The following is a 140,074-nucleotide window of genomic DNA, read 5'->3' as shown; positions in this document are numbered from 1 at the left end:
GACTAAGAAGAGGAATGGCCTGATTATATTAGTTGATATAGAAAAAACATTTGGCAAAGTTCAACTAATAATCTAAAGAAACTTTGTCAAACCATAATATATGAAAATGTGTAGCTAATATGGGTGTCATATTTAAAGGTCTGAGGCCAAATGCTTTTTCCCTAAAATCAGAAACAAGACAAAGATATCCTCTCTTATCACCACTATTCCAGATACAATCAGAGGTCCCGATCACGAGAGAAAGCTCTAAGGGCGAAGACTTGAGGAAAAACACCTGATATTTCCAGGGGACAAAACTGTTTACATAGAAAATCTACAAAAACAGACAGACAGCCTTCCTAAAACCGGTAGGTTCACTCAGCAAGGCCACAAGCTACCAGATCAACCGACAAAAATCAATTCTATTTCTACGTTTCAGAGACAAACACAGGGTGCTAAAGTTAAACTATAGGGACAACTGTAATCATTCAATGGAAATTAAAGACGCCACGATAACTCTAACAAAAAGAGACCTTGTGTGCTAGACATACAAAAACTAATGAACGATACCAAAATATAAGGAGATGGGGAATCATATTCACATTTTGGAAGACTCAGCAGAGTGAAGATATCATTTTCCCCCAAGGGTTTTCTTTAAAATATACATATACATATTGTTATTAATGCATATTAATTTTGCAAACTATTGGAATTTGTTATGTCATTTTCATATATGCGTATAATGTACTTTGACCACATGCCCCTTACCCCCAAACTGACATATAGGCTTAGAAGTTTCCAGCCAAAATCCTGGCAGGATATATCATAGTTACAGACAACATCATTATAAAATCCATATGAAAATGCAAATAAACCAAGCTACAGTGATTCCCAAAGACAGTAAATTTGGAAGAACGACTGTGTCTAATTTGGAGCCACATTCTGTGCCTATGGAACCAAGACCTTGACATCAGGAGAGGGACAAAAAGATCAGAATAGAGGATCCCAAAACTGGCTCACAGAAATGTCCCACTCACAGGAGGGCATGGACAGCTACCAGCAAGAGAAAAAAGTCTCAAGGCTCTACAGAAACTAGTCTAAGACAGATCGCCTATTTAAACGCACAATGTAGAATTACAAAATTATTAGGAAAACCTAGGAGAAGCTTTGACATCCAGGCCTAAGCAAGGAATTCTGAGACCTGAGGCCAAAAGCCCTGTCCATAAAAAAGAAAAATTGATAATTTGGACCTCAATAAAATTCAAGTGTTTGACAGGGTGGAACTGTGTTATAAAGATGGAAAGGTAAGCTATGGGCAGGGAGAAAATATTTGTAAACCATGTATCCACCAAAGGAGGAGTGTCTAGAATATGTAAGCAACTCTTAGATTTCACAACACAAAACAAGAAATCTAAACAACCCAAGTAGAAGACTGGTGAAAGAGATACAATAATATTTCACCGAAGAGGATCGATAGATGGTCAACGAGCCCCCGAAAATATACTCAATGTAACACTACTGCATTTCTACTTACTTATTAGAAGTACAAATATAAAAACACCAAGAGCTGGAGAGAAGGCGGAAAAGCTGGGTCACGTGCACACTGCTGGTGGAAGGCACCATGGCCCAGTCACTCTGGAAAACATGCTAGAAGTTTCTTTAGAAGCTGAGTGTGCAACTATCCCGTGACTCACTTCATTCCCGGAGAGAAATGAAAAGGTGCTCCCTCCCAAACCCGTGCAGAGATGTCCAAGGCATCTCCATTTGTAATAACCCCAAACTGGAAACCACTCAGAAGTCCCTCAGTGGGTAGATAGCACTCGGTTTGTTGCAGGGATCCTCGAATACATTTATCTGGATTTAAATAATAAAACGACTTAAGAACCACGAAGCACCCTTTCTCCTGGTTCTGATCACCCTTCCAAAAGGCAGAGGCTGTCAAGAGCTCAAGGGCTCCCGGGTTGCCGGAGCTGGGGAAGAAGGTGATGGCGGTGGTGGTGGCGGAGGCAGGAGATACATCAGCTTGCTCACCAGCTGCTGCCTACCTTGAATACCACAGCACCCCTTCCAAAAGGGGAGAAGAGGGCCAGAGAGGGGGCAGGCAGGGAGCAGGAGGAGAGGACAGGTGTCTGGCGGGCTGGCGCACATGCGGGCATGCAGGGTGCAAGGAGCAGCTACAGGAAAGTTCAGCTCAGAGTTCTCGAGGTCAGGAGGGGAGCAGAGACTGTAGGCTGGAGGCCCATCACAGGCCTTTCCTCTGGCCGCTGAGCAGTGCCATCCAGCAGGTGCCAATTTTCCAGTTCACCAGATTTTTCCAGGGAGGTTGTGAGTGTTGAGCAAAGCGTCCCCAGAGAGCTTCCCCAGATCTAATAAGAGCTATCATGAGCGAACACCCTCGGGGCGCCAGGCCCCAGGCCATCTGCTTAGCAGCCGGGCCCTCATCCCACCATGGGCCAGGCTGCTGCTTCTGCACCGCACTGTAGACCAGGAAGCCAAGCGCAGGGGACACAGAGGGAGGTCACGGCACAGCCGGGCCCTTCCCTGTCTGGAGGTCCTGGCCCCCAAAGGGTCCCACACTTCTCCTGGGGCCCCAGGCCCTCCCCGGAGAAAGGCAATCTCATTCAGCCAGGAGCAAGGGAGGTATTTCGGGGCCAATTAAATCAGGGAGGCTGTTACTGCTAATGTGTAATTGGTTTTAAAATACTTGCCTTGCTCTGGATGGCAGGATTTAAACAGCCCAGTGCCCCCATCCTGAGTGGCACCCATGGGCCATGACCGTGACCTGCCACCCCTTCCCACTTCCTCGGAGGCAGCCCTGGAGCTCTAATTGGCTGCTGGGGATAAATATTTATGGGGCCGTGTAAACAGGGAGCATCTGCCCGCATGGCCTGCTCTCGGGGTCTCTCTGCAGCACCCAGGAAAGCCAGCAGGCTCAGAGGCCTCTACAAGATGGACATCCTTGCCCTACAAATTGACAATCACTGCCGTCTTCCAGACTCAGGGCCGAACATCTAATTAAATTTCCAGGCCAGGATAACGGTGTTAGCTCCTCCTGGGTTCAGGAAGGCCACGGATTCACTGCTCCAGGGAGGCCCTGAGAGATGCACCATGCCCCTGGGTGTTCTGGCTCCTCCACCAACCTCCACAAAGGCTACAAACTGCTGGACCCAAACACACAACCACCACCTCTGCTCATAGGGACAAGATTTCCACCTCGTGGGCATCTCAGAGGCTGAAGAACCTAAGGGCCACGCATGAGGGGTGGCCTGGTACTCCGAGCCACAAGTATCTGAGCAAGCTGGTCCCAACCTGGCTGCACAGAAAACCGTCAGGGTGCCCTAAAAATAGACTCCGGGCATCTGCCTTGTCTTTAGAGGAATGCGTCACCAGCCAACCCCTGTCTGCGGCCAGTGCTGAGTCATGCTGCCCTCCAGCCATCCTGGAACTGTGACCAGCCCAGGACCCCCAGGACTCTGTCTGAAATGCTGTCTTCACCTGTACCTCCAGTGCCATGGGTCCCAGAGTGACTGTGGGTGACACGGCTGCCATCAGCAGCCATCTCCATGCGAAGAGCTCCCAGTGGGCCATGGTGAGGCAGGCAGGAGAGCACAGGTGGCAGCAGCCCTCCCCCGAGTAAGCTATGCCAGCCCCCGGCCCCTGGGTCACCATGGGCTTCGCCGCTCAGTGCCGGGCAGAGGGCTGGCGGGCAGCCTGGGAGCTCCAGGGAAGGGGTGTCTGGGCTGATGTGAATATGTGAAGGGTCAGCAGACAGGGCCAGGCCTCCCCAGGGTGACAGGAGCTTGCCTTGGCCAAGGTCTCCTGTTGGACAGTGCCTGCTGGGCCACTGTCCAGGTCCTCGGGGGCAGGGAGGGAGGACAGGAGGGCAGGTGGGTGACCTCAGCACGCCCATTCCATGGTGTCAATTTGAGTCCTGCTGGGAGTCAGATGGAACCCAGGCCCCAGCCTGCAGCAGCTTCCCCAGAGCCAAGGCCTCGAGGGGACACTGCTGGCAATTGTCACTGTACCCCTGCCCCTCCCCAGTGCTCATCACCTCCCTTCTCCCTCCGGAGCTCTGCACCGCCTGCCGCATGCCCCTGTCCTGCCAACTGCCCGAACGCCCAGCTCCTCTGCACAAGCTCACACGGAGTGCGCTCCTGTGGCCCAGCCCCTGCAGTCCTCTAGGGACACGGTTTTCTTCCACATTCAGACAGCCCAGGGCCAGGTGGTAGGGGCTCCTCTGCCCCGTTCCCATTCCTGGGCAGCTCCTCCTCCCTCAGCCCTCCCCTCCACAGCTGGAGCACCACGACTCTGACCCCCATGGGCACTGACCCCACTTTTGCACTGCACGAGCCCCTGCAGTGCTGTCCATTGAGCTATATTCGCACCCCACCACGCCTGGCCTCTGCTAAGCGGAGGCCAGGAGCTGCTGGAGCCAGGAACCTCCAAACATTTCCATCCTGCCTGGAGCCTGGGTTTTGGTTTTCCTCGTAGGACAGTTTCCTGCTCTCTGCCTAGCCACAAACACACCCGCACCCCGTTTACCCTCCCTCCACTGGTCCCCTTCCTGGCCTTTCTATACCCCTGCACCTGCCCGTCCTCCTGGAAACACTTTAGGACCCTCTCCTCTTCCAAGAGCCACACATGTCCCTGCTCTGTGAACACCCAAGTGCCTCAGCAGCTGCCACCCTGGCTGGCGCTGCACAATGAGCATCTCGTGGGCAGTTCCTTTCTGTTGCTGGGCCAGCCAGTGCACACACAGCCACATTCCCTTCCCTGCCGCTCCAGCCTGGTGTCCCTGCCCATCCCGGCCTCCTGTCAGCCCTGGGCAGCAGCCCGTGCCTGGCCGGCCCCTCCATCGTCTCTCTGGATGCCGCAGCTCCTGGTTTTCCTTGGCTCCGTGACCTGCTGTGTCTCAGTCCCCTCTGCAGCTTCTCTCCCTGACCCCTGGGAGCCTGCTCTCCTATTTCTAGATGATCTCACTCAAGCCCATGTCTTGAAATGTCATTTAGGTACTGATGACTCTCAAATTTATCTCTGTACTGGCCTTTCCCTGCGCCACGACACATAGATCTAAGCTGACATCTCCACTGGATCACTCCACGGGTCACAGGTCAGACACACTGCTCCAGCTGCTCCCTGTGTGTCCCCCAGCTCCGTCAACAGCACCCCGCCCACTTGGCCATGTCTCTCTCTCTCTGTCTCTCTCTTTTCCTTTCCAAGACTTTGAGCTACACGGGATCCACCCACACCTTCCTGCCTCACTCCCAACCCTGCCCAAGCAGCCACTGTCTTCCACTCTGAAACAGGAAAGTTCAGCAAGCTGACCCTCTGTCCTCTCCGTGGGTGGGGGAGGGGGCCTCTCGGGAAGGCGAGGGTCAGTCAGGGTGCTAATTGGATCAGTCTGCTGGCCCAGGGTGGGCAGTGTGCTCTCTCCTTTCACTGAGAAATAGCTATTCCATTCAGACACCGGCTCAAGAGCCATTAACAAATTAATTCCATTGAGTGCAGCTCCAGCACTCAGGCCTCCAGGCAGGCAATCCTGGTCAGTGTCGAGGGCCTGGCCTGCTAATAAAGTGGGAAGCAGGCTGGATGCAGAGGCGATTATTTTGATGCCTGCCTTGTCCCTGGAGGGGTGAGCAGGGGATGTGATTTCACCGAGGTCCCCTGCGGGAATTAACTCACTCTGGCATGGGAAGCGATTAATCCCAGGCAGAATGGTCAGGTCCAGGACGGAGCCCCGCTCGCACCGCTTGGCGGCCCCTGGAGCTCTCTGTCTAGGGGAGCAGTCAGCGGGTGCCCACTAACGGGGTGAAAGTCTACTTCTTCAGCGAGGAGGAAGCCCTCTGCAGCCTGCATCCGAGTCACCCTTCACGCTTTTGTTCAATGAAAACTGGGCAGCTGCTGTAGATGCACAGCAGATTTGCAGGGAGACCAGCCCTGGCCTGCAGCTCAGTGGTGAGCGCTCACCAGGCACTGGGTTCCATCCCCAGTGGCAGAGAAATCCAACCACAGGCCCTGGACTTCCAATCCACACTCGGGCAAAGTTGCCCTCAGAACACTAGCAATGCACAGTCAGGAGACGGTGGCCAAGGGCCAAGGCGAGGGACAGGGCACAGCAGGGCTCTTGAGCCCTGAAGGATGGCAGGCAGGAGGCGTCTAGAAAGAGGGCTCTCAGGGCATCAGGGAGCAGGGGCCAGGATGTTCCTCCTGGTCACCTTCACTGGCAGCCACTCTTCTGCGGTCCTCAGGCAGCGACAAACACGAGGCTGCGTGGTTGGTGGCTTTGCCACCATTTGTCCATCTTTTCCGATGCCATCCTCCACCCCTCCGGCTCTTGGCACACCTGGCACAGGCCTCTCTCCCCTCCCTGAAGTCCTGGAGCCTGATTCAGTCCCCGAGGTCTCCATGGCCTTACACAGGTTAATGCAGCGGTGCGTGGGTCCCCTCCCCAACCCTCTGGCCTGATCCTCCACTGGGACATGCACGTTCGGGCCTGTCGCTTCTGTCCCTCACCCCCAGATCCCCCAGAGTCTTCAGTATAGGCACCGGGGGGACCAAGCAGCTAGCTGCCTGACCCAGGGCCATCTCCAGGGGTGCACAAAACCCCCTGGAACCCTACTTCTCCTCGGGGCAGGAAAGGGAGGTGCTTCATCCTGCCCCAGCTCGGGCTGGCTTTGGTCTGAAAAGCAGTTTCTGGAAGGCCGCAGACGTATTTTAAGGCTACTGCCCGTTTTTGCATGGGAAGGTGTGGAAGCTTTTACGAGAGCATCGGGCAGCTTGTGGGCTGAAGAGGAAAGTCCTTGGACAGTACACCTGGCAGGGAGGCCAGCAACCCTCCCAGAGCTGGCTGCTCCCTGAAGCCCTATCCAGCACACTCCTGGAGAGCCCTGCCTCTAAGGGAGCACAGGCAGCTCCCCTGTAACCACAGCCACCACCACTGGCAACCATCCTTCCTCCTGCTCAAAACCCCTTCCTGGCATCCCTGGTCCACGCAGACCCAGCGTCCATGTGATCTCCCGGGAGAGCTGGCGTCACCCCAATGCCAGGAGCAGATTGGCAGAACCGCCGAGCACTGACCTTTCATGAGGGCTGTCCTGGCCTCCGCCCACTCGCTCCTGCCGTCCGAGGTCAGCAGGCCAATGGGAGGCAGGCGCTCGTCCTCGTTGGAAGCCATCTTGACGATCTTCCTCAGCTGGGTGACCAGGTCCCCCTCGCTGAGACGGCGGAAGTTGATGACCACATCCAAGACAAAGAACTGTAGGGACACAGGGGACAGTCACTCAGGGCAGCGAGCTGGGGCACCAGGCCTTCGGAGAGACTTCTGAGAGAGCCCGGAGCAGGGAACCCCTGGGCCTCAGCCTCCTGGGAAGTCTGGGGTGCTGGGTTACTTCAGTGTGGCACCAACTCAGTGCTGCTGACTGTGCTGGACTCTGCACTGACCCCTCAAAGAAGGTTGCATTAAGCTTAGCACCCCCACCCTACTAAAAAACAGAACAGGCTATGTTGCTCCTAGCTCATGCAATCTGTTGTGCTTGGGGCGCTGGGGTGTAAATGGCCACCACCGCTGCTGGACAGTGGTGTCCCTCACGTGGAAACGTGCGAACCTGCGGCCAGCGGTCATGCTCCACACACAGGGACACTCTGCGCCCTGAGCTGTGGGGAGGAATGCACCCGTCTGTCTTAGCACAGCAGCAGCAGCGGAGCCCCCTGCAGGTGGGGAGAGGCTGCTGAGAGCTAAGGCGTGGGGGAAGTCCGGTCCTCACCCAGCGCAGAGCCTCGGAGTTGGGCCTCGAACACAGAGGTGAACATGGAGAGAAGCCAGCCAGTGGCAAAGTGTAGGGCGAAACCTGCGTGTGAAATGTTCTGTGCATCCCTGTGCACACGCGTGTGCCACACTCATGCTACAAGGCACTGGCACACTGCAGCTCCAAAGGCCAGAGCCTGATCCTTATGGAGGCAGAGGGTCCTCGGCAGCTGGTGGATAGGAGTCCCTGCACCACCCTGCACAGTGTCCGCAGGTGGGGTAGGAGCAGGACTGCACCATGTGTGGGTGAGCACTGGCCCGTGGCTGGCGCTGGTGGGGGTCTTGTATGTCAATGCTGTCAGTCTGTCTGCCTGTCTGTATGTCTGTGTGTGGTCTCCAGGAAGTCCCGGGACTGGTGACTGCAGAGATGAGCAGGTAAGAGCTGAGGCCATGCTGGGCTCCCTGGCCACCCTGACCTAGCTCCTGGGGCTGAGGTGAGTGTGGGGAAGGTCCAGGATTCTCTAGTAGGGACCAGCCCTTTCCTAACCAAGAGAACACGAGAGAGGGGCCACTGGGCCCCCGCTCACCATGTGACTCTGAGCACCTTCAGACCAGCTCCATGCCCTCCCCAGCCCAAGGGGGCATGGAGGCTCCAAAGGGCCGCTCACCTGGTTGCAGCAGGCCACGATGACGTGCTCGGGCTCCGGCATGACGACGCTCTTCTGGGCCACCAGCGTGTCCTGGGTGTGGCCGGGCAGACGGTAGGAGGAGAAGAGTCCGTGGTACTGCTTCATGCAGAGGGGCTGCCCCGACAGCTGGCCGGTGGCACAGTCTGTGGGGAGGGCGTGGCTGGAGAAGCGGAGGACAGGCAGCCGTGAGGGAGGGCGGGGCGGGGGGACCTCAGCATCGGTTCTCTCATAGCTTTGTGGGGTGCAGAGGATAAAGCTGAGGGCCTGCGCGTGTCAAGGAAGTACTCTAGCATGCAGCATGACCTGCACCCTGTTGTAACTTGGTTAAGGAAAGCGGCACCAGACTCAGCCCTGCTTTCCAAAGTCAGCTGTGGCTCAATCCTCCAAGCTTGGAAGTAGCAAAGCACCCCATTTCTGAGGCCCACGGAGATCCTCAGGGTTCCCAAACCTCTGCTACTCTTCCTCACCCGGCTCACACGCTGCATGTGGAGATGCACCTGCTGTTAGCCACAGTGCCTTTGCAGTGCCGATCTTTGCTTGGCATGCTTTTGTCTCTACTCTGAACTCTACTGTTCCGCTTCCTCTCCCTCTGAAGCCTCCTCATCTCTTCCAGAAGCCTCCTCTGAGTTCAAGGTGGAACATTCTCTTTGTCCTGTGGTCTCTGCATGACTGTGTCTGCCATTTCCCCTCCTTTCCATCCACGTGTCCACCATGCACCCAATCATCCATCAGTTGTCTATCCATCCACTTATCTGTCTGGTCAGCCAGGCACCTTGCATCTGTCCATGCACTATGCATCCATCCACCCACCCACCATCATGCATCTACCTGTCCATGCATCCACCCACCTACCATCCATTTATCCATGTACTATCCATCCACCCAATACCCAACCATCTAGCGTGCATGCATCCATCCATCCATCTATCCATTCACCATCCATCTACCACCCATCCATTTTCCAACCCATCTCTCAACTCCCTATCTATCCATTTAGCTATCTATCCATCTCCTATACATGCAGCTCCATCTATCCATCCATGCATCCATCCCTCCATCCATCCAGTCATCCACCCATTTTCCTATCCAGCCATCCATCTACCTGCCATCATCCACTCAGTTACCATCCACTCATTCATCCCTTCATCCATCCACCCACCCATCTACCACTCCCCAACCCATCCTTCCACCCTTTCAGAAGTATTTGCTGAGCACCTCCGATGTGTCAGGCACCTTGCTGAGAACGGTAGCAGACAAGGTGCAATCTTCCTGTTCTGATGGGTGCATCTTGGGGTACGTGGGTGGAGAACAGACCACAAGTAGCAGTCAGAAAGAGGAGGAGAATTTCAGCCAGTGGTACTGGGGGACTGGGAGGAGATGGCCGTGGGTGGGCACGATGGGTCCGTCTGACAGGGTAAGACGCTGCCTCTCGATCCCAAACCTCATGGCCAACCCACGAGATGAGTGGCAGGCACATGCTCAGCGATGTGGTGGGCATTTATGTCCAAGGAATCCCGTAATAATGTGTTGGTGCCTGTATAACATTTTTCTACTAATTCTTTGAAAGTAGCCTGCCCCAGAGGAGGCCGGAGAGGCGGCCAAGGCCAGTCCTAGGCCCCAGCGGCAGGGGTAGGGTTAGCATTGCCCTCCTGGCCCAGTGAAAGCCTTCGGAAGCTTTAGGGACCTGGCCCGAGGTCCACATGCCCACTCTGAGGAGTCTGAACTCAGACCCAGGGCCTCTCTGCCCCTGGCATCTGGAGCCCTGACCTGCGCTCAGGGCAGCCACTGGCCCCAACCTTCAGCCCGATGTGGGCAAAGCCAAGGGCTGGACCCACTTCTACCCCACCTCTTCCTTCCTTCCTCCTCCTCTCCTGGCCAGGTCTACTCCCCCGTGGGCACAGCAGTACAGAGATGGGGGCTTTTCAAAGTCCAAGCAAGGGCCGAGGAAGAGGGGCCCTTGCGGGTCAGCCCCGTGGGCTCCTGGACACCCTGGTGCTGAGCAGGAGGCAGGGGACATGGGCTCTGTGACTCAGGCCGGGAACGTGGAGGGGAGGAGGTAGGGCCCCGGCCCCCAAGCTCCCTGGCTGTGCCACACGGGGCAACTTCCATGCCGGGCCGGCCTACCTGTCCAGCAGGGCCTTGTAGCTGAGCACGCCCGAGATGAGGCTGGCCGCAAACCTGCAGAGACAGACGGGCCTGAGCCAGCCTCCACCGCTCCCCCCTCCTTCCTCCTTTCTTCCCTTCCTTTCCTCCTCGCCCTACCTTCCTCCCCCTTCTGCTGCTCCAAAGGCAACCATCACCCACCATTTCCCACCCCCCCAAACTAATGGACCTGGTTCCTGCTGCGCCCCACCCCAGGCCCTGCCACCATGCTGTCTTGGATTAAAAATGTTCTGCAGGGAAGAGGGGACACCGGAGTCACCCGAAGAGGAGGGAGAGGATGCAGGAGCAGCCACAGGAAAGGGCTGGACGGCCAGGGCTGGGGCTTTCCCTGGGATAGGCCAGCACAGGGGCTGGACAGGGCAGGGCCCCTGGGTTCCAGGCAACCCAATCTCTTGGGAAAAGTCTGTCATTTGGCTTGGGAACGTGTGTGCCATGCCAGGGAGAGGCCCAGGGATCTGTGTGGGCGGCGAGGCCTGGCTCAGCGGGGGGGCCCTCTCACATCCACCCATCCACAGCAGAGGGGCTGCCGGCCTGGCTGGGAGTGGACGCGGGGACTCCTGGCCGATTGTCCTGCCGCTGTCCTCAGCCCACTGTGACCTGCCCTCCTCCTGATGTCTCCACCGCCTGCCACCACCAACACCATCATCATCGTGGACCCAGCCAGCCCAGACAGTTGGCAGTGGGGACCCCGGGCCCACAGAGGCTTTGGGTGCCTGGCCCTCAAGGGCAGCAATGTGCCCGGGCCACCTGAGGCTGCACCTGAGCTGGTCACTGGTGTCCTGGAAAGTCTGCCGGGCGAAGATTACGGCAGGGCTGGAGTTGACCGGCAGGGCCAGGCGGTTGTTGAGATACATGTCGTTCAGCCAATACTCGGACACCTGCCAAGCGCACAGGAAGGTGCCCAGTCACCCAACGGCTCCTGAGCCCTGAGGGAGCCTGAGCACACATAGTCATTCAAGAAACGTCGCCAAGCTGTGGCTGTGCCCAACAGGCCTGCCTGTCACCTTGGGTACAGTTCCCCTTCCCCCATTGTGCTCCTGTCCCTCCCGCACCCTCCTCTGCCCAGCTCCCTCTTCCTCCTGCCCTCCAACGTCTCTGCCCCCACCCTGTCTCTCACCCTGCTGGCCCTCAGCCTCACCTTGTCCACCCAGCCCGTGCCACCCTTCTGTCCCCATCTGCTCCCCATCTGTGTCACCTACCTGTCCCCACCAGAACCCCTCTGCCTGTCCCACGTCTACCTCCTGCTTCTGCCCCTGGAGTCCCTGCTGGAGCTCACCCAGTTGTCTGTCTTTTCCTGTCGCTCCAAAAGCTTCTGCTGCAGGGTCTCCCCGAGGCCACCAGGAGCCCCGAAGCGCTGCACGATGGCCTGGCTCCTGTGGAACTGCTCCTCGGGCACCAGGTGCCGCATGCTCCGCAGGTAGGTGGCCAGCGTCTGCTGCAGCGGGGGCACTGGCAGCTTGGGCAGCCCCTGGTGGAGAGGGCACAGGCTTTCACTGCCCCCGTGTGGAGCCAGCACCTGTCCTACCCCTGCTCCCCAGCCTGGGGCCTGCAGCTAGGGTCTGCTCACTCGAAGCATCGAGGAAAGATGCTCCTTTTTGCTGTCCCTGCCTCCATTACAGGGCTCAGGGGGGCCAAGGGGCAGAGGAAGACCAGGCTGCTGGCATCAGACCCCCCTGGCTCCTGCCCGAGCCCGCTGCTGACCATGGGGATGTCCTTGCCTTGCCTGTGTTTTGGCTTCTTCTGGTGTCACAGCTGGCAGCCCTTAGCTCCCACAGGACCCCGGGGATCCCCGCCGGAAGTGCTCCCACCCTAAGGGATGCGTGCTTGCATCCATCATTGACACTGTTGGTGGTGGTTATGCCTCATTTAGGGAGAGGGCTGGGCACTCCGGGGCAGCTGTGGTGGAGGCAGGGGTCAGTGCTGCTGTGGCGACCAATCAGAACTCTGCCAGATGCCACCAGGGAGAGGCTGGCGCTCCCACCTCCCCATCATGGAGCCAGGAGGGGCTTTTGTTCCCTGTGGACAGGCAGCCCCCAAGCACCTCACCACAGTGCATGACAGGGACAGGAGGGGACTTAGCGAGGGGACAACGGCCCTGGGGGGGGGGCACAGAAAATGATGTGATGCTCCAGCCCCATCTTCCAGAGGGAACCCTAAGTCCTAAACTCAGAGTCCGGTTGGGGGCGCCAGGGCCCCACAGCTCCCCCCTTCCCATGGGCACCTTGTTTCCGGCTGGGCAGCAGGCTCATGGGGGGTCATGGAGCCAGGGCCAGGATGTCCCCCACAGACACATGAGGAAACTGGGTGCACAGTAACGGAAGTAGTCCCACCAGAAGAGTCTGTCCGCATCTCTCTCTGGGGTCCTGCTCTACCCTTCCCCGTGGCCTCCCGCCCCACCTCACCCCTTCTTTCCCGATGCCTCGTTGGACTCCTGACTGTAGGACTTTTCACATCACTGCTTAAATTGTACAACACTGGCCAGGCATGGTGGCGCACGCCTGGAATCCCAGCACTTAGGAGGCTGAGGCGGGAGGCTCCCTGTGAGTTTGAGGCCAGCCTGAGCCACCTAGCCAGACCCATCTCAAAACAAAACAGAAACACACTGGCAAACAGTGGGCTGCCTGCCTTCAAGGCCTCTCCTCTTGGACTGGCTACGTCGTCCCCCAGAGACAGCAGGGGCTCCCCGACCCTGGTGGAGTGGAGGGTCCTCAAATCCTGGGTACAGGTGAGCAAGCACGTGAGTGCATGCTGAGGTGGGTGACAGTCCTTGCCTGTCCAATCTGTCTCCACAGCCTGGCAGGTGGGGTTTCCAGGCCAGCAGAGGACAGGTCTGGGCAGCACGCCGCCTGCCCAGCTCCCCCAGTGAACTAGAGCTACGCCTCGCTTGCTCCAGTCCCTCCTCCTCCAGGGTTTGTGGGGGTCTGTGAGATCCGAGGGTGGGCTGGTAGGAGGAGCCAGAGTGCCAGTCAACCTTTGTCACCGAGGCTGGGCAAGACGGAGGACTGCCCACCAGGGAGGAGGCACTGCCTGTGGCTGGGGAAGAAGATGGTGCCTGTGCCCCAGGGCTGCGTGTGACAGGGCTTGGCACAGAAGGCTGTGCCACCCTGAGCCACTGCATCACACTCAGAGCCACTGGGAGGAACCAGGACAAGCAGCAGCTCTATAGACCCAGGATTAGCTAAGTGGCCTGCGGCATCCCTGGGGCCCTTGACCACCCCCAGCACATGCAGGCTCAACCCAGGCACAGGTGACGGCTGAGGGCCAGGAACACTTGCCATCAAGTGGGTGGAGAGAGGACCCCAAAAGTCACTCACAGGCTCCTTCTCACTGTTGGGGGTGTCTGTAGCCACTTCACGGGGGGCTTTTTCCAAAATGGGCATCTTGGTGACTCCTGGTCCCAGGTGGCCGATGTGGTACCTGGGGACAGAGAAGGTGAGGCATCAACACAAGAGTGACCTGGCTCTGCTGTGACCTTCACCTCCCATAGCCCTGTCCAAAGGAGGCCACAGGCTGACCAGAGAACCTAAGAGCCTTGCTGTAGGCCCGGCTCCTGTCTCAAAATCAGACCTGTCCCAGATCACAGTGGGACCAGCAGGTCCTAGAGCTGTATCCAAGAGGATACAGGCTCCCAAGGCCACTCACTGCCCCAGTGCAGTCCTGGAGGGGACCTGGCTGGCCCACTCCCTATGCACCAGGGGCCACCAGCTTCACTCCTCCTGGGTCCAGCTGCTGTGTGCTTGGTGGATTAAAATCTCACTTCCCAGTAGACTGAGTTTCTCACAGGTAGGACGAGACCTACACGCTCAGCACTCCATCTCTGGGGGCTGGCCCCGGACTGGCGTAACATAAAGGTGGAAAGGCCCCCTCGAGGGCCTGAGCTCCAGGGGGTGTCCGGTGGTGGGGAGCATCCTTGGACCTGCTGGACGGCTGTGACTTGGGCAGTCTGGTGAGCAGGACGCTCATGTAGACACCATGAGGATGTGGAAGGAGGGTGGCCAGGACCCCTCAGAGTCCCCCAGCAGCCTGGGGTCAGGCAGATCAGCCTGGGAGGTGTGGGAGGAGTGAGCCAGGCTGGGAGGGGCAGAGGCTGGCTCCCAGGGCAGCCGGCTACCACCTCCTCCCTTGAGGTGCCCCTAAGCCTGGGCCTGCAGAGCTACACAGCCAGGGCTTCCACCCACGCAGCCTCTACTTTCTTCCAAGAGTCCAAAGCCAATGTTGACCCCATCCCTCCACCATCACCACTGGTGCCCAGAGCCAAGCACAACCCGGCCCTGGCAGATTCCTTAGCTGGCTCTGGAGCAGAGCATCCAGAGAGACAGCTGAACCAGGCCCAAGCACAGAGCATCCTGGCTCTGTCTGGCCCCACTGCGGAGCATACGTGATGCCCTTGTAGATGGGTTCGGGGTTGCTGGTTGGGTAGTCATCAGGCCCAGCTAAGCCTAAAGACCAATGGCGGGGCTGCCTCTGACTTAGGGGTGGGGGCATGGCCGAGTGCTGTGAGTGCCACAGGGCAAGGGCAAGCTGGCAAAGGCCCTCCAGATGGTACAGCTGTACCTCCTCTGCCTCTGGCTGGCTCTGGGACCCGAAGGGCAGGTGTCACAGACCCCATCCCAGGGATGCCTTCCTATGCCAGCCCCTCTTCCTCCTTGGCCCTTGGGCCCCCACCTCGGGCCATGTCTGGCTTTCCACCTGTCTGTCTGATGTGCTCCACTGAGCTTCCACAGGCTTGGCTGAGGAAAGCCACCAGGAGGGCGACTCTGCTGTGCCCTGGAGTCCAGCCCCAGTCTGGTCCTGCATTACCGCTGACTCCAGCTGCGGCCACTCCCCCACCCTCCCTGGTCTGGACAGAGCATGGTGCTCATGGGTGCTTTGGGTGCTTGGGGTGAGCACACGGACCCTCCCACCCGGCATAGAAAACGCAGATCTCGGAGCTCCCAGGCATGGAGAACCGTGCATGAGTCCCGCAGTCCCCATAACCAAGCCTCTCCCAGCCCAGGCACCCTAGCTGCCGAGTCCTGACGTCCCCGACGGCCGCGGCTGCCACAGGCGCTGCCACAGGCTTGGGGGACTCCGGCGCCACCCTCTCCTACATCCCAGAAAGTCAGCGCCCAGATGCAGCCCTGCTCCCAGCCCACCCAGCCCTCTCACCTGCTCTCCTGCGCTCCTCTGTCTCTGCCGCTGCTGCCCCGCGCCGAGCAGACTGGGGCGGGGGTGTGAGCCGGGGATCAGGGGCGGCGCGTCAGCAACGCGGAGTGGGGGCGCCGCGTGGGTCCCCGCGGCTGCGGGACTGGCTGCCGGGAAGCGGGCGCGCCTCTTCTCTCCTTCTCCTCCCTCCCTTCGCTCCTTTCCCTCCCTCCCCCGCCCTCTCCCTCTTCTCTCTCCTCCACTGGCCTCTGTCCCCCGAACCCCACCCGCGATCCCGCCCCCAACCCGGGTACCTGCCCAGACGGCTTCCTGGCGCTCTCCGACACCCACAGTCAACTCCAGGCCTGGGCCTGGGGCTCAGAGCACTGTCGTGCCCACGCCCCTTGCGCGCCCCCCTTCCTGCCTGGCCTCCTCCATCTCCGGATCCCCAGCCCCAGGATCCCTAGGCTGCTGCCTACGCAGAACCCTGCTGAGTGTTGGGGTCCCAGAAAACCATTGCCAGCCACGGCCTGGCTCAAACCCTCCTTTCAAAAGAACACTGTAAGGAACCGGGCTGTGGACTGGCGGAGGACCTCCCTTCCCTCTCCATTGCGCCTTTCAGCCTCTGGCTCTTAGGATGCGTGTTGGCAGCAGGAACAAGACTTGGGCCACCCTGATGGCAGACAGGTTGGCGCACCGGGACAGGGGTGGGAGGCAGACACGCGGGGACAGAGCTGCCCCAGTGGACAGTCCCCAGATGTGCACACAGAGGTCTCGCGGCCACACAGCGCTCCGACACACGCAGCCAGGCCGGTAGACCAAAAAGGCGCCCCTAACCCCGCGCATCTCCTTGGGGAGTCCCAGGACTCTGCTAGGGTGGGGGTTCTAGGGCTGAGGGTCTCCCCCACCTGCGCCTGGGGCTCCCCGAATGGGAACCCAGGATGGGAAACCTTCCTGACGGCTGCTTCCATTGAGGACGGAGCAGGGCTGGGGGTTGGCACCACGTCCCTCCCGTCACCTCTCCAACCCTCCTGGCTCGGTCACCCAGACCAGAGCCCAGCGCTAGACCTAACATTGGGCCTCCCGAGGCGGCGCCCCGAGAAATGGGCCCCATTTTTCTCCCGCAGCAGCGCACAGCTTCCTCCCCGCTTCTTTCTAGAAGCCTGGACGGGCGCGACGCCGGCGGAAAGGGAAGCGCAGCCCGGGCTCCCCGGCGCTTAGGCGGGTTCTGGGCGTGTCCTCCAAGGGCGGCCGCCACTAAGCCGCAGGCTCCCCCAGGCGGCACCCCTGGGCGCTGCGCTGGGCGCGGGGAGGAGGGGCTGTCTCTGGGGACGGGAGCCTGCTGTGAGAGCCCCGCAGGGTTTGCTGTCTCTGCGGGGCTTTCCTGCTCTCCGGTGTGCGTTGTCGGGCCGGGTTTGAGCTGGGAGACCACTCACCCTCCCGCTGCCCGGGCTCCAAGCGGATCTCCCACCCCCAGCAGTAAAGAGACTCGGCCTCCTCCGACAGACACAGTTTATTAATTCGGCCCGAGGCACCGCGGTGCGACAGGACGAGTTTGGCACTGGGAGGAACGCAGGGGAGGACAGACAGACGCGCGGCTCTGCGCCGGGCAGCTTATTGATTGGCCCACACAGCGCTTTCCCTCTGCGCAGGGCACAGTGGCTTCGGGGTCTCCAAGGCTCTACTTGACCCAAGGTCGAGAAAGAGAACTAGGGAGCGGGCCCGGAGAGGGCCCCCGGGCGGGCGAGTGAACACTGGACAGAGGAGGGGCTGGGGTGCTCGCGGGAGGGGCCCTGAGCCTGAGTTGGCGCTAGCAGTGCAGCCCCCCGGACTCCAGGGGGAAGGGCGGGCGGCCTGGAGGAGGGGCGGGTGCTAGCTGCGGGTGTGGTAGTAGGTGTAGTCATCCTCGCACCCATCAAAGGGGCCGGGAGGGCTGCTAGGCTCGCCGTCCTCGCCCGGCGCGGTGCGCTCCCGCAGGCGCACCGCGTCGTACAGGCCCTGGGGGGGCTCGTCCAGCAGCACGTCGCGCTCGGAGCGGGAGCGCGTCAGGAGGCCCACGTTGCGCAGGACTAGCAGGACCGGCGCGTAGAGCAGGTTGGCCAGGCCCATACCCAGGCTGAGCTGCTCGAAGCCCAGGGAGTGCACGATGTGGCCGGCCACGATGGGCCCGAGCGCATACGCCACCGAGTAGGAGATGTCGGCGATGGCGTAGACGCTGCCGTAGACCGAGACGTGGCGCACGTCCACCAGGAAGGCCAGCGTGGGCAGTAGCGCCGTGTCCACCAGCGCGATGCCGAAGCAGAGGCCGCAGAGGGAGACCACGAGCGGCGCGAAGGAGCGGCAGGCGGACACCAGACAGGAGCTGACGCCGATCACCGCCAGCCCCAGCGCGCCGTAGAGCCACTGCAGGTGCGGGTAGCGGGCCGCCAGGCGCACGGTGAGGTAGACGCCCAGCACGTGCGGCACGAAGGCCGGCAGCCAGACCATGCCCATCTCCCACTCGGACGCAGCCAGCGTGTGCTTCATCCACGTGGCGATGGTGGGCTCCAGGAAGGCCAGGGGGACGTTGCAGGTGGTGAGCGCGCCCGCCGCCACCGCGATGTAGGGGTCCAGCATGAGGCGGTGGATGGGCGTGCCCACCGGCAGGTTGGCCCGCGCCCTAGCCGCGGCCGAGAAGGGCTTGGCCACCACCAACAGCAAGAGCGCGTCGAGCAGCGACACGGCCGCCAGCACCAGGAAGGGCACGCGCTTGCCGGCAAACTGATAAAGGATGCCCCCGAACGGCGGCGCCACCAGGCTCCCGAAGCTGATGAAGGCCAGGGCCAGGCCCAGGGCGCGGCTGCGCTCCGGCTCCTCTGGGTACTTGTCGGCGATCATGGCGATGCCGGACGTGTCGGCGAAGGCCGAGCCCAGGCCCTGCAGGCTGCGCGCGGCGAAGAGCGTGGCGTAGTCCTCGGCGAAGGCGAACAGCGCCGTGGAGGCGAACATGACGCCCAGCCCGATGAGCAGCGGCACGTCGTAGCTCATGCGGTCGATGAAGGGCCCGCTCAGGGGGTTCACCAGCAGCTGCAGGATGGCCTTGGAGGCGAACAACACCCCGATCTTCACGTCCTCGCTCTCCGTGGGGTAGCGGGGCCTCAGGGTCAACCAGGACGGGCCCGCAGCCGTCGGGGGCGCCGAGGCGTTGGCCACGGAGGAGGCGTTGGGGGCCGTGGCCGTGGGCGGCGGCGGGGTGGGCGTCCAGCTTTCAGTGGCCAGGGTGGCGCTGTCGCCGCCACCGCCGCCCCCGCGCATGTGGGCAATGTAGTCAGGCACGATGGGCACGATGACCATGTACAGCATATTGTCCAGCAGCAGAGCCACGCACACGATGACCAGCACCAGGCGCCTCTGTCGCCGGGGCTCCTGCAGCGCTGCGCCCACCGCTTCCGACAGCTTGGCCGCAGCGGCCCGGGCCTGGCCCTCGGGCTCCATGCCTCCCGGGCGCTGCTGTGCTCCGCGAAAGCCTCCGCCGCCGGGGTCCGGGGTGGCGCCCCGCAGTGCAGAGACCCGGGGAAGCCGGGGGCGCGGTCCTTCCGAGCAGCGCCCCCTGCGCCTCAGGTGTCGGCGGGGCTCATGTCCGGCGCCTGGGCGAAGGCGAGCGCTCGGGCAGCTCGGGCCGACGGGGACCCTGAGGCGCCGCGCTCATGTGCGGCTGGGGCTGTAGGTGCGCAGAGGGGCGGGCGCGGGGACCGGGCGTGCAGGACACCTCGCCGCTGCCCGCCGCTTGCTCGCGCGATCGCCGTGCTCCCCTCCCTCGCGCCGGCTCCTGCCTCCGCGCCGCCGCCGCCGCCGCCGCCGCCGCCTCTTTTTTCCCTTCCACTCGGGGCTGTGACGCGGCGAGTCCCGGCCCCCGAGTGGTGCCCCGGCCACTTGCGTCGCGCATGCTAATGCGACGTCGGCGGGGCGGGGGCCGGGGGCGGGGCGCGGCGAGCGGGGGCCCGCGCCCCGGAGGCGCGGGGCTGGGAGCCCGGAGAAGGGGTCTGGGCCGGCAGCTGGGGATGGGCGCGGCATGGGCGGAGCCGGCGCCGGGTTCCCCCGGCTCTGAGACCTGTGGGGCGGGCGCCCACTCTTCTCCCGCTAGGAAGCGGGTGCGGCGCGGCTCCAGATCTCCGCCTTAGCCTGGATTTCGGCGCGCAGCGGGCAGGGCGCCCCCGAGGTGAGCCGCGCGCGTCCATCTGTGCTCTCAGCGGGTGCGCGGAGCCCAGACCCGAGGGGCGCCGGGCACGGACCCCCCCCCTCGGCTCCGCCCTGGGCTCTTTCCACCCACGGGGCATGGAAGGGGAGGCTGGAGGCTTGGAGCGGAGTCCCACCGGCCAGCCCTTGGGCAGAACATCACCGCCGCTAATCCGGGCTGCAAGCCTGGAGAGACTGAGGCAAGGATTGCCTCACCCCAGCTCAGGGTGCTTAATGCCAGCCCGGCCGCGCTCACCCTGCCGCGCCGCCCGGGCACCCCAATCCAGGACTCCCGCTCCCCACCTTGCTGTGGGGTGCTCCTGCTCCGCCTCCTCGCTCCCTCCCCACGCTAACTCCTCCCAGACCCTCTGCGCTCCTGCTGGAGCGCCCTGGGCTCTGGGAGCCTCCGCCCACTTTCTACCCTCCTAACCTCCCACTCCCGGAGCTGCCGGTCTGGGGCTGCAGGAGAGGGGCGGTTAGGGTCTCTCCCAGCCTAGGAAGCCCCGCCTAGGCGCCGCGCAGCTCGCTAGCCAGGAGCTCGCTCTCCGCGACCATCAGAGGCTGTGGAAGGAGGCCCACCATCCCAGAGCGCTGCGCCTCCAGCCCTCTTCTCAGTCCCAGGCTGAGCTGGCCAGGCCCGGTGCTGGGCCTGCTGTATCCCCCCAGAACTTCGGCCCGAATGGCACCAGAGAGCCGCTGGGGGGTTCCAGTCCCTGGGCTGGTGGAGAGTGGCTGGTAGCTAGCCAAGGTTGAGGGGCTGATGGTGTCCAGATTACACTTGTCTCTCGCTCTGGCCTGGCGTCAACCCCGATCTAGTATCAGGGGCAGCCGTGTCTTCCAGCCGCGTCCCGCCTGCAGCAGGGAGCTAGGTGAGAGCGCTCACTACAGCTTCCAGACAGAAACGGCCACTGCAGGTGCTCCTTTGGGAAGGAGAATTAACTCATCAGATGGCCTTTATTGGGCGTGCACGGGGCCTCCAACTTATTCCACACCCTCCACCCCACCCCAGCTGGCCCCACACTGTGATGTCACCTGCCTGGCTCTTCGATCGATCGATCGATCATTAGAGTTTAAGACCCATGAGGTCCTCATGGAGGCTCTCTCAGTACCAGGAGTACCATTAGAGTTTAAGACCCATGAGGTCCTCATGGAGGCTCTCTCAGTACCAGGCTTTGCAAGGGGGCAGCCTCCTGGAGCGACAGGAAGCACGAAAGGACTTGAGGCAGGAAATTTCTTTCTTGTGGCTGGAGGACGGGAAGCTCTTCAGGAAGAGAAACGGTCCCCGTGTTGCCCAGATACAGACCCCCTATCCAGCTCTCTGGCCCACATAATGCAGGACCATTGCTGAGCATGGAGCCGAGCTCTCTGAGCTCTGGGTTCGCCTCTACCTCTGTTGCTGTAATGCAGGAAGTGATCTCATTTATTAAGCCATTTCTGTGTGCCAGGGGGAGGTGGGGTGCTTCTCTCTGTCCCCCTGAGTTCTGGTGTAGCTCCAGCTCCCTGGAGGAGGAAGGCAGACATGGAAAGGCTGGGCCAGTGTGCTGAGATCTCTGCAGCAGAGTCTGGATTTGAACCCAGGCCGCTGGACCTACTTCCCTGTTTCTGCACCTCATTACACCCCCTCTGCCGCTTCAGCAAAGTGACAGGCTGGGGCAGAATAGGGGAGAGGAGCAGGTCAGGACCCATAGGGACTGGACTGGGTCCCTCAAGGGGCTGGGGACACTAAGCTTCATTCCTCAGCTTCCGGATCACACGCAGCCCCCTTCCATCTCCAGCCTCACGGACTGGGGCACAGGAGTCACAAGTAGGCGAGGACCCAAAGGCTTAGCCAAATGACCCCCTGAACCCAGCAGGACTCTGAACAGCCGAGTTTCCGGAGCTGGCTGGAGCTGTCCGTGGTGCTGACCGGGCTCACCCTTGCAGCCTTACCGCCAAGGGTGCCATCCCCTGGGTCTTTCTGTGTCTGTGGGTGTCCTTTGCCCTAGAACCTTGGTGATGCCTCACCTGAGCCTTCCTATGTAAGCATAACTAATAGGCCAAAGGCGACTTCTTACCCAACTCTGTAGGGCAAAATAGAAGCTTTCATCCCCCCTTTCTCTTCTGGGCTCTCCAGCTGCTGTTACCTGGCACATATCTGGCTCCCCACGGTAACTTGAATTAGACTGACAGACACTGTTCTAAGCATTTAGCAGATATTAAGTCATTTCATCCTCTCACCGACCTTCACATCGCCTGTTGATAGGGATGCGAGTGAGGTGACTTAGCCACAGGCAGAGAGCTGAAAAGTGCTGGAGATGTATTCCAAAGCACGTGGCCTAGATCTGGCTCCCAGCTCCCAGCCACTGTGCCCTCCTCCTGCATGAAGCCAGTGACCATGAGAAGAATTGCACTACAATATCTCCTAATGCTCAGTGTTTAGTAGGAGCTTCATTGTATTCTTATGCTTGGGGACTACTTGAGGGGGCAGCAACTTTGCTGCTTGTTTCATCCAAGGGACGCTGCAGAGGCCTCCGTTTGATAAGCCAAAGTGTGTTCCAGGCTGGACTGGTGCCATGGGGGAATGGCGTGGGTGCTGGGGAGTCCTGGTGGGTGGTTTTGGGGGAGGATATGAGAACAGCTATTGTGTACGAGCATCTGAGTGAAGTCTGGTGCACCATGTAAGGGGCTCTTGGGCAGGTTGTGGGGTGGTGGGTGCCACTGTGGGGGGTCACCAGGCTGGGCCGCATCAGTTCTGGTGCTTTGGCATTTGTTGCTTCCTGGTGATGTCAGTCCCAGAGACCGTGTGTCTGAGGAGAAGCTGGGTGGTGTGGCGGTGGCAGCGTGTGGGCTGGGCGCCCGCTCCTGATTGATTATTTCTTTGTCTCCCGGGAAGCACTTAAGTGCGGGCTTGGTTCCAAAGGAGCTCATGTACCTCTTTGGATTCCAGCACTGGGGGTGGGGGTACAGCATGCCTGGGCCTCGCTATCTGTCCCTGTGCACTGCCCTGGGAGGGCCTGGGGGCCTCGGCATCACTTAATTAATTTAGGCTTCTCCACCCACATATTCTCAGATCCAAGGAACAGAGCAGCCCGTGTCAGCCTTTCCCGGAAACCTATGAGCCTGGTGGCTGGGCGCCAGAGGATTACGTGCCTGCCCTTGGCCAGTGCGTCCTCAGCTCAGACCGGCCTTGTGCACACATAGGATGCATGAGTCGGGATGGAGAGGGATACAGCTCCTGCACCACAGCAGGCCTGGATCCCCCTCTCGGCTCCCCATGGGGTGCTGTCCCCTGCCTCCCTTCCAGCTTCTGACTCTTCTCCTGCACCATTGGTTGGAAGCAGAGATCAGCAGGGCTTCAGGACCTCTTTGGTTTCCACCTTGCATTTGCTCTCCACCAACCCGCTGAAGGTCTTTCTCCTTTCTCCACTGAGACCACCCCCATCTTCCGGGCCCAGGCTGTGTCTCTCCCCAACACTGGGCCTGCAGCACCTCCCAGCTTGGCCCCTGCCTTGCTATTTGCGTGGATGCCGAACTTTTTTTCCCTGTGAAATTCTAGGCAGGCTCTCATCCGCCTCACAGAGCCCCCCACCTCACAGAGCCCCTCACTGCCAGGGGTCAGGGCCCAGGCTCCTCCCCCAACCTGGGGGCCTTTCTGTCCTCCTCTTCCTCATCAGCCCTACAAGTTCACAACTGTGCACCTGGGAACCAGTGCTCTTGGGCTTCACAGGCCTTTCATTCCTGATATCTTGCAAACAGCACCCCCAAACCTTGAGTCTTATCATTTCCTACCCTTCTGGAAGTTAGGCCATGCATTGTTGGGGTGATTCTACCTTCAACCTGAGGGCTGTTGTTTTGTGGGGGAGCAGTGAACTGAGGATTGAACCTGGGACCTCACAATGCTAGGAAAGCACCTACCCCTGAGCTACAATCCAGCCTTTTAAATTGTGTTTACTTATTTTTATTCCAAGACAGAGTCTCTCTGAGTTGCTTTCCCTGGTCTCAAACTTGTGCCCTCCTACTCCGGCCTCCCAAGAGGTTGGGATTACAGGGGTTCATCTCTTCACCTGGCGCCTGAGCCTCTTGAAACAGAGCCTGTGATTTTCTTCCCAAGCAGTCTGTCTAGCCCTGGCTGTAGCACCTGGTAGGGGACCCAGCCAGGGTGCCCGTGGCTTTCAAACTCATCTCTGTTTATCAAAACAAAAAGTAATCACATTCTTCCCATAGAAATCAGAGTGTTACGAATGGCTGGTTTCCTCTGCCTCTGGTACTGTTTTTGTGTGTATTTTCCAAGCCATGCCTCACTCTTTTCCATACAAATGTAAGAACTCATATAAAGCTTAGCAAACAGGGCTGGGGGTTTAGCTCAGCAGCACAAGTACCTGCCTGACAAGTGCAAGGTCATGAGTTCGATCCCTAGTACCAAAACAAAACCAAAAAACTTAACAAACAAGGCCGGCTGTGGTGGTACGCACGTGCAATGCCAGGTATTTGTGAGACTTTAGAAGGCCCCTGTCTCAAAAATAAACATAAATAATAAAGAGCTGAGGATGAGCGCTGGCCTAGCATGTGCGAGGCCCTGGCTTAATCCCCAACACCACAGATAAAACCAAAAAACCACCAACTGAGAACACCAAACAAGTATTACCGTAATACAAATACTGTCATGTGTGTGTCATTCTGTGGTTCCCACCCTTCCAACTAAGAGTTCTACCCAAGGTGATTAACATCACAATAGTGTAGCCTCCCGAGCAGCCACATATGAGGGTTTGCTAAGAACACACCGTGCTTTGGCCCGCTGGCTGTCTGACCTGCGGGTGGTGCATCAGACTGGGAGTCCTGGGTGAATCCAGCTCTGATGCATTTTACATCTTCCAAGGAGTTTCCGAATTGCTTTCCAAAGGTGCTGCGGGACTGGGCACCCTGCAAGCAGCTCCTGGGAGTGCACCTCCCCTGCCGAGGCCGTGCCTGCTCTTAGGTTTTTGTCCCTTCTGTTGGATGGGAGAGAGAAGTGTCCTCTGTCATGACCATCACCAGGTTAACTGGAAGAGAGCTTCTTCATAGGCTCACAGCCCTTTGTATTCTCTGTTCTTTTTTTTTTTCTGTTGCAAAGTGCCTGTTCCTTTCTGTCTTCATTTTCCTAATAAGTCATTTGTCTTTTTCTTTCTGGTCCTAAGCATTCGCCATACTCTAAGCTGGAATATCTTCACCCTGGACATGCCCGTGATAGATGAAGAGCACTGTAACTTCTCTGCCACTGTCTCACAGTTCCTGCCTGTCGGGCGGGGTGAGCTGCATGGATGGAACCCCTCCAGGGCCTCCTCACCAGCCCTGCGGGGCCTCCACCCCACAGGAGAGATCCTTACAAGCCACCCTCTTTCATGTGGCTACAGGAACCCCAGATCTGTGGCCAGAGCCTGCACCTCCCAAACATTTAGCCTTGAGCAGGTTTACTCAAGGGCTGTAAGTCCTGGGTCTGTCTTCTGTATAGTGATACCGGTCACCCCCGCTTTGCAATTCTCTATGCTCTGACCTTATGCCAATGACTCAGCCTCTCGAAACTTTACTGCCCTTCTGTAAAATGGGTGCATTGATAGTGCCCCTTAGGGTTTGGTAGAGATGGAAGGTGCTTATTTTGGAGGCGGCCAAGCTCCCTGGCTGGCACAGAACACCCGAGTACCTGGCTATGGAATGGAAGAACACGCCTGCTGCTTGTCAGTCTTTTTTTTTTTTTTTTTTTCTTTAAAGCTGGGCTTCTCCAAAGTTTTGTCCAGCTTGGAATGGACCCAGGGACACTTAGTGGGAAGCTTATGTGTTCCTGAAAAACACCCCAGAAACACCCTGGGGTGAGTAGAAAACAGCCCCCTAATTTACCTGTTGGGAAAGCGATGAGATACTCAAGGAAAACCATGTTTTGCTGCCCGAGCTGGCCCTGCTGGGAGAAGCAGGAGCTCAGAGGCAGCTGCTGGGGGCTTCCTGCACCCCAAAGCTGCAGTGCTTGGGAAGGCAGCACTGAGGGCCAGCGTCTCCTCATGTTCAGACCTGAAGAGTGAGTTTGGGGTGAGGACACTTAGGAGGTTGGCACAGAGGGGTGCAGGGAGGAGGCTCTGCTGGGTGATGGTGGTGCTCAGTGACAGTTAGGACAGAGCTGGGGGCCGCTGTGGGGATGGGCTCTTGCCTGCTGCTCCTGAAAAGTGTGGTTTGTGTTTCTGCCTGGGACATCGGGACTTTGAAGCCATTTGGGCTTGAAGCCTGACCCCTCCCCGGGCCCACAGATGCCCAGTAGGTAACTGAAAGCAAGTAAAGCCTGACCAGTTTATAACCATCATTAGTGAAAGTCTTGGGTCAAATCTTGGCTCTCTACAGGGTGTGCAGATCATTCAGGGGGTGTCGGTCTGTCTGTCTGTCTGTAGCTGCAGGACAGCACTGATGAGCACGGGATTACATGATCTCATTGCCCTTCACGACAGAGGACACCAAGATAAGAGGCTCACAGGGACACTGAGCTACACACAGAAGTCTCCAGCCACTGTCCCAAACCTGTGTCACCTGGCCTCCAGGAAAGACAGAGGCCCATGACGGAGACCTCCACAGACAGAGACAGGCCTTTCCTGGGACGAGACCACCCCTGAGCCAGGAAGATTGCAGAACCACAGCACCAGGACAGAGATGGTGATCAGTGGGATTCCACGCCACCAGCGCCTCCCTGCAGGCTGGTGTTTGCACTTGGGCTGGTCTGAACCCCTGCAGCTGAGAGCCCCATCTCCAGCCGCCTAGCTGGCATCCGTTCTGCTTTCCCTTTAACTTTCTAGTGTAAGCCATTTCTTATAAGTGTGGACCTTGGTTTTAATGTCCATTTCTACTAAAGCGAGGGCTCATGCTAGCTGCTGACAAATTTTGGTGCTCCAGGTGAGGCTCTTCCAACCTGCTGTAGGACTCTCCTGGATGCTGCAATGAACCGAGAGTGGACACCACGGACGGTGAGTCCCCAGCAGGAAAGCCAGCTCTTCAGTCCATCTCCTGACCCTTTCTTCCCTTCCCTGGCCCTTCCGTGTTGAATTGTTTGGAGATGCCAAGGAATCAGCCAGAACTGTTTACTAATCAGAGAACTCACAAGGCCCAGGTCAGTTTAAAAGGGACATTGGACCTTTTCTTAAAATGCCTCTTGCTGCCCTTTCTCTTGACCTCTTTGTCGTTTGGGCTCTTGGGACACCAGGGAATGCTTTGATAGGTCCTTTGATTAATTGAGAATTGCAGGGCCCATTGGTTATATTGGTTGGTTTTGGATCTGTCTTGGTCACTGGGTTTTGGCTTGGAGAGGTGTTGCTGCTTTTCCTAAAATCCTTTGAGTTAGAGACAGGTCTTTTGTTGGACAGGGTGTCCAAATGTCTCAGATTTTTTTCAGCTCCTGCTGTCTGCTCTGTGCCACCCCTACACCCCGCTTCTCAGGCAGGGAGCTGTCGCTTTCGTCCCTTGGGAAATACAGATCCCCACCCTTATCTGGAACCTTTCTGCCCCTCCTTTCTTTTCCAGTCGGGGTCAGTGGACACCAGCTCCCACTCTGTCCCTCACAGTCTTTGCTCTTTGGTCTGGTTGGTTCACACTGAAAGACTTGGTTCATGTGCCCCTGTCACCTGCTGCAGAGCTGACCATGCCCGGGTTGTGGGAAACTTGTACACCCCAGCCTTCTTCAGCACCATCCCGACCCCAAATCCCTGGGTCAGTCTTTGGGGGCCCTGACCTCTCGCCAGGTTTGAGCTGTCCTGAAGGCAAAAGGACACCAGTGAGTGACTGGAGGTGACTGCTGCAGTGTCCTTCAGGCTGCCCTGGTGTCACTTTGAGAGACTGTCCTGCTCTAAACCCAGCCTCCCTGTGTCCAGTGGGGGACACTCTAACAGAGACTGGACACCTTTCCTATGAGTGAGTGGGAACAAATCTACTGAGTAGCAGGGACCTAAAAGATGAGCCCTTGGCTATCCTGACTTGGGAGTTTATTGATGTGGGTGGTTTTGTTCTGGATGGGCTAAGACAGACTATGCAGTAGTCAGTGGCCAGGAAACCCAAGACTAAGGCTCTATTTCCACAGGCTTCTGCCCCAGAAGCCAACTTCATAGCAGAGACCTTCTGCTAGCAAAGAGCTTAGGAGCCAATATATACAGCCATCCTGACATTGCGGGAGGCAGTACTTGGCCTAGGGAGGGGGCTGCTGTCCACTGCGGGGGCATCAAAAGAAAAACTCATTGTTAGCCAAGAGACACCCTGCCTGGCTGGAGAGCAAAGGCAGCTGCCCAGGGAAGCAGCGCCGTGCAGGTGGCAGCTCTGGTCTCCAATACAGCCCTGAGGAGATCACTGAGCGACTTCCAGGGCATGGGCACAGGAACCCACCCCCCCCACTGGCTTCAAAAGAAAGGCAGGTTCCTTCTTGCTGAGGAGCCACTGGAAAGTCACTGCCTGCACTGCTCATCTGGGTGAGATTCCCTGGGAAAGTTCATGTCCCGTGCCTTAGGGGAAACCAGACTGTCCCAGATCATCCGACATGTCATGAAGTTGTGAAATTTGTGCGTGAAGCCAAGCAGGCTCTCACCCTGCTCCCAACCACGAACTAACCTGCCCAGCATCGGTAAATATGTCCTGGGAGAGCTGGCAGCTGGGTTTCACACAGGTGCCCACATATGGTGGCTGTAAATACTACTAGACTCTGTGCACATTCATTGACTTTTATTTGGTTTTGTACCGGGGCTCGAATTTACAACCTTGCACTTGCCAGGCAGGCACTTATGCCACTGAGCTAAGTCTCCTAGGCACACATTCAAAGAATGTGCTGACACTTTTCCCACACTGATGGGGAAGCCCAGAAAAGTTATAAAGCCCCTCCTAAGGGAGATAACTCTGATTTGGGGTTCCCTATGAGTCTTCAGAGTCTCATCTGTGGCCAAGGTTACTTAACATCTTTCTCCAGGGAAAGACTGGTCTCCTCATGGAGACCCTGGAGACCAGTCATCTGGAGAAGTACAAGGAGTGGGCTGGACGTTAAAACATATTCTCTCCAAATTGTAGCGAGATACTAAAAGTCCTTGGCCACCTCTGCTTCCCGTAGCCTCAGCCCCACAGCCCTAGGAGTAAACTGAGTCTTAGCCCCTTTGAAATGGCAACAGGGAGACCCTTTGTGGCATCAGACATGCTGTGATAAAGAAACCTCCCGAACTTTACAGTACATTGTTAATGGGTCGGGTGCAAATGTCCTGGCCTGCTGTGGAAGATTCGGATGACCTGTTCCAGATCCAAGCTAAGCTGCTTCACTGACACAACCTAGGACTTTGCTTTGCTTCAAACATGGAAAGAGGGGTCCCCAGCAGACCAGTGACAGTCACACCATTTTCACCAAGGATCCCCACTGCAGTTAAGCTGCAGGGATCCGCTCATTGGCCCATAGCTTTAGACCCAGATCTATTTCCTGCAAGCCCGTGCACAAGGAGGACAACATGACAGCTCTGGTTGGTGTAAACCCTGAAATGAACTCAAGCTCCTGTTCCAAAGCAGAGGACACAAAATGTCCAGGACACTCAGGACTCATGACTGTGTACTTGTACCCCTGTCCAGGACCTCGATGCCCATTCGGAGGGCTACCCCACCAAGGAGAAAAGCAATGTGGGGTAACGTGTGTATCTATGGGTGGGGGATCTGCTCACCCATTCTATTCCTGTCCTTATACCTTTGTGAACCACCCCTGCCGGGGAGGAGGCTCCTTTACCCTTGCTAGATCTAATCAGATCTTAGCTACAAAAGGCATGCTCTCCATGGTGACATCACCCCTATCTAGCTGGCCCTTATCTTCCTTTCCTTTTTGGCTTATACTTTTGGACAGCCCCCTCCTCAGCTCTGCAAAACAAAGAAAGCTAAAAGACCGTTAGCCTTGTGCCCTTGGGCCCCCACCCTGCCACATACTCCTGTTACTGCTGGTTGAAGAGGAGGCTTCAGTTTCCCGCTGTGCACCTTGGTTAAATGACGGAGCAGAAACTGACCCATGACCATTGGGAAATCCCCCTGCCAAAAAAGAGCCCTTTTGGTTGTGCTGCCTGGGTGCTGGTGCAGGCACCCTTCTGACCCTTCAGGGCCACCCCTGCATTAAGCACTGTCTGTTGCTGTCCTTCTGCCCGGGGCACAGTACCATATTAGTCAGTGTTTGCAAGAAAACAGATTCAGCACAGGACACAGAAACTCACAAGAGTAGCTTCTAATATTTGCCCACAGAGTCAAATTCAAAAGAGTACAAGAGATCTGTCCTTACATTAGGGATCCAAGCAATGGAGCGGAGGGCCTGGATTCCACAGCAACCCCCGGATGCACCCAGTTGAAGGCCTAGAGCCCACAACAGTGACCCATGCAAATTTGTTCCAGGAAGCTGAGGAATCTGTGATGGAAGAATAAAGGATCTGTGCCCGAAAGTCCAAGGCTGGTGCTGGAGGCTAGAGAGTCTGAGAGGCTGGTGCTGGAAGCCGAAGAATGTATGTGATGAACCAGCGGATGATGCTCAAGGCAAAGGCACAGACCAGGGCTCCCAGCCAGAGTGAGTGTCCAGCCCAAAGGCTGGAGGATAGCACTCGAGGCAAAGGTGAGGACCAGAGCGCCTTTCAGGAGAAGGGCAACCATCCGCAGCAGAGGCGAAGACAGCCGGAGCTCTCTGAGGGAAATCAGCATGACATCCCCCCTCCCATCCCCTTTTATTCTGTTCCCTAGAATCACACAAACTCAATTAGCTGCTCGGTCCCACTCAAACTGACCATTAATTAACCACCACAACACCTGCAAGTTAGGAGGAACAGGCTTATTCTGGCTCGAAATGTGTCAAGGCTTCAGTCCCTAGTCAGCTGGCTTCAAGGCAGGGTGCCTGGCAGAAAGAGAGATCAAGGGGGGAGGAGGGAGAGACCCTTCCAGGCCATGTCCCCCGGTGACCACCTCCTCCCACCAGGCTTCACCTCCGCATCACACTGAGCTCTAACCCGCTAACATGTATCAGGCCCTCACGATCCAGTCGCCTTCCAAAGCCCTGCCCATGAGCGCGTGAGGCTTTGGGGACCATCTAGGTGTGAACCATAAAAAGCGTGGCTAAGGCCCTTTCCTGGGAGTGCCAGGCCCCTCAAAATGCAATAACCCTATGGTGCACACACCTCCCACTCACGCCATTCTTTCCGTGAACAATCACACTGAGTATCAGGTGAGTACAGCCCACCACTCCCTTGCCTGGGGAGGGGCCAGAGGGACTGGGACAGCAGGCTGGGAGGAAGAATCCTGTATTTAGTGGATGAACGCGGTGCCCAAAGTGGGAACTCATCAGTGGCCCAGAGTAGTTGGTGTGTTTCTTTCCAAACTCCTCCTTTACAAGCCCGTCATATGGTCATGCTACAGTGCATGTCTGTGCCCCCACCAGGATCCCACAGCCTCTTCCCGCATCACCCGTTACCTGTGGATGAAGACGCCCAGGGTCATGAGCCCCTGGTGTCCCCAAGACCCTTCTGTTGATCCAGTGCATTTCAATATTCCTTCTCACCTAAGTCCAGGGTCTGGGGGATATGCCTCACCCCTGGAAGGGCACGTCCCCTACTCGGAGGCCTAGAAATTTACTGTGTAACTTCCGGGGGGTCGCTCGCCTGCTCAATTCTGATACAACTCTTAATTATGTTTTTTAAACTGTTATGCTAACGGGATTTGATCTACCCTTCTTATGTTTTTAAAATTTTTCTTGTAAAACCTCGTAACTGTGGTCTGCTACTGTTCCTTCAGAGGACGATTTCCCATTGCTCAGAGCTGGGGCTTCGGGAGTTGGATTATGGGGCCTCGGCAGACTTGCTGTTAGGTGGGGTCTCCTTGGAAGGGACGTGGCCTGGGAGAGTTTCTCTCCCTTCTTGAATCCCCCTCTCCCTCTCTGCTTCCTGGATGCCAGGAGGAGAGGCGATGTCCCTCTGCCAGGCCCCTCTGCCGTGAGGTCCTGCCTTAGAGCCAGCCGACCACTCAAAGGCTGAGACTAAACAGGAGCTAAAATAAACCTCTCCTCCTTTACTGCAGGTGGCACGCATGTTGTTCCAGTGACAGAAAAGAGATAAAGGCAGCTGGGATGGGACACAGAGTCCCTGTGAAATTACACAAGGTTGAGATGACCACACCACTGTAGGACGGGAGTAACCAGCCACCTGGACGCTCAACAACTGAGCCTTAGAGACCGAAGAAGCTAAGGAGGGCAAAAAGAGCTAAAAGGAGACCTGAGACCTGGGGAGCAATGGGGCCCCTTTGAGAGGGCCTGCAGCCCTGGCGAGTCACCGAACCGCCCAGGAAGGGGGATGCTTGGAACCTTAGGAGTTGACTAAAGTGCATTATGCTGAAGGGGGATCTCTGCAGTGGGGAGCTGCCCCCCGCTTCCAAGGGAAGTCACCTTGGCAGACGGCATGATGGGTAAAGGGCTAAGGGAACTAAAAAGCCCCTTCATGTGTCCCCAAGGTAGCCCCAGGATGCCCAGGCTCACATTAATAGTGCAGGGAAGCTAATTTTGATTACCTGCTCTATCTTAAACAGCCACCAGGAGAGTAGAACCAGAGAGTGAAATCATAGTGCAAGAATAAAAAAGAAACAGTGCTTTTGTTTCTTCTTCCTTAAGGTGAGGGAGGCTGAGGTCTGCTGGGGGAGTGACTCAGGAGTGGCATTGTCTGTGACCAGCATGGATGGGGAGGAGGCAGAGCCCCGGCCTCCCCTGCTGCTCCTAAAAGCTTGTGATTTATGTTTCCGCTGGGACAATCGGGACTTTGAAGCCATTTGAGCTGTGAAGCCTGACCCCTCCCTGGGCCCACAGATGCCCAGTAGGTAACCAAGAGCAAGTGAAGCCTGACCAGTTTATAACCATCATTAGTGAAAGTCTTGAGTCAAATCTCGGCTCTGTACAGGGTGTGCAGATCATTCAGGGGGTGTCTGTCTGTCTGTCTGTCTGGAGCTACAGGACAGCGCTGATGAGCACGGGATTACATGATCTCATCGCCCTTCACGACAGAGGACACCAAGATAAGAGGCTCACAGGGACACTGAGCTACACACAGAAGTCTCCAGCCACTGTCCCAAACCTGTGTCACCTGGGCTCCAGGAAAGACAGGGGCTACGTGACTGAGACTCCCACAGACAGAGACAGCTCTTTCCTGGGCTGAGACCATCCCTGAGCCAGGAAGATTGCAGAACCACAGCACCAGGACGGAGATGGTGATCGATGAGATTCCACGACACTAGCGCCTCCCTGCAGGCGGCACTTCTGCCTTGGCAGGTGGACCAGTCTGAACCCCTTGATGAGAGTACACCCCTTCCATCTCCCCAAACTGGAGTCCACTCCTCCTTTTCTTTCCAATTAAAAGCTTTTTATCCCTGTAAACTTGTGAGCCAGTTTCTGTTTCTGTTTCTGTTTTTCCTAAAGCAGAGACCCCATGCTGGCTGGCTGGTGTCCCCAGCACCTGGGGCACTTGTGGGGCTCGGTCACCTCGGGGCTCGGATGTGGCTTATTATGGAGCTTGTCAAGCTGCACAGGCAGGTCCCGCCCCTGTTCAGTGAGGCTGAAGGTCCAGGCCTGGATGCCTGGGAGCCCTGGACAGATGGGGAGGGAGGTGGGCGTGGAGGGGGGTGGGAGGGAGGTGGGCGTGGAGGGTGGAGTCCTGGGTGGGAGCCTCAGTCTGGGCTCAGCTGTTAATGGGGCCCAGAGTGGGCAGTGCTGGTGGCCAAAGTCAGCCCAGTGCTGAGGACAAATGTCTGTCCGAGCAGCTGGAGGTTGGCCCCTGCCACTAGCAGTGCCCTGAGCAGGGGACCCTGTGCCATGATGGTCTGGAGCGGCCGTGGTGCCAGCCCTGGAGGGGCAGAAGCATTCACCGTACGCAGCCTTCAGTTCTGTGACTTCCTGGGCAGCTGGTTTTCTTCTGGGCCCCTTTTATCAGCGAGGGAAAGTGGGGTGACTGCCCAGGCAGGGGGCCACTTGACTCACCCCCACTTGTCCATGTGCTTGGCTGCCTGGCTTTGGTCTCTGGGGGCTGTGAGATTCCTCCCTGGCCTTCCAAGCCCTGCTCTGCCCTGCTGGGGTGCAGGATCAATGCAGCGCTCCCCCCTGGTATTGGGGTGGCCTGCCACAGGCTCAGAGGTGCAGGCAGCCTCCTTCTCCCCAGATATTCAGAGCTCTGCCCTTCTCCTCCTGGGACTGCTGCAGCAGCCTGTGGGAAGGTCCCCACACACCAAGTGACTGTAGTTCTGATCCCCACAATCTGTTCCCCTCATTTGCATGCAGTTGTCAATTACATTCCCAGTGGAATTATCATTAATGCTTTGTACTTCCCCTCCCCCTCCCCGCCTGCGTCCCGTGGTCCCCCTTTCCATCTGAGAATCCCTGTCACCCTGCTTCCTATTCAGTAATAACCTCAGCTCAGAAACACTTCTGTTAGCAAACAGTTCGATTTGCAAACAAAAGTGTTCAGCAAAATTTTGCTAATTCTGCATCGGGTAGCAAACACAACCAACCGAGGTCATCTTCCCCACACAAAAGCTGTCATCTTCCCTAAAGTCAGGTTCATAAACCGAGCCACTGCTGGAGCTATGGAGTATTTCGTTTTAGTCTTTTCAAGACTGGGTTTCACCGTACAATTCAGGCCGGCCTTCAACTCGAGGTGATTCTCCTGCCTCAGCCTCCCAAGTGCTGGATTACAGGTGTGACCTGCTCCTTTATTTTGATCTTTATTTGTACTTTGAGTTTCTCATATAAGAGAAACAAGCTCATGTGTGTGATTTATTTCACTTCACAGTGTAGATTCATATTTCAGAATCCTCCCCCATAGCAGCACCGGCTTAAACCAGCCAGGCTCTGGCTTCAGGTTCCCACTGCCTGGGGTCAAGGTCACCGCTCAGCGAGGCTTCTTCAGAGGCCCTCATGTGAGGTCCCACCGCCTGTGCAGGGTGCTGGGGTGCTGCTGTGCCTGCTCCACTGTGGCTGCACTGTTCCCCAACCCCACCACCAAAGGTGAACCCCAGCTGGAGACGGTCAGCTGCGTGACCCCCAGGAGGCACCTGCAGGCGGTGCTCTGGGCTGGGTTAACCCATCCCAAGTCCACTGTGGGGTGCACATGGGCGCCCACACAGTGCAGCCCGCTGAGGCTGGGCATGCTGTTCCCCCATATTTACGTTTAAATGCCCGCACGAAGGTACTGATTTCCTCACCCACCAAGGCTGCTTTGCCTTGCCCTCCCACCGGCTAAGGTGAAGAGGGCACAGGACAGGAAGGGACCTGCTCTAGCCCACGCCTGAGGACAGAGCACCGATCGGACCCCTCTGGTGACTCCTAAGACAGGAGGTCCCCGCTGGGGGTGGCTTGCAGTGCCAACCTGCTTTGACAGATGGCAGAAGAAAAGACCAAGTGGGTATTGCCACCACCCCCTCCCCGCAGGGTCCAGTGTCAGCTGGAGGTACCCAGAGAGATGCTTCCAATTCAGGACACGTGGGAAGGTGGGCCCATCACCCTGCGCTGAGGCCATGGGTGTCCGACCTGCTCCTCCTCTGAGCTCAGGGGCAGGGCTGCGACCAGCAATGGGATGGAAGGAGCCCCGGCAGGAGACCAGAGCCTTCAGTGGGTGGGAACAGCACAGGCTGTTCAGGTCAGATACTGCGGCCAGGCGACATGGCCCTCTGGTGACCTGGCCTTCTCTGGACCAGTCCAGCTAGGTGACAAGAATGCAGGTGTGCCTTTCTGCTTCCTTAGCCGGTGACACAGGCCTGCTGGGGAAGGTCACTCCGATTCAGTTGGAGACAAGATCTGCTTTGAGTGTCAGGAGCAATCAGAGCTGCTTCCTGGTGATTCATACGCAGCAAATTAAACTACATTTAAAGCCGGTGCGGGATGAATTCCTGAAGGCACCTTCGTGTCCTGTCCCCCAGAAGTGCGCTGTGTCCCCAGATACTGCCGCAGCAGGTCTGGCTGTCTGCGGCTGGGCTGGAGCTGCCCGCTGTCCTCGGGTGGCGCCTGAGGGCAGGTCAGCCTCCTTGGGGCTCTTTCCTCACTTGAGCTCCGCCCGCGCCATCTGGCAGCAGACTGTGTGACCTGGACCCCGGTCCTGAGCCAGCTCCAGACTCCCTGGTGGAGCGTTCTGCCTGCACGGTGGCTGATCAACTCAGAAAGCCTCTGTCCTGCTCCCGGCAGCTGGCAGGGGACAGCAGCAGGGCCGGGGCACCCACAGGAGCCCCTTCCTCCGAACCCCGCCTGGCTGGCGCTTCAGCTGCTGATTTACCCGCTGCGGTGCCCCACTTGAGAGTCTGTGGACCCCCTCCCCGGAAGGCAGGGAGTGAGGAGGGGAGCAGCTAGAAATGGGGAGCTGGCCACCTGGGATCCAGGGCAGTCTGGGAAGAACAGGGCGCTCCTGGCACTGAGTGGGGGGCCCAGCTGAGCACGAGGTCCCCTCTGCCCATTGCAGCAGGGCTGCCTCTCACAGACCCTGGAGAGGGAGGGTGGGAGGGAGACGGTGTCCCCAAGAAAGCTGGCGTCCAGGAAAGCCAGAGGTGGGCTGGAACAGAGGAACAGCAGGGGCTTTGCAGGAAAGGGGAGGCCTAGCTCAAGCCTGAGCAACCCTAAGAAGAGACGGAGGGAGGACAACGCTAGGGCTCTGGCTGCGTCCACCCACCCAAGTGACCCCAGCTGTGCCCTCAGCCCAGGGAGGCTGACCTCTGACCCCACAGTCACTGTCCCCCCGATGTGGCTTTAGCTTGTTTGTGGCCTTCAGGGAGCCGTCCTGGGATTGTTCCTGGCCCCTGCTCCCCCTCCACTGGGGACAGCTACCCCTTTGGAAGGTACCTGGCCCTGGGGGGCTCCCATGTGCCAGGAAGACACGGCCCAGCTCCTCTGCCTGCAGAGCTGTGTCCCAGTCGCTGGTGCAGGGAGGGGAAGAAGGCACAGAGGGACTCCAAGGCCCTCAGTGGAGGTGGCACAGGGTTCCCAGAAACCCCTCCCTCTTCTGAGGAAGAACTAAGGAACCAAGCCTGTCCTGATCCTGACTGGAGGAGACTTGGGGCCTCGGGAGCAGGGCATGCAGGGGAGGAGAGAGCGACTCACTTGACACAGCTGCAGCCCTCCTCATGAGGAGGCCCCTGCCTTCTAGGGCACAGTGTCCTGTACCCCCCACCCTGTGGTGATCCTGCCACCGAAGGACCACAGATCCCTATCCAAGACCCTAGGACCTTCCAGCTCTTGGAAACAGAATCTCAGCTCTTACAGAGATGCAAGATGCGCTTATGCTGTCTACTCAGAACCTTTTGTACCCCCACCACCGTGGCACCTGGGCGCCTCTGTCCCCCAATACTACATGGCTGCAGCAGATGTGGAAACAGCGCCCCCTGCAGGATCAGTGGGGACCGTGCTCCTCCGGTCTCATTTCCGGTAGGATTTGGCTCCTATACGACTTAGGTCCAGACAGTTCTAGAGCCACAGGAGTCACAAGAAATCTTTTGGCTGTCGTCTGTGTCCGGTGGAATTTTTGAAATGGAAAATTCTAAAGGACTGTGGGTCTGACCTTGTCCCCAAATTGAGGCTTGGAGGAGGATTTAAGCAAAAAGCCCGAGCTGGCTCAGCGATCGGGGCTCGGGGTGGGCTCTGCGGGCTGGGCCAGGGGCTCCTAACGCTCGCGGCCCTGGCGGGGCACCTGTGATAGCCCCTGCCCCACGCCAGTGGGGATCTGAGGGTCCAGGCTGAGACACAGATGGCCAGAGAGGCGCTTGTGAGTGAGTGCGTGGGAAACAGCTCCAACTGTCTCTGCAGGACCCAAGCCCCTGTTGAAATGCAATTTTGTGCCTGGGACCATGAGAGCTGCCCAGACTTTCCCCACCTGGGGCTCGGAGCCAAGACCCCCATTCCCAGCCCAGGCTGGAATCCACAGGCTACAGCACCGCCTTCTGGGGCTGGTTGGATCTCACGGTGAGAGCCATAGCGGTTAGCGACGCCACCGCTGGTCTTTGCTGCCACCGTCTGGTCATGGTGGGGAACGACATGCAAATCGTCCATTCTGGGTCAATTTCACGTTCCTCGATTTGGCTGTGCGAGTCGATTTTGATTTCACCAAAAGTAATTTCTTAGCATGAGTTCGTTTCCTTGTAAATCTTTTAGTGAAAATTTGATTTTATTCCGTGGCTTTAAAACTATGTTGTGCTTTGCCAGGTTAGCTTCTAAGTTTTCACGTAGGGCGATTATTATTATTCATTTATCCAGTTCATACAATTAAAATTTTACCAGTGGTAGTTTGTGTTGGTTATTGTAATACATCTTTTCTTACTTCCTAAGTCATTTTATCAGAATGTTGCTGGAGTTTAAACAGCAGAGTTAAAATGTCTTGCTTGGGTTAGAAACTAATCTCTTTCTATCTAAGGCCAATCAAGAAACTAAAAATCATAAGCACTGGAAGGTTTTAATCTGAATTCAGGACGTGGTGCCTGCTGAGGGTATCTTGGGACGTTTCCGGTTTTCTGTTCCCCAAAGGTTAAGTGAGATTCTGTCCGCAAAGCCCCTGGCACACCTAGATGTTTGGGGCTCACCAAGACCTGGGCTGGGTCCCCTCTCCGACTTGGCCGGATTGGATTTTCATCTCTGTGCTCCCAGAAACAGAAACCACAGAGTCTGTGCCCCTTCGAGCTGCGTTTTCTGTAGCATCCATGTGTGGGGGGGGACAGCACAGTGCAGGCTGGAGGTGGCCCCGCAGCCCTGCCCCTGGTGCCCCTCTTCCTGGCTGTGGGTGGGTTTTCTCTTGTAGCCTGGCACCCTCAGGGCCACTGAGTGCCTCAAAAGGTGGGGAAAGTCTGGGCACCTCTCCTGGTCCCAGGCACAAAATTGCATTTCAATAGTGACGGTCGTAAAACATTCCCTCAGCCATATCTGGGACACAAATATACACATTTTTTTTCACCCATTTTACATATGGAGGCAGATGTCAAAAGAGTAAGCAAATCTGATTGCAAAATGGGTTGTGTGCTTTCATTTCATCACTCAGCCCGGCCCCTGACTAGCGGAAGCAGGACTTTATTTTAGAAAGCAACTCAGGGCGTTGCTAGGCAAGGTCCGCACCCTCTTGCCCTCTTCACAAGGGGTTCGCAGTGCACCTCTAAGGTCTCACCCAAACCTCTGCAGTGTGCCAAGTGTGTCTCACAGAAGGGCCCACCCACTGCACAGCCACCCCGGGCTGCTGCCTGCACGCACGCTGCTCTCACGTGTAAGCTCTCACGTGTAAGTCATGTAACTCATGGTGCTAGGCACTGAGGTTCCATCTCGGTGCTGGGTGATCCCCCAGGAGCAAAGTAATCACATCTAATCTGGAAGGGAGAAAAACTTGAGGAGAGGGAGTCCATGCGACAGAGTTGAGACGCCCTTTGGGGTCCTCAGATAAACCTAAGAGCAAAGGAGGAGAAACCAGATCCAGGCAGGAGGAGGGCAGTGACTGTCCAGGTGAAGGGACAGCTGGGGTGTTAGGACACTCAGCAGACCTGGAGAGTGTGGGTGGGAAAGATGGAGGGAGAAGCTGGGCTTGGTGGTCACTCCTGCAATCCCGGCACTCAGGAGGCTGAGGCAGGAGGACTGTTGTGAGCTTGGCTACAAAGTGACAGCAAGGCCAGCCTGAACTGCAGAGCAAGACCTGTCTCAAAAAATACAAAAAAGAAAAGAAAAAAGAAAGATGGAGGGAGAGTGCATTGATCAGCTTGCTATGACTACAGCACAGTACCTGAGGCAGCTTCTCTATGAAGAACAAAGGTTTACTTAGCTCCCAGCTTGGGAGGCTAAAAGTCCAAACAGCACAGCACAGGCCTGGCAGGCTCCTGTCAGCAGCATCAACTCAGGGCATGGATGGCGAGGCAGGCTGAACACACAGAAGCAAACGATCAGACCTCCAGCTAGGAGCAGAGATGGGGTGTGAGGCAAAACTTTGGCTTCACAGTAATCTCCTCCTGAGAACTAGGTAGGAGTCCCAGGAGCAGGACTTTGGGAGGCCATGCCTCCAGAACCCAGATACCTTCCATGAGCCCCACCTCCTGCTTCCCCCCTTTCCCCAAGGCTACCCTGGGGACCCAGCCTCTAACCATGGGCTGCTGGGAGACATTCAAGACCAGCGCCATAACAGGAAGCTCAGCACACCGAGGCTGCAGGGGCAGAGGGACCGGCCTGGGATCAGGGTGAGTCGGGCCTCGGTGGACAGTGCTATGGGACCTGAGTTTGCTTCCTGTGTCCCCAAGCCTCTGTGACCTTGGATGAACTAGGTGTACACATCCATTCACCCACTGACGTTTATTCACCCATCCACTCATCCATCCACCATCCAGAGTGGGTCACTTTCTCTGCAGAGTGATGGGAGCATGTAGGAAAAGGGATTTGCACACTTCCGATTAGAGGCCCAGCAGCCTCTGCCTGGAGGAGAAGTCTCACCCTCTCCTCTACCATCCATGAAGCCCTGTTCACCAACCCAGGGCTGCCCTTCGGTGACCTCTCCTCTGTGAAGCGCCTGCTGCGGGGGGATAGGCAGAGTCTGTGGTTCTCAGCATGCTGTGGAGCTGGAGCTGGAAAAGGGGGTGATACGATGGACGGGTTACTTCCTGCTTATCTGCTTCAGTGGACTAATAGATTTGCTGTTGGTCAAGGAAATGTGGGCAAATCAGAAGGACATCAGGGCAACTTGTGCTTCTCTGCATCGCGTGGCTCAGAGCTGAGACCAGTCTGCCCACCCGACTCCATCTCAGGCTCTGAGGAACTGGAGAAGTGCGTGGCTCCAGGGAGAGCAGACCCTGGTGCTGGCCTGCCTCTGTTTCCCCCTCCAGTGCACGCCCGGCCTCTGCCCTGCTAACCATTCTATGCCCAACAGTGAGGGGCAGGGAGGGTAGCCGCAGCTCGGGCATGCAGAAAACATGAAATGTTTACACTCTAATCCTAGCCTCCACTCTGCAGAAGGGGGGTGGAAACCTAATCTCAGCCAATACAGGTATTTTCCCCATCCTTATAGCTGAGGCCAAAGTCGGGGAAAGAGAGGGTGCTGGGGTTTGAATGTTTGTTACCCAGAATCCCTGTCCTGGAACCTTAATCCTGAAGGTCTTGTAGCAGCGATATTTGGAGAAGGAAACTGGGGAAGTGGTTGGTCAGGAGGGCTCTGTCCGTGAATGGATTAATGAGTGATTGAGGAACTGAGTTAATTATTAAGAGTGTCTGTTGTAAAAGTCCGTTTGGCCAGGTCTTGTGTGTCTTCTCATCAGGCAAAACCCTGCACTGCTTTGGGACTCAGAAAAGAGCCCCCATCAGCAACAAGGTCCTTTCTCAGGATAGCCCCTCACCCTTGGTCTTTGAGCCTTCAGGACGTGGGCAGAATTGTATTAGTCACTTTCGTGTCACTGGAGTACAGTACCTAGTACTTACAACTGACAGCACGAGAGGTTTATTTTGGCTCACAGTTTCCAAGGATTCAGTCCATGGTAACCTGGCTTCAAGGCAAAAACGTCATGGCAGAAAGGTGTGGCAGAGCAAAGATGCATTGTTCATGGCAGACGAGCAGAGGAGGGGAGCAGCACCACAGAGGAACAAGGAACCAGACATACACCCCAAGATCACGCCTCCCTGACTCGATCCAACACACCCACAAGTGTGCAATTCTAATCCTAAGCCAATCAAGTTGATGCACTCATGTTAACCCTCACCCCCCACCCCTTATCAACCTGAAAATCAAATACACCTCATTAAACCACAAATAATCTCCAGATAAGCACAATAACAAGTTAACATGTTACAACTATATAGCATACACTTGAGAATGCAAAAATCCCTTCCCTAAATTCTTAGAAGTCACAGCATTTTTCGAAAGTTCAAGTCAAAATTTTTTCTTAGACTCAAAGAAAACTCTCAGCCGTGGTTTTCTATAAAAATACAAAACAACTTATATGATCCTAAGTTACAATGACACATGAGAAACGGTCTTATTCCGAAAGGAAGAAGCAGGTAGATAGGAAATAATTGGAGCAGAGCATGACCAAATTCTATGGCTTTTTGCTTGGGCTGGCTCTGCTCACAGCCTGCCGCTCTCCTTGGCGTGTGCTCTATATTCCTGGCACTTCTTCCTGGGCCTCCACTAAACCTTTTGCTTCATTTGCCCTCTCAGGGGCTCCTTGACTGGCCTCCCAGGCCTTCCTTTGAAATCTGGGTTGAAGCCCCTTGACCCCACAACTATTGCACTCTACATGCTAGCAAAGTGAGCATCATGTGGATGACATTAAAGTCTGCCACCAGCCTAACCAGTAACCAGACGCCCTGAGACCATGAAAATAGCAGCCTCTGAGTGCCTGGGTGGCTGAGTGAGGTGAGATGAATCCCAGGGAGCCAATTCCCTAAAAGGCTCCTCTTGTGCATGGTGTCCAGGGAACCTCTTCCTAGGAAGATACTACACACTTGCATGTCTGAGCCTCTGATGGGTGGGTCCGGGATCCTTGATGTCTTTTGTCTCTGGAGGCCACAAAAGCAGATTGAGGGCATCCTTCATGCCTATCTCATGACCTGTCAGAGCCAGCTGATTTCCTGCCTCCTTCAGCTGTTTTCTGCCCTGTGACTCTCAAGTTTACTCCTGCTGAGAGCTTGCCCAAGCTGTTCTCAGTACAGATGTCCAGGGCCACTATTTCCCTGATGACAGCCCCTGACACCAGGCTGGGGCAGACACAGCAGGCAAGCATAGCTCATGGGCACCACAGATTTGCCTGGATTTAATGTCTTTTTCCATCTTGCTGAAGGGAACTCCCAGCACCCTGTCATTGGGGTCCCCTCAGATCTATACTATCACTGCCCACTGTTTGTTGGCAGCCAAAGGAAGGGCTTTATAATAGATGGGAGACTGGTGGTGTGATCAGGAGAAGTAGTGAAAGGTTTACTCTAATCCATCATCCCCCCCCCCAATCTATTGTCTGCATTGTCTGATGATCCTGTCCATCTGAAACTCAGAACCAGGACGTTTCCCTTTCTAGTATCCATTTGTGGCCGTCACCCTTCTTTGAGACCATGGGAAACTGTCTTGATCCATTTTCTGGTGCTACAATGAAATATCAGAGACTGGGTAATTTATAGAGAACTAAAGGTTTCTTGCATTATGGTTCTGGAGGACAGACTGTCCAAGAGTCCTGGCACCTGCTTGGCATCTGATGAGGCCTTCTCGCTGTACAATGACACAATGGGGGCTTCACATAGCAAGACAGAACAAGTGTGCTAACTTAATGCTTTGTCCTTCTTATAAGGCCATTAGTGTGTCATAGGGCCACCCTCACGCTTCCATCAGTATCATTTTGATCTTCAGTGTCCCCCAGAAGTCTGTGTAGTAAGGGTTTCATCCTCAGAAGGGGCACTGGGAGGTGGTGGGCCTTCAGGAAGTGGGGCCTGATGGAGGTCTTTAGATCTTTGGGGTTGTGGCCTTGAAGGGGACTCTTTGCTTCTTGGGCATGAGGAGAAGCTCCATCATGCCCTCCCCCATGCTGTGTGGTCTCAGCACAAGTCCGAAGCGGAAGGGCCAACTGATCATGGACCTCAAATTGTAACCTAAAACAAGCTTTGCTCTTTGTAAGATGACTCTCTCAGGTACAGTATTTCATTTCAGTGACTGAAAACTGATTAATACGGTCACCTAATTAACCCTTGTTATGGTTTATGCCTAGATGTCCCCCAAGAGCCTTGTGTACTCATAGGCAGGCTTTTGGAAAGTGCTTGGATTACAGGTCTTAGAGCTGACTTGCTAGTAAGAGACAGGGTAAGGATGGGAAAGGTGGGTCACTGGAGTGTGACCCGGAAGGGTTTATGTCTCCCCTGCTCCTCCCTCCATCTCTCTCTGCTTCCCAACCTCCATGCCATGAGCAACTCTCCTCCCCGATGCCCGTTTGCCATGCTGCCTACTTCACTGCCAGCTGATTATGGACTGAAACAAGGAGTCAAAAGCAAAATAAATTTTGAATGTCAGGTATTGTGTCAGAGTAGCCAGAAAGTGGCTAAGATGCCTCTGAAAGCCCTTCCTCCAAATATCATTAATACATGTCCTAAGGGCTAAGTTTCCAACCCGTGGTCTTTTGGGGGATCCCCCAATTATGGCAGCGCCTAGGACAAAGGCCTGGCGTGGGGGGTAACGTATGAACAGTCAGGAAAGAGAGTCACAACTCTGCTGCCCAGTTTGCTAAGCATCATGGCTCCCACTTACACTATGCGGTCCTTGTCAGATGCATAGCCACGCTGTGAGCTTCTCTCAAGGCAGCCCAGCCCACCCCCGTTATGTCCCTCTCTGCCCAGGCTTCCAAATTTGAGTCACCTACTCCCTTCTTGTCTGTCCTGCTTTTAGTTCACTTGGACTCCTTCGTTTCCTCCCAGGGTTCCTCCCGAGTCTGGATCTCTTTCTGTGGTGACTGACGCAGACCTTTAGGGCCTGAGCTGGGGTTTGGCTCTCAGGAGCTTAAACTGAAGCAGCTCATCTAGGGGCGCTTGATAGAAACAGCTGGGCCAGAGTGAAGGCCTGTCCTGTGCATCCCAGCGTACATGTGACACTTTTACTCTCCAGTGCCACTGTGATAGCTTTGGAATTCCAAATTTAAAATGTCCAAAAATAATATCCCCATTTCCTGTGGGTGCACCAAGCTTATCCTACTCTGAATATATAGCAAAAAGGTAGACCTTATAGGAAATATATAATAAAAATGTAATAACTGTTTTTTTGTCTTTTTCATTTTTACCGGTACCGGGGATCGAACTCACGACCACCTGCTTGCAAGGCAGGTGCTTATGCCGCTGAGCTAAATCCCCAGCCCCATAATAACTTTTTAAAATGGACTTTGGGGAGGTGACTGGATCGTGGGTATGTGACACTGAATTACAGGTGTGTGGTAACTGGGTTAGTCCTCTGATTGGTTTGTAGTTCTGGTTATGGATGATGAAATTACTAAAGAAGACTCCCCACCCTGGGTGTGAGTGATAGCAACCTACAGGCTTGTGGCCTGAGGGAAACACAAAGGGAACTAAGGCAGGTTCACCCCTCTTCCTGCCCCACCCACCATGGACCGTTTCTCCTCTGCCCTGCCCCTCTTCCATGCTGTCTTTTGTTGAAGCCACCGATGGACTGGAACCTCTACAAACTACGAGCTAAACAAGCCTTATTTCTTTTAGCCTGTTGGTTTTGAGTATTTTGTCCCAGCAAGAAGAAAGTAACTAAGACAGAGTTTTGGTACCAGGGAAGTGGTGGCGTTGCTGTGACTCTACATGGTCATGTGCTTCACAAGCCTTCGGAACTATACTGTGGGGAGAGCTGAGGAAGTTTTGGAGACATTGGCTGGAAAGCCAGCTCTAGAATGCTGTGAGCCAATCTTGAAGATCAGCTTGTTGATAGAAATGCAGTTGTTAAAGACCAGCAGACTCAGGAGGTCTCAGTGAGGAAGAAGGACTCTGTAATATTGGTAGTTGGACTCTAAACCATGTGTTTCATGTTCTGGCAGAAAATTTGTCTACATTTTGCCAGTGTCCAGAGACTTTGCCTGAGACTGAATGAGATTAAGGGCAGTAGGCTAATAATCTGGATGAAGAAATATCAAGGCAGTCTAATGTTCAGGCAGTAGCATGGTGACTGTTGGGGGCTTTTACACAGCTGTAGCTTGAGGATCAGGAGCAAATGGCCCAGCGGAATAATTTAAGAAGTTTTGAGTTTGACCAGAAAGGAAGCTCTAGTAAAGTTATGGGCTGCAAAGATGAAGCAGAGCAAAAGTTGGTTGCTGGAACAATTGGCATTATAAAATCAAGTACAGTAAACCTTGGATTTCAAGTAACTTGTTCTATGCATGCTCCTTAAGATGAGTCAACATTTGTAATAAACTTTAACTTGATAAGTGGGCAATGTCTTTCTGTATGAGTGCATGATGTCACATGATCACAGCTGAACCAATGGTTCGTTCTCTCTCTCTCTCTCTCTCTCTCTCTCTCTCTCTCTCTCAATCTGTCTCTCTCTCCCTCTCTGTCTGTCTGTCTGTCTCTCACTGTGGGATTGGGGGTGATCACTTCCCAGCAGCCATAGGTTATGGCTGAGGAGGAGGCAATGCAATTTCACATTATAAAAAGGAGGCAAAAACAAGTGTCATTGGGTACCTTCCTTGTTAAAGTTGAACAAAAGAAAAAGATTGCATTGAGCCAGTAGAGTGCAGGGATTCCATCAGTGATAGTGAAAGTCATCCTACACAATTTGTCTTGTCTTTCTCACACCAACCATGAAGGTTTTGAATGGTAAGTATAAGTTAATTTGTTTTTTAAATACTTTGTATTTTCTTTATTATCTTGTATTATATGACAGCATTATAACTGTTATTATGTGAATGAATCATCTGAGTTTCCATTATTTCTTACAGGAAAATTCACTTTGGTATACTACTGCATTGGATTGCAGGCATTTTTTGGAGTGAATTATGCTCACAAACCAAAGTTTCACTGTCCTCTGAAAAATGGACAATAGAAAAAGATGGCCTGTGGATTTCACGAGAACCAACAGGACTCCAAGCTTTGCATTCTCAAAACTGCAAAGGTAAAAAGACTTTGCTTTGAGAAGAGAGCCCCAGAGAGGAGTTCCAGAGAGTTCTAGAATGCCAGCAACCTAGGGAATCCTACATCCAAGAGGGAAGAAAGCCTGGCCACTGCTCCGGCTGGCTGCAAACATTGGCATCATCCACATGGTGTTAGTTTTAGTTGCATATGGAATGCAAGGGTTGTGGGATCAGGAAGGCTTCCACGCAGATTTCAGAAGAAGAACCGGGAAGTCAGGCAGTGTGCCCTCAAGAGGGCAGTGTGTGAAGCTGTGTGAAGCCCAAAGTGCATGGAGATCCCAGAAGGTTGGAGGAGCCAGGAACATGGACCATCTGAAGAAAGCTTCAAGATGTCAGCAAAGCTGATCCAAGAGAGAGACCATGAGAGTTACAACCACTGGCAATACCTCAGGAGTGGAGCCCCCCAAGTCCTTTGGAGTTCACATGTTGCCACAGACTACCCCAGATGCTAGACATAAAACTAAGGTGCTTAATATCTGCCCTACAGAATTTTGTTCTTGCTTTGGTCCCATTCTTTCTATCCCCTTATTTCTGCCTTTGGAGTGAGAGTGTTTATCTTGTGCCATTAGATGCCGCAAGTGTTCAACTTTCTTTTCACCTGTACAGGAGCTCACACTTGAACGTTTGCCTTAGAGCTGAGAGGAGGACTTAGACTTTCCAGCAGTACTGAAATTGTTAGGACTTTGGCAGCCTCTAACAGTTGGGTTAAATGCATTTTGCACAAAGTGATATGCGTCTTTTGGAGCACAGGGGCAAAATGCTATTGTTTATATCTAGATGTCTTCCTAAAGCCCTAAGAACTCATCAGTAGGGATTTGGGGGGTGGCTTGATAGGTGTATGGTAATAAGTTGCTTTCGCATGGTTGTGGGGGATGGCATTACTAAAGAGGAAAGCCCTGCCCCATGTGTCCTAGGATTTGGCATCATCCTGCTGCCCCAATCTTCAGAGTAGCTGGGTTTGCAGATGGGCTTTGGTCCCTTTAAAGCAATTAGATATTCAGGCCAGCTTGGCGCTTGTCTGGATCCAAAGCAAACTGCATTCCTTAATTGGGTTTTCTTTTTTTCTCTAATTTGGGTAATGCGATATGGGACTTTAGCCAGACAGAGTTATATTTGTAATGTCAAAATTTAAAAGCCATCAGTCTTTTGAGAAGGAGAAGGAGAGATGAGAAAGAAAGGAGGCTTCTTTGGGATGCTGGAATAACAATGTTTCCTCCCTCTACTGGGGACTGAACTCCAGTAAGCTACATCCCTGATTTTTTTTTAAAGTATAGTTTTTATCTTTGAGATAAGATCTGCTGATTTGCTAAATTGCATGGGCTGGGCTTGAATTTTCAACCCCCCTGCCTCAACCTCCCTAAATGCTGGCATTACAGTTGTGCACCATCGTGTCAAACTAACAGGTCACCTTTTTGAAAGCAATCCTAATTTTTAAAGATGTATTTTAAATTCTTGGCTACAAAAAAATTGCAGGGCCCTGTGGACCCTGGGCATTCCCTTAACATGCCAGGGTTGAGACAGATCCTAAAGACTGAGGGCACCAGGCACATCCTGGCTGAGCCCTCCTTCCCGCCAAGTCCAGAAGCTCATGCTGCCTCCCAGAGGATGCTAGGGATGGGAGCTGACTCCTAGATTGAGAAGGGGGTGCAGAGGGGAGAAAGGACATGAATCTCCAATCCTGCCCCCCCCCTCCATACTCCCGTAGCCTCCTCTCAGGGTAGGTCAGTAATCCTGGGATGTGGCATCTGCCTTCTGTCACTCCTATAGGGCTGAGCCCAGGGTGCTCAGAGCCGTCCTCCACCCTGCCCTTGGATTCGCTGCTTCTGAGAGCACAGCCTCCGCCAGGCCAGGGCTTGTGTTTTTCTGTTTTATGATGTCAAAGATGACTCATTAGGTGGCTGTGAGCGTTACTGATTAATCTCACTTATGCACATGTCTTATTTCTCCCCGAGGGTTCCTGGGCTGCTCATTTCCGCTACACCAGGAGCAAATATCATAGGCTGTCCCCGGAGCCTCACATATTGCCGACTCTATCTCTTTGGCCATTTCTGTTACTTTCCTTCAAGTGACATCTGGGGACCAATCTACTGCACGCACCTTTGCTTTGACGAAATTTTTGCTTTCATTTCTAATCATTTGTGTAAAAAGCTCTGGCTTGGATTTGCTCAGACTTTTTGAGCAGGGAATTGATCTCTAAACCTCTTCCAAATTGCTTCCATGCTGGAAACTTGCTGAGTCCGGCTTTTTCTCTGCTGGCCCAAAAGCGTCAGTGCCTTCAGTCAGTTAGAAAACAGCAGACGCACCACACCAGCCTGGGCCCCAGCCCTGGTTCCCAGTGCGGACTTTGCATTTTTTAATTAAAGCTGTGATCCCATGGTGTTAATCGGTTGAGAGGCATTGGCAGCCTTTTCTTAAATATTATTTTGATCAGCTGGGATGCGTCCCAGGGCTGTGACAATTTGCGCACCTTGCTGCTGCTCCCTGCCCGTGTCGCCTCATTGTGTAGCCCAGGCCAGCCTGGAATTCACCATACTCCTCGTGCCTCAGCCTCCCAAGTGCTGGGATTACGGGCATCTACCATAAAACTTTTAGAAAAACAAAGCATTACTGTGGGACCCCACAGCAGTTACTCTGGTGAGCAGCACAGCCCAAGATGATGCTAGGGAAATCAGGAGGCAGAGGGAAACTTCCAGAAATAGGAATGGAGGTGAGGAGGAGCTTCCCTGGAGAGGGGCGGAGTCAAAACCTGCCCCTGCTGCAGATCTGGGAGGTACCCACTCCCTGGGAAGCTGGGAGACATCCGTTTCCCGGCAACCTTGGGGATTCTGCTTCCAGAGGAACAGAGTGGGCCTGGAGCCTTGTGCTTAGTGACAAAAGCTATAACCACGTGTGATACCAGCTATGTACCAGCCATTGGCCAAGTTTCCCGTGCAGGTAGATGGCTCTGACTTGTAAACGGATCCATTAGGATTTGTGGATTTTATGTGGTACAGAAAGTGGTCAGTAGAACTCGTGACTGGAATCTTAGCCTTTCCCTCAGTGAGTGCAGTATTTCTGGGTTTGCCAGGGAGCCGTGTGGTCTGGAGAGAAGGCAGCTGGCCCTCTACAGCCTACCTGGGGTCCTCCACAGGCTGCGTCCTAGTGGTGCATGTTTGATTATGAAACTTTCCGCTTGATGAATTTATTGGGGTGTAGCCTCACTGTGAGTCAAGGAGCATCTCTGTATGAGATTGCTTGATCATTTCAACAGTAGCATCGGCCAGGGCCTTGTGCTGGCCTGAATTGTAGGATGATCTCCAGGGACTGTTGTGTAAGCCTCTCTTTTGGAGTCTGGGCAGAACCTATGAACAAGCATCACTGCTATGATTATGTTATATTGTACAGCAAAGAGGCCTTGTGGGTGTAATTAAGGTTCTAAGTAAGTTGGGTTTTTAAAAAAATTTTATTTAAAAGAAAAAACAAGACAAAAGAGTGTAAGGGTACAAGTAATACAGGACTACAAAAAAAGAAAACCAGTAAGAAATCACCAGTTAATAGATTACACATTGTCATCTTAGAAATAGTTGCTCTAGTCACAGGATCAAAGCATAGAAAGTGGACATTCAAACAGTAAGACTGCAAACAGTTGTGTTCATTGATCCAACAAAAACTCCGTAATATGGTCATCTAAACACACTTGCAGTTGTATCCTTTAGAGCACTTTTTTTCCTCTCTTTTTTTTACAACAAAATTTACCCTTTTTGGGTTTTATTACTCCCATAGTTCTTATTATCTTTTTGGAAGAAAATAAAATCAAATATGACAAAACAAAGCTGTCAGTCAAAACCAAGGATAGACAGTACATGATGTAAAAACAGAGTACAAGGTTATCATAAATAAGTTGGTTTTAAGAGAGGTTATTATCCTGGGTGGGGCAGACCTAATCAGTGGGGTCATTAAAGGGGTCACACTCATGTTGGCAAAAGAGATTCAGAACGCAAAAAGGATTTGATGGGACAGAGGTTCTCTGTGGCTGACATTAGAGACAGAATGGATAACGTGGCAAAGGTGCCCTCCAGGTACTAACAACAGGCCTAGGAATGGAGGCCTTGGTGCCAGGATTCTGCACAAGGTGACCATGGCCCTGAGCTCCTCACGTGACCACAGGCTTGGCCAGCACGTGGATTTGATCCCAGTGAGAACCTGAGCTGAAGTGGTACTTCAGGACTCCCGACCCGCAGGGCTGTCGGCTGACAGTGGCGGTGTCCGGGGTTAAACGCGTGGCACCTTGTTACACAGCAATACAAGCACAAGGCAGGGTTAGGGATTATAGAGCAAGGAATTGGGGGGAGGACTCTGAAGACCATGATAGAGAAAATTTAGATTCACTTTAAATGGACTTGGTAGCAATCTGGACTTCACAGTCGCTGCCATGAAGGCTCAGAAGGAAGCGAGGAACTTTTTATGGGAGACACTGAGACAGAAAGCTCAGCAGAGCTGTTGACTCAAAGGCCCACAGCCGGCCCAGGTCTGGATATCTGTTGAGGGACTTTTCAAGGCCTGGGGGCTTCATGCCATCTGTATGACAATGTGAGAGCTAAATTGAAGGAAAAGCTTTTAAACAAAGAGGAGCCAGTGATTTGGAAAATCCTGTCTATCCAGATTTCAGAAATGAAGAGACTGTGTGTGGCAGAGAAACAGCCAAGGGTGTGCAGCGCAGCCTTTTGCCAAACCCTCAGAAAGACCAGGTGATCACGCATCTAATAACACGGAAGACTTTCTAAGGGGTAGCAGTGTGCCTCATGGACTTCCCGAATCAAATCAGGGGGTTTCTAGAGACTTCAGAGTTGCTTTCTCACCGGGAGGCAAGAATAGAAAAGAAAGTGCCTCTGAACAATGCATGGGTGTGGTTTTGTCTAATGGAGAAGACCTCAGGGTAATTCACAAACTCAGACCCAAAAGCAGGGACAATTACTTGGGCAGAGACACACCACGTTGGGACAGAGGGCACAAAAGCAAAGAAGCCTGCTGGGTCCCAAGATTGCTGGCAAGGAGCAGGTGGACCGAACTACCTGGATCTGCACCCTTTCATAGTAAACCAGGAGGCCCCCTAAGCTCCTACTTCACCCCACCCATCTCCACCTCCACCTAGGGCCATGGGCTTTGGCCAGAGAGGCATGCTAGGAAAAACAGAGGGTGGGAATCGAGGCCCTGGCAGTTCCATAGATGATTGGCACATGGATCAGCGAATGGAGACCCTCCCTGAGGGCGGAGCTCGGGTAGAATGAAAGCGGAAGAGCAAAGTGATGGACCCTCTCTTTTTTTGAGACAGGGCCTCACTATGTAGTTCAAACTGCCTTTGAACTCACAGGGATCCTCCTGCCTCAGCCTCCCAAGTGCTAGGATTATAGGTGCATGCCACCACGCCGGGCTACACCCTTCTTGGGAGGATGGGTTTCTTTCCTGCTGCCGTCACCTGAGGACGTCAGCTCTAACTTCCTCAGCCTTTGGCTGCAGATGTGCACCAGCAATTCTCCAGGGAGCTTCCGGGCCTTTAGCTTCCTGGGCTGCGTCGTTGGTCCTCATTGTTCTGAGGCTCCCAGCTTTTGGCACAGAGCAGCTAGGGGCTCCCAAGCTCTCCAGCAGGCAGACAGAAATTAGTGGGACCATTTGGTCTCTGGCCTTCTAAGCCAGTCTAGTAAACCACTTCTTACGGTCACATACATTCGGCTGCTTCTGTTCTGCTGGGGCACCCGAGGGCTGCATGCTCTTCTCTGTCCCAGGAGCACCATGGCGGCTTCTTGCATCCAGCAAACCTTGACCGTGGCCTCCCCAAGAAGGGCTGGATCCCAGCCTGAAGACTTCTGTCAGACTCTATCTCAGCCCCAAGGTGCAATGCTGATGTTGTTCAGTGTTCTGTCTTTTCTTTTTCTTTGTTATCAGCTAATTCCTTTCCCCCTAACCCCCAGTTGTATTAATAATTCTTTATTAACTGGTCAGTGCCAAGAAAGAATGGCCTGGTGGGAGCACCTGGGTTGGGGAATGCTGCTCATCCAGTGGCATGCAGGATGCACAGTGAGTGAAGAGCAGAATCAGGGGGGCAAAGAAACACACCCTTCCAGGGCAAGCCTGCCATCACCCGGTTCTTCCAAACAGACCCCACCTCCTCACAGCAAGTCAGCCATGAGCCCCCATAATCAATCACCTTCCAAAACCACCACCTCTACAGTTTCCCACCCCATTGCTATCGTTAGGCAATTCCCGTGCTCAGTGACCCCTAAATAAAGAGGCCCATTGAGGAAGGACCCTGAATCACAGCCACAAGTATACACTATACACCACATTCCAAGCCTTCCCCAAAGGTTTCTATGGCTGCTTATTCAAGTGACTACATTTAACAGCAGGAAGTTCCCGGATCTTTCCAAGATTACTAGGCACTGGCTCTCAGTTAATACTAATTTCAGGGGACCCAAAACACCACAAGTCACAGTGGGAGTACCTGTGGTCTGGTCCAGTTCTTGAGCGTATAATTAGAATAGACACACTGTACACCTGTGTGAAAATCCCCCCGTAACCTCTGACCTGAGGTGCAGGTCATTACGATAGGCGTGGTCAGGAACTGGTCCCCGCTCTCTCCGGGTGATATTGCAATAGTGACATTACATGCCTGGGAAAATGCAGAGATAATGTCACACGAAACACTTGAGGAAAGAAGCATGATGGTAGGAGTCACATCCCCACGTGACTCATCAGTTTGGTCCGTGCAGAACCCAGCAGGACCTGGAGAATACAGATTATTGTAGACTTAATGAAATGAGGACCCCAATTTCACCTCTCCCAGATGTACAGCTTTGCTGGACAAAACAATCACCAGCTCCTGGAGGCTGCTGAAAAAGTACTACTTTTTCTTCATCCTTAGCACGACATAGGTTGAGTGTAATCTGAGCATCCCACCAAGGTGTTTTTGTGAAGTCTTGGCCCCCAGATTGGTGGTACTGCAAGATATGTGGACCTGCAGGAGGTCCCTTGGTCACTAGGACACAACTCTCTGTCTGCTTGCATTCATGCACTATTGCTTTCTCTGACACACGCCCTGCCATTGCCATGCCCATCTGCTTTCTGCTATTGGCATATTGGCAGCACTGTCTTCACCAGGATTAATGTGGGTACGGTGCCCTGCAGTCTCCAAAACTGTGAGCTAAATAAACCTTATCTCTTTAAAGTTAACCCCCTCAAGTGTGTCACTGTAGTAACATGAGCCGGTCACAATACCAATCCATCCAGAGCCCTGGAATCAGTTTGCTCTTACCTACGATATACCTTCCCATGCTCAGCTCAGAACGATGTCAATTCTGCACTCTACCCTATCACAGTCCAGTGAGATCCTGATGGTCTTGACATGTGATAAAACATCTCAGTGGCCAACCGCATGGACAATATTACGCTGGTCAGCTCTGACGAGTGGGAACCACCAAGATCTTGAGATGCTTTCATGCCACATATTGATGGGACAGTGGTTCTCTAATGCATCTGTCCATACTATAACTATTTGTTAACACTTTAGACGCAAACATGCAAATAGTTCTTGAAATCAGTCTAATGCCCTATTGAATACAGTAAAAAGGACATAATTTAGAATAGAAGAATATCTCAACATGTAACTTCTTGGGCAGGCTCACACTCAGAAATAAAATGAACAGTGAGACATGGGTGCCTGCCTGCAAAATTGTCATGCTTGTGATAAGCTTTATAGCAAACCGGTGAGTTGTGCTATCCCAGTGCTGTGACCACTAGCAGAGGAGCTGCCACTGGGATGGGGCTTGTAAAATGCTGCCAAAGTCCCACTTTACCCCAAGTTGCATAGTAATTGCATTTTTGGAAAATGTCTTCCATCCTGTGTAAAAAAAAGGGGGGGGCTTTATGTTTACCTGAAATTTAAGTCTAAACTCAAGTAATTATATACAGGTTTCTCGTCTAACAAGAATGTGTGGGAAAACATTTGAAAGTCAAAACAAATGCAGGACAGTTCTTTTTCCGTCCTACACATTAAGCATATTAGGATTCCTCGGCCCCTGGCCCCCAAACACCTCCAGGGTGACCCATCACACTGTCCACTGCAATCCTTCGTGAGGAGGCAGCTGATGGGCGTCCTGGGCGTCATCCTGTTCTTCTGGAAGGGCTGTGTACAGTTCGAATGTGTCCCTCAAAATTCCTGTTAGAGACTTCCCAGTGCAAACACTAATCTTTAATAGGCGATTTGGTCACAAGGGCTCTGCTCGCATGCATGAATTAATACTATAATTGAGGGAGTGGATTTGTTACACGAGTGGGTTACTGTGAGAGTTCCCACCTTTCTCGCCTGTCTCTCTTCCGTGCTTTTTGGTTCTGTCACTTTTGCCCATGCAAGTATGCAGCAGGAGGTCTCTGCCACATGCCACCCTTGATTTTGGACTTTCCAGCAACCAAAACTATAAGAAATGCTTTTATCTTCAAGATAAATTACCCCATTTGTGTTAGTTCTGTTACAGCAGCATGAAACAAACTAAGACCAGCCAGAAAATCAGAACTGATCCTGCAGAATTAGTTATTAAGTTACACTGACATGGGGATTCCAAGAACTTGCAAATTGCACCCAGGAGGAGGAGCGCTTCGCAGCCGCGTTTCTGCTGCCCTTACACTTCTGCTAAAACGCATCACAGGATGTGTGACACTTTGATTACTTACCGCTCAGAGGCTCAGAAAGCAAAGCGGCCAGGCCGGTCTCGGCTCACTCATTCATTAGTTTTAATTAAACCCTCTAATTTTATTTATGCTGCCACAAACTGATTAACAATTTGCCAGCGCAGAGTCGGAAGTCTTAAAAAGCACCTAGAGGAATCTGTGGGTCTCTAAGCATAGACTTTGTAGAAATAACGTGGGCTGTGGGGAGGGGCTCCTGCCAGCTAAAGGAGGCGAGTTTTTGAAGTCTTACCAGTATGCAGTACCTGGGAACCACTACGGATCAGAGACTTGGGGCCCCCTCAGGCTGGTGCATCAGGGGACTGGACCCCTTAGCCTGCAGTGCCAGTGCTGGAGAGGGGACAGTGCTGGCTACGGTTGAGATCCTGTTCCTGTATCAGTTAGAGACATGGATGCTTACACAACAGACCCAGAGTGCCAAGGTGGAGTTCTGAATAGAAATGAGGAAGACTTCAGACAGTTTGCAGATTCCAAAAGGGCTGGAATCTGAGCTACACCAGGAGGACGCAGAGTATCAGACTCACATCCCGAGGGAGGAACTCGGGCAAAGACTCCATCACTTGTGCCTCCGAGGGCCAGGCATGGTGCTAGCTCCAAAATCTGGGGAAAAATGAATGAGAGAATGTAACAGGCTGAACTGGGGAGTTTTAGTCCAGCAATGTGAAAATGTGATTCTCTTTCTCTGCCTTTCCAGATTCTTTTCCTGTTCCCGAAAGTGGGAAGGCAAACAACCAGATTTCTTGCTGGGTACTACCCTGGCCAGGATTCTGACGTATGCCACATCCTTTCATGAAAACACTCAGCTCACTTGGGTGTGATGACCACCTGACCTGGGCTTCAGAAGCAGCAAGCTTCCTGGCAGAGAACACGTGTTCCACCCAGATACTCTCTTTCCGCTGCTCCTCTGTTTTATCTATAGGTGTCCATCCCCAGGGCGGCTCCGTGCAGGTCAAGCATAGTAAAGGTGTCACCTTGTCACTTAAGAACCACTGGCTTTTGGTGGGAGGAACAGCTTTCTTCTTGATAGCTCATCCCCATATCACCTTGCACACTGGTGATGATACACTTTTGAGGTCCCACAGATCTGCCTGCTCCGTGCTGACTGTGTTTTGTCTCTTGGGGTAAACGGCGGGATCTCTCTGGTTTCATGAGTCCTCCTGGGAAGCTGTTAGCTGTCTTCATCTTCGGTGCTGAAAGCTGTGACAGCTTCCTGGGTCATTTTCCACATTCAGCTGGCTTTTGCTGCAAAAGTGACAAGGCATTTCAAAGCACAGTGCTTAATACAACTGATATTTATTAATTCTCACAGTTCAATGGGTCAGATAGGAATCTGCCGGGCCTGGCGAGGCCACCTGATCAATGGCTTGGCTGGGCATGGCCTGCTAGGTTGGGCTCACTTACATTTCTTGAGTTGATTTGCTATCCACTGAGGTAACAGAGGTGACCTGGAATCATTCACATGGTGGCTGTCACAAGAGTACCAGGAGAAAACTAAAAAGTTTTATGGAATGCAATTAAAGCTACTTTTTCTTTGGCTGCCCATGCTTTTGGTGTGGTGTCTAAGAAGCCATTGCCAAATCCAAGGTCAGAATGGTTTACTTCTAAGTTTTCTTATAAAAGTTTAATGGGTTTCGTGCTTACATTTAGGTTTTCGATCCATTTTGAATTTTTGTATATAGTGTGAGATAGGGATCCAAATTCATTCTTTGGCTTGTGGTACCATTTATTGAAGGGACCATTCTTTTCCCCATTGAATGATCTTGGCACCTTTGTTGAAAATTAATTGTGTATTGATGTATGAGTTTATTTCTTGACTCTCAATTCTTCTGTTGATATATATAACCCTCCTTACGGCAGAACAGTCTTTTAAAAATGTGAATCCAATCACATCTCTTCTTTGCTTAAAACCATCACTGAATGTTTTTAGAATAAAATATAAACTTCATCCTTAATTTACAGAGCTCTAGATAACTGGCCTGTGTGTCTCTGGACTTCAGCCACAGAAGCCCAATTTCTAGTCTTTAGCTTTGCCAGGTTGCATGCCCCCTGCCGCCTGTGCTCCCCGTTTCCTGTCGGGAGCCCTCTTCTGCCTGATCGCCCATTGCTGCCTCCTTCCCATCCCTCTGGTTGCCGCTGAGATGTCTCCTATCTGAACACTGCTTCATATTCATGGCGGCTGTTTGAATTCCCCCGAAGTCCATGTATTAAAACTTAACCTCAGGGCAGAAGTGCGGAGATGGGTGGTGAGGTCAGGAGGGCTCTGCCCCGGGAACGGATCAATGTTACCACGAGTGTGGGCTTAGAGCAGAAGTGAGTTCAGTTTCCGATTGCTCTCCTGTCCTTGTCACTGGCTTCCATGGACGGCACATCCACAGGCACACCCAGGTGTGAGGCCTTTAACTTTTTAGGCTTCCCAGGCTCTAGAACTGTAGCCAATAAGTCTACCTTTTTTATAAGTGACCCCATCTCAGGAATTCTATTATATCAGCACAAAACCAACTCAGACATCTACTAGAAGATAGCTGAGCCACTGTCTATCATCTGGTTTTATTTCTCAGTAGCTCTTACTACTTTACATTTTTGCTGGTGCATTATTATTTTCTGTTTGCTAGAATGCAAGCTTCATGAGCGCAGGGCCCCTGTGCGCTTTGCTTACCTCTGTGTCTCCACAGCCAAGAGAGGTTTAGATCTAGAAGGTCCCCTCAGATTTTCATGTGTGTGCAAGATGGTAGAATTCAGAGGTGCGGTATTGCTAGGGGACTCATTCATTAGGAGGAGGAGCTTGGTTAAAATCGTGTCACTCGTGGCCTGTGTTCCTGTTCCTGACCCCTCCCTTCTCTCTGCCTCCTAGCTGCTGGGACACAAGCAGCTTTCCTCGCTCAGACCCTTGCACCATGCTATTTCTGCCTTGGATAGCTGACCACAAACTGCAAACACCCCCCTTTAAGTTGTGGGTGTTAGGGGCTGTGTTTCAGTGAGAGAAAAGCAAGACAGATATTGATGGCCCTTTTTGCATTGGAGCCAGCTAACTATGGACTGAGTCTTTTAAAAACTGTCAGCCAAAATAAAGCTCAGGGTTCCTTGAAGTTCTGGTGTGTGGCATTTTTTTCTTAGCAACAAGAAAGTGGCCAACACAGCACTCAATGAAATGAAACTGTGGAAAAACACCCACCCACCCCCATTAGTGGACACTCGGGTTTCCCTAAGAGCATTTGTTGACCAGCATTCTCTGCAGAAAGCTGCTCTAAAAAAACCCCCAAGAAACAAAGAAATAAGATTGTCTCATGGTTTACAGCATGCTCAAATCATATACTAAGATCTACAAATCTACCTAGAGTTGTGGGTCCTGTAAACATGTCCACATCCTCAGTTTATTCTTTATCATTGCTACATACTTCTTTGTGTTCAGCTTCTAATCAGTTAGCATCGATATGAAACACAAATCAACAATAACTTTTAGTTACAACATTAAGTCCTCAATAAATTACTGTTCAGAAAATGTTTTTTTAAAAAAGGCTATTGGGGTCTTTATATAGACGGCAAATCCCCCAAACAGTGCATAGTGAAGGCTCAAAGGAATGGTCATCATGGTCTTTAGGGAGGCAGGAGGAGTGACATCCTCAGCAGAGCTTGTGACTCTGCTAGCCGGCTGGCAGCCAACATTAGGCAGCCCATATTTAATCAGAACAAGCAAGGAGCTGAGTGGATAACGGAAGAAACCTGAGCAGGATCTTGGGCGGGGTTCAAGGAACCCTCAGAGCAATAGATGATGCTAATTAAGGAAAACTGTCCAGAAAGTCTCCAGGTGGCCTCAGCTGTGGCCCATCTGGCCCCCTGAGGCGTCTCCTCCTTCTCAGCTCAGTCTTGCCGGGGCAACGCCACAGCCTGGCACCTGTATTCAGCTTCAGCGCTCTCTAACAACTTTTTATGTCTTCATGATCCTCATAACTTCCTTCAAAATCCCCTTTATGTTTACCATGCCCATTACTGATAGTAAACACATACAGAGTAGAGCCTGCTAAAATCAGTGCATGCTGAGACTTCACCATTTCCCAAAAATTGGAGTAGAGACTGGCTTATCTACATCTACTCTCTTTTTTTAGATCTGCTTTTTAAAACTTTTTAAAACTTTTAAAACCTCATTATGTACGTATATATGACCACTTTCATATGGGGAGCTGGCATCCGTATAGAACACATCTCAATTTTTCAAGTTTCTTTCCTCTTTCTCATACATCCTCCCTCCATCTCTTGGTCTCCTCGTTTGCCAAAGATCTACTTCCTTGTTTCTTATTACCTATCTTTTATTTTGCTCTTTAATTTATTTGTACTCTGGTTTCTCATATAAGAGAAATCATGCAGTATTAAAGCTTGCATGTCTGATTTATTTCATTTGACATCACACTAGCTTTGGAGAAGAGGTGCTTTCTGGAGATTAGTGAAATCACCTTGAAAGATTAAGGGAAAAGTAATAACAAATTAATCAGGCAGGAATTTGAGAACAAGAGCAAACAGAGTTGGGCAGAATATATATCCTAGGGTTTGGGTGTGTCCCGGCCCCCCAAAACTCGAGCCAAGGTTAGTTCCTCAGTGCAGCAGTGTCAGGAGGTGGTGTTTGGGGTGCGTTAGGTACCACCCTGGAGTCCCTCTGTCAGAAGGGGTTAGATCTGCAGGGATGCGCTCCACTGTTAAAGAAACTGGGTTGTCATAACAGTTGTGATGCAGCCATGTAGTGCTCACCAGCAGCCAGCAGCAGCTTGGAAACTTTTAAACTTGGAGCACACAATGCCCAACACTCACAGTGTAAAAGAAGAGGCATTTATTTTGGCTCATGGTTTCACTGTGTTTAGTCGATAGTTGGTTGGCTCTGAAGCAGGAACAGAATGGTGAACAGTACATCAGGAAAAGCTGCTCAAGCCAGGGCAGCCAGGACTCGGTGGACAGGAACCTGAAACAAGGAAACACCGGCCAGGTCACACACTCAGTGACCCACTCTTCTAACCAGGCTCGACCTCTGCGCTGCAAGCTCATAACTGGATTAATCCACAGATGAGAATAGCTTCCCCACAATCTAATCACCTTCCACACCCAAGGGATTTGGGAAACATTTTAGATACAAACCATAACAGATCAGAGGCTGGGGTAGAGGCTCTGGGAGCTAAGCAAGGTTGCTGTGGGGCTCAGGTGGCAGAGGGGGGCAGAGTGACAGAATGTGGTAGGGAGGGGGATCTACTCCCTATCTGCCTGAGGCCAGTATCCATGAGGACTTCCCATAGTGGCACAGGAGTGGCTTTGGCGGAACTATGATGGCCTCATATGACCATGCTCCCACCAACAGGGGTGGCCATTGCTTTTAAGAGTGATAAAGCTGGGAAGGGGAGGCTGGGGATTTAGCTCAGCGGCATAAGCGCCTGCCTTGCAAGCACGTGGTCGTGAGTTCGATCCCTGGTACCAAGTTTTTAAAAAAACAGTGATAAAGCTGAGGCTGGTGGTGCTCACCTATAATCCAGAACTCTGAGAATTTATCTTCCCTATTTTCTCATTGTTGGGACAAAATATCTGACACTCACAAGTCAAAGGAGCAAGGATTTATTTCCGCTCACAATTCATAAAGGTTTCAGTTCATAGTCAGCTGACTGCAAGGCAGGGAGGGTGGCAGAGGAGAAACAGTGCATGGTGTGGCAGGCAGGAAGATGTCAGCAGCAAGCCTTCCTTTCCCTTTTGTTCCTTTCAGGCTACCAGCCTATTGGTTTGGCCATGGTGGGCCGTCCCATTATCCACAGAGAACTACACTAAAACAATCAGTGGACTGATTTAGCTATCACACACCCTTAATCTACATTCCCACACCCCAGATCCAGCTACCTCCGTAAAGCCCCGGCTATGAACACATGAGGCTTTAGGGAGACATCTAGATACAAGCCAGAACGGAAGCTGAGGCAGAGGATTGTAATGAGAGAGACTCTGTCTCAAAAAAAAAAAGTTAAAAGGGCCTGGGGATGCAGCTCAGTAGGAAGGCCTTGAGGTCAGTCCTCAGTACTGCAAACGAAAGGAAAGTATGAGACTCTCAGGTACCCATCAGGGAGGCCTGAGTGATACACAGTCTGGATGCACCTTGGTCTCCAGAAATGACTAGTATGTTAGTCAGTTTGCAATTGCTATGACAAAGTACCCGAGAAAAATATCTTAAAGGAGAGAGTTAATTTGGCTCATGTCTCAGAGGTTTTAGTCCATGGCTGGTTGGGCTCATTGTTTCATGGCCTGGGAAGAAGTAGAAATACTGGAGTGGAAGCAGGGGGTGGAGGAAATCACTCACCTCACAGTGGTCAGGAAGCAAAGGAGGAGAAAAGGCCTGAGGTCCCAAGATCACTTCCAGCCCCCCATCCCTGCCATACCCAACTTCCTTCCACTAGGCCCCTCCTAATGGCACCCTAAGGCTACTGATGAAGCCTTCAATGCGTGGCCTTTGGGAAAAACTTAAGACTCAAACCACAGCACTGAGTGAGCACAGCAGAGAGGCCGTGAGTGCAGCTGGGATCCTTGCATTCACATGGGCACAGCAGTCACCAAACCTTAGTTGTCTCGGCTCGTGTGGCCTTATTACTACTGTAAGGCTGGAGAGGTTAGGGGAAACCTGGCTGACAGGAGGTTAGTAGATCTTTTAACTAACTAAGATTCCTTTACAAAGCCCTACTGAATTAATAGTGATTTTGCTCTTCTGCCTCTTCCAATGTAAAGGCATTCTGAACGGACACTAACAGTTAGTTGTGTGAAGGATGATGCATGTTTTCAGTCTGCTCCATCTCTTTCCCCTCTGCTCTGCATCATGGAGGCTGCTGACCTACACGGGCTGGCACCGGGCTCCTTGGGCCCCCAGCTGGTAGGTGGTTTTGATAATGAAATGCTGTAGGCAAGCGAAGGTATTTATTTCTCTCCATCCTGCTATTCCTGTCTGTGTCTTTCCACTGCCTGGGGCTGCTGCAATAGAGTACCACAGACTGAGAGACTTAAGCGACAGAAATTTGTTTTCCCATAGTTCTGAAAGGCGGAAGTCCAAGATCAGAGTGTCGGCAGGGCTGATCTCTTCTGAGGCCTCTCAGTCTTTGCTTGTAGGCAAAATCCCCCTGCTTTTCCATGGTCTCTCCTCTGTGCATCACGTCCATGTGCAAATATTTTCTCCTCACGAAGACAACAGTCACTTACAGGCTCAAGGCCTACTCTAGGACCTAAGTGAACCTGCCTCTGCAGTACACTTATCTCCAAACATGGTCACATTCTAAGGGGTAGGACTTCGACACATGAACCTGAGGGACACATTTCAGCTCGTAACAGTTGGGAAGAGCTCTTTGCTAGTCCCGGGAATATATATGGTGTCATCTTGTTTTCTGAAACCCTGCCCATGTTTCTGTACATATTAATTTTCCAAACCACCCCATTTGTGTGTACCATGTCTCTTCTGATGGATACAGGTACTCTCCCTAAATATTATCTTAGGCATCAAAACTACAATCCTACCAAATGCCTTTCTATCCATCCACACCAGGGATTGAATCTAGGTCCTATTCAGGGAAAGAAAGTTTCTGTCTGACAGAGAGACAGAAGGGGTCCCAAGTGGATTGCCAAAGATTCTGTCCTTTCCAGGGACTTATAGAGCCAAACCACGAGGTGAGACAGATCTAAGGTGAGGAAAACATAGGAACTCACAAAACTATGGCTAACCAATAAGATTAATTAATTGTTCAGGTAAAATAGACCAAATCAGGGACAAATGAGGAAGCCAGTCACATAGCAAGTGGGCAAGCTTAAAGAGCAGTGACTCTTCCTATAGGGGGTTGGGAAGAGCTCCTTGCTTCCTCAAGATGGTCCATACCTATTTGGAATATCAGTCCCTAATGTTTATAGTTAGAGTGTGGTTGCATTTGTTTTGCCTTTTGTCTTGAGGTCTGGCCCATAGCAGAGGTATCTGTCTCCTCAAGGTCTTCTGCACCAGTTCCTTCGAGGGCCCAGCCCTGTCTGTCTGCCTATAATGTTTCTAACTAGCTCAGCTGCCTGTAACATTGCTGTCCATTTAGTTCCACATACTCAGGTTTGTTTACCATTAATCAAATGAAAGGAGATCACTTATTTTGACAAAAAGAAAAACAGGATTTATTCAAGGTCAAGGTCAGCTCTGAGATGGAAGGGCCTTGTCACTCAAATCACCATCTGCCCGTGTACAGGTGTATTAGAATCTTTTACAGCAATGCATAAAGGAATCCAATGAGACAAGAGACGTGGTCAGGCTCGTCTTATTTCTGCCCCACGGAAAGGAAACTGGAGTTTGACCTGCTGGTGCAGGAATCTGCATATATATTCTATCCATTCCCCTGGGCTGAGAAGTGTCTGTGTGTGAGTTGGGGGTCATAGTTTATGTCCTAGGGTTGAAGAAGTCTGGAAAAATCACTTGTTTCTAAGGAAAAGAAGCTCTAATTTTTAAAGTTACATTTTGCTATGCAGACTACATTAGTTCTTTTTAAAAACTTAATTCTCATTTTACTTGATGGCAGGGTTGCTAACAGAAGTAATGATTTTATCGCACACCCTTAAATCTCTTTTAAGACTCTTTTGCACTATTCTTTTCAGGCCTCCAGAAGAGAGAGTTACTCTTCCCTGCCAGGTCCCACAGTCACCTCTGCTTCCAAAGGACTTCCGGGACCTGGGCTTTTCCTAGGCTGAGCAGTTCCATCTGCCACAACCACCACCTCCTTTCCTTAGGGAAGCTCAGCTTCTCTCGTATTTTAAACCTATGAGTGGACCTCACACTACTTCAAAAGCTCCAAACTAAAATTCTCACTTGGTTCAAAATCCTCCCTACGGCTGAGACCTGAGGCACTCAGTGATGTCTTCATGCAGACAAGGCATGGTACAGGTCCACTGGACATGCGCACACTTCACCCTGCCCTGGTGGGTGTGTTCCCAGGGTCTGGGGTTCTGGTTCGTTCCAGAGGTGGCTTTTAGGCTCTACTTATCTAGAACAAAGAACTGGACAAGTACAAAAAGCAGAGAGACATTGTACGATTATGAAAAGAAGCATCTTGCAAAGTGAGTTTGGGCCAAGCAGGCAAAAAGTTACACTCTACCGCTTGAGCGCAGAGAACCAGGAAGGAGAACATGGTAGCGCCCAGCTCAATGGTGTTGTCCTTTTGTACCTCCCATTCCCCAGGGTGAAGTCTGGTCTGTTTCATCCTAGGAAGGAAGACAGCGCTGTCTGATAGGTTCTACTGCAGGGCTTTGGGAACTGTTTCGCGCAGGTGTCTTGGGATTTTGTAATTAAGAGATCAGGCCCACTTCCCCAGTTTGTCACGCCCTAATCCCCTGCCCTCAGGTGTAAGGGTGTGGGATAGATTGGAAATAAGGCTCCTTTTTCTCTTCATCTGCTCAGAGAAGTCCAGAGGGTTAAGGAGACGCCCGCGCCTACTGTCCCACTGCGGTAGGAAGGAACTGAATTATCCGCGAGCTGGCTTGGTTGCCCACACCTGCATTTCTGGTGCGTAGATGACAGAGGGGGATATAGTTCAATAGCATGCCTAGCAGACGTAAGGCCATAGATGCAATCCCCAGCGTCCCCGCCCCCCGCCTGCCCCTTAACAGGCTCAGGGGTGAACTGCGAGCCTTTACATCGGTAGAGGTCGCTCCCTAACTGCTCATCTCTCGTCGGAAATCATCTCATTGCTTATAACCGCTTTACTGGGGGGGGGGGTGCTTTTCACCACGGTGAAACACCGGTTTCCAGACATGCCCGGGCAGCCCGGGCAGCCCAGCTGCGCGCCAGCTGCCGGGCCAGGTTTAGGTTCTAACCACAGCCAGCAGCCCAGCGCATGCGCCTTGGGCCTCGCCGCTCGGCTGGGGGCGGAGCTTCCGGCGGCCTGTGGGCGCATGCGTCGAGCCTGTCACGACGCATCCCTGGGAGGCTGACGGCGGCGGCGGCAACCAACGCAAATTGATTTACGCGTGGCCAGCCAAGCTCCCTGGGGTGAGTGTTAGGCAGCCGGGCTGGCTGTGAGTGGGAGGGGTCTCGCCCGACTTGGGCTTCCCGCGCGGTTACAGGCCCGCGCCCCCAACCTCTGGCCGCCCTGAAGAAGCCCGGCGGCGGCGCTGGTCGCGTTACTTCCGGTGGGCGCACCTGCGTGCGGAAGTGACGTCACGACGCGCCCACCTGAGTTGCTAGCTGGCCGCGCTGGGTCCCGGGTCAATGGGGCTCGCTGGGAAAGTGGGGACTGGTGCTGTTTAGTCTGCGTTGCATTCCGGGGGGGTTTGGGAGACAGAGTCGGCTGGCGCACGTCGGGGGCCGGCCACGGACTCGAGATGACTGCGCGAGGACTACTTAGCCGTCCCCTCCCAGCGTCCTGACTTGGTTTCCTGTGGCATCCTCGTCCCCTCCGCTGCCCCGTTCCAAGCTGTCACTCTCTCTGGCATCTCCCGGTGTCGCCGCCTTGTTCCATCGACAGCTGTGCCTGTAGCGTAGCCCAGCTGGGCTGTTGTAACAGACACACATCGGGCCATGCCGTCGTAGCCCTGCTTAAAAATCCTTGTAAGTCGGGGCGTTGGCGTGAGTTGCAGGCTAGCGCTTTCCGGACGGTGTGGTCGCGGCCTGCTCGCCCTGCTCAGCCAGCTGCGCACCAGCACTCAGCTGCTCCGGCCACGAAGCCCGGCGTTGCAGGAGGATAGTGAAGGGACATTTAACTCCGATGACAAAGCTTGGCTGTGTACTGTATGACACTCTGAAGATTTACACGAGCAGAGGAGTTCTCGTCCGCTAATTCACCAGCTCTTCAGGCCTCACCTAGCTGCTCCGTTGCAGTGTTTCCTCGGTGGCCCCGTTAAAACCTATTCTTGCTGTGGCTGTAGCCGCGACTGTTACTTCATCGGGGAGGCCCCTCAGCCTTCCACCTACAGCTGTCACTTCAGCTAGGTTTCTTTGGAGTTTCCTCAGCTTTAACTGCTGCCCTGAGTCTCTTCACTTTGGGGCCCTTTTGTTCTGCCACTTCCATTCTGAAAAGCTCCAGTGGTACATTTTCCCTGGGTCTGCTTATTAGTGGAGGAGGAAGTTGTTCCGTATTAGGGCATGTTGGCAGGCATGGTTTTGGCAGGGCCAACCTCGAGGACCTTTCATGGTTGTTTCCCATCACTTCCTTTCCTCTTACTAACAGACATTTGTTCTAGACTCTCACTGTTCTCCATCCCCCATCCTGGTTTTGTCCCCTGACTCAGGAACTGCCCAGATTTCCTACTTAGTGGGACATTTTCTCTTTGGTACACTTCAGCTTCCCTCCGTACTTACATAGATTTAGGTTTATCAGGAATCTCCAGTTCTGTCACTGCCAGAGAAAGGTGTGTCATGCCTTCCGGTCTCTTCCACTCTGATTTCTTGCTGATGCCCAGTTTTCTGTGCAGGTCATCTCCCCATGCCCACTCCAGGCATGGCGTTCTCTGGTTCTTCCTCCCTCATCTTCCTCCCTCACCTCCCTGCAAACCTGTTGTTACTCCGTCACTCCAGCTGTCCCCCTTCCACAGCCAAGCTCCTGAAAGGCACAGGTCACTCCCAGTGGCTTCCCAGTTGTGTCATCTCCTGCTGACTTCACAACGCACTGCAGTCTGGTTTTTGTCTCTGTTGCTCCATTGAAATCTCTTTTACTGAGATAACAAGTGATCTGCTAGTGTCCAGACCCTGTGCACCCTTTCTGGTTTCCTTTTGTGAACTGCTTTGTCACTTTCCACTTTTGATCATTCCCTCTTTCTCTTTTAGCATTAGTAATTTCCCCCAGACTTCATTACTCTAACCTTGTCTTTATACTGTAATACTGGTAGTCTTGGCTGCATCGATATTTGTTAAAAATAAAACCTTGTATGCATGCAAATAAGAAAAACAACAGAAGTATTGAATTCCAGTTCTTAAAAGGCTCCGAATCAGAGTTCTGCCTTCCATTGGAAGGGGATACCAGGCTCAGCCTTCCTCCTGAAAATAATCAGAAGGGTTTTGCTCCTGCGGCATTCTAACCTTTGCTTGTTACCAGATCACCGACACAGGTAGAGCCTTGGAAACCCTGGAGCCGCTGCTCCTGGTGGGGCACCCACGCCCTACGCAGATCCCTCCCTTCAGTTCAAGTTTGTGTGGTGACAGAGCCCTGAGACTTGAGGGCTCCTTGCCAGGCCTCCTCTCTGCATTCCCATTTCCTCTTGTGTTTGTTTGTTTGTTTGGTTGGTTGGTTGGTTTTTGTTTCTTGAGACAGTGTCTCACTTTGTAGCTCAGGCTAGCTTTGAACTCACTATGTCATCCAGGCTAGCCTTGAACTTACTGCGATCCTCTTGCCTCAGCCTCCCTAGAGCTAGGATTACAGACGTGCGCCACCACACCCTGCTTCCCTCTTCCTTCAACGCTAAAATATTCATGACTGAATTCACTGGTGACTCGGTTACCCAGACCAAGCTTCATTTTAGAACTCCTCTCTGAAACCAGCTTCCTTTCTGCACATACTGAGCGCTGCTTTGTATTAGCCCGTGGGCCAAGGTTCCAGAGCAGAGTGTGTTTTTTGGCCCCAAACACTGTTCCACCTCCGAGTTGTTGCAGTGTTCACCAGCAACTCTCTGTGCTCCTTGCCCTGCTGTGTTCCTCAGTGCTTCTGCTCCACTAGAAAGTGAGCTGCTCAGGGGAAGGCGATGCTCAGTCCTCCATGTGACCTTTGTCCCTGGTGTGAGATTGCTGAGACCATTAAGTGGAATGTGTAGTGTGGAGGAAGGATCACGTGGTTGTATGATAGAAATAAAGTTTCGGCACTGAAGAGAACTTTAGTTTATTGCCAGTTACCTAAAGGGCAAGGCTGTTGTCTCTTGATTCTTCTGATGTGTCTGTTAGCTGTGACAGTTCTGGGGGATAGGATGTGTTCCTTTATCCCTCTTTCACTGTTTCCAGTTTGTGGGTACCTTTCGGATCCTTTGTGTTCTGTGCACTCAGATGCACAAACGTTAGGACAGATGCACTCATACTGTGTCCACAGCGTCTGTCATTAACGTGGCTTTTATTATCAGTGCCACAGAAAATGACTTAATGTCTGCTAGAGACTACTGACACATGCCACAGTAAGCACCTGTCTTCCTCCAGGCCACCTGTGTGTAAGCAGAGACAGTACAGGGGAGCCACAGCGGTACGCGTTCAGTAGAAACCACCTTGAGTTCGTCTCTTCTAAGGATGGGATATGCCGTGCGATCCTCTGTTGTGACACTGGGGCTGGCGGGGAGCTGCAGGTCCGCCCTGTGCATGACCACAGGGCTGCTGGGAAAGGCAGCACTCCACATTGTGGGGTGCTGCTGCCCTCTGGAGTAAGTACCTGCAGCTAGGAGTGCTGGGCAGAGGTCCCGTGCACTTAACATCTTGACGGCTGTTGATAAATTGCCCCCAGAAGGGCTAACTGGCCCCCCCCTCCACAGTATGTGATTCGTCCTTGTCTGTATTGGATGTTATGCTTGCCAGTGTGAGGTTCGAGAAGTTATGCTGTATCAAAATAGACATTTCTGAGACTCTTAATGGAGATTCTGGTTGGCTCCCAGCTTCTGTTCTCTGGATGGGTGTTCAGCCTAACAGTTTGTAGCGCCAGATTCACGCTGGAGTACTCCCCTTACATCCCCAGCCCTGTGTTAGAGGAGGCTGTGCTATTCCGGGTGATTCACCGTGGGGTGCAGCCCCGCACCCTCCAGCCCTTTTGACAGCCCCCGGATCTCAGGATTGGGTCGCTTTCATTTTGTTGCTTCTCCAATGGCTGCCCAAGTGTCCTTTGCTGATGTCACTGCATTTCTTGTTTCGGTTGCTGTTTTCTTATTTATTATTAGAAGCTGTGTAATTTGGGTCCCTTAGGAAATGACTAATTGGAAAATTGAACTTCTGTGAGCAGAAAGAGGTTATCGCCCGATGCTTGTGAAGTGGGCGCATTAATTATAAAACAGGAAACTAATGACCATGTAGCTGAGAGCCTTAGCCTGATTGTCCTCTTCCTTTCAGCCCTTTCAGTTTGTGAAGGATGCCGAGTGAGGGGAGCCCCCACTGCTGTCAGACCCAGGAGCAGGAGCCTGTGCGGAGTCCGCGGGTCGGAGCTGAGGAGGGTGCGCCTGTGGAGCAGGAGCAGGAGCATGGGGGTGCCGCCGAGGCCGGGGAGTGCCCGCCCTCCCCTTCCTCTGCCTGTGGGCCGTCCACCTCTGCCGAGGACTGCACCTCAGCAGCCGTGAGGAGAGGCCCGGCCCTGCTGCACATCGACAGACATCAGATCCCGGCAGTGGAGCCCAGTGCGCAGGCCCTGGAGCTGCAGGGCCTGGGCGTGGATGTGTATGACCAGGCCGTGCTGGAGCAGGGTGTGCTTCAGCAGGTGGACAGCGCCCTGCACGAGGCCAGCCGTGCCACCCAGCTCGCAGATGCTGAGAAGGAGTATCATGCGGTCCTGGATGACCTCACGTGAGTGCAGCGGCTTGTCTGTCCGAGTTTGTGTGTACGCATGTAAGGAGATTCGGGCAAGAGAGTCACAGTGTTCCAGAGACTTGGGAGGTGTAGAGAAGCTCCGACTCAGGAGACGGAGGACGCCAGGACAGCGCTTCCCTGGGGCAGCATCACCACAGTCCCAGGGCTCGGTCCAGTTCACCGAGGCACCTCTGGTGCTCCCGTAGCGTCCTGGAGAGAGGGCTGTGCCGGAAGGCCATGGACCCCTCGGCGGGCGGCCTCGAGAGCAGGCGCCCCGGCCCCGGGAGCTTTCCTAGTGAGACGCAGGGCGCACTCGCTGCCCCATGTCGTTTGCTGTGTCCTCCAGTTTCCACCCTGCTTGCTGTCCTCAAGCTGAGCATCCAGTCCCTTGGTCCCTGGGCAGCTTTCCGATTGGTATTTTGTAAATAACAGGAAAGAACTTTCTCTCTTTCCTTTTTCCTTTCCTGGGTATTATCCTGGGCAGGGTCAGGTGGGTGCGAGACAGCAGCCGAGGCCCGGGTGTGGCCAGGGTGCACGTGTGGACCTGGTGGCCCCCGTGTACAGGCGGCTGTCGGCGGTAGAGGACGTGCTTTCTGCTGACGGTTCCGGCTGAGTAACAGGTGCGCTGTGTGTCGCCACCTGACCCCGACTGTAGGGCAGCGTCCTCCTACTAAGAGCACATCTTTGCCATGGGGCTCGGGGTATTTCTACCTCCACAGCAGTGCAGAGGGGAGTACTGTGGGGGCTCAGGGAGGGTGACGCAGTGTGGCAGTGACATTTGGGGCCTGAAGTGGCAGCACTTGTTTATCCTGAAACCCACAGAAGGTACAAGGAGCACACGGTAGAAGTGTCCAGAAGACTGAATTTGTGTTTTGGAAATTGTAAACTGTAACTGTGTGAGGAGTGATTTATTTTAAGTTGATTATTTTTCCCTTCACACCACGAACTTTAATGCTGTCGTAGATGAATCTTCCTTCTGTGTGAGAAAAAAAATACTGTCACAAATACAGGATTTGTATAAGAAAATATTTAAGTGCTTTAGGGCTTTTTCAGACTTTGGAGGCTGCCCTAACAGGTTTTAAACCCCGTGTGTGTCTTCTTTCTTATGAAAGGACAGCTTATTGTACACTGTCCTATGCAGTGTTTGAATGAAGCAGACATAAATATGCTGGTGCAGCTGTGGGGAGGAGAGTGGGGAGCAGGCCTGTGACCCTGGAAGTCAAGAGGCTGAGGCCGTGGGATGCGGTGGATTCTCAGCAACAGGAGCAACCCAGACATTCCTTGGAGAAGGAAGGAGTCCGTTACAGATGGGAGCCAACTGATTTAACTAGCCAGAGAAGAAAAATGTCAGTAGTTATCTTAAACTTCTGACCTATTTGTGAGCAGTAAAATGCGTGTTCTTAATTTTTTTTGTCTTTTATTTCATAAGAAGTAAGAGACATGTTTTTAGCCTTTGTCTGTATAGGTTGTGCTATAAAAATGTTAACATCGTGGAAAACAGACAGTTTATCTTATTTTTCAGGTCATGTACGACATCTCTGAGGCAAATTGATAAAATTATTGAGCAACTCAGCCCTCAGGCTGCCACCAACAGAGACGTCAACAGGAAACTGGATTCTGTAAAGCGACAGAAGCATAATAAGGTGATTCTGAAGGGTGCGCCGAGTATCACGCTTTTGAAAAGCCACCAGTTGAGCCCACTTAATAATTCAGCATATGTACTTCTATACAGGGGAAAGCACGTATACTTAGCTACAGTAGAAGTTTTGAGTTGCTTGTGTATATATTTATTTGTCAGCTGTTTGCTGGTCACCGCCCGTGTTCCTGGGTAGTTTTAAAAGCCCACATGTGCAGTGCCCGCCCGCGTCCCTGCCTCCCACTCGAGGGACTCCCGTGTGGCTCGCGGCTGCTCTCCCCTGGGCCTCTTGCAGTCCTCCTGTCATCACCCCGCTCGGCTCCTGCTGGACCCGTGCTCAGTCCCGTGTCCGGCGGATCTCATTTCTCGGCTTACTCTTGTTGGCGAGGCCCGCCTCCACGCCGATCCTGGTTGGGTAACATCCCCCTCCCCTGGGAGGGTGGCCCGTCATCTCGACCTTGGCTCCCACACTGAGGCTGTACTCAGGGAGGGTAAAGCTGTTAAGGTGATGTTTTTTGAGGTTTGGAACTGTTTCTCGGAGCTGAGTACCCCTTCCTGGGCATACCTACAGTAGACAGGAGTGACAGTTCTGATCACTTTGGTTCTGATGGCGTCCCTGTGTCGCTGAGTTCCACTTCTGGGGTGGGGCCCGACTCCCTGTGCATGGCCCTCCTTTTGCTTCCAACACTGTTAGCATCTTCTCACCTGTTTCTCTTACTTTGGGGAAGGCCTGCAGAGCTCAGAGCCAGCAGCCCAGAGCACGTGGGAGTCCCACAAGCCAGAGGGGCAGTCAGCCGCTCGTGGGAGTATGTGAATTGAGTTGTGGGCAGGACCTTGACCTTTGGCTTCTGCGAGCTGGGGTTTCCAGAGTGCACAGGACCAGCCTTGGCCCCCTGAGGGCCTGCTCTCCGTGACGATGCTTTCCTCTTGTTCTTTAGCAACTCCTCGGTGTGGAGAGAGAGACCGCTGGAGGGTGGCATTTAGCTGGGAGAGGCTGGAGAAACCTCCTGCAGACCCTGGCGGGTCCTCTTTACACCCGGGGTTTCCCCCGCTCCACACACGTTTCTGGAGTTGCCACTTTGTGTGTATGAGGTGCCAGGGATCCCGTGCCTGCCGATGAGCTCTCCGCCACTAAAGGAGCAGAAACTGCCTTTTCCCAGTGCAGAGGAGCCGTGTACCCCCGGCCCGGTTACGTGGGAGGCAGAGTTCTGATGGTGCCAAGGGAGAGGAGCCAAGGCGTGCGGGTGGGGGCGTGCTGAGGCGTGCAGAGCGCCTTTGTCTTGGAAGGTTGTGTGACTGCCAGAGCGCTGGCAAGGTCAGGGAAAGTGTCGTGGGTTATCAGAAGGGAGTGACTCTTAGCGACATTTGTGTGTGTGCTTCCTATCTGTGTGGCCTGCTGGCTCCCACAGCCACTGGCTGGAGAGCCCAGAGACTGTGCACATCCAGTGTGTCCCGGGAACCGAGTGGGAGGGTCCCGCCTCTGCTCAGTACTGTGACACGGGTGTCCGGCCACCGGGAGTGCTATGCCCGCCGTGCGGAGGCGTTGCTAGAGCGACGTTCTTGATAGTGATAGCAACGCGTGAGGTTTCTGTTTCATTTTCACGTCGCTCGTGATTGCAGTTTTAGTAACAGCCAATCCTTGCCTTGCTGTGTTCTGTGTCTGCCATTCGCCCCTCAAGGAGCAGCAGCTGAAGAAGATCACAGCAAAGCAGAAGCGCCTCCAGGCCGTCCTCGGGGGAGCGGCCGTGAGAGTGGAGCTGGACCACGGCAGCCTAGAGCAGGAGGATGCAGGTGAGGAGGCCGGCCGGCAGGGGCTTCCCCAGGCTCTTGAGCTGGTGCTGGTTCCAGTGGGTCAGGGCAAGGAGTCTTGGCCTGAGCTTTGAGAAAGCGAAACAAAACAAAAAAATGCATTTCTTTGCTTCAGTGGCAAAATGGACTCGGTGTGTTATCCCCTGCAGAATCGAACCTCTTAAGTCTTAGGGAGTTTTTAGGGAAGAAGAGTAACTTTTTCACTGTTCACTGGAGGCTGATGACACACTGGGTGTGACATTTGACACTGGAAGTCTTCGGCATTCTTCTGGTGTTAGATTGATAAAGCCAGCTGACGTCCCGATTGGATTGCGTTTTGGGTGCTCAGCAGGGTCAGTCAGCTTCCACAGAGCTGCTCTTGCGTCTCCTGGTGGAGCTCCTTGGCAGCAGGCTCCAAAGCGTCCATTCTGTGGCTTAGGAGAAGTCCGGCAGGGTAAACCACCCGCCTGCCCGCCACAATTCTATTCACATTTCTACGTGGGGCAGTTGTGTTTGGGAAACACAACCGCTTTTAGGAAAATGGTAAGCTCTGGGAACTAAAAGTCTTTCTCAGGGGTCGTGTGTGAGTGTGCACGGGTTTGTATGTTTAGAAATTGTTGGTTTGTGGTCCTCTGGTGCTTGAAATACAGATCAAGGCTTCTTAGTGTTTAAGGTTTCTAAGCAAATATTTTCTTCCAGCTCCACAGAGTTGATCACTCACACAAGAGAATTTTGAGGAAGAACATAACAACAAGTCATAGAAAAAAAAATACTGAATATGCTTTTAAAGTTCAGACTCCCGAGATTTATTAGTCCTTTGGTCGGGCTTTCTGCCTTGGGGTGCCCTCTCCGTGGAAAGGGCATTTGCGCCTGTCTAGCTGTCTGAGGCCTGCGGTCCCCCACATCCTGGGGCTGCTGTGGTCGCCCTCTGACCAGGGTTGACCCTGCCTCCTCACAGCCAGGAGCCTGTGTCTTTCCTGGTTCCTCGATACACTCTGACCATCATTACTTTGTACTACTTTTCTGGCATTACCTTAAAATGCCAGAGAAAAATATAAATTTCAGATTTGTGTTTTTTTAAGGCAAAAGTCATGAAAAAGAAGTGTAGGTTGAGGGTAGAGATCATGAATAAGCTAATTTTAAAATTTGCGCAAAGCTGCATTGGGTCAAGAGTAGCCACTGTGCCTTGAGCTTACTGTGTATCCCAGGCCGGCCTCCAAGTGCTGGGGCAGGTGATCTTGAAGAGGAACAGATGTCAAGATTTGTCATAGGCTGTTGTCACTACAACAGTGTTTTTAGCGAAGAACACACGGGCTGACCAGTGGGTCAAACTGCTATACATGCCTACCTGACCTGTGACAAAGGTGACCAGGAGTGCCGTGGAAAAACCCAGTTCCGCTGGATTAATCCACATGAGAACATAGTGGAACCCACTGCGCTGTGCACAGGAGTACGAGTAGATCTGAATGTTGATGATAAAGTGTTAGACTATAACACTGAGAAAACATGTTTATGACTTTGGGGTGGGCAGAGACTTACACAGAACAGGGAAATCTCTGAAGGAAAAAAGCGTAAGTGTGCTTGTAAAACCTCAGCCTCCTGTTTGCCTCAAGACGGCGCCTGGAGAGTGAAAGGGTAGCTGCAGAGTGGGGTGAGTCAAGGGCTGGGTCTAACAGGTTCAAGGGCTGGAAGACTTTGTATAAGACAGACAAATAAAATGGGTCAAAGGCTTGAGCAGTTCTCTACACAAGAGATGAACAGATCTTGGAAGGGCACCTTGTTCCATTAGTCACGGGAAATGTGAACCACAGTCACACGCGGCCCCACTGCCCCTTCGGGTGCCCGGGCAGAATGCAAGGGTCTGCACCCTTGGGACTTGGACTCAGTGGGTGGCACTGAGAACAGCACCACTTTAAGGGTCTCTGGTGGTGCGTGTAACGCTTAACAAAGCCAGAGGGTTACCAGGTTTCTCACCAGGGCTGTGCGTCAGAGGGTTCCTCGCAGCACTGTTCATAGTAGCCAAGCCTGGACGCCACCCAGACGTCCATTAACGCGGGAACGGAGAAATCACACTGTGGCCACGTAGAATGCGGATGCAGTTGCCAGCCACAAATCAGCGTGTACTGCTCAGCCCGGTGCTGAACGGGAGCAGGTAGAGATGGGAGCATGCACGGCCCTGGCCCAGCAGCGCCAGCACCAGCGCCACTCCTCCCGCCCTGTCTGGGTTTTCTGGTGATCCCGGTTACTTAGCTGGATGCTGATCTATTGCTGATTTTTGAGTATTTATTGAGCTTACAATTTGTGCATTCTGTGTTCTATGTTTTAGTGCAAATTTAATGAAAAACTGACAGTGGTGCAAGACCTGGAGATTTTATTTTATTTTATTTTATTTTTTTGAGTGTCTCTCTATGCAGTTGAGGCTGGCCTTGAGCTCACTTTGCAGCCCAGGCTGGTTTTGAATCTGCAGTGATCCTTGTGCCTCAGCCTCCTGAGTGCTGGGATTACAGGTGTGAGCCACCACACCAAATTTAAGACCCAATTTTAGAACACAGATTATGACCTGTGCAGCCGGAGGCAGTTTCACCTAATGGCAGAGGACTGATTTCCGGGCGCTTTGTACTGGCTGGGGGATACTTCACCTCCCCGAGTCGCTTCCCCTGTCCAACCCGGTGCTGTCCGTCGCCCTCGGCGCTGAGGGCAGACTTCTCTGTCGCCTGGGTGGGAGCCGTCAGTCACATAGCTGTTGAGCAGTGCAGTACAGCTGTGCAGTTGTGGCCCTCCGACTTCAGCTCACCTAAGTTGAAGTAGCCACAGGCGACTGTGACCACTGTGCTGTGACTGCGGGGCTGACGCTGTGCTTTTGGCTCAGGTAGGGACCTTAGCCGGCTGCTTGGTGTCCCGCCCTGAGGTCCCCTGAACCTTCGTGTTTCAGGACTGCATGGGAACTTGGGAGGCTGCTGCTCTGGGCTCCTCCTCGGGTGATACGGAAGCAGCTGAATGTGACCGGAACTGATGCAGGTGGTGGGCCCACCTTGGATGCACAGAGAGCATGTATCTAATGTGGTAGTTCCATGAGCTCTTCCGGATCCCTTATGGTTGCCATGCTGCCCTCCTGTGTGATGTGCACCGGCCTTCCTGCCCTGAGGGTGACCTAGCGCAGTGCCCGCTGGTCGGCAGACCCCGTCTCTCCCTCCCCGCGCCCTCTGCCCAGCCAAGGGTGGCTGCCACACGACTCTCAGTTTCTGTGAGGGTCCACACCTGAGAGATTGGGCTGGCTCATCCTTCTCTGTGGGCTTACTTCACGGGACATGGTGATCTCCACTTTCATATGCGTTGTCCCAGAAGAGAGCCCGTTGTTCTTGGTTATGGCTAAGTGTTCTGTGGTGATGTAAAAGTTCCACATTTATACAGCGTGATCTTTTGGAGAAAAGTGCCTGAAAAGTCACTTTTTTGAGCAGCAGTATACTAAGTATGGAATGGTAACTACTGCCATGCATTTACTCCAAGCTTTAGTGCACTAAATTTACGAGTTCTTGGTAGTTGCCTCCTGTTGATTGACTAAGCGAGCATCTCCAATGTACTCCGGAGGTTTGACGCTGGTCCGCGTTTCCGTTCTGTTTCAGAGCCAGGCCCGTCCTGCCTTGGCAGCATGCTCATGCCCGCCCAGGAGACCGCATGGGAGGAGCTCATCCGCACCGGCCAGATGACGCCGTTCGGTACCCAGGTCCCTCAGAAAACAGAGAAGAAGCCTAGGAAGCTCATGCTCAACGAGGCGTCAGGCTTCGAGAAGTACCTGGCGGACCAAGCCAAGCTGTCTTTTGAGAGGAGGAAGCAAGCTGCCAGTAGGAGAGCATCCAGGAAAGCCCCGGCCTCGGCCCAGTCCGAGCCAGGCGCGCCAGCCAGGGAAAGCGAGCCGAAGCCCAGGAGCAAGGCTCTGTCGCAGGCAGACCGGCGCCTGCAGAAGCACCTCAGGAAGCTCCAGAGGAGGGCGCTGCAGCTGCAGTTCCAGGGCAGGCCGGGGCAGCCCAGGGGGAAGAGGCCCCCGGAGGGAGACTCCAAGGGAGGCTCGGAGGGTGAGGAGCCCCGGGCCTGCCCCCCGGAGCCCCTGGAGCTCGATCGGGCGGCAGAGGGAGCCGGGGAGGAGGTCGGGGCCAGCCCGTCCGCAGAAGGCGCGGACTGTGAGCCGAGGCCTGTGCCCAGGGCCCAGAAGCGCCGGCGGAAAGCCCTGGTGCAGGGCAGCGATGATGACTTTTCGCCGAGTTCCGGGGAAGAGGCCGAGGCCGAGGCCGCAGGAAAGGGAGGAGGACCCAGTCGCAAGGCGGTGCGCTGCCGGGACGATGGCGATGGAGAGCATTACAAGCAGCGGCTGAGGTCAGTCTGCAGGGCTGGGCGGCTGGGCGCTGTGTGGACATCACACAGGGCGTTGGTGCCACGCTGGGACTTCCGCAGCCATGGCCTGCAGTAGCCGGCGATCAGGTCCTCCCTGTGGCCTTCAGACCAGAGCATGTCTTGGAGGAGGAGGAGGTGGAGGGGGGAATGTGAGAGGCACAGAGTGGGAGCCAGGCGGCCCGGCCCTGCAGCGAGAGTCAGGCAGGCAGAGGTTCTGTCGCGCACACCTGCCGGAGGGGTGATTTTTGTGCTTTTGTTTTGCATTTGCAGCAGGAAAGTGACTGCAGAGGACTCAAGCTTGCTTGCTCAAAGGCCCCCTTCCTCTCCTGAGAAAATCACCCTTTGCAGAATGGTAGCCACCACCTTCCAACTGTACTTGGTGTGCACAGCACGTTTTCCGGTTCACAGTTTGTGCCGGAGACTGACCTTGGTGTTGGCCCCTGTGACTGGCAGCTTGTGATTAAGGGAGGTCACAGGGCGGAGAAGGTGTGTCCTGTGATGTCACCACCGCCATGGCCAGATGTTCTGCAAGCCAGGAAGGCAGGCCACACACAGCAGCCTCTGCAGCGCCCCCAGCCTGTCGAGTGCGGTAGCTGCAGGAGCCCCAGGCGGCTGGGGAAAGGGGCACAGCCGGCTTTACACATTTAACAGGAAGTGGCTTTCTCCTGTCCTCAGCGGTGCTCTGTTTCTTGTGGGGAGGAGACCTTGTGTGCTGCGCTGCTCAGAGCTTCCCACTGGCCTTACGTGAGTAGAGGCCACTGCTGTGTTTCCTTTGTGCTTGACAAATGCTCAGGACCCAGGTGCAGATCCAGCGTCTCAGAAGGATGCGCCAGGGTTGTTTAAAAATAGTGCAGGACACGTGGCTTAAATCCAGCTCTTACACAGTAGGTCTAGTGCAGTGGCTTCTAAGTGTCATTTCCTCTGTGACTTTAGTCAGTGTGCACACTTAATGTCTGTCTGTAAGATTGGTTCTCTTGAACAGTGAGTAGTGTTGGTCCTTTTCTTAACTACCATGGAAGATTAATAAAAGTTTTAATCTTCACATATTGATTATAAAAGGAGCAATATAATATTCTCATTAAACTGGGTCAATATTAAATATATTTAAAACATAGCAGTATTTTGATCAAGAGCAATTTATTTTGATTGAATTTTAAATATGGATATAGTTTAATTTCATGGCAGTAAGTTTGTCTTAATAATGTTTAAAATTGTAAAACAATTTATTATTTCCAAAGCCATATCATAAACCCATTTTTTTTACTAAAGTTACAGTAAAATCTCAAATGAATTTCAGAAATATCAATAACTCTAATTGCTACCAAAATACGATAGCACTTAAAATTTTATAGCTAGTTATTAAGGCTGTTAAGCTGCAGACATCCGCCTCGAAATGTTTGTATTACATCTCCTCTGGTGCTCTTTGGGTTGGGAATGTTAGGAGAAAATGAAGCATTCAGGACCTAGGAGCACGGTCAGAGCACTCGAGGACTCGCGGCCATTCTCCAAGCTGTCACTTGTTGCTGGTCTCTGCAGACTGAAGTATAATGGCATTTCCTCGGGTGAAGGAAAGGCACTTGGGGTGGCTCAGCTTAGCAGCTGTTTGGTGCCGATGGTCGCGGTAGAGCCGTAGCGTTTGTGATGCCGAAGGTGGCTCTGGGAGGTGAGAGTAGGTGACCGCCACGCCGCGCATCCCCGTCTTCCGGCCTCTCATCACGCTGGGTTGTACTGACCCGGCACCTGTGGGATCTGGTGCTGTGGACAGGAAGTTCCCTGGTGGCCTTTTCTGCAGCGGGGCGGTGGCAGTCATGATCTCCTTTAGTTCGATTTGACCCACAGCCTCAGGTCAGTCTGGGCTGCTGGGACTGTGTTTTAAATTCCTGTGTACTTCCTCCTGCCATGGACACAGCAGCCTGGGAGGCCTGGCCCAGACTGGAAGCCAGGACAGCCAGAGCCACCCTAAACACTGAGCTGCCCCCAGCAGGGCGGGTAAGGACAGTGGGCCCTGCCCCCGTGTCTAGGTCTTGTTACTTCCGGTTGTTGCCGGTCTGCCCCCCACGTCATGCACGCGCATGCGCACTGCTGGGCTGGCTGTGCGGCTTCCCTGCGGGGCTTAACAGTCTGTTAGTGGGCCTGGGCCCCGGGGGGACCTAACCATGCAGGGAACAGTAGATTCAGACTGAGGGGTCGGGAGAGGCTGGAGGGACTCCTTCTGGTGAGGGCCTTGACTGCTGAGTGACTCAGGTAGGTGTGTTGGTGTGCGCCTTGTGCAGGTTCAAAACTTTCCACATTTGCCCCCAGACTTCATCCTTGACAGGAAAGGGAGATGCAGCATTCCCCCACGTGGTGTGGTGGCTGTGACCTGCAGAGGGGCTGTCCACTTGGGGATGGAGAGTCGTGCGTGCCTCACCTGGCCAGTTGCGCCTGTTTGTGGGGAGCAGTCACCTGGCCACTGTTTGTGTTTCCTCGGGGTCAGTGCCACCTCCCGTGATGATGTGTGTGTCCAGGGTGCAGGGATCAGGGAGAGGCTCGGCCACATTCATACCAGCTGATTGCCGGCCTCGACTTAGTGGAACAGGAATCTCATCGACCCGGTCAGCACTGCTCGGGTGAGTCTCCTTGTTGGCGGGAGGAGGGCTGGCATTGATCATTTAGCCCCTAACTGGAAGCTCCCGCTTCTGTTTCCACCTGCCAGCTGTGGAGGTTGCTCAGGTGCCTGCCCGGGCTTCTTAGCAAGGAGCATGAGCATGGATGGAAGCAGAGCTGATTCCGCAGGATCAAAGGAGCCTGCAGAGGAGCTGTTGGCCTGGGAAGAGACATGGCCTGCAGGACAGAACTTTGAGAAAGTGTGCCTGGCTCGTTCTCTTGCACGGTCGCTTTGGGAACTATGAGATGTTTGTGAGTTCGATCGTTTGTTTGTTTGTCTTGGTGATTGTGGTATTCCACCCAGGGCTCTGCACATGCAGGCCAAGCTACACCCCAGCTCACCATAAATCCATTTCATATACTTCTCTCCTTTCGGTTTTTGTATGAGTTTCTCTGAAACCCTTCGTGTGCTCTGTGCAGCGCGGCAGGAGAGGGCCTGCTGGGAGCCTCAGGGTCAGCTCGTTCAGCCGGTACTGCACTGGACTCCAGGCACTGCCTGGGTTCTCTGCTTCTCACACTCCAGTGTCCTGCACACGGAAGCCTGGGCTCCACTGTGGGCCTGGAGGCGGGGTCTCGGCTGTCACAGACTGTTGTTCAGCAAGAGCTGTGGGGGTTGGAGATGAGCTGCTCTTTACACAGCCTGCAGCCAGCCGAGGGGCTGCTGGGGTGAACAGCCCACCCCCACCCTCACCCTGGTCAGTAGGCTGTAGTGGAGTTCCGAGGCCGGCTCCCCAAGGGACCTGGTAAAAGGTGACACTGCTGACGTGCGGCCTGGAAGCCCTCAAGGTGGACCTGCTGGAAGTGGACCTGGTGGACCGCCTTTCAGCATGCAGCCCTGGTGTTTAATTAAGGCTGTAGCAGGATTACCTCCTGAGCCTTCGCGTGCATGTCGTTTGGACCTGACTCTGGTCTTTGGTCCTGTGCACACACATCTTCACATTGCAGTGCCAGCTCTGTACGGAGCCCTTCAGAGTGAGTCGGTGAAGAGGTGGCGCTGAGCTTTGAAGCTCACAGCCCTGCAAGTGTTTCTTTCCCCGAGAGATTGGGGAGGCGCAGTATCTAGGTGCGACCACAAGGTGGTGCTGAGAACCACCACTTAGCCGCTGCCTCTCCAGGGCCCTGAAACCAAGCCAGGAGCCCAAGCCCGAGTCTGTCGGAGCTGGAGAGAGGGGAGATGACCAGGGAATCCGGGCAACCTGACAAGAGCAGTGTGAGAGGGGACAGAAGTGGCCTCAAGGCTTGGTGCAAACAGTCTGTGTGATGAGTGTTGCCTGGAATGCATTTTTGTGTTTAAAGTGTTTTCTTGTGCCCCACTTTCAACTTCATTTTACTGGGTTAAGTTTGGATTGAAAAGGCCCCCCGAGGACTCCACTGCTGTGGAAATCCTGTGGAATGCGCTTTGATAGGCCGCACGGTTTAGGGCTCAGTAGGATTCCTCACCATTCTGCCTGCAGCACCGGCTCTGGCCAGGTGTGAGCGGGGTCCTGGTTTGGAGCTTTGGTTTTACACACAGGATTCTGAGGGCAGGGAGGCCGTCAGCACTGCCACAGTGGGCAGGGGTCTGGCCAAGTAGCATAAATGCTGGAAAGAGACCTGTGCCTTTGGAAGACTGCCAGGGTGGGAGGGCACCGGCGTGTGCAGGGGCTCACAGCAGTGTGACACTTCACCTCCCTGGGTTGTGGGCTTAGACTCACAGCCTGTGTGATCTGCTGAGGCCCTGGAAGGCGGGAGTGGAGAGGGCTCCAGGGGGTCACCCAGCAGCTCGGTCTGCGGCCCTGCACTCAGGAGGCTTTGCTCTGGGGACCCCGTGGGCACCCATTTCTGACCCGAGCCATGGTGGAGCCGCGTGCCCACCCTGTCCATCTCCACCGCTCCTGGCCACGTGGAGCTTTTTCCTCTTCCTGCTGCCACGGGCCTGCCTGCTCAGGTGGTTCCTGTCACATTCAGCAATTTTAGTTATACTTAAGCAAAACTCAATTGGATTTGCTTGTATCTTTTTAAGCAAAACTCAATTGGATTTGCTTGTATCTTTTTTTTAAAGCTCAGATAACTTGTCTGAAAATCAAATAACTTCTGAAAATCAGAATGTAGTCAAAGTTTCATCAAGCTTTTATCCAGAAATCTGGGACAATGATTTGCAGGTTGTTGTTGTCATCTTTATAGGAGTTCATTCCTTTCTTAAGAAATAAGCCGAGGTTCTTTCTGATTTTCTTAGTGTTTTTTTTTTCTAGGAATCTGTATTTTAAAGAGAAAAGAGAAGGTTAGTCTTACAGGTTGTTTTCCTAGAGGCACTTTGGCTTCTTTTAAATGACAAGGCTGAGACACAAATGAAGACTAATTCGGCTTCCTTCGCTGCCCAAACCTTTCATCCTGGGCTCCGCTTAATTGTCTGCATCAGTCTTAATTTACTCTGTGAGAGCTGACTGCTAACTGAGGGTATTTCATCTGCTCAGATGTACCAATTAAGTCTACCCAGATAGACCATCAAAAGGCAAATAAGAAAAGTAAAACACCGAGTGTCTCAATTTAGCAAATTAGACTGATCTGTAAGGGATTCTGAGCTGTCTGAAATGGAAAACCTATTGCACTGCAGAAATGCAAACTATATTAAATACCCAGCTTGGTGCCCAACTAGATTCTTAAAACTCAGATTGTACTCATTGTGCTGCTGTTGTAGGATTTCTTTCATGGAGATTGCAATAAGTGGAGAATGATTCAGAGACTGAAATTTCCCTGTGTTAAGAATGATGTAACCGTGTGATGTTAGCCCCCCTGCCCATCAGTGCGAGTTTAAATAGTGCCAGGCTTGGCGGCCCTTGCACTGTAATGGAAAGCGATGCAGACAGCGGTAAGGACAATTCTGAATTTAAAGCACTCGGTGTGCGACTTTCTTGAAGTTTCGTAGGGGGCCTGTTCATTTGACCAAGTGATTGCGGCCACTCGTTTGACATTAGCAGATACCGCTTGTCCCTGTTTTGGGGTGGCAGAGCCGTTGTAGACTTAGTTTGTCTATTACTAAGTCTCACGATGGTTTGGCATCTGTGCTTAGAATCACTGCTCACCTGCTTTCCTGTTAACTGGGGAAGAATGTTACTATTCCTCAGCAAAGGCAAGTCTTCACACCTTAGCACGGACCTTTTTCAAAGGTCAGAGGTTTCAGATTTACCCTGCTAGGTATTGTTGCATTCCTCATGTGGAAGTTAAGAGGTGATTATTAACCTTAGGCTGGGAAATACTTTTTAAGGGCCAGAAGAAGAGAGATCCCAGAGTCTAGTTATGGGGCTGGTATCTTGGCGCCTAACTTGTTGATCATGTTGGGCAGGCTCCTTTATTTCTCCTGGCCTGCCTTTCTGTAACTGTGCAAAAGGGATTAACAGAGGCCAGCCTGGACTACATAGTGACACCCTGCCTCAAAAAAAGGGAGCGGGGAGTAACAGTAGTATTTCCCTTGTTGGATTGTTAGAACTAAATTAGTCAGATAACGTGAAATACATAAACCAGTGCCTGGGACAGTAACCATTTGCGATGGTCAGTCACTATTTAGTATTTGTTTTCTGATCCTAAATTAAAAAATACATATGGGTATGTATGTATGTGTGATCACAAGCACAGTGTATGAAGGGCTGGTCAGCGTCCCTGCTGGAGGAGACCGTGCCACCTCGGAGGGGGGAGTCGCGGGGGAGGCTTGCAGGGTCTCATCCAGGAGCTGGGAGCTCTCCGCCTCCTTGTCTGGGAAACAGGCTTTGCTGCAGCTTTCCCAGGCTGATTGGGCTACAGAGGAAAGCACAGCAGGTGTCCCGTGACCATGTTTTTGATGTTTTGTCTTTGGTTATTTTTTGTTTGTTTGTTTTTCATACAGGGTCTCACTGTAGCTCAGGCTGCCTCAAACTTGCAGTGATCCCCCTGCAAGTCACCCGAGTGCTGGGATCACAGTGCTGTGCCCTGTGCCAGGCTGTTTGCTCCTGTTGCTTGCGCAGGCAACCAGCGTAGGCATTAGGACGGACTCTAGCATGCCGGGAAGGTGGCTGGAAAGAGGGCCGTGATGCTGATAAGAAGGAAAAGTTGGTCATTTCCTTCTCACGTTGAAAGTCTAGCAGTTCATACAGACTTGCACAGCTATTAGCTGTTACAAACTTAGTTTTATTGATGCTCTGATCTTTGTGCCTTTCTTTTAGTATGATTAACACTTCAGTATAAAATGTGTATATGGAGATGATCAGTATCAGTAATAGTTGTAGAATTTCTCTTCTTTGTACACTAGAGGGCACTAGATCTCTGTCGGGGGACCCTGAACCTGCAGCCTGCTCCTGGGTTCTGAGGGTGGGAAGAAGGGCCGGCAGGGTTGCACTGTGGGTGCCCACAGTTGCCCAGTGCCAAGGCGGGTGAGCCAGGTCCTTCTCACAGACTCCTGTCTTGTTGCCTGGTTCCTTGCCCTCCTGGATGCATAGGATGGCATGCCTGCAGTGTCCCGGCCAGCCTGGATGGACCAGCGTGGGATGGCACCCACAGCGGGCTTCCACACGGGGGCAGACGGTGGTTCTGCCTGCCACAGACAGGGTGCAGTGGGGCTTGTGACGTTTCTTATTGTTTACTCACGGCCTGCAGTGATTTTCCATGTTGTGAAGGTTATGCAGTGTGCCAACACTTACAGGAGAGCGTGGATAGCTCGCTGCATATGCCATGCCAGTGTCGTCTCATTCCGTCCTGGGCACATTGCGTGGTGGAGATGGACGTAGTGGAGGCGATCCGTGTGCGGGGAGGTCCGGCCCCTCCCAGGGTGCAGCTCTCCGCGTTGGGGCTTTATTTCTCCGCAGCAGCTCAGCTCTGCATTTACTTCAGGCTCTGCGCTGGGCACTGCCCCTGGAGTCCGCCAGGGCCACACGAGGCAGCAGACTCTCCAGTGCCAGGCACGCGGGCTTCATTTTATTTGCTTGCAGCTGTGACTGTTAGAAATATGGAGAAAAGGGGACAGTTAAGATGGGAACAGCAGAGACCTTAGTTCCTTCCCGGGGATGCGGATGAGGTTCAGGGCTGAACTCGCTTCCCACCGTAAGAACGCGCTGGTGAGCAGGCCAGCCCTGCGCCAGCCTTTCCCACTGGTTCCCGGGAAGCTGGGAACCGAGTTTGAAGCTCTGGGTTCTTCCCCTCAGCTGGGGTGCAGAAACCAGTCTCATTACAAAGGGGGCCTGAAACCTGGAACTTCTGGTTCAGAATAACTTAAACAATCTTCATTTCAGTTTAATGAGCTTCCGCCACCTCCTTTGTGCTGTGACTGTTGCAGTCGCCCTCTTCAGGGGGTGTTTTTTGTCACTAGCCTCCTCCAGGTTTTCCCAGTGGCCAGAGCTGGGCGTGGCCCAGAGACGCAGTGGGCAGAGGGCAGAGGCGGAGCCTAAGCCAGGTAGAACAGGAAATTCTGGGCAACAGTTTTGGGTGACGCCCTGACCACCTGCGAGCCACGGGTCTCTAGCTTCCCGACTTAAGCTGAATGCAGCCATTTGATGGTGGTGACTGGCTCCGAGGTGTCCTCTGGGGGCTGCGGCGACGAGGGACCCTGCTAAGGTCCCCTGGTCCTGGAGCAGTTCAGCTGGTTACCCTGGGCCCAAGTGACAGACCATTACTGCAGCAGCAGCAGCAGCCCTGGGCCCCGCGGCTCGGGCCAGGGTCTCATTCCTGCGCGCCTGCGGGGCGGCTGGGGAGCACTTTGTGTGCCTGCTCTGATTGCGGCTGTGCGTTTACGGTTATTGCTGGCTTCTCCTGAGCGGCTGCCCGTGGAGGCGACAGCGGGCTGAGCGTGGCAGTCGTGTGAGAAGGCCTGCCAGAGAACACCAGGCCCACTTGGTTTTATGTGGCTGCAGCTGTGACTGTTACATACATGGGGTGTTTAAAATGAGAGGCTGGGAACAGGAAGAAGTGCATTTCTTTTCTGAGAAGGTGAATGGCGGACGGTTTGCTGCGCCTTCCCGCCCCTCTCATTTTACTGATAGATGCACATATGTTTTACAATATTGATAATTCATCTTCTTGGTGGGGCCAAGCGTCTGTCTTGTGTTGCCAGCTTGCTCAGGCTGGGCTTGAACTTGTGATCCTTCGCCCTCAGCCTCCCATAGTGCTAGGATTACAGGCGTCACTGTGCCTAGCTCCATCTTGGTTTTTAAGATTCCAGCCCCCTTGGGCCCAGGTGGGAATTGAAAGTGTGCTGGTTTATCCAGCAGCTGCATTGTTTTAATTCCGACCCACAGTCCAGGAGTTCTGTGAAACGTGAGGTGTTTGCATGATCACACGATCGTTTTGGACTGTGTCAACCTCCCCCCGCTTTAAGTAAACCTTTAATGGTGGCTTCCGCAGGATCACTGGGAATTCCAGCACCTGTGTGTGATGACATGCGAGCGATGCTATTTTAACCTAGTAAGCACTCTTTGCGCAGGGAGGAAACCCAGATACTAAAGGTTGAGTGCCATCTGTAGAGTGAAAGCGTCAGTGAACAGCAGCAGGGTTTGGTCCGGGCCAGTGTGCACCCCAGCTTTTATGTGCGGGCCGTGTCTTCATGTGCTCCGGGCACAGTGCTGCTTTGCGTGAGCTGCAGGGCAAGCTGGCCGTCACACGGAGCAGGGCACCTGAGAGGGAAGGCGGCTCTCCACGGTTCCGTCAGTGTTCGGTGGCTGTGGGCCCCTCCCTGCCCCAGGCCAGCGCCTGCCTGCCACCCTGGTCCAGAAGTACCCCCCATGGTCAGCTGCAAGCCGCAAGAGGAAGGGCCGAGGCGCCCACGGGATCAGCCTGAGCCACAGACGCACGTGCCGTGTAACCCCGGTATTCTCCGACTGCATTATGCCTATACGACTCTTCTGGGGCGATTTGTCTTCACAACGAAACAGGTGCTGTGAGCCGTAATGATTTTTGCCACCACCTTTCCTCATCCTTTGGCCAAACAGAATAAATGTTCAGTGCCTTTCATCTTTCTCTATGAAGCGGAAGGTGCTGGGCTGCGATCATTTCTGTGGTGGCTTCTGTGGTTTCCTAGGTGCTGGGTTCTGCGGCGAAAGGATGCCCGTCTATTTTAAGAGGGAGCGAGGGCGCCAGGACGCGAAGGTGAAACCTTGTCGATGCAGAGTGATGTGGTGGGAAGTTTAGCAGCCACAAAGATTTCCTGGCTACGTCTAAGGAAATAGCTATCACTGCCAGGGAAATTCTACCATGTGATACTCTGCTGGAGAATGCTTAGTGGTCTTCCTGTGTCAAACGTGCAAGACCAGGGTCTGCTAGGGGTTCTGTTTCTCTTCCCATGAAATCTCTGTAGGTGGCTGAGACAGCTTTCATGATCTGTGTATAACCACTGTTGTGCACCATTGTGCACCTAAATGGCAAATGATGTGAAACTCCAAAGGAAAGCAGACTATTATGGCCACCTGGAGATACTTCATTGCAATAAATAGGACACTTTTTAAGGAAAAAGATACTAATAAAAGGCAAAGCTTGCCTCGAGAAGTGAAGCACAGAAAGGACGAAGTTTTGTATAGAAAGAGTGTCACTTGCTGAACCTTAGGGTGGCATGGCCCAACTCCAGCAAGCCCTCTCTTTTGTGACAGCTGGAATTTGACAGAGGAAGGGCCACCAGCAGCCCCTGGGGTGGGCTTACTTCCCACTCTGGCTTTGGCCTGGGCGCCGGCTTGGTGACGGGCCGGGAGGAGATGCTGTGCCCCTCACGGGCGGGCGGTGTGTGTGGCTCGCCCTGGCTTCTCCCGCGCCCTCCTGAGACACTGTGCAGTACTCGTGCGCGGTCAGTGGCAGTGCACACCTCTCGTGTGAGATGCTGATGTCTTTCACTTCCTGAGAGCTTTCCAGTGGAACTTTCGTTCCACAGCCACTGTCCTGTGATACCCAGAGCATCATTGCGTGTGTGCTGAGACAGGCCTCCCTTTACCTTGAAGGTGCATAGGATCGGGGGCGAGGAGGTATTTTCCTTCTCTTCCTCAGAGCACAGGGTCCGCGATGGTTGTTACAGGAGTGTGAAATCAGTCCCGTTCGGTGGTTTCACCTTGGCGTGTTGTTAGCCTGAGGACTTTGAATTGAGTGTACCGTTTCCGCTGAACATGCGTGATGTCGTGTTCCTGAAGCGTGCATGGTGATCTTATTTTAAGTCTAAAACCATATTAGTAACTCATGACTTCTGGTTTAGTTAACAAACATATTTTTGAGTGATTTAACGATCACTTCTTTCATATTGCTGGTGTCTCCACCAGTTACCCACTTGGTAAAGGAGTCTGGCCCAGTGATTTTGACCAGGCTTTGCTGTATGTTTCAAGCTAATGACTCCTACCCTTAGCCCCGAAGTCGTGATGGTAAACACACGCCTCCTGTTATCCTTTTAGAGGTCAGAAGTTACACTGAAACTTTGTGACCCTCTGGAGCTAAGGTCGTGCTAGCTCGGGAGCTCACAGCAGGTTTCCCCTGGGTGTGCGGATGGAAGGGGGCAGGCCACTGAGGCTGCAGTGACGCCTTTAGGGACATTTCTAGGCAGCATCATAATTGAGACAAGAACAAACTCAAGAAGGCAGGAAAGAACATGGTTTTCCCATTTGAATCCCGGGTCTGTGTGGTGGTGGCAGAGACCCAAAGCCTGTTCTAGCTGCCTGCTTCTTCCGGTGCATGATGTGGAACTGTTTTAAGCTGGCTTGTAACCAAAACAATGGAAATAAGATTTCTATTTCTACTGCAGGAGGTGGAATAAACTTAGATTGCGGGACAAAGAGGAACGTCTGAAGCTTGAAGATGACTCAGAAGAGAGTGATGCAGAATTTGACGAAGGCTTTAAAGTACCAGGTTTTCTGTTCAGAAAGCTCTTTAAGTAGGTACCATGTGTTCTGTCCTCCAAGCCTGTCATTGAGCCATTGTGTACAAATTAATATTTTAGGAATTACACAGTGGTTACCTATGGGCCCTTAAGGTACTCGCGGCTATTTATTGCTAGTAGAGACACTATCAAATGAAGTTTCAGCCACATGCTGTTCATTAAAATTAGATGATAATAAATTGACTACAGTGAGCATTGGGTATGTTTGTACACTGATGAATCTGTATGGACCTGTCTCAGCAGACTAGAGGCAATGCTTTCAAAAGCCTCTCCATTAAAATATATTTTTTTGTTTTTAATAATTTGAAGGTATCAAAAATCTAATTTCTTCTTTCAGATTAATAAGAGTTGTATAATAAAATCAGTACCAAGAGTTGTATATTATAATCAAACCTCAGGGAAGTGTTTTATTTTGCATCTTTATGTAGAAATACAAAATTGTTGAGATTATTTTGTGCATGCCTTATATTACACCTCCGGGTATAATAGTGGTGAGCTGACCAAATGTGCATCTAAATATTTTACACAGATGTCATTCTAAAAGATTTTTTAAAATACAGATGTCCTTCTAATGTTAGAAGAGAGGACACAGACAACATCTCGAGGACTCCTGTGACCCCTCGTTGCTATGTGATGCTGACTTGAGTTCTGTGTGTAACGTAGCCAAGGGCTGCAGGTGACCACGCTGTGTGGTTGATGCAGGCTCAGGGTCTGTGAGGGCCTGGCCAGTGCCCGTGGTGACAGTAAACACCGAGGAACAGTTCGGGCTCCTCACTTCCGGGATTTGCTTAACAGGATACTTTGGGGAGGCTTCTTAGAAGCATGTAGGAAATTAAACCATTACAATAGCTTCTTCCTGTGTGTCTCCTATCAGCGGTTCATTGATAGTTAGGAATAGGTTACAAACTTCGTTAGATAATTCAAGTTTAATGTCCTTTATAGATTCAGCCGTCAGCCTGCCTAAACTTGTAGGTGATGTGCATTTAAAAACAGCATGCTGCTATATTTCCTGCGGAAGAACTTTTACATGCATAAAATACATTCGCGCGCGTGCACACACACGCATGCTGGTGTATTGTGGTGCTCGCTGTAGAAGTGAGACCTCATGTGTGCTAGGCAAGCCCTCTACCCTGAGGGTACCCCGAGCTGTACCCCCAGTGCTGTGCCACACTTTTCCTGTGTGTCTGTCCTGGGAAGGCTGGGGAAGGGAAAGTAGTTATTTTGTCCCATTAAACTCACAGCAAAGCTGAACGGGAGCAGTGTGAAGCAGCTGGGCTGGGGACCCTCGCTGGGCGGAGGAGCTCGGTGTAGAAGGTAAAATCGGAACCTGGAGTGATTTCTGCGGATAATCACTTCCTAGCCGGAGAGGTGGCTGCTTTGTTTATTGCTTCTCCCAAAAGAAAATTAACTGTGGAAAGGTAAATAAAGACAACATTTATTGGCAACTCTTTTCATTTTCTCTAAAGTGATTGCATATTACACAACAGGCCAAACAGTATCAGTCTTGTACTAGCAAAAGGAAGGAAACCTGAAATTACAAATTTAATTGATTTAACTGCATACTTCTGCATATATAGGGCCTGGGCACATATGCTCAGGAGTCAGACTGAATGTGCAGTTTTGAATAAATACCAAGATTTCTTTTTTATTTTAAATTTTAAATTTTAATTGTTTGGTACCAGGGATCCAACTCACAACTTCACACTTGCCAGGCAGGTACTTGTACCACTGAGCCAGATCCCCAGTCAAATATTAGGATTTCTTGCAAAGAAACTCCAGAGCTAATAAAACCAAATTTCTCGTGGTAAGAGGTGCTGGTGTATTGTATTACACCACTGTAGTTAACGTGAATGCATGTTCGTGTTTCTAATTAGGCTTACACATTCTTGAAAACTGTGTGGTTTCATGTTTACAGAAACAGGATTTTAAATATTTTATAAATATTTTGAAACTTCTGTAAAAAGTTAATAGGTTTGGGTTTCCATTTTTTCTTTAATGATTATGCTTTAACCAGGCCAATGTGCTTTGTTGCTGTTGTCTTTTTGAGACAGGGTCTCACTGTGCAGTTCGGGCTGGGCTTGAACTCACTGTGTAGCCCAGGCTGACCTGGAGCTCACAGTGATCCTCCTGCCGCAGCCTCCCGAGCACTGGAATTACAGGCTTGCACCACCAGCGAGGCCAGTTTGCTTTTAAACTGTAGACATATTTTTGCTATATTCGCTGCACTTTCTGGAATTAAATTACAGGGCATAGAGTTGTACACAAGGGAGCCAGAGGATCAGGTATCCATTTAAGAGCTATTTTTTGTGAGATGATATTTAACTTCTAAATTTCTGTTTTGAGAGTTTGCCCAGTAAATGCATTCATCTGCATAATTTAGCACTCACATGACAGATTTCAGTCTTGTGACTTCCTTTCAGCCAGCCTAGTGCATGCAGCCTTGGGTTCAGGTGGCAGTGCCAAAACACAACAGTCCCTGCGGTTCCTGTGTGCTGCGCTTCAGTGCCAAGAAAGAGGGCAGTGGAGTCATTTCCTTACAGCTGTATGATAGCTTGGGACAGTCTTCAACTTTTTCTTAAGGGTAAATTTTAAACACGTTGCAAAGGTTTTGAAAACTACATTCTCCAGCTTGCTTTCATTTAAACCGTGGGGTTGCTTTTCAGTGTTTATTATTAAGGGAAGTGAAGCTGTAAAGCCCTAGCCAAGTAGCCCCGCTGGAGCCGCACCCCTCTGGGGAGCGATTGTGAGTTTCTCCCACCTGTGGGCTGAGTGCCCCGCTCTGCCGGTGGCCTGTGGGGGGCGCTGTGGTGGAGAACCAGCCGTCCTGCCTAGTCAATGTTTTACTGAAGTGGTCTCGTTAGGGCTGCTCTTCTTGTAAACACACAGAGCTGGGCGCTGTGAGAGCCCTGGGAGGTTAGGCTTGGAGACCTGGTGACCCTCAGCACACTATACTGCTTTCCAGTGTCACAGGGAGGCTAGTGGCCCAGTCTCCTTGGCGCCCATACTGGTTACAGTTCTTTTCACTGTTTCCTAATTGCTGCTTCCCAAATCTCCCTGCTTTAGTTGAGTTTGGGCCCCAGGAAGGTGTGGGCCCATGTTGGTGGCTGTGGGGCGGTGTGGTGTGATGACAGGGCCTGAGGGCGGTCCTGGGGAGGTCCCGGTCCCCGAAGAGCTGCTCCTGTAGCTCCTGTGTACCTCGGCAAGAGGAGGTCCATTGTGGTGACTCTGGAAACTGGATGCGCATCAGCTTTTGGGGGATGTTTGGGACTATGTCTCTTTTTAAAGTTGAGGTAATTTCAGGGTAACCAGCTCACAAACCAGGTTCTGTTCTAAAGCCTTGGTGCTGTTGAGCCTTGGGGCCCAATGATTTGTTGCTGTGGCGACTTTGCGGTTCACCGCACATCTCCCCTCCGCTGCCTAGATCCCACTGCCATTTCTCCTGTAGTGATGAGACGCTCTGGCCAGGGCCAGGTATCCCATGGCAGCAGATTGCCGGGTGAAATTCCCGGCCTGGCTCTTTGCAGAGGGGAATCAGCGTGGAATCATGCAGCGTGGAATCATGAGTCTGCTGCCTCCTGCTGGGGTTGTGACCTCCAGCCTGTGCTTTCTGGCTGTGAAGTGTGCCGCTCTGTGTCTCTGCAGGTTGGCCGGGAGGCTGTGTCCAATCCACCTGGCCTGGTGCCTCCCGTCAGCGGGCTGCTTACTTACTCCTGATTACGCCCGCATGTTTATGGCACTTGTCGTTCCCAAATTAAATGCCCGTACATCCAGAGCAGGCTTTCCCGTGTTTTGATTTCTAGTCTTCTTCTCTAGAGTACATCTCCAGTGTATAATTACAATTAGAAAAGTTAAATAAGCAGCAAAATTCGGTTTTCCTTTTAGGTAATCATGGCAACAGCTAGAATCAAACTTCTAGAATTGATTTGCAAAGCACAAGGGTAAAGTTAATTATGACGTATTTACTGAGAGTAATTAGCTCAGCAAGAGCTGAGGTCCAAAATGAGGTTTTTTTTTAAATTTTTTTTTTTTGTCTTTTTCGTTCTTATTGGTACCAGGGATCGAACTCACAACTGCCTGCTTTCAATGCAGGTGCTTATGCTGCTGAGCTAAATCCCCAGCCAAAATGAGGTTTTATGTAGACATACCAGATAACAAGCGGTAAATATCCGGTCAGTACAATAACAATTACAAACCCGCCTTTCTTGACAGGTGGTAGCTTATTTCTCTGGGTGTCTTCTCTGGGGTGGGGTGGGGGTCCTTTAGCACGTATCATTTTTAATTTAAGTGGTTTTTGCTTTAATTTTTTAATATTACACATAATCTTCATTACCACTCTTTATAATGTCTTTCAGTGTCAAAATGTTTTTGCATTATTCCTTTTTTAAAGAAAGCACTTTGCTTTTAGATTTATAGGCTGCAATTGACAGAAATGAAAATATCACTCCTGTTTTTTTTTGTAGGGAGAAAGAGGATGCCTTATTTCTCTTTGACAGTATTCCTTATTTAAAATTTTTATAGCTTTGACCTTTTTAGACCTATGAAAAAATATCCCTGAACCAATTTCTTCTTTAAAATATTAAAAGGCCTTTCGTATCATTGAGTCTTTTTTCTTTTTTGCATCTGCTAGTTAGTATTATGACAGAATTGTCTTTTATATTCCGGTTTAGAGAGCAGCCCTTCAGACTTGTTGATGGCCTTAAAATTTAATTTTCCCTATAAAAAATAATCTGCTTACCAAGTGACTTTATAGCAGTATAAGCTATAAATTGTGTTCTGTCTTTTTAATACTAAGGTTGAATAAAATACATGGACACGCGTCCAGTGCGTTTTTCTGTTTTTGTAGAAAATTTCTACATAATAAAAATATTTGGAATTTTTTTTCCCAGGAAGAAACTGAATAAAAGTACGATTATGCTTGTTTACCAAGCTATTTCTAATGTTGAAAAAGAAGTAAAATAGTCCCTAATTACCCCATGTATCAGTTTAATTAGAAATGTGTTAATGTTCTGTGAAGAAAAATTTGTGACTTTATGCCTAGGTGATCAAAAATGCATGACCTTATAAATATAATACTCATGTAACAATACACATCCAGTGTGTTTTTCTCGTTGGTACTAGAACCTAACCAGATGATTAATTCATGAGTGCTTTCGTTATGATCTGTATTACCCACCATTTGCCATTTTCTCTTTTCTTGTTGGTGTTTGTTGTTGTAGGTACCAGCAGACAGGTGTTAGGTGGCTGTGGGAATTGCACTGCCAGCAGGCAGGAGGAATTCTGGGAGACGAGATGGGATTGGGCAAGACCATCCAGATAATTGCCTTCTTGGCAGGTCTGAGCTACAGCAAGATCAGGACTCGCGGTTCAAATTACAGGCAAGTGCTCCTCTGCAGACTGTCAGTCTGTGGAGCTCAATTAATATTTCATCAGATGTATTGCTGTGGAGGAGGGTCTTGTGAATTATTGATGACATTTCAATTACAATATTCCTTTAATTCTTTTAGTGGGGGACATCAAAGGAAAAATTTTACGAGACAATGGAGCTGTAGGGCAGGAGAAATTAAACATGTAACACTTTTAATGAATTCCAGGCATCGATGCTTCATTTTGCAGATGAGCCCCACTAGATATTTTGGGTCAATACAATGTCTAAGGTTAGCTCCTGCAAATGGATTGTTTACAAACTCAATTATGTTAATATCAATAGTTTACACAATATGGAATTTTAAATTAGACATAATACCTTTAGCTCCATTTATTAAATTTTACATTAAAATATTCGTTTTGGCAGGAGACCAGGTGAGCATTACAGTAAGCACAGAGTCTGTTCATGGGGAAAGTTGGAGCTTTGGAGACGCCTTTCGGTCTAATTCCCTTCCCAGTCGGGGCGCGTGGCAGCGTTTGCAGAGCGCGCTGGTGTCTGGGTTTTTTTGAATGAAGTTACTTCTTCGCTCACTGTGCCTTTAGCCTCCCTCAGTCTTTACAACTTTTATATATGTTCTGAGAGTGAAGCCTAAATAACTGTCTAGAATGATAGAAAACTAGGTTTCAATCCTTATTTTCCATAGAAATTTTTGGAAATTATTAAGTCTTTAGTATCCCCGGAGAGTGAGCATCCAGTCTGTTGCATACGTTAGCACTGAAATATTTGATCTTGAAATAAAGAACCATAAGCATTTCCTTTCAGAAGCCATGCACTGGGTTTACAGAAAACTGTATTGCTAGAAACATTACTAGGTAAACTGTGTGGGATGTTTCATGAGCCCAGACAACCCAAGAGCTCCTCTGGTTTCAGCAGGCTAGTCCATCTGGGGGGACCGCTGGGCACCCGCTGCGTAGGGCAGTAGTGGTGAGCCTGTGGCACGTGTGCCGCAGCGGCTCTTTGTATCATTGAAAGCTTGGAAAGGTTCATTGTCACTGCGTAGAGTCTAGAGGGGCTGTAGACAAGAGCCCTTGTGCCTGAAGTCAGGGACTACAGAGAGCTACCACCCCACGATCCAGGGGTCTATAGAGGTATTTAGTGGAGAGCCAGCCAGCATGGAAAACTGTACACTCAGGCCACTAGTTTCGGTCTTAGAGTTCAGTGCTTTGCTTGTATTTCTTACTCGCAGCCACTTAGCAGATTGTAAGAAAGGTTTGAAATTTTAAAAATATTTTCAAAGTCCCGGGTGCATTTATATAAATGTAGGAGTGGGGGAAATCATTGAGATCTTTAAATGCTGAATATCTGGTTGTGTTAAAGCAGCAGATCCTCTCTCTGTGTTAGAATACTCTTATATTTTGCCTGGAAACAAGTGAAAACATTCCAACCCAAAGCAAAAGTCAAAGTTGAGAAAATGGGCATTTCGGGTGTTCTTACCTGTGAGTGCCGTCCGCTTAGTATTCAACACGTGCCTTCTCCGTTTTAAATAAGCTCGGTGGTGGGCTTGGTCTGGGTGACACTCAGGCCGCCCCAGTGGCTTCTAGGCCCGTCTTTCCTTACGTGATTTCTGGGATCTTCCCGTTCCCACCTGGTTCTTCCCTTCTCTTCCTGTTACCAAGAAACTTGCATGGAGTCTTAATATTCTGGGCCTGGGAGACCTCCCTGCAGTACAGTTGTGATCTAAAAATTAAAACATGCTCTCTCGAGTGGTCACAGTCCTACTAGGAGCAGAGTCAGGCTGAATAATGAGCATCAGCTGTAATCAATTAACTATCGATGCTCATCTCTTCTTTTCCGTAATGAAATCGTGTGGGACATTGGATCGGCGCCCAGACCGTCTTTATTAAAATGGGGCGGTGGAAGTGGCTTCTGGGAGTGTGGTGATGGATCAGCCGAACAACTGGGCTCTTCAGGAGAGGCTTATCCCTGAAAGCTCTGAAGGGCCCCCCGGTTTGCACAGGGCGGGAGGAGCTGGTTCCCTCCCCTTAATGTGGCCCAGCAAAATGAGTAACCTTTGCCCACCGTCCACCTCTGCAGCCAGGTGAACTTGGGGTTCGCGTCTGTGTCTGTCCTAAAGAAAAGTATCCCTTGGGGTCAGGTGTAGTCTTTGCGAACTGGCATTGCCTCGCTGCCTGTGTGCTTTTCCTCTGAGTTGTTGCAGGCTGTAGGTGTCAGGGATCTAATTTGATACAGTGTTACACAGTTAAGTTTCTATGATACCAAGAAACTTCTTGGCATAAGAAACATGGTTTATTGCCCAGCACATTGGCACAAGCCTGCAGTCCCAGCTGCTTGGGAGGATGAGGAAGGAGAACTTCAGGGCCCAGCCCCGGCAGCTTTGCAAGACTGTATTGACTTGCTAGGGATGCGTCTCAGCAGTTGAACGCTTTCCTACCATGCACGAAGCCCTGGGTCCGTTACGCAGCCCTGGAGAAGTTTGGTTTATTGTTTTTGTTTTTGTCGTGTGTGGTAGTCCTGTTTATTTGCTTATTTATTTATTTTTTGGTACCGGGGATTGAACTCACGACCTCACATTTGCCAGTCAGGCACTTAGGCTGCCGAGCTAAAGCCCCAGCCCAGGCCTGTTTATTTTCAGGAGTGAAGCATATTACACAAAATTAATTTAAAAATCTATACTGGTTTTTGTGTTCCCGGTTCATTAAAAATATCCTGCTTTCTTTTTACTTTGCCGTTCTTATTATTGTAATGGGCCCCATGAAGTTTATGATGAGGGGAAATGAATTATTTATCTTTCAAATTTCAGTTAGTACTACAGTGTCTTGGTTAGCCTTTCAGTTAATTTCAGTTTAAGAATAAATATCCCGAAACAATTAATAAGCCTTCCAGGGCAAACATACTTCACAATTCCTGGTAAGACTCTAGACCACAGCAGCTGGTTTTGACCTGCTGATTGAAGTGTTTGGCCACGGAGCTCCTGGTAAGTCCTAAATTCATTAGGTAATCAATGATTATCAAAGATGAAAGGAACCGGAGTCCGTTTGGTAATTGATGCTAATCACCGCAGTACACTTAGCCTTTCTTAGGCTCATCTCCCTGGCATTGAGGTTGGAAAGGGCGCTGAGTTGATGGGACTCTTAATGGGTTTGATTGCCCCTTCTGTGGTCCAGCAGCAATCTGTCTCGCTCTGAGATTTCAGCTCAGCGTGAAGACGTCCCTGTGCTTCTACCTGAGGGAGAGTAGCAGAAATGAAAGGGCACAGTCATGCCAGCTAGACCTGCAGCCAGAAGAAAATAGTGACCGCAGATGATGTGAGTCACAATGTCACCGCTTGGAGCAGGTCACAGAGAGAGCTGTGCGGGCCGGAAAGGCACGTCATGAATCCATGCTTGTCTGAATGTCTTGGATTTTAAATATTTTACACAGCTTTTGATTGGTTGTTTCCTAATCCTTTCTAAGTGAGTATTGATAACTGTCTTTCATTACCCTTGGAGGAGGTGAAGAAGCTGGTGCATTTAATCCTTTTGAAAAGGAATGCCATCATGGAAGGGCCCGGGGGCAGAGCAGGTGCCCCTCTCCTTGGGGAGCTGCGGGGCTCTGTCTTGGAGATGTGCTCACATCTGGGAATTGGTCAGCCTGCCGTGGCTTCTTCTGGTCCCCCGCCACCTCCTCCCCTCTGAGGGCCAGGGGCTGTGACATACAGCAGGAGGTGGGAGGACGCGTCAGTGAACAGAGACATCTTGTCATGCTGGAGTGGAAGGATGAGCCGCCTTTCACGGAGGGCTTTATCAAAGTCTTCTGTTAGAAGCACCAGTTCATTTTCTATGGTGTAGTACATGGCCTAAGTGTAAGCACAGTCTAATTTACTGTGGATACACAAAGTCTCTTAACTTATTGAGCTGTACCAGAAAATCAAAAATCACACTTAATCCTAAAATTCACAGTGATTTCTTGGAATGCTTGATATATTTTACCCCAACTTTAAAAACAATGTTTTCATGTAAACATGGGGGTCCTGGCTCCCTGGGTACCCCGAGGGAGGGCCCTCTCGGGAAGCTGTGGTCGGGAGGATGAGTCGGAAGCGTCTGGAGTGGGGAGAGGGAAGGAGGACGCTGAAGCTGGGCTCAGAGGACTGTGCAGCCGGGGACCTGAGGCCGGTTCCAGCAGGCGGGGTGCGGGCCGTGGGCAGGCACCGAGGGCAGCAGCGAGAGGGCGAGGCTGGCTGGGGTGAGCAGAGCTCGGAGCTCCAGGTCTCAGCCCGGGCAGGGCTGTGGGCAGCCATGGAGGCCTTGGGGGAAGGGGCTGTGGTGAGGGAGTTTCTCTTAGAACTGATGGTGCGGGAAGGAGCCATGGCCCAGAGGAGAGAGTGCCGGAGCTGGGGAAGTGCTGGCGTGGGGGGTTCGGGGAGGGACGGAGGAGGTGGGATGTGGTGCACGGCAGTGTGGTGCAGGTCGTTTGCAGGGGTGGGCAGGAGGTCGGGTCCCAGAGAATGGTGATGCTTCTGTCCGTTGGATTGGGAGACAAGGCGGGACGGGTGATCACTGCTGCCCTGGGCACCTCATGGCAGCACCGAAATGTCCATGGAGGGTCCGGGCAACAGTAGGCAGGCCCATATTCAGCATCCTGGATTTATCAAAGGCTTTGAAATGGGATTAGTGAGGTGGCAGGAGTGATTCATGCACGCTTTGCAGCACAAAGTCACCATCTTTGTCAGAAAGCGAGAGGGACTGGGAAGGAGGACAGTTGAAATTGTTGCCGCTGGCTGCCCTGGACGGCCTTGGCTCCCAGCTGCCTCCCGCAGTGTGAGCTTGTGTCACTGAGGGTGTGTACTGGGCTCTGACTTGGCCTTCCTCTTTATCTTGCGCTCCGACTTGTTCTGCTGCTCGGCTCTTAGCCTGGAGTGTGAGCGCTTCCTTCCTACTGGTCAGCCCTGCCGCGCTGGCCTCGCAGCTGGCGGTCTGTGTGCTCACAGGCTTGCGGCCACGCTGGTGCTCAGGCCCTGGAGTGTGCAGGCTCGCGTGTGCACAGTGGCTCTTGTGCACACTCGGGAAGGGCAGAAGAGAAGGGGATCCCAGGACCTGTGCTGGCACGCTGGCTCATCGAAGGATTGCTGGTGAGGCCTGCTCTGTCTGCTCAGACCGTCCATGCTCCTGCTCACACTGTCCATGTGGCCTGCAGGCCCCTGGCATCACCATTCCACGCTGTTGTTAAGGGGAAGCAGGCAGCTATGTGCAGAGAAGGCAGGAGCCCTTCTCAGCAGTGCTTCGCCTCCAGGGGATCATGTCACCTTGTCACTCCAGTCCCCGAGCCCTTGAACCCCCTGTCTACTTGCTTTCCTGCCTGGCCAGTGGGGATGGGATGGAATTCTGTGGGTTGAAAACCCCCAGCAGACCACAGTGCAGATCATAGCAGGCGTGCTGCAGTGTGCTGTTTACAGCGCTGTGCTCACTTAGGCTGAGTTCCACCATAGAATAGCCTCACTAAGCGGGAAGCGCGAGGGCCACAGAAGTATTTGTTATGTGCCTACTTGATGTTTTCTCCTCGTTATAGAATGTTTAGTTTTCTCTTCATTCCTACATCTGGTAATATGGTGAATGAATTCCTAGACTTTACTTGCTAGGTTTTAACCTCAGTAGCTCTTTTGTTACTGAAAATAGCATCAGTCAGTTCTCCTAGGTTATGTTTTCTGTTTTGAACAGTGAAGGGTTTTGTTTTTTGTGTTTGGCAGCTGATCGCCCGTTCGTTCCTTCATCATTGTGTTTTCTCCCTGGACTCCTGGGTGCAGGTTCGAGGGGCTGGGCCCCACCATGATCGTCTGCCCGACGACGGTGATGCACCAGTGGGTGAAGGAGTTCCACACGTGGTGGCCTCCCTTCCGAGTGGCGATTCTACACGAAACCGGCTCCTATGCCCACAGGAAGGTAACAGTGTGATGCTTGAGTCCTGGTCAGGTGTCGTGTTTGAAGTCTTTGATTTTACACTTTTGCTTTTCCTCTGAACTGTGTACGGTCCATCCCCAAGTTCCTTTTACGTGTTTAAACTTGTTTTGTAATTATCGACTTAGTTCAGAGCTCTGTCCCTTCACAACACTGGCTTTGTGTCTCTGATGGCACTGTGACACGTGTGTTATCCGGAAGTCACAGCTGAGCATGAACAGGGTGCCACAAACCCGTATGTGGGATTGCACATCTGGTTGCTTCTGTGGCAACCAACTGGAGGGACTGGGCATCAGCAGCTTGAATCCGCTTCAGGAAAGTGGGTACAAAATTCACGTGTGGCTCTAGCATGCCTGACCCAGAATCTGAAAGGTGCCTCGTTATGGACCTTCTGAACACTGATGTGATGCCACACCCAGTAAGCCCTCGTCTGACCTCACGTGACAGGTGGCAGTTAAAACAGGATTGGTAAGCTGTTGCATAAGGTACCGATGAGCTGTGTGTACAGTATTTCACGTGTAGACCTGGCTCCCGGCCCTAGGTGTCAGGGCACATCTAACAGCTGGGAAAATCCAAACTCTAAAGCACTTTTTCAAGCATTTCGGATATAAAGAATACCTATCTGGTAAATGGCATTTATTAATATGATTTTAAATCATGTTCTTGATAAATGAAAGAAACAACCTGCTATTGTGAGAATTTTACAAGTAATATTTTAGTTATGTTGCATTTTGCTCCTGAATCTGGGGCCATCACATATTGAAAGATTTTTCCTCCCTTCTTAGTTTGGTTAGCAGCTACCTTGTCAAGAAGAATGTTACCCTTGCTCCCGTGGGCAGGGTAGCTGGGGGTGTTAGGCACTTTTTCTCAGCTGTCTCACCCACATAGGCTGCGCCCTGGGGAGCAGGTCCAGTGTCTGACTGGGAACCTTCTTTCCTGAGTCTTCTGAGCTCTGGAGTGAGCTCTCCTGCACCCCAGGCAACAGCAGCCTCTGTAGGGGCTGAGGAAGGCTCCCGAGGGAGAGGTCTCAGAGCTGCTCGGCTCCGGAGCCTGCACACTGTCCCTGTCTCCCTTTTAGGTTCTTGTGTGTTCATGGGCATGGCTCAGCGGAGTTTCTGGCAGATTCAGAGTTTTTGAGTCAGGAATATCTGTAGCTTGGTAAGCAAGTGAGGCGAGATGGAATCTTGCGTGTTCTAGCTGTTCCGGTTAAAACCAGCTGACCGCCCAGCGTTTTACCAGGGAAGTAGAAATCAGCTAAGAGAATTAAGGAAACAGGGAAGGCCGTGATTCCTGGGGTGGGGAGGAGCACAGCGTAGGTTGTTTCTGGTCAGACTAAACTGTAACTGTCCCCTCACCGGTGCGCATGAAACTTCTGATTCTGTTTTCATTTCCGGTGTCTGCTGACATCTAACATTGTGTTATAAACTCCTGGACGCATGGGTGGATGTTTGATTTATGAAGGCAGGCTTTCCTTCTGTCCCTCTATCATTTTGGGGGGTGGCGGGGTGGGGTTGGTGAAGCACCTGTGTTTCGCTCCTTCCCGGGATGTCTCTGCCTGTGGTCCTGCTGTGGTGGTGGGCTGCAGAGCGCCGTCCTGGAGTCCACACACGTGGTCCATTAGCACCAAGTGACGTGGCTGTGAGCGTGCAGGTGGCACTGGCTCCCCTTTGTGGAGGGCGGGGCCGGTAGGAATAGACACTTGGCTTGGGTGACAGGGCTTCCTCGGTTGCTTGTCGGTGTTTCTGTGCCTTCCGGTTTACCGAGGGCTGACTCGGAATTTCTTGCTGCTAAGGAGAAGCAGCATTGTCATTTCTTCGCGTTTTTATTCTGCTGCTTGATTCCCTGCTGCCTTTTTCTCTTTATAAACCATCTCAGATGTAGATGTAAGACGTTACACAAAAGATGGAGCGAACCATCACCACATTACTTGTTACATTTCTGGGGGACATGTTTATCTGTGCAGATCTCTACCGTCACCTTGCACACGAACAGTAGCCTACACTGCACTGGCGGAGTGCAGTAAGGTCTGTTTCTGACTCAGGTTTCAGGGTCTCTCAGTCAGTGCCCGTCTTGTGGTGCCCGTAAGGCAGCATGTCATGCTGGGCTTCTTTTCCTCCTCTGTCAGCCAAGATTGCTTTCTCCACAGATGAGCTTTCCATACCCAGGGCTGTCCCGCCCAAGTGTGGTGTGGCACTGTGGCTTCAGGGACATTCAGTACTGGGCAAAACAGGGGTGAAGAATTTCTCTTTAGAAACATTTAAAAGAGCAATAATATTTAGGCAATTGTTTTCCTTATCATTCAAGCGGAATATCTTGATTTTCCTAATGCTTTGTGGTAATTGGTCAGACATAAAATTTCAAATGGTTTTCATTTAGAAAGCAGATATATGATCAGATTCTAAACTAGTACACATCTATCATTCCTTTTCCCCAAATTGCATTTTAACTTCCCACCTCTTTCGCCATTTAATACTAGATTATCTTTGTTAATAATCTGTTTGATTGGCAGTGTAATTTAGAGTTGTCAAGTGCATACCCAGCAACCGTGCAAAAAAACTATGCATCTAATAGTTTCACATGATCAAGTCTGATAGAAATGTTCAGACTCTCCTTTAATGGCCAGTGGAAATCTCATTTAATAAGCATCCTAAGTTTCTTTTCCCGATTGTGATATGTGACTTCTTTTTTCTAATACAGAAAAACTTTTATGTGAACCGATTAGTATTTGTTGAGCAATTATAAACACTGTATTCCAGCTGTTTGATACAGAAAATGGTGTGGTGGTTTTAACTAATCTTGAAAAAACCAAATGTTTTCCTGGGAAAAGAAAATGCATGAAGAGATAATGAAAGGAGGCAGCTTGTGGTGCTGGCTGCATGTCCCCCGGTGGGAGGTGGCGCCATTAGCACCCTGTTAGAAAGCTTATCCAGTGATTAAGAACCTTCTTCCTGAGCGCTGAGAGGTGTGGTGCTGAGTTGCTTATATTCTGATTTCCTTTTTCTGCTGTGAAGGCTCCAGTGATTCTGTGGACTATTTTAGATCATCCAAAGAACTTTGTCTTGTTTCGTTCAATTCACGACGTTTAGAGGCACAGGAAAGGCAAAGGTAACCCCAGCCTAGGTTTCGAGGCATAGGTTTTGTGGTCACTACTCCAGGTGTGGCCTGTGAGACATCCGGCAGGTCACTGTGTCTCTCCGAGCCTTGTTGGACGATCTGTGAAATGGGGATTTTCTGATAATTTTGTGAGAGTTCACATGGAATAAATGTGTGTGCATGAAGAGCTCAGTGTGGCCCCAATACCTAAGTTACTCCAGTGTTTCTGGCTTTTGTTCAGAACTGAAAGCACCACAAGCCTCGTCACCTCAGAAGTGGAGCGCAGATGCCAGGAAAGGCAGTGCTGCCAGGTTCGGTGTGCAGGCGGGACAGGAAGTCCAGCCCTGCTTCCCAGAAGCGTTCATGGTTATTCTGGCTTCCTGTATCCAGATCCCTTTGTTCCTGTAGGAAAGAATGAGAGGACATTCGAACTCTTCGTGGGAGGTGCAGTGTGGTTACAAAGCAAACCACACAGAAGCCTGGCCTTCTGATGCCCCTCACGGCTCTTACAGAGGTCTGTCTGCCGAGATAGGAGACCAGAAAGACTTGGCCTTGGAAGCGTGAAAGCTGGTCGGGTGAAAAGGATGAAAGTGGAAAGGGTGCCACCCGGGTGCTCGAGTCCACAGTCTTCCAGGCCCATTCCAAGGGCTCAGTTCCAGCCCGGGCCATGCAGTTCCTGTGGACTGCAGAGTCAGTGGCACATCCCATACAGGAAGCCGTGGATGCTCGGCTAGTTCTCGGAGATGTATTGTAAAATTGTGGTGCTGGAGACCTTTGTTTTCTTCATTGTCAGCACAAATCCTTGTTTATTAACGGTTTAGCTTGAAGGAAGTCTTAATTAATGACAGGTGCGGGGAATCCGGCCTGGGGAGCCGGGCCGAGTGCCGAGAGTGGCCTTCACAGGCCTGGGCTTCCCCTGCGCCCAGCCTGACAGCGTGATTTATGGCTGCTGTTTCCTACCAGGCCGATGTCTGCCCTCTAGGAGGGATCGGTCTCCTGAGCCTCCGTAATCACAGCAGCCCTTCCAGGGCCTCCTCTAATGACAGCAGCCCTGCGCTCAGTAAGTCGGGCTAATTGCAGATGTACCCTATTAATTGCAAAAACTAGGAGAGGTTACATATTTTACAAGCTTTTAATTTGAAACCGCCCGAGATGATTTGTCTTAAGTGTTTGGATATAGACGTCTGTAATATTCAACAACTTGCCATTATTGAAGCTCCAGTCTAGGCAGTCACAGAATTCTGAGGCTGAATCAGGTGAAGACAAATGGTCTTGGCTGTGTTGCTACCCAGTGGCTAGGCAGAGATGACATTTTCAGTCAGGACGTTTTGTGGTTTCTTAACTTTGTATAAAATCATCTTCTAGGTGCTCCTGATATGCTCTATGTCTCTGAACCAGCAGGAATTCCATAATTTCTGGAGCTAACATTGCAGAGCATTCCAGTTAAGCTTTGATCCTTAAGCAAGTAGAAGAAACTCCAGGAGGCTGTATTGGCGCGGCTCAGCGTTCTGTGTATCTGTGGTGACACTCCTGCCTGCCTGCACAGAGGACCTCCAGCTGTGCCTCTGGGTGTGTCCTCAAGGCCCACAGGGGTGACCACGGCAAGGCCAGGCATTGGGGTTCCACAGGTCCAGAGCTTCTGAACCAGTGTGGCTGCATTTGCAGTGTTTGGCTGTGCACAGTATAATGTGGGTGCTGGTTGAGCTTTGTGCTGTTTCAAGCCCAGGCAGCTGTCTGCTCCCTGCCTCTGTGCACAGCTCACACCTAGAGGGCACTTGGGCGTGGAGCAGTCCTGTGACTCACTTAGCTGTGGCCCCACCTCCCGCCACGGCTTCTGGCAGCCCCGCTTTCCTGGAGGGGACCTCAGGGAGCTATTGCCTAGAATCTCGTAGAAGATTCAGACGTGGAGGCGAGCTCTGCCTTGTGAGAGCCAGTGCCTGGCGGTGCTGCCTGTTGCTCTGGGCAGCACATTTCTATGCTGGACACCTGCAGCCAAGAGCGGAGCGGGCAGGAGAGGCACGGGTCTGCAAGCTTCCACAGCCCAGCGTGGACGCTGCAGCTGTCGGAGGGTCAGTGCAGGGAGGGTTACATCAGGTGTGGCTGTTGATGTGGAGCTGACCATGTGGGAGCAGTCGCAGGGACAGCGCTGTTCCAGGTCGCAGGCATTCGGTCAGTCTGTAAAGCAACTTCATAAGCTCCCGCAGTGTCAGTACACCGTGACACAGGAGACACAGTTCTCCCCTGCATTCTGCTCCTTCACAATTTTCTCTGCACAGTTCGTATTCTTTTCTGCTCTGTAGAATTAAAACATGCTGTAATCCTAGCTGTTTTAAGATATTAATGAAATTGTCATTTTTTGGATGATTTTGAATTTTGTGCCACAGTTTAAGATGGTTGTGATTCTCTGATGCTATTAGGCTCTCTGGTGTTTAGCTGCTCTTGTATTCATTCCTGTGATAAGCCTTATTGCCTTATTAGGTCAGAGCAATGATGACTAAAAAAATTTTTTTTTGGTCCCGGGGATCGAACTCATGACCTTGCGCTTGCGTGGCAGGTGCTTATGCCGCTAAGCTAAATACCTGGCCCGATGGCCAGCTTTTAGAGACCCTGTACCTAGGTTGCAGCCCTAAACCCACTTATTTATCAGAGTGCCAACACTGCAACTTAGCCTGAATACCCGATGCTCAGCCTCTGGAGCGCTTGGCTTGTGTGCCTACAGGGGGCCCTGCAGGACTGCCTCGGCACATGTGTGTGCCGTAGGTTCGTCACACCTGGGTCGAGCGTATTGGTAGTTCTTATCTGTAAAGTAACTGCCCTGTATGGGTGGTGGCACATCTGTGGCTTTGAACCCGGGGCTTGTTGGCCATGGCCTGTCTATCTGTGGTGCACTTGTCTCCTGCGTGTGGGCACAGTTCAATCCCTGGTCCTCTTCCCGCATAGCTTGTGAAGCCTTTGGGTGTGGTGAGCACGTGGACCCAGGAGCACAGCATGATCAGGTCCCTCAGGGCCAGGCTGATTTTTGGGGGGCAGGTCCATCTCCTTGGGTGACGGATGCAGTGACACTTATCCCCTGTTGGTATTCCAGTTGTTTGAGGAGCTGCGCTGGTTAGCATGCCGTGCCGTGTGCTCTATGTCTGTGCCTGTTTCTTGACATTTCTAAAGCCATACACGTGCTCGTTGGACTTCTCAGAGGTTGGTTTGGTTAGTTTGGTGTTTTCAAAGAATTGTTTTTTATTTCTATCAGTTCGGCCAGGCTTTTTCTTTAAGGTTCACGGGGGACTTTTTTCTCTGGTCAGTTTTGTCGCTTTGCCTCTTCAGCTGGTTGAGCTGACCGCATCAGGGTATCAGCCGGCCTAAGCGGCCTCTGGGTAAGCAGGGAGCAGTGGTGCGGAGCTGAGGCTCCGTCCTCCGCGCCCACTGCTGTAACCTTTGTCCTGTGCATCTTCCTCTGTGCTGACGCAGTGGTCGGTCGGGTCTCCGGGCGGCCTGTGGCCTGACCGCTGTCCATGCAGGCAGCAGGTCAGGGACCGACCGGCTGCTGTCTTGTCTGGCTTTGAGGCGGGGGACCGTTTGGGGCTCCTCCCTCAGGGTGTCGCCCCGTGCGGCACGCACAGCTTCCTGTCCATTCAGGGCTGTGTGTCTGGCACCGACCCGCATTGCTGATCCTGCCTTCTTGCTCTGCTTTCCCGAAAGCATTGCTTCTGCCTCCCTGCGGGGAGGCTGGCTGCTGGGCGCGCCCTGTCCGGTGGTGCCCTCCAGGGACGCTGAGCCACTGTGTCTTCTGTTTCTTGTGTTTCCTGTTTCTCTTTCCCTACTTTTGCTCTTCTCTATTACTTTTCTCCTTATAGTTGTTTGATAGTTTTACATTTTTTCCTAGTGTATAAATGGATCTAACAACTGTTAATAATCGGCTTAAATTCTTGACAGAGGTATTTTAACTTGTGTTTCTCCCACAGCTAAGAACCAAGCAGTATCCATTATCTGTGTCCCATCCTCCTCTCGGATGGGGTGAAATTTTTATTCCACTTTTATTTTCCCCTAATTTCAGTCCCGAGAGGTCCACTTAAAATATGTTTAACAGCTTCATTCTTGTGTAGAAGTGTCTAATATTCGGGCCTGATTGATCTGTCTGAGTGATGCATTTCAGAAGCCAGTGTGTGGCGTGTGTAATATTCCATGGCTGAGCGCTTCATGACTCTGAGAGGAGTGGGGCCTGATACCCAGTGGCCTGCTCCCTTCCTGCCTCTGCATCGGGCTCCCCTGCCCACTGGCTGCCTGGCCTGGTGCGTGGGTTATGAGTACGAGCCACCGTGTGTCAGCTCTGCAGTGGAGCTGTGCTCTTGCACAAGGGCTGCTGTGACACCGTCTGTGACGAGCATACCGGGCCCGTGTCCTGCACGTCACTGTTTGCATCACACAGTCTGGCGAGCAGTCTACAGGTGGCTGGTTTTCTGACTTGTCTGTCTGAAGCTGGAGTTCATTTCTCCTGTCCACAGTGACCCCGGAGTGGGTGGGGAGAGAGCAGTCGGGGCCTGGAGTTCTTTCCCACTAAAAATGAAGTATTTTCTGTCTGCTGCTGAAGTGTAACAGAAAGATACTCAGTGCAGGCAGTTTCTTTCTTCCAAGGAGATTCTTTTCCTTCTCTGTTTTGCTCAGGGTGGAAGCTCTTGCCGCTCTTCTTTTCTTTCTTTCTCTTTTCTTGTTTTTCAGTTTTTGGAATCCAGACACCCTGCAGGACGTGCCGAGGGCCGAGTCTTCCTCGGGTCTGCCCGACATGCTGGAGTGTTTGTCTCTGCAGACTCAAGCCTCTCCTTAGTGTTTGGATCGTTTTGCTTTCCAGCCATTGCTTTTGTGTCCTTTCCATCCCAGCCTCCTGCAGTGACACACCTTCCTTCTCTCCTTGGGTTATCTTGGTTCTGTTTTAAAATAACCATCTTCCATCCACTTAGTTGTTTTAACAAGGATGGGCAGAAATGTTTTAGAAAAACAGAAATCAGTGAAGCGTGATTTTAGAATTTATTCTTGTCTCTTTTGAAGCCTTCCTCCCATAGTGGGTCTCCTAGAGTTTTCTACCTCTCAGATTAAACAGATGTAAAGTGCATTTCCCATGCTGATAACACATTAGAGTTGTATGTATCATGTTTGTATTTGCACATTTTTAGAAAGTGCTATCAATTGTGACTGAAAGGGTATCATTTTAAATCGTGTCCATTGTGTTTCATTTCCGATTTAAAACTGAGCTTACTATTTTATTATATTTTTAGGAGAAGCTAATTCGAGACATTGCTCATTGTCACGGAATCTTGATCACTTCTTACTCCTACGTCCGGCTGATGCAGGATGACATTAGCAGGCACGACTGGCACTATGTGATCTTGGACGAAGGGCACAAAATTCGAAACCCCAACGCTGCCATCACCCTGGCTTGCAAACAGGTATGATCTTATACAGGGGTCCTTCCACGTGACTCAGGAATAGCTCGCTGCTTTTAGTAAGCTCATTCATGGCATCTTTCCTTATCTCTGTAAGGAGTTGAAAATATACGTTTTGCCTCAATGCAGGAAATTCTTTATGCTTGCCTATAATGCTTTAAAAATGATGATCCCTCCCATCGTAAAATATCTCTTATAAGGGTTGTTTGGATATAACCAAATCCAATGCTAACCCTTAATAGTCAACTTGAATGGTGAAAAACAGTATCTCCTCTCTTTTCACCTGCATATGTAAAGAGAAAGTTGTAATTGTGTAAAGCATCTGCATGTTGGAGAGAACCAGTGGCAGAGAACGGAGGTGTTGGATAAATGTGTTGGATGACATTGCGTAGGTGTGTTTTCAGGTGGGGACTGTGATGGTTGTGAGAGGTGAGTTTAATAGGGAGGCGCTGTCTCAGTTACTTTCCTGTCATTGCTGAGACAAAACACCTGACACCCAAAATGAAAGAAAGGTTTGTTTAGCTCACCGTTTGTGGAGGTTTCAGGCCATACTCAGCTGGCTCCAAGGCAGGGTGGCGTCACTGAGGGGCAGCTCCTCACGGCTGCTGTGGCAGATTCCAAAAGCAGTAGTTGCAAAGGGGCAGAAGGGGAGAGCGTGCCTCTCTCCCCCGCTTGTGTTGTGTGCTGGCTCCACCCCTGGGCAGGTGCAGCATTGACACTGCCAATCCCAGTGCTGGACAACGAACCAGTCACAAAGGCTAGACTCAGCCACCTCCCTGCCTGCATGAGGCTCTGAGGGCGCATCAGACACAAACCATAACAAGCGCTTTCTTCCCTAAATAGTTCCGCACGCCTCATCGGATCATCTTGTCCGGCTCACCAATGCAGAACAACCTCCGAGAGCTGTGGTCGCTCTTTGACTTTGTCTTCCCCGGAAAGTTGGGCACCTTGCCCGTGTTTATGGAGCAGTTCTCCGTCCCCATCACCATGGGGGGATACGCCAATGCTTCTCCTGTGCAGGTAACAGCGGGCAGCAGTGGCACCTCAGTGTTTAAAATGTTCCTGCTGCGCAGTGTACTGTGTAGCCAAGTCCGTCAGAATGTAAGAAGAATGGCTAGGCTTGTAATGGGTATCTGGTAAAAATCAGAAAATTATTTCTGTTGACAGATCATATTTGTCCAGATAAGGTTTTTTTTAATGACTTGAAATATTTTCTCAGAGGACACCCCTAAAATAAAACTTGCCTTTGCATAATCGAAATGAAACGGCGTGGTTTTAGCTGCTCCTGGGGCTTTCTGTTAGAGGAGGAATAAAGTGATATCACCCGTGGTCTCGTGATCAGAAAGCAAGTGCGTTCTAGAAGTTCAGTGCGGGGCAGCTCGGGCAACGCATGGCTGGAGTGTCGAGAGGCCAAGGGCAGGGAAGATGGAACAGGATGCATCCTATGGCCAGGTTCTAGGGGAAACCGGGCCACAAAGAGCAAGGCCTTCTGGGTCAGGGTGGCTGTGAGCCAGGCCGTGTGTGTGGTGGGGCAGCGAGAGGCCTGTGGGACTGGGCTGGGGTGCTCACTGGGTGTGGCTGCAGGAGGTTCAGGGCGAGCAGTCCATGGGATAACAGAAGGGGCCGCACAGCTGGATGGAAGGTGCCACTGAGGAACCTGTGGGGCCACTGGGGTTGAGGGTGGTGAAGAACTGGACCTGGACTTGGGTGGTGGGCTGAGAAGGGCAGTGGAGAGCAAGAGACCAGGTGGCGTTGGTGGGCGGGACAAGCAAGAGGTGGGATGTGGCACACCCTGTCACGCCTGCTGCCTGGGAGGCTGAGACGGGAAGAGTGGCCTCCCGTAGGGCTCCGTCATCCTGGGGCCGTGTGGCCCGACTCTACCCGGGTGAGCTCTCCCTGCGGGGTCGCAGGCTCCTTCTGCTGCTCTCCGAGGTCTCCACGGAGCAGCCATCTCGCTGCTGCCGCTGCCTGCCCACACTTTTGGTCTTGTGATCTTCAGTCGTGTGGTGTGGTGGTTGCTTTCTAGCTTTGGGAGAGCACAAGATTATAAAGATAACTCATCTGAAAGTAGCTTTTCCCCCAGAGGAGGTCAAGACTATTTTAGAGTCTGACGACTATATAATAATAACTAAAGCAAGCGTAGAAGAAGGATAAGGCACAAAATTAGCGGGTTTTCTTTTATTGTACCCTTTTGTAAGGTAAGTTTTTGCATTGATTATATTATCACAAAAGCTACCATCCCTTGGGTTTTACTGGATTTAGGTGAATTTTTCCAAGCCGTTTCCCAACTCTTTTTAGTGTTTTCTACAATCCTTTATCTTTCAGTTTTCAGGAGCAGAGTCAGCTGAAAGGTAAGGTCGAGCACATCCTTCCCCTTTCTTTCGTTGAAGGTGAAAACTGCTTACAGATGTGCCTGTGTCTTACGGGACACCATCAACCCGTACCTGCTGCGGAGGATGAAGTCGGACGTGAAGATGAGCCTGTCTTTGCCAGATAAAAACGAACAGGTCTGTAGGGCCAGGTCTCCCGGGCTCTGCCCAGGCCTCCGGCTGTGCCCGCCCACCCCTTCGCTGGCTTCCCCATGAGCAGCAGGCAGCAGGCTGGCGCACGGCTGTGTGGCACTGTGCCGGCCGTGGCACCTGTGCTCACAGGACGACTCCTGTAGGCTCCGGTGCCTGTGTTAGCACACACAGCCCTGCACTGCTCTTCTTGAAAGCCTGCACTCACCACTCCGCAGTGTGTTAGATCTCGGTCAGGAGGGTCACGGATAAGATGCTTGCGTGTGGGAGGAATGAAGAAATCGGTTGGAGGGGTAGGAAGTGCTGGGGGCGAGGGCGAGGGTTCGCAGAAGTGGTTTTGTTGATTTGTTTTTGGTGGTTCTGGACTTCACACTGAGCTGCGCCCCAAGTGGCACTGTTGCCCACGCCGAGCTGGAGCTTGCAGCCGTGCTTCAGCCTCGCAGAGTGCTGGCGTCACAGACATGTACCTCTGCAGCTGGCTGGGAAGTGCACTCCATATAAAGGGCGGTCGGTGACACCTCTGGTCATCTGGCGTCTGAGTAGGACCTGGCAAAGGTTCAGCAGTGAATCGAGTGGGCTTTGGAGGGAGAGGCCGCAGGTGAGGCGCTGGGGAAGTGAGTTGATCGGCTTGCAGAGTGGCAGGGAAGCCAGTGCAACTGGGTCCTCAGGCGAGGAGAGCGGCTGCAGGGAGAGGCCAGATCGTGAGTGCCCACAGTCTCTGGGGAGACTGGGACTGCTCCGGTAATGTCCTGAGCAGAGGCCTGATGTCGTCGGTGGAGGCGTGGGAAGCTTCTTCCTTCTCACCCCCGTCCTGGGGTCCTGCGGTCTGCTCAGCGCCCCAGGCACATGCACCGTGGCTTCAGTGGTGGGGCCGGATGCCTTGCACGCCTGTGCTCAGGGCTGCTTGTCTCACGCCCTTCCCTTCTCTCCATACTCATCTCCACACCGAGGCCTCCACGTTCACGCCCTCTGGCTCTGCCCTCAGACTGTGGCCCTCTGAGCCCTGTAGTCCAGGCCAGCCAGTGCCTGGACGCCCATCTCTGATCGTCCTCAGTCTCCTGCTGTGTCACATCCTACAGCTCTGCACAGCTCCGAAGCTGGTGCTGTCAGGCTTGGGTTGGCCTGCTCTCTGCCGGGACTCCCCACTCCTCCCAGGATCGTGCACTGTTCCTGAACCCATCTCCCGCCAGCACCAATTTATTGTCCCCCCGAGATCCCAGACTGTCCCTTCATGCTGTGCCCTGGACACAGCTGTGTTTTCCTACGCTGTGCCTGTGTTTGCCACCCTCTCCCCACCCCCAGCACACGGGTGCACACACACATGCACATTCACACATGTGCGCACGTTTGCTTGTACTACACCCACTTATCACAGAGAAGTTCCTCCTGAGCTCCCCCGGGCCTCTCCTAGACCGGACGTCCTCGGAGGCCTGGCCGTTGTGGACCCATCTTAGGGTCTCTCATAACTGCTGCCACAGTGGCTTACAGGCAGAGCAGCCTGTGGAGAAGCATATAGATAACTGTGCTGGCAGGGATGAGCTTTAGCATTGTAGGTGAAGGTCTGAGTTTAGGAAGTGCAGAGTTGTAAGACCTCAGATTCCTGTCTTAGAAAGACGCCCCAGAGCATACGTGAAGGCACTGGGCGGGGAAGAAAGCAGGTACAGAAAGCTTGAAGTTGGCGGGAGAGACGGGCAGAGAGGGAAAGCGTCAGCAAACCCGAGGCGCGGGCTCCTCAGCATGGTGGGGCTGGGGGGAGCCGAGTCCAGAGCCTCGTGAAGCCCAGGGAAGGGGGCGCTCTGGCGGGGTGCGTCTGTGGGCCGAGAGGAAGGGCGGTCTGTGTGGCTGGTTCTGAACTCACCTGTGATCAGGAGCCCAGTCCAGAAGGACTGTTGGGCCATGATGCAGGGCGGCAGGTGGCCATACACACCCTGTGCTTGGGCACGTCGTCAGTGCTTGCTATAGTAATGGGAGCCACACTGGTAAATTGCATATCATGTACTCTTTTCATTAGAAACCATATTAATGATTTAATTTATTCTAATAATTTTTTAAAGCTATGGTTTGTTTTTCTTTCCCCTATAGGTCTTATTTTGCCGCCTTACAGATGAGCAGCATAAAGTCTACCAGAATTTCATTGATTCTAAAGAAGTTTACCAGATTCTCAATGGGGAGATGCAGGTGAGCCAGTGATGCAGCTGGAAAGATGAGCGGTGGACCAGGGGAATAGCGGGGCGGTGTGTTCACTTGTGTGGGGCCCAGGGGGTGAACATGCAGCCCTGCACAGCATTCGGGGCAGAGGAGGAGCGAGGCCCAGGGAGGAGGCAACCCCGAGTTGTGCAGGGAGAGCCCAGCGCGGCCAGAGGCAGGGGTGGATGTAAGGTACGTTGCTGGGTTTTGCTCTTTTATGAGGAGAAGGTTATGAGGATCCACCAGTTTCATCAATTTCTTAGAGAAGCCCTGGCACTCATAAATGTGTAGGAACCATTGCCATCATGGACACCAGGCGTCACTGTGGGTCAGAAGCGTCTGCCTCTGGCTCTCCTGAGTCCAGAACGGGAACGGAGTGTCCCTGTCCGTACCAGTCAAGCTCGCCCTCTGCCGTTGTCCAGAATGTGGAGGTTACAGGGCAGTGTCTTTCATGAACGTGTGTGTGAGTGCGGCAGAATGTGGCTTTCAGGGACAGTTCATCCTCTGTGTCCCCCCCTCCCCCCACACACACACATACTTCCAGTGAGGTGGGCACAGCTCACGGAAACGTGGCAGATGTGCTGGCGCGTGGGCCTGGAAGCTGGGCCTCTGAGTCTTCATCAGATGGCGCACACTGCCCTGAGTCAGGGGTGTTCTCTGTGCCTCTTGGAAACGTTATGGCGAGAACCTTCGTTAAGCTCGAAGCTCTTTCGGTAGTGAGCAAACAGACACAACCAGAGAGAGCACCGTCTCTTTCACCCTCCGGGCCGCTCTGCAGTGCAGTGAAGAAGCACACTGAATGACATGTGACGGGGCCTGCAGGTGTGGGTCTGCCTGAACACCTGTGCAGGGTGGATCACATATGACGGGGGCCTGCAGGTGTGGGTCCGCCTGAACACATGTGCAGAGTGGATCATGTGTAACGGGGGCCTGCAGGTGTGGGTCCCCCTGAATACCTGTGCAGGGTTGATCACGTGTGACGGGGCCTGCAGGTGTGGGTCCGCCTGAACACCTGTGCAGGGTGGATCACTTATGATGGGGGCCTGCAGGTGTGGGTCCGCCTGAATACCTGTGCAGAGTAGATCACGTGTGACGGGGGGCCTGCAGGTGTGGGTCCACCTGAACACCTGTGCAGAGTGGATCACGCCCTCAGCCCATTGGTCTGCAGGGGACATGTTGTGCTTAAGTCATAACTGTGTTTTTCTGTAGCAAGTTTACAGTGCTGTGAATGCACGGCTTTCTTTCCAGTGAGGGGAACTGAGTGTGAGCCCAGCCGCAGATGGGCTTAGTCAGGTAGAGCTGTTTGGTTTCCTAAGGAGTTGTCAGGGGAGGAGAATGATGAACTCTCCAACTCCTGATCATCTGTGGCTAGAGAAGAAGGCAGGAGCTGGTGAGGAGTGACGCTAATCCGTGTCACCCACTGAGCATGCTCTTCCCGCTGCATCCCTCCGTACCATATTCTCTGAGGTAATCGCAGTGCACTTGTGTTTTCTTGCACTGCAGATTTTTTCTGGACTTGTAGCCCTGAGAAAAATCTGCAACCACCCTGACCTCTTTTCTGGAGGCCCCAAGAATCTCGGCGGTCTCCCCGATGAGGAGCTGGAAGAGGGTCAATTCGGGTACTGGAAGCGTTCGGGGAAGATGATTGTTGTCGAGTCTTTGCTGAAAATATGGCACAGACAGGGTCAGCGAGTACTGCTCTTCTCTCAGTCCAGACAGGTGAGTGTGTAGACCTCAAGGATAAGTCCGTTCTTAGATCTTAGGACCTGTCATTCAGAAAGTAAGCTGTAACCTAGAGTGAGGCCCCCAGAGCAGGTGGCCGCCTGCAGAGCTCTCTGCAACGTTGGATTCCTCTCTGGAAGTGGTGTCCAGACCTGACTTAAAAACCTGGTGATTGGCTGGTGTCCAGGTGAGTTTAGGCCTGGGTTTTTGCTGCTTACACAGTAAGAATTAAGTCTAAGAAATACGAAAATACTCTCCTAGGAGAGCCACTTCTGCCCCTTAGGAGAAGCAGCTCTTTTGGCATGGGCGCATTGCGGAGGCGAGGCCAGGGCCCCCGTGGACCTGTCTTCTTTCCGCAGATGCTGCACATCCTGGAAGTGTTCCTGAGAGCCCGGGGGTACTCCTATCTCAAGATGGATGGGAGCACCACCATCGCCTCTCGGCAGCCGCTGATCACCAGATACAACCAGGTACCAGGGCTGGCAGTGAGGAGCTGGATACTGCACGGCCACCTGTGCTGCCGGCCTAGGCCGTGATGGTCGCTCTCCATGGGAGTGGCTCAGATGTCCTGGGGGGGTGGTGAGTGGCCCAAGGCTCACTGGGCTCCTCTCTGACACTCTGTCACCTCGCACGTCTCACCTGCAGGACACGTCCATCTTCGTGTTTCTCCTGACCACGCGTGTGGGCGGCCTAGGCGTTAACCTGACCGGGGCCAACAGGGTGATCATCTACGACCCTGACTGGAACCCGAGCACTGATACACAGGTCTGTCTGTGCCTTACAGCGGGGGTCTATGGGGGCAGGTTCCCACTGTAGTCACCCTCCTAAGTTCTTGCTGGCTCTGAGCACAGTCTGTTTTGGGCCAGCAGCAGTTTGTCCACCGCGCCGTCTTGTCAGCATAGGGCAGGGGACAGGGTGCCGAGCTGGGAACTTGCTCAGTTCTGTCCGGCTGTTTATCCATGCAGTTGGGGAGCCACAAGGTGGGGGTGCACGGCCTTGACTCATGTGCCAACCCTGACTTGGAGTGCTGCACGGCGATGCCCCAGCTGAACCCTCTCTCTGCCACAGGCCCGGGAGCGAGCGTGGAGGATCGGCCAGAAGCGGCAGGTGACTGTGTACCGGCTCCTGACGGCGGGCACCATCGAGGAGAAGATCTACCACCGGTCAGTGAGCACGTCTCTGCTGCGTGCACCCGCGGCCCGAGTGGGGACTGGGGAGAGTTGTGCAGTACCCTCCATGTTAGAGTAGTGTTTGCTGAACTTTAAGGGAGAGATCTTCGTTTTGTTTTGTATTTTTTTCTCTGCCATTAAAATACACTTAGAAATTGTTCAAGTTTTTAAAAACGCTTTCACTGTTGGACCCAAGTCTACTTTAGGGGCTACTGCTGTGCAAAGGCAGTGTCCACTGTTACCTGAGAGACTCCTTCCTCCCTCCTGTGCAAAAGCTGGGGAAGACGCACAGGTGAAGCCAGCATGGGCTCTGGTGCACGCGCAGTGCAGTGCTGCCTTGCGGAGCTGCCTGTGCCACGGCAGCGGGCGAGGCTGGGGCCCGCCCGGTGGGGACAGGTCGGAGTGCGGCTGAGTTTGCTGAGAGAGGGCCGGGGGTGAGGGCCACTCCTCGCAGCCCCGATGGCTCAGTGTGAAGGCCTTTCCTGAAGTGCGGCGAGCACTGCGGGCTCAGCGGCCTCGCTGGACAGAAGCAGCAGGCCGTGTCCCTGAGTGAGTCCTGTGACTCACCAGCTGCCTGCGCCCCGACTCGCTGGCCTGTGGCCTCTCGAGGCTGAGCTTGGGGAGTACCCAGCTCCTCGCTCAGCTGCAGCGGAGACTTCGCTCGAGGACTGTTGTCCCTGGGATGTGCAGGTGAGCCACTGCTCATGTCAGCTTGAGCTTTTTTCCTTTCAGGCAGATCTTCAAGCAGTTTCTGACCAACAGAGTGCTAAAAGATCCAAAGCAGAGGCGGTTTTTCAAGTCCAATGACCTTTACGAGCTGTTTACTCTGACAAGCCCCGACTCGACCCAGAGCACGGAAACAAGCGCTATTTTTGCAGGTAGCACACAGAGGCCTTTACCCAAGGGAATAAATCACACGGGGTTTGCACACTCAGACGTGGCTGCGCTTTCCCGTTCACAGGAACTGGCTCGGATGTTCCAACGCCCAGACGCCATCTGAAAAGGAGGACTCCGCCGGCCTTCGGGGCAGACCAGGATGCTCCGAAGTGCGGGAGGTTCCCAGATTCTGCCACACGTACAGGCGCAGCCACTCCGGCCAAGGCTAAACCCAAGGCAATCGGGGCTGAAGGAAGCACGGTAGCTTCCGGTGCAGGTGGCCTTGGTGACGCCCACCCAGGTGGCGGGGTGACTGCTGGTGATGGGGCTGGAGAGGAAACAGGTGCAGGGTCTGGACCAGAGGCACCGCTGGTGACCAGCGGACATGGGGGCAGCGCCGCATCCCTGAGGGTCAGCAGGGCGCCTGGGCCACCTGCTGAGGAGGACCCCACCACGGATCAGGCGCCTTCTGCTGCCGGACACAGCGGCCAGGTCCCAGCAGAGCCCCCTTGGGAGAACGGCCAGGCGGGGAGTCGGTCCTGGAAGCACAAGTCCAAGACGAAGCACCAGGCAGTGGCGGAAGAGGGGGCCCTGGAGCAGCAGCGGAAGCCCGGGAGCGCCAGGCACCGCAGGGACGCCAAGTTTGAGGGCACCCGAGTGCCGCACCTGGTGAAGCGGAGGCCGTACCATCGGGCCGACGCTGAGCCTGAGCCTGCGGCTGGGGCTCGCAGTGGTGACGACTACGTCCTGGAAAAGCTCTTCAAGAAGTCAGGTAATGTCCCAGGTGCCTGCGCCGCTGCCCGGCCAGGAGTGTTCTCCTGGATTCAGATCAAACGTCGTGAGGCCCCAGAGACCGACGTGACCCCCTTCTGTACCCAGAGTGGGGCTTTCTTCCAGGTATCTGTGCAGCAGGGCGCTGGTCGCTCACCTGCAGCCACTTGCAGGAGAAGTGCGAGGCTTTGCACAGACAGGGACGCCTGCCTCACCTGCTGCACCGTCTCGTTTTCCAGCCACGGGAGGGGACACCGTAGGAGTGTGGGGAGGGGCAGGTTTCCGGACGTCCGAGAGTGGTTGGGGTGGCAGCCAGGGAGGGCACTTGGGGAGGGTGGCAGGCACTGCTCAGACAGCAGCAGGGCTGTGCCCTCCATACCATCATCTCCAGGGCCCTTGGGCCTCTCTGGGGCCACGTGTCCCCCGGGGACAGCTGTCACCCCAAGGGTGCCTGGGCCACCCCCATCTGAGACGACGGGTGTGCGTGGCACTTCAGAAAGACTTGGACTTAGCCTGGTGTCTTTCTTTCTTTAACTTACCTTGGGGTCGTTTCAGACTTCAGCTGAAGTGGTGCGCTCAGCTCCGCTGCTGCCCGCTCCTGGGTTGATGTGTGCAGTGCTGCCTTGCCCTTCGGGAGCTCGGGGACCACGCCTGCGTCCTGGCAGGAAGCACGGGAGCCTAGTGTGCTCTGCCTCGTGTCTCGCAGGAGACGCGTGCTGCTTTGTTCTGTCACTGGCCGAGATCTGCCTGATTTCTCAGCTGTAATCCTTATTTTCCTTCGTAATTGATACTCCTGGAGGCCATGTGGGCGTACTGTTCTCTGTGTGTGCGTCGTTCAGTATCGTCAGAGAAAACCCTCCAAGTGGCTTTGTACCGGGCAGAAGTTCTTGGGTTTCTTGAGCTGAGGCCCAGCTCCCTTTCGCATGCATGTGGGTATCAGTGTGGATTGTCACCAGCCTCGTGCAGGTGTCTGTGCCCAGAGCCTGGCAGTAGAGTGTGTTACATTTGCCATTTGTGCCAGTTTGAGTAGTAGGAAATGTTAGCTCATCTTCGTGCTAATTTTGCCTTTATTTTACAGTAAATGAAATTGCATCACATGTATTGGGCCACTTGTACATTTCTTCTTTTTCCATGTGGATTGTCTGTTACATCCTTTGACTACTATCTAAGTTTTTGGTCTTTTCTCTCCTTGGTTTTTTAGGGTCCTTTATATAGATTATTAGCTCTGATATCCTAATTTATTTATTTTTCATTTATATTGTAAACATTTTCTCTCAGTTTGTCTTGTTTGATTTGCAGTAATTTTCCCCCCATGGAAAAGTGTTTAAAAATACCGATCTTCAGTCATAGTTAGCAAGCCTTTTCCACTCTGAGCTAACACAGGGATTCCCCGAGTTTTGCTCTCTGCTGCCTCGATGGCCTTTCTTTCTGCATTGAGATCTCCGGTCCATTTGGGTAGGAGTGCCCCCGCTTCACCAGCACTGTGTGCTTCAGTCCACTTTGCTCGCTGACTCCTGCCTGTCGGACAGTGCCGTCCCAGGTGTGGTGGCATCGCCTGCCGCTCTTCCCTGTCAGTCCCTGCCTAACTGTCCCTGCCCCCCAGACCTGCAGTCAGAGCCCGCGTTCTGTCCTGTGGGGCACAGCTTTGCTGCCTCGGGGTCTCCCTGGAGACTCACCCACTTCACTTGTCCACGCGAGCCTTGGTGTCCACCTATTGGCGTCCTGGACAGGGCTGCTGGTACCTGGAGGGCGTGTCCTAAGCGTGTGAGGTGACAGGGGAGCAGTACTTACCGAGTTGCCTGGTGCAGAACAAGTGAAGTCTTGCATCCGTTCAGGCCTAATAAAATACCCTCTCGAGAGTGTTTAACAGTTTCCTCCATGGAAGGTTTGCAAATCTCTTGGGTTTATTGCTATTTTATTTTATTGTTTTAAATTTTATTTTGAAAGTAGTAAAATACAACAGAACAAGACAGAATAAAGCCAACTAAGATCGTACAGTGAAATTGGTACAGAACTTCACAGCAGGTTACCGGGATAACAGAAATAGGTGTCACAGTATATTTTGTTATCTTTATAATAGTTGTTCTTTCAATCATGTATATCAAAATAAAATGAAATACAGAACATTATAGAACTTATCAAAACTGAATATTGAATAGAGCAGTACCGTAAATAATAGAGCAAAACAGTAATAAAAACATTTGCCTTCAAAGAGATGGTAGAAGGAAGTCCCCCTGATTGGCTATGGTCAGCCTCCCAGGAGATGCTCAGATTTCTGGTTCCCATTTACTAACGTGGCGGGGTGGGCAGGAGAAGCGGGGGTTGGGGAAGTGAGATGTTTGACTGCACCAGTAAGTTCACTGTTGCTTAGCAGGGAGGCAGGCTGGTTGCTTGGTTTCTCAGCTTTGTAAGTTCCAACATGGCGCAGATCTCAGGAGACACCGGTGGTCCCGCCCCTCCCCAAGGGCCGCAGTCTGCCACACTGCAGCCGCTTACCAGGGAGGGGAGCTGCTTGCTTGGTTTCCTGGCGTCCTAAGTTCCAACATCTTTATTGCTCTTTTAACTTACTTGTCATTGCATGGGGGGTTCCCCCACTATGTGACCCTAACCAACTGTTGAGTGTGAATGGGAAGGCAGTAGGTTTCTGCAGCTGAATTTTATGCATTGTCACCATTGGCTAAATTTTATCATTGATGGTTTAGAGTTTCTGTTATTTACAAACTTTGCAAAGGTTGGGTGACACATACCTGTAATCTCAGCTGTTTGGGAGGCTGAAGCAGGAGCCTTGCAAATTTGAGGCCAACCTGAGCAACCAAGCAAGACCTTGACTCAGACTTTAAGAAGGTGGGGTGGAAGGTGTTGGCCATGTGGACAGTGTTAGGGTGGGAGGTGTTGGCCATGTGGACAGTGTTAGGGTGGGAGGTGTTGGCCATGTGGACAGTGTTAGGGTGGGAGGTGTTGGCCATGTGGACAGTGTTAGGGTGGGAGGTGTTGGCCATGTGGACAGTGTTAGAGTGCTTGCCTCGCCTGAGCAAGGCCTCAGCTTTAGTCCAAAACGGTTTTTAAAAGCGAAAATTTGTTTTGCTTTCTAGTCATATCTTTAATTGATTTTTCTTTTCTTATTGCACTGCCTATTAAGCCCAATTAAATGTTAAATAGTGCTAGAGACAGTGGACGTCCTAACTTGCCCATTCCGAGTGGAAAAAACCTCTGATGTTTACTCATTAAGATTCTGATGTTAGGCCTAAGTTATGTACACATTAAAGAAGTTTCTGTCAGTTCTCAATTTTTGAGTGTTTTCATCAGGCCTAGATGGTCAAGTTTGTCAGCGGCATTAGAATGATCATGTTCAGGACTGAGGGGACAGCTTAGTTGTAGCACACTTGCCTAGAAATATCACCAATGGATGATGTTGAAACTAATACAATATTAGCTAATGAATTTCTCAATATTGAACCAACCTTGAATTCCTAGAAAACGCCTGCTTGTTTATACATAGTGCAGTGTTTCCTTTGCTGCTGGATCCCATTTGCTGATGTTAAAACTAATGTTTTCTCACTGATGCCCATAAACGATGGTGCTCTGTGGTTTTATTTGTATGTGTACCGTTGGTAACTCTCTGCTGTGTTCCTGGTCTGTTTTCTTAAAATCTTGTCTATCTTGTCTACTTTTCATGTATGCAAGATATTCTTAGAAAGTTTTTAATTTGTTTCAAGATAATTTTTCTTGTCATTTATAATTGTTTACATTTATTTTTACTTCTTTGATTAAGTGAAAATAGAAGACTACTTATTGTGTGATTTTTTTTTTTAACCAGTAAGCCAGGATTTTGATTTACTAACTAGATCTATGATCGTTCTCTTTATTTATTTTTTCTTTTATCTTTATTATTTTATTCCTGGTAATTTGTTCATGTTGAATTTTATTGGCTTATTTTACACATAACTTGTTCTTTTTATAACTTGCACTTAGAACTTTAACTTACTTTCTTTCATTGACACACATGTGCAGGGCTGTGAATTTTCCACCGTGACCACATTAATTTTATCCCAGTTATTCTCATATGGACTGTTTCCATGATCATTTTTTAGAGATTCTGTAATTCTGGTTTAGATCTTTCCCTTTGTTGAAGCATTAGTGGGAGACACTGCTTTTCTTCCTGGGGGTGGGGAAGAAGCTAAGTGTTAAGGTCGTGATTAACGCCTTCTCTGGGGTTACCCTAAAACTCGGGTCACTTCTGCATCCCTGGGGGACAGTGGTGTGATTGGACCCTCCTTCCCCAGGTCCCAGGTCGCAGCAGACCCTGCAGAGCGAGGAGCGGTTAACAGGGCTGGCCCATTCTGTGTCTGTACAGCACCAGCCGTTGGGGAGGGAGGCTGTGTAGCCTGCATTCTGCTCACCCTGTCCCCTCTCCTGCCAGTGGGCGTGCACAGCGTGGTGAGGCACGATGCCATCATGGACGGGGCCAGCCCAGACTACGTGCTGGTGGAGGCAGAAGCCAACCGTGTGGCGCAGGACGCCCTGAAAGCCCTGCGGCTGTCCCGTCAGCAGTGCCTGGGTGCTGCGTCTGGCATTCCCACCTGGACAGGCCGCCAGGGCTCCAGAGTGAGGTGAGCCCCCCTCCCCGCAGGCCTGCGGGCAGCCAGGGGGGAGGGCGCGCCCAGACAGCGGTGCAGATCCATCCAGTACAGGGCGACTTGGGCATGCTGCTGTCACCTGTCTCCCCCACTTCATCCCAGCTTCCCCAAGCCAGGAAAGTGACTCAGCCTGGGGTTCAGTTTGGGCAGCCTGCTTGAAGTGGCATCGAGGCTGCTCAGCAGCCCTTTGGACCGCTCCCCTGTGTGCAGAGCGAGTGTCAGGGGTGCTGCTTCCCGGTGGAGCAGGCGCAGGAGCTGGGGTGCGGGGAGCAGCCTCTGGGACGCATTCCCCGGAAGAGTTCAGTCTTGACTGAGTGCTTTGGTCACAAAAGCTGACCTTCCTCTCTGTGCTGCTTTTCTCATGCAGGGGTAGATTTGGGCAGAAGAGGAACTCCAGCCTCTCCGGGCAGCGCCCTCCATCGTCTTCAGCAGAGAAATGCCAGGTAACGGGAGCCCACATTCCACGTGCCAGCCGAGCTCGGTCCTGTTCCCTCCCACCGAGTGCCTCAGGGTGGCTTCCTTGTGTGCTGACCCCTGACGTTCGTGTCGTGGGCTCTGATTTATGACGTGCTTCCCCGGGACTCCAGAAGGGCTTCTGACTTCCTGAAACTCGGGGCCACGTTAGCATCTTTGCCCTGTGCCTGGAAAGCTAGTAAGGGGACAGGCCTGCCACCCAGGAGTGCATCCTGCCTGTTTCGGGGTCCATTCCAAAGATGCCCACCCACTGGAGTGAAGGTCGGCAGCCCCTGTCCCCCAGCAGCACCCACAGGCCCCAGTGCTTCACTGCTTTCCTAGTGAAGGTGGTCTTAATGTAAAACTTGGGGACTCCTAGTTTCCCATGACTGCGAACGTGCTCAGGAGTAGAACCTTTCAGACTCCGCTGCCCTGTGCGGTCTTTAGCAGGAGGCCTGGAGCCTTCCTGGGCGGGATCAGTGCTGTGGCTGGAAGGAAACACGGGGTGTAAAGCAGGAGGAGGAGGACAATGATGGCAGGAGAGGAAAGGCGGTTGGTGCTGCCACCTTTCGCTCCCCACCGCGTGCCGCCTGTGCCCCCTCCGCGCGCACACAGTGCACGCCTGCAGGTGGCCCACAGCCCTCCTTTCTGATCCTTTACTTTGTCAAGAGACACTAACAGCGGGTGGACTCAGGTGTGGGGCTCTCCTCCTTTCCCTTGGGCCATGACGAAGTCTCAGTCTGAGTCAGCCCCCAGAGCCCGGGTTAATTTGGGGCCCCTCACTGGCCCTGGGGAAGGGGTTCATAGTCTGCAAACCCAGTGGGTCAGCGCAGCGCCTTCTCTCTGCAGGATGGTGTGGAGCACTTCAGCGGGAGAGTGCAGGACCCGGACTCCTCCCCTGCCGCCCTGGCGTCCTCCTCCCTCCTGGCCAGGATGCGGGCGAGAAACCACCTGACCCTGCCCGAGCGCCCGGAGAGCAGGGCCACAGCGGAGGCGCCCACGCCGCCACCCTGCGCCACTGAGCACGATGAGCTGCTGGTGGAGATGCGGAACTTCATCGCCTTCCAGGCCCGCGTGGACGGCCAGGCCAGCACTCGCGAGATCCTGCAGGAGTTCGAGTCCCGGCTGTCCACCTCGCAGTCCTGCGTCTTCCGGGAGCTGCTGCGGAACTTGTGCAGCTTCCACAGGACGCCGAGCGGGGAGGGGGTGTGGAGACTCAAGCCGGAGTACTGCTGAGCAGCCCCCAGCGCTCCCCAGCTCCTCCGCCAACAGCATCTACCTCGCCAGCCCTTCCTCGGGCAGGGAAGCCCTCATCACGCGGCTGAAGGCGTCCTGGCCTGGGAAGGGACTAGAACAATGTTAGGAGATCAGGGACCCAGCAGCTGCTCGTCAGCGCCTTGTGCTCCCCGAGACGCGTACAGGGCTGCTGTCTGCGTGTTAGTGGTGCTAGAAACCTGCTCCCGCGCCCTCGACCTGGGCCTCACATTCATCCATCAGTATTTTGATACCTAACTTTGAAATGCATACATTTACCGTTTGCCACCCAAAAAAGATCAGGTTTGCTGTCTTACAAAACAGTTTCCTTAACAAGCAGTCTCCTTGTGGGGTGCCGTTCCATCAGCAGGTTTTTAAGTTTTCAGGCTTGGTGCTGAGGGTCGAGCTCAAGCCTCACCGCTGAGTGCAGGCTCTGCCCAGGGCTGCGCCCCCTGCGGGTGTTGCCCTAAACAGAGCAGACCTGACTTGTTCATAAATACCAGGATGTCTGTCGGCAAAGCCACGTGGTCAGTTTGTCCTGGTGCTTCTTTAAGCAATGAGTTCTTATCTCCCTCCAGCAGTAACTGTAGGCTTGGGGAAAGCTGAAATGTGTGAAGTTTTAGAAATAAATGAACATCCAAGCAGAACTGCTATAAATGCACCGAGTGGCGCACACCTGCCGGGGCCTGCCCTGCAGACCCCATGGGTCAGACGTCCCAGCCCCGAGGTGGAACCGGGGCCTTCGGAGCGAGCACCGCATCACCAGGCTTCCCTGGCCGCAGGCCTTGCTCCCTGAACCTGATGCTGCCCGAGCAGCTTGCTGCTCGCCTGGGTCTGTCGCGCCTGGGTTTGTGGGTCCGGGGCGGTGCAGCCTTGCTCTGGCCCTCCCTCCGCCTTGCTCCTTCCGGTTCCGGTGGGGAGGAAGCCAGACTGCTTTCTTCACTTTGCCATAGAGGAGTGCTCAGGCCAGTGCTGACCTTCAGTGCCGGGCTCCGGGGGCAGCACTCAGGCTGGTTTGCTTCCGGGCAGCGCCCACTTATTTTTAGGTTTATGACCTTAGCCTCTAGAAATCTCTGTCACTTTGTTCTCAGGACTTCCCAGCCACAGGGGCAGAAGTTTCAATCATACTGAGCTGCAGAAGGTGTAGCCTTGTCTCTAACTAAAGAAAAGTCCCTGTCCCAAGCTGCAGTGCAGCGGGCTCGAGGCGGTGTCCCCCAGCTGCGCCCACCCCGGGCTTCAGGGGGTCACACTGGACTGGACGCTTAGCCCCGTCCTCCCAGTGGACGCACAGGGACAGCAGGCTCTCTGCAAGTGGCTTTGACAAGGCAGAGTAACTTCCTTAGATAAGGTCTAAGTTCTAGAACACTTAATCCTCTTGCAGTGTAAATATATTTAATGTGTAAATATCAGAAGGAATAAAAGATTTAAAGTTTTCGTCAGATATTTTTAATTCCTTACTCACTCTAGGAACGTGCGGGGGTGACGGGAATATACAGCAACTGCAGCCGTCTTGCCCGTGGTGCCGCACAGCAGACTGAAGTGTGTGCCCAGGTGATGGACGCCAGTGTTTATACCCGCCCGCCTCACTGTGCCTGATGGAATATACAGCAACTGCAGCCGTCTTGCCCGTGGTGCCGCACAGCAGACTGAAGTGTGTGCCCAGGTGATGGACGCCAGTGTTTATACCCGCCCGCCTCACTGTGCCTGATGTCACCTGCAGGGCTCTTCCCTTCCTCTAAGAAGGCTCTGGGTTCCAGGTGACTCGGTTTTAAAGTCGTAGTCGGTGTAGCTAAGTTGTCTCCTGCAGTTCACGGCTCGTCCCAGGACCCATCTCTCCAGTCTTTGCGTGTGGTTGTTGGAACCAGTCTTGTGGTTGAAAAGAACCTAGCCTCGCCAGCGCCAGCCGTTCTGTGTCCAGGCTCTGCATAGGTCTCCAGTGCGACTCACCCCTCCCGGGCACTTCTGCCGCATTTGCTCTGGGTGACCGCTTTGTCGGGGTTGTTCCTGCAGACACAGATGAGCAGGGAATTGTCCTGACGATAGCCTGTAGGCCGCTCCCTTCCTCCGGGTTTCTGCCCTGCACGGGCTGTGTCCCGTGTGTGCCCATCTGCCCGCAGCCCTGCCCCGTGGCCCCCTTGACTTTGCCCTGTGTGGCCTCCTGTGCCCACGCCCCTCTCCCTTTATCCCTGTCGGTCTCCCGTGCACTTTCTGTTGTACACTGAGCATGGAATTAGCTTATTAAGTTCCACAATTGCGCTGATCTTTTGACTGAGACTGTGCTCATTTATCTATTAATTGAGGTTAATAGAATCTCCATAATTAATGTAATTTCCCCCATTAGGATCGTGGCAGGCCTCATTTTACGTAAGTCCTTTTTATTCCTGGATACAATTTTAGTAACTTCATAAAGGTCTTACACATTTCGTATTGGGCTTATCCTATGCATTTTATGGATTTTTAGTTTTGGTTGGGGATCTTTTTCCTTTCCCATCGAAAATGGGGTAATTAGGGCATCCCTCTGTCTACTCAGGCTGCTTCTCCCTCAGAACTTTCCACACGTGGAGTTGGTAAGTTTAGTCTTTCTGTGTTTTGCTTCCTTATTTGACAAGCTCTTCCCTCCTTGGCCATGAGCACATTCTCCTAACTTCTCTTGTCAGTTATACGCAGGTGAGTCATTTACCTAGCACCTTCTACAAAGAAAGCAGTCCGTCCTTTCCTCCTGATTGGTGAGGGTCCTGCTCCATGTCCTATTTCCATGTAGTGAAGCGAATGTTGCTGGGCTGTGTCATGTTCAGTTGGTTTGTTTTTACCAAACTTTGCCAGTGAGCCACTGTTTAAATCATTGTGGCTTAGTAATTGGTTCCAGGCTCCAGGATAATGCTCAGAATTTAAATCTCCTGGCCTGAATATCAGTAACCTTTTACACCCAGAACCTTCCAGAAGGTTCCAGGCTCCAAGCTAACACTCACAATTTAAATCTGAATGTCAGTAACCTTTCCCCCTCAGAACCTTCCAGAAGGTTCCAGGCTAACATGCAGAATTTAAATCTCCTGGCCTGAATGTCAGTAACCTCCCCCCCCCAGAACCTTCCAGAAGGTTCTTACACATGGACTACCTCATGTATGCAATTTCATGAGCATGAGCTCTGGATGGGCACGAATGCTTTGGTACCCCTGAGATGTCACAGCACCTTGTCAATCATTCCTGTCAATCTGCGGAAACCCAATGAGAAGAGCCTTAGGGGGCGGGCACAGCTTTTAAAATCGCAGAGCCTGACTTACCTGGTTTATCTGTTTATCCCATCTCCTCGTCACCCAGACACCACTTTTCTGTTTGTGCCACCTCGTTTCTGTTGGCGTGGCTCTGCCCTGAGCACACCGTCCCAGTGTTGCATGTAGCAACTTTTTCTTTTATCAATTCTTTATACAATTGCAATCCTTTGTTCTCCATATCCAAGAACGGGGAGTGGCAGGCTGCCCAAGTTTCTTTTGTTTCAAGTGCATAGGTAACTTCATGAAGTCATAAAGTATTACCAAGCAATGCCCTAGAGATGCTCAGTGGGTTGAGCTGGCAGCAGAAATAAATACTCCACTGACTTGCAGAGATTGAGATTATCCTGCTCTCCAAACAAGAGAGAAAGAATGAAGGAAAGTGGGCAGAGCCTTAAGAGAAAGGCTTAAGGAGACACCACGAAGACACTATTAAATATCTGTAGTGGCCAAGTGTGATGGCATATGCCTGGGAGGCTGAGGCAGGAGGATGGCAGGCTTGAGGACACCTTTGTGGACACTGCCTAGGAATGTTCCTGTTTCAGCTGCCAGGATGAGCAGCTAGGCAGAGCCCTACTTTACCAGGACCTGACCCTCAACTGGTCAGGTCAGAGTATGGGGGTACACTTGCTTGCTGTTTACGAGGCAGGACTTCCTCTGGATAAGCCAGCGCTTCCCTTTGCCACTGTTCCTTGTGATGTTAAAACTCCACATATTTTTCTCCCCTTGTATTTCCTGGGGAATTTTTGTTGATAATGAAGCAATTTAAATTTCCCAGTTTCAAATGGCTGTAAAAGAGTGCTCAAGTGTAATACTGGCAGAGAACCAGAGTAATAAATTGACTATCTAGAAGTAACCCTCGCATCTGGTCTGCTGGTTCTCAGCAAACGTGCCAAGTCCGTGCAAGGGGAAAGAAATCTCTTCACCCAGTGGTGCTGGGGAACTGGTGCTGGGAGAAGGAATGAATTTGGACCCTTGCCGGGCGTCACCAGGAAGATTAACTCAAAATGGATCGGACCTAAGTGCGTATGTGGGAACAAAACTAGGCAGCTCTTAGGCATGGAGCTAAATTGTCATGACCTCGAATCTGGCAAAGCATTCTTGAATAGGTCTCCTAAAGCTCAAATAACAAAAGAAAAATTGATAAAATATACTTCATCAAAACATGAAGCGTCTGTACCTTGAAGGGTTCCAACAAGAAAGTGAAAACACAATGCACAGAATTTGGAAAAACATGTGCAAATCATGTATCTGATAAGACACTTAAAACAGATTTTTTTTTGAGTACTGGGGATTGAACATAGGCTCTTTACATTAAACTGTATCCACAGCCCTCTCAATTTTTAATTTTGAGACGGGGTTGCTAAGTGCCAAGACTGAGTTCAAGTTTGTGATCCTGCTGCCTCAGGCTCCCAGAGTGCCAGGATGGCATGTGCCATCACTAAAACTCTTCCAGCTCAGTCCTGTTTTTAAAATGCATGAAGGATTGGGATAGACATTTCTACCAAATGGCTAATAAGTAAAAATGGTCAGTGAGCACACAGAAAGATGCTTGTCTTCGTTAGTCATCAAGGAAACAAAGTCACGGTGAAATGCCATTTTTTATCCATTTGGCTAAAGTAAGTCAGACAGTAGCAAGTGTTGGCAAAGATAAAAATTGGACTCCAAACATACTGTGGGGATGTGAGACTGCAGCCATCTTGGAAAGGAGGCAATCTCTCGATTGCTAGATGACTTTGGAATTTCATTACTACGAATAGAACCGAATGAAATGAGATGCATTCACAGAAAAACTTGCACCTGAATGTCTGTAGCAGTAATCTTCATAGCAGCCAAATAGTGGAAAGAGTTCAGCTGTCCATCAACAAGTGAACAGATAAAAAATGTAGCTACACGATGGAGTATTATTCAGCTCCAAAAAGGAATGGACAGACACAGGATGCAGTGTTAATGAAACTTGAAAAATTTGTAAGTGAAAAAATCAGTCATGAAGGGCCCCATACAACATAATTCTCTTCCTATGAAAATTCAGAATAAATTTATACACACAGTAAATAGTCATTGCTTAGGGAGGGGAGTAAGAGATTTTTCACTGTAGCTAAAAGTTGAAATTTAAGTTGATTGGGAATGCTTGTAAAGTGATGTAGGAATGTCTATTTTTGAATACACCAAAACCTAGTGAATTTTACTCTTTAAACAGCTATTTGATATGTGAATTTATACCTGAATATATTTCTTAATAAATAGCATAAGGTACAAGAGAAACTTTGGAGTTCAACAATGAAAGAGAACCCAATTTTGGTAGCTAGCTAAGTCTGGATATAGCAGTGCACACCTTAATCCCAGCACTTGGAAGATCTGGAACAGAAGGGCCAATGCAAGCCCAACCTGGCCAACTTAGCGACTGAGCAAGACCTTGTGTCCAGTAAAATATAAAAGAGGATCTGAGGATTTAGTTCAATGTGAAGGCTCTGGGTTCGATCCCCAGCATCCACGCTCAAGGTAAGAGTCTGAATAACTTCCCAGAGAAGACGCAGGACAGGCACCAGACACAGGAAAAGATGCTTGACATCGTCAGTCACTAGACAAACAGAAAACACAAAGAGATGTTTCACATGCTCTAGAACGGCTGTAATTTCAAAAGTCAAAATGAACTAGTGGTAGAGATGTGGAGCCCTTCGACACTGCTGGTGAGTTTGTTTCTCTTTTGTTCTGTGGCACCAGGGATTGAATCCAGGCTCTCACACTGAGCTCTATCTTTACCCCTTTTTATTTTTTAAGACAGCATCTCTGATTCACACAGCAGCCCAAGCTGGCCTTGAGCTTGTAATCCTCCTGTCACGGGCTCTGAAGTAGCTGGGATTGCGGGTGTGTGCCCCATGCCCAGCTTGGTGAGACTGGAGAATGGGGGTGGCCACCTTGAGACACTTCTACCATTCTTCTCGTTAAACACAGAGTTGCCATGTGGCCCAGAAGTACCACTGTTTGGTGGGATGGTCCCACAAGAACTGAAAGTTGCTATTCAAACACTTACATGAATATTCGCACTGGCACTAATCTCTGAGGCCGAAAGGTGGGAACAGCTGCAGTCCATGGACAAAGGAGTGGATAAATGATATGTGTCCCATTCATGCCCTGGTGTGTTCTGACCATAAAGAAAAATGAAGCTCTGACACATATTGCAAATGGGTGAACCCTGGGAACCTGGGAATGGACACAAGCTAGACTACAAGAGGATGTATTTATGTCTGCACTTACAAGTGAGATCCACGGAAATTTTACCAATGGGAAGTGGACCCGTGGTTGTCGGAGGGGTAGGAAGGTCCATGGGGTGTGGTTTCCTGGTGGCTTCGGGTTTCCTTGTTGGGTAAGGAAAGTATTTTGGTGCTGATGGAGGTGTAGTTGTGTGTTTTTATGAACCTACCAATGGCTGCTGAATTGTGTGCTTCAAAAGTATTTTAAGATGCTCTGTATTTCTTTCCATTATTTTGGGAAGGTTTTTCAGAAAATTGTCTACTTCATCTAGATTTTTTAAGGTATTCTGTAGATAGAGTCCCTCTGTCCATGGCGCTCAGTATTTTGCTTTCATTTGTGTGGATCAGTTTTTATCCTGTGTGGGATTTAAGGATTCATGTCTTTAAGCATTCCTAGAAATTCCTTTGCATACCTCCGTGTACCCTCCGGCTGCGACATCCTCCTAACCTGTTTAAAATTCTTATTTTATAATTGCAATGTCTGTCTCTAAGGCCACCACTCTTCTCTCCCTGTGACCATTCATGATGACAGGTCAACCTGACTGGGCTCAGAAGCTCCTAGCAGATGACTGGGGCACAGTTCTGGGCATGTCTGTGGGGGGCTGACATGTAGGCCAGCACACTGAGTGAGAAAACCCATTGTCTTAGTTACTTTTCTTGTTGCTGAGATAAAATCCCCAACACCCAAGTTAAGGGAGGAGAGGTTTATTAGGCTCGTGGTTTCTTTCTTTTCTTTTTTTTTTTTTAATCGGTACTGGGGATCGAACTCACGACCGTCTGCTTGCAAGGCAGGTGCTTATGCCGCTGAGCTAAATCCCCAGCCCCTGGCTCATGGTTTCTAAAGGTTTCAAACTGGCTCCAAGGCATCCCTCTTGTTCTGTGGCTCCCATCTTCTTGGACTGAGCAGCCGCTGGGACCCCCCCCCCCACACCTCTCCAACATGCAGACAGCTGTTGCAGGACACTTTTCCTCTGTTCCTGTTCCCCTTGCGTAGTTCCACGTCTGTTTACTATTGATTCTGTTCCTCCAGGGAACCCCGATTTCTGGTTGCCAAAACACGATACCCACAGTGTAAAGGAGAAAATTATTGTAGCTCACGCTTTTTAGCGCTTTGGTTATTCTCTCCATGTTCTGCTGTTTGTCTTTAATCTGCAGTGTGCTGTTCTCCGAAGTTTGCTCTCTGACTTTCTTTTGTCATCTCTGGTCTCCGTCCCGGTGCGCAGGGCTTGTCCAGCCCTTGAGTCCAGTCTTGTATTTAAGATCCTTTGCTTCCCCCCCTGCTGTCCCCCTGGCCTCTTGCACCCGAGCTGGAACTTCCTTGGAGATGCTGAATTCCTCCCTGCGTTAGCATCAATGCATTCGAGGCTCCACCTGCCTCTCTCGGGTGCTCCTGAGCCTAACCTGCCTCAGCACTGTGGAGAGCTGGGCGGCGCTCCTGCTGTGCGTGTGAGTGTGTGCTTGTGTGTGTGTATGTTTGTGTGTGCCAGGCAGCATCAGGTGGATGTGCAATCCCATTTCTCCCCATTGCTTCCAGTCCCCAAGGCGTGGCAAGGTCTCTGTCCAAACAGCTGCACTGATGGCAAAGCCAGAGGAGTCAGGCTCAGGCCCCCGGCGATTCTGGTGCACCAGCCTGCGGCGGCCCCAGCACCCCACCCCAGCTGCCACCGCCTGGGCGGCTGCCACCTCCTCCAGCTGCGTGTTTGTCTTTGCAGCCCGTGCCAGGATTTCTGGTTCACAGTCACCCTGCTTTTCTTGCGCTCTAACATGTAGGGATACAGAGGCAGATGACAGATCGATGATAGATAGATAGATAGATAGATAGATAGACAGGATGCAGAGACATATAAATAAATAGGATAGATAGATAGGGTACAGAGACAAATAAATAGGATAGGATACAGAGATCGATAGATAGGATACAGAGACAGATAAGATAAAGAGATAGATGGGACACAGATAGATAGATAGATGATAGCATGCAGAGACTTGTAAATAAATAGGATAGATAGGCAGACAGGATGCATAGATAGACAGATAGATAGATAGATAGATAGATAGGGTACAGAGACAAATAGGATAGATAGGATACAGAGATAAACAAATAGACAGTTCAAGTATTTATGAGTCTATGTATTTTTTTTTTTTTTTGGTGGTACCAGGGATCGAACTCACGACCTCACACTTGCCAGGCAGGTGCTTATGCCACTGAGCTAAATCCCCAGCCTGTGTGTTTTATTTTTTTCTGTTGTGTGGGATTAGGCCACACACGTTTGTACTCAGTGTATGCCTTGGTGCAGTCTTTATTAATGATGCTGATTTAACTTCCTTTAACCTCAATGTATTGACATTTAACTCAAGCACGTAATTGTAGAACATTTTAAATTCACATCTTTACTGCCCAGAGCCCAAAAGTTTCTTTCAAAGTGTAAGTGAATTTCCCTACTGTAAATTTGCCTTCTGCCGCTCAATTGCTAGGAACAGCACCTACTCAAACGGAGGGGAGGCGGTCCCCGCCCACCAAATCAGGTGCAGGGTGAGTTTCATAACTCCGCTGGTGCAAGGTCAGAAGTGAGCGTGACTAAAGCTCTGCAGACAAAGGAGGACACTAACATAACAAGGTGGGCTAATCCTCACGTGAATTTTGAAATTATCTGAAGAGTGAAAGTTCTATTTTGCTGAGCAAGTTATCTGAAATTAACGTGGAAAATGTTTTTCCCAAAAAACAAGAATGAAACTATGGAGGTAAAGAATAATGCAAGAGGAGAAGCAGGGTGTGGTGGCACACACGGATAGCTCCAACTATTCAGGAGGCTGAGGCAGAAGGATCGCTTGGACCCAGGGGGTCAAGGCTGGCTTAGGCAACCTGAGGCCCTGGCTCAAAACATCACCACGAACAACAAAAACAAAAGCCACCACCAGCACCACAAGAAGAATTATGCAAGAGGGATGGGAAAGAAATGTTGTCCATGGCAGGAGAAGCTCTTAGTCCTCAGGCCTCGGTAGCTCTGCATCTGCTGCCCCTGCGTCTGTTGCGGGGAGCAGGGCTGCGGGGCTCTGCAGTCTCCCCAGTGTGTGCGGCTGCAGGTCTGAAGTCTGTATCCCTCCGTGTTGCTGTTTACCTGCATGGTGGATTTCAGACTCGGGAAAAGGCCGCCCAAGCTTCAGGTAGGATGATCGTTTAGGTAGCTTCTGAATTTAAAACAAAAATTCAGTTACCAGGCACGGTCACCTCCGAGGGCTTCCGTGTGGCTCCTCAGAGCTCTCCTGGCAGTGCCCGGCACTCTGGGGGATCAGGCCCAGCCTGGGCACCCTGAGAGCTTGGCCAGGCTTTGTCTAGACAAATGGGCTGCGGTGGGAGGTAGCTCACAGTCTCAGCTTTGTTTTTTGCTTTGACAAACAGAGCCTGGAATATTCATCACCCAGCAGCTGATCATTTGTCTCTTCCCGATGAGTGCGCTTCCCTGTCTTCAAAGTATTGCAGAAGCAGTGAAAGCATACAATCTGCAAACTTACTGCTGGTTTTCAAGACAATGGCGGTGGACAAGGGCTCGATCCCACCCCCTCTTTGGGTGTGCCCCCCCCACCGAGTGGGTTGAGCTCCCATGGGGACAGTGAGGCATCTGTCCACTACTGCTGGCCCGGGCAGAGTGGAGTCAGGCTCTGGGCTGTGGAGTCTGGGGAGACGGAAGCCCCCGCAGGGTCCTGCTGGGCCTGGTACCCCTGGTGGGAACGGCCATGTACGAAGCCCTGAAGGAGCCCCCTGAGACAGCTTGGGGCAGCTTTCTGGGTTTCTGGGTCTCCCCCGGAGCCTCAGGGCTCCTTTCCCCAAACTCTCCTTCCTGTCTTCCCACCCGGTTCTGCGTGTTTCTGCTCATCTGCTTTGGATGCTTTTTCGGTGGTTAGCAGCAGTCAAAGGAAACGAACACTGCTGTGTGCTTATTTCTCATTTCTGAGGACTGAACCAGGCCCTTCACATGGAGCTGCGTCCCCAGACCCTTTCCTATTTCATCTTGAGACCCTGTCTTGCTGAATCACTCTGTTGCCCTGGCTGGGCTCCAATTTTCGATCTTCCTGCCTCAGCCTCCCAGCATAGTGGGATTACAAGGGTGCACCACCACGTTCAGCTAGCCACTGTGTTTACATCTAGACACCAGTGAAGTATCTTTGCAAAACTCCCTGCTTTGTGCATGGGGGGGGGCAACACCCACAGTGTACCCACTGTCCCAGCAGCGGCGAGTGGTTGTGGAGAACCCGGCCCCCATGCCATGTGTTTTGCTGTTAACAGTGGTTCTGATTTTACTTAACAGGGCAAAGGTGGTTCAGTTTTTCACTAGTTGTGTGTTCTCTCGTGTTGATAAGAAGCCCATTTTAGAATGACTGTAATGGGCATAAAGAGAGGTGCTTTCCTCCCTTGTGCGATGACCACAGTTCGGACCCTGCCAGGTGACTCCCCATGGGCCCTCCTCTGTCCCCCACCTGCGGAACAACAGGGACACATTTGACGGACACAAGGAACTGTCTTGAGGGTGGCCCAGATTTGCTCACTCTGAGCTCCAGGTAAACAACAGCAGTAATGGATTCTAAGCCACAGAATAAAAAAGGATCCAGGCTGGGCGCAGTGGTATATGCCTGTAATCCCAGCACTCAGGAGGCTGAGGCAGGAGGATCATTGGGAGTTTGAGACCAGCCTGGGCTACACGGTGAGCTCGGGGCCAGCCTGAACTGCACAGTGAGACCCTGTCTCAAAAAGACAAAAATAGGGGCTGGGGATTTAGCTCAGCGGCATAAGCATCTGCCTGGCAAGTAGGTGGTTGGAAGTTCGATCCCCGGTACTAATAAAAAAAAGACAAAAATAAATACATAAATAAATAATGAAATAGAATCCACAGGTCCACGTGACACCCAGTATAAGGGTAGATACCAGGGAGATAACAGAGGAGGAGAAGAGTTCCTGGCCCCCCTAGAACGCCAGCCAGCAAATGCAGAATGAATGGCGGAGCGAGAAGAGTCCATTTGGCAGCTCTCGTGCAAAAATGGGAGAACCATTCAGGGATGCCAAGTCTGGAGGGTCTTTTCTAGTCGCCAAGCATCCTCCACAATTACTAATTGTAAAAGGCAAACTCCTAGCCCCACGATGGGGATGCTGGGCCACTCCTTGCCCAAATAACTAAAACCTGTTTGGGCAGCGAGGTTCATATGGGCCTTGTGGAGCTTGCGTCCTGCTGGGCCGCCCCAGGCCTAGGTCAGCTGAGAAGGCGGGGCCTGAGCTTGGTCACCAGGATACCTGGGCTGCAGGCAAATGGACAGCAGCTGGCCTGATGTCCACAGAGCTGTCCGTGTCAGGAGAGGTGGGGACATGGAGCCGGGGGGCAGCTCTGGGAAAGTGACGCTCAGATACTGCGTGGGGTACCGATGGCACAGGGAGAGGTGGATGCAGGGTCAGTGGCCAGCACGAGGCTGCATGCCACGTGGACACCGCAGCTCCCAGTGCTTACAGCAGCACTGTAGACTGGATTCTCACACTGCACGCTCAGAGCTTCAAGGCCCACAGTGTCTGCAGCCTGCCCGACACGGTTAGCAGACACTCCCGGTCCTGGGGAGGCGCCGGGCATTCTCTGTCCCAAGGTTGAGGTCACAGATGGGGCTGGTGCTGAGGAGCTGTATGGGGCAGGCTTCTCTTCAGCGTTCAGGTCTCTGCTCTGAGGGGCACTGGGCCGACCACAGCTTTGTGCAAGTGGCCTGGAGATGGCAGGGCCTGGGCTGGGGAAGCCACAGGATTCAGAAGCGGCAATGCCCGGGAATGGCAGACCCAGCAACCACCCCCTACTCACCTCTACCGTGAAACCCCTCCCCACCCAGCCTGCCCTTGATTACTCCTGCAATGGGGAGCTCACCCTCCCTCCGGAGAGCAGTGTTCTGCTCCCACTGTGATGTTGGTGCCTTCACTCCACTGGGCGACCCTCTGGCTGCAGGGAGCTGTTGCGGGCCCAGCTGTGCCTCATGGGGTGACGAGGCCCCAGCCCCCAACCCTGTGCACCACAGCCAGGCCCAGAGGAGGGGATGTGTGGGCACAATTACAGGAGAGTACACCTGGCAGTGCCACCGTGAGGAGCCAGGGGCCCCAGGCTGCAGACCCCGACCATTTCCAACCGAGGCAGGGAGGTGGGGAGCCCCAACACCTGGAGAGCCTCAGCAGGAGGGACTGGGGCACCTGGAGGGTATCAGGAGCCCCTCAGTGGGCAGCCGGGGTAAATCCCTTTCCCCTGCAGGACCTAACACTGTCCTCTGACTGCATCTTGGTTCTGGCATCCTCCCTCCGTGCTGGACCTGCCCCCTGTGGCTGTGGGTAGGCCTGCCTGGCTTCCAGGTGACTTGAGACAGTTGATTGTCAGGTCTAATTGATGGGTTAATGGAGCGCAGACCTGGGTGAGGATGATTAACATATAGGATGCGATCTGCCACATTCCCCGGATGAGTGAGAAAAACACTCATCCAGGAATGTGGCGCCAACCAATAAGGTCGTAGCTTTGGTGGAATAAAAAGGGAAAGAAGCCGGCAGTCTGGGCTTCACTTCCGTGGAGGGGCTCTGGTCTGCACTGTCACCTTTGGTCACCTGTGGTTCCTTCAGGCTTCCAGCGAGTCTTGGGTGGATGCTGGACTGTCCAGTGAGCTGCAAGCCTTTGAACATCAACTGGGTCCTCGGCCTCTACGGTGCAAAGATGGTCATTTAGCTTCTTTCTACCCCTGATTCTGCAGGCAGCCATCGTACGTGTCCCTTGTAAATCCTTTCTAGGTCTTATCGGTATACATTTTATGTTGTCTGTTCCTCTAGTGAACCCTGCTGCTGGGCGCCTCCTCTGCACATGAAGACATGACGCTGGGCTCAGTAATCAGTAGTCAGTCACAGGTTGGTCCCTGGGCAGAGGCAGTATGGACCTTGAAGGTGTCACAGCAGGACAGGGCAGTGACACAGGACAGATCAGAAAGCCTGGCAGTGATGCTGGTGAGAAAGACAAGCACAGCCCACCTCCCATCTGTGCAGTCAGCTGTTGTGACTCTGCAGCAGACCCTGAGACAGTCGGCTTAGCACGAGGGAGGGCTCAGGGTCAGCCCGTGACCAGTGGCCTCGCTGCTTCTGGGCCCATGGGAGGCAGCAGGCTGTTAGGGTGGAAGCCTGATGTGGAGGCAGCCCCTGCACCTCGCAGCCAGGAGGGAGATGGAGGAAGACACCATAGCCCACAGGGCCCTCTGGAGACACTGCCTCAGTGACCTATGACCTTCACCAGGCCCCGCCTCTTAAAGGGCCCCACCACATTCTGACAGAGCCACCCTGAGGCCAGAGCCCTTGAGAGATGGTAAAATCTAACCTGTTGCACCGTGGGGTCCCCACTTGTGGATTCAGCCACCTTCAGGAAAAATAATGGCTTCTCACTGACCATGCGTAGACCACCCCGCCTGGTCACTCCCTGAACAACTCAGCAAGCAGCTAGTCACAGGTGACACAGGGCAGCAGCTCATACAGGTGACCCGGAGTGGCTTGGCACCCCCAGGAGGTGCACAGGTGTGGCATGCAGCTGTGGACTTGGTCTCCGTGGGGAAAGGGGGGCTAGAAGCAGCCCCTCCGGACACCAGGGGTCCATTGTGCATCAGGGAGCCATAGAGGGGTTCAGTGACCCCCTGACACAGAGGGAGTAGGGTGTGCTCTGGGGGCAGGAAGACAGACTGGGCTGGGCTACTTCATGCTGGTAAGCACACATCTGGAGCACTGCACATTGTGGATAATCTTGTAAAATAAATTTCCAACTCCAGGCCATATATATATATATATATATACACACACACATATATATATATATATATATAATTAGGTGATACATATTTTCTGTGACAGGGTCTTGGTACTGTGTGTTGCTTAGGCTAACCTTGAACTCATAACCCTCCTGCTTCAGCCTGAGTAGCTGAGATTATAGAAATGCACTGTCTTGTCCACCAGATTAAAGATCTGAATGTGAAAACAGAACAGAAATAGAGAAGCAGTGGGGGAAATGGCTGCACAGGCTGTGTAAACCTGGCCTGGGAAAGGTCTTCAGAGCCACACACACAGGAGGGGCCCCGGGGGAGGAAAGGGACACTGGGTTCCCAGGCCTACAGACGCTGTAAGCGGAGAGCACAGACAGAGAGCAGCACAGCCCCGAAGCCCTGTCACAGATTCACATTCAGAAGCTGCTGAGCCGCGTGTGGTCAGAGGCAGGAAGCCATGAAAGGCTGAGCTCAGAGCGGATAATCCGCAAGGGCTGTGAGGGTCCATATGTAATGCTGCGGTGTGGCACTAAGGGGGCGCCACCTGGGAAGGGGCGCTTCCAGCTGAGAGCCACGGAGGCGGACACCATCGTGGACCGGACATCTGACTGCCTCTGCTGCAAGGTGAGGCCTCCGTCCTGGCCGTTATGGGCACCGCCCATGGGCAGGACCTTCCTCCCCTCCTCCCTGCTTTCCCCTTCCTTCCCGCCCTCGCCCCCCATGCAAGGATCCTCGCTGCCTCTTTATTACCCGCAGAGATCACCTTAAGGAGAGCAGCTCTTCTTTCCCGGTACAGAAATAGGTCACAGATACATCTCTAAGCGAGACAAGTTTGTTGTGAAAGTGTGCACACAATGTGACACTTTCTGATTTCAGATTCTTTAAAAATCCTGGCCTGCATTGTTCAAAAACATCCATCTCCTGGAAGTCTTTCAGAGGCTGGTCCAGATGATCAGAACTAACACACAGGGCTGACCGCACAGTCTTCCTCGTGGAAAACATTGAGGTTGCGTTAGAATGTGGACTTCAGATCTCTGTGTTAATTGGTGTCTAATCAATGCACATGTTTCTGGGGCACAGCAATGTTTGCAGCCCTTTCTGAGCTCAGGAAGGGCTGCCTTGGGTGGGGCTAAGGACAGTGCTCAGAACATTGGTGACAGGAAGCTTTCCCGGATGGAGTCACCCCCTCAGGGCCATTAAGGCTGAAGCAGAGCTGCCTGGAAGGGGATCAAAGCCCACTGGTGACAACCAGAGCTGGGCTGTTTAATACTCTAGAACAGCAGTGGGCTGTTGCCAGGAGGAAAGCACTGAACCC

General features: G+C 52.4%; 3 protein-coding genes and 1 long non-coding RNA gene across 9 annotated transcripts in view; 2 read left to right on the top strand and 2 right to left on the bottom strand.

Annotated features, from left to right (window-relative positions):
- Positions 1-15,877, bottom strand: part of Chat (choline O-acetyltransferase) — a 37,835-nt gene extending 21,958 nt beyond the window's left edge. Inside the window, exons 1-7 of the mRNA XM_003466127.4 lie at positions 15,724-15,877; positions 13,890-13,992; positions 11,852-12,043; positions 11,335-11,453; positions 10,537-10,590; positions 8,392-8,572; positions 7,057-7,234 (exon numbers count right to left, since the gene is read on the bottom strand). Coding sequence (XP_003466175.2) covers positions 7,057-7,234; positions 8,392-8,572; positions 10,537-10,590; positions 11,335-11,453; positions 11,852-12,043; positions 13,890-13,955 — 790 coding nt within the window. The 5' untranslated portion in view covers positions 13,956-13,992; positions 15,724-15,877. The remainder of the gene's footprint in view (positions 1-7,056; positions 7,235-8,391; positions 8,573-10,536; positions 10,591-11,334; positions 11,454-11,851; positions 12,044-13,889; positions 13,993-15,723) is intronic.
- Positions 15,878-17,197: 1,320 nt separating this feature from the next.
- Positions 17,198-19,515, bottom strand: Slc18a3 (solute carrier family 18 member A3). Its single transcript, XM_003466128.4, has one exon. The coding sequence runs from the start codon at positions 19,171-19,173 to the stop codon at positions 17,572-17,574; it is 1,602 nt and encodes a 533-aa protein (XP_003466176.1). The 5' UTR covers positions 19,174-19,515; the 3' UTR covers positions 17,198-17,571.
- A 5,608-nt stretch (positions 19,516-25,123) lies between these two features.
- On the top strand, positions 25,124-33,295 carry LOC134472423 (uncharacterized). Of its 2 annotated transcripts, XR_010042232.1 has the most exons (4): positions 25,124-26,703; positions 26,800-26,870; positions 30,289-30,502; positions 31,954-33,295. It is a non-coding gene; the product is annotated as an uncharacterized LOC134472423 (long non-coding RNA). The 2 variants fall into 2 exon arrangements; XR_010042231.1 differs by having other exon boundaries at positions 25,133-26,870.
- A 31,369-nt stretch (positions 33,296-64,664) lies between these two features.
- On the top strand, positions 64,665-125,875 carry Ercc6 (ERCC excision repair 6, chromatin remodeling factor). 5 transcript variants are annotated; one of them, XM_063233772.1, is made up of 21 exons: positions 64,665-64,744; positions 69,251-69,697; positions 71,223-71,343; positions 73,016-73,127; positions 76,748-77,495; positions 88,873-89,001; positions 94,224-94,382; positions 100,173-100,308; positions 108,681-108,851; positions 109,692-109,868; positions 111,239-111,355; positions 113,450-113,545; positions 115,058-115,273; positions 115,636-115,746; positions 115,922-116,041; positions 116,345-116,439; positions 117,178-117,323; positions 117,407-118,093; positions 122,513-122,702; positions 123,097-123,172; positions 124,032-125,875. In XM_063233772.1, exons 2-21 carry the CDS (start codon positions 69,270-69,272, stop codon positions 124,416-124,418), a joined length of 4,422 nt encoding a protein of 1,473 aa, XP_063089842.1. In that variant the 5' UTR covers positions 64,665-64,744; positions 69,251-69,269; the 3' UTR covers positions 124,419-125,875. The 5 variants fall into 5 exon arrangements, with proteins under 5 accessions (XP_063089842.1, XP_005002108.1, XP_013004063.1 ...); XM_005002051.4 differs by lacking the exon at positions 64,665-64,744 and adding an exon at positions 65,097-65,230; XM_005002052.4 differs by lacking the exon at positions 64,665-64,744 and adding an exon at positions 65,411-65,788.
- Positions 125,876-140,074: the final 14,199 nt, after the last annotated feature.

This window comes from Cavia porcellus, unplaced genomic scaffold, assembly GCF_034190915.1.
Source record: "Cavia porcellus strain 051 isolate PalLab524CR breed Dunkin Hartley unplaced genomic scaffold, mCavPor4.1 scaffold_23, whole genome shotgun sequence".
Taxonomy (NCBI): Eukaryota; Metazoa; Chordata; class Mammalia; order Rodentia; family Caviidae; genus Cavia; species Cavia porcellus.
The sequence above is the reverse complement of the archived record's forward strand: the minus strand, read 5'-3'. Positions and strand labels throughout refer to the sequence as shown.

Bases quoted from the DNA above. Each gene is read 5' to 3' on its own strand.
- Ercc6 (XM_063233772.1), top strand. From the start codon at position 69,270: ATGCCGAGTGAGGGGAGCCCCCACTGCTGTCAGACCCAGGAGCAGGAG. The intron at 109,869-111,238 runs GTAACAGCGGGC...CTTTCGTTGAAG, and splicing joins CCAATGCTTCTCCTGTGCAG to GTGAAAACTGCTTACAGATG. The intron at 115,274-115,635 runs GTGAGTGTGTAG...TTCTTTCCGCAG, and splicing joins TCTTCTCTCAGTCCAGACAG to ATGCTGCACATCCTGGAAGT.
- Slc18a3 (XM_003466128.4), bottom strand. From the start codon at position 19,173: ATGGAGCCCGAGGGCCAGGCCCGGGCCGCTGCGGCCAAGCTGTCGGAA.